General features: G+C 41.4%; 2 protein-coding genes and 5 pseudogenes across 6 annotated transcripts; 1 reads left to right on the plus strand and 6 right to left on the minus strand.

The window, feature by feature from the left end:
* Positions 1–9,069: 9,069 nt before the first annotated feature.
* LOC147827393 (PRAME family member 12-like) lies at positions 9,070–12,708 on the minus strand. Its single transcript, XM_087214492.1, has 3 exons — positions 12,325–12,708; positions 11,353–11,940; positions 9,070–10,100 (listed from the first exon to the last, which is right to left on the minus strand). The coding sequence occupies exons 1-3, from the start codon at positions 12,660–12,662 to the stop codon at positions 9,455–9,457; spliced, it is 1,572 nt and encodes a 523-aa protein (XP_087070618.1). The 5' UTR covers positions 12,663–12,708; the 3' UTR covers positions 9,070–9,454.
* Positions 12,709–25,244: 12,536 nt separating this feature from the next.
* LOC147827394 (TATA element modulatory factor pseudogene) lies at positions 25,245–27,846 on the minus strand (annotated as a pseudogene).
* An 85-nt stretch (positions 27,847–27,931) lies between these two features.
* On the minus strand, positions 27,932–30,211 carry LOC101706746 (chromobox protein homolog 2 pseudogene; annotated as a pseudogene).
* Positions 30,212–30,264: 53 nt separating this feature from the next.
* Positions 30,265–30,792, minus strand: LOC147827395 (TATA element modulatory factor pseudogene; annotated as a pseudogene).
* Positions 30,793–30,808: 16 nt separating this feature from the next.
* On the minus strand, positions 30,809–32,507 carry LOC110346689 (TATA element modulatory factor pseudogene; annotated as a pseudogene).
* A 2,625-nt stretch (positions 32,508–35,132) lies between these two features.
* Positions 35,133–83,114, minus strand: LOC101718326 (zinc finger protein 124-like). Of its 5 annotated transcripts, XR_002390865.2 has the most exons (7): positions 60,761–60,777; positions 60,503–60,563; positions 52,388–52,460; positions 41,394–41,741; positions 40,419–41,008; positions 37,307–39,721; positions 35,133–36,519 (listed from the first exon to the last, which is right to left on the minus strand). XR_002390865.2 is itself a non-coding variant. In XM_013067410.3 (6 exons), exons 2-6 carry the CDS (start codon positions 69,107–69,109, stop codon positions 41,700–41,702), a joined length of 345 nt encoding a protein of 114 aa, XP_012922864.2. In that variant the 5' UTR covers positions 69,110–69,111; positions 82,971–83,114; the 3' UTR covers positions 41,519–41,699. The 5 variants fall into 5 exon arrangements, 4 of the variants coding, with proteins under 4 accessions (XP_012922864.2, XP_004869656.2, XP_021103865.2 ...); XM_013067410.3 differs by lacking the exons at positions 35,133–36,519; positions 37,307–39,721; positions 40,419–41,008 and adding exons at positions 69,068–69,111; positions 82,971–83,114 and having other exon boundaries at positions 41,519–41,741; positions 60,761–60,887; XM_004869599.4 differs by lacking the exons at positions 35,133–36,519; positions 37,307–39,721; positions 40,419–41,008; positions 41,394–41,741; positions 52,388–52,460 and adding exons at positions 53,229–58,805; positions 69,068–69,111; positions 82,971–83,114 and having other exon boundaries at positions 60,761–60,887.
* Positions 83,115–111,205: 28,091 nt separating this feature from the next.
* LOC147827396 (28S ribosomal RNA) lies at positions 111,206–112,479 on the plus strand (annotated as a pseudogene).
* Positions 112,480–144,179: the final 31,700 nt, after the last annotated feature.

The raw sequence follows: 144,179 nt of genomic DNA on the forward strand, positions 1-144,179 counted from the left end.
CTTGTGGCAGTCAGAAGGGTAAGGTACAGACCCAGACTTTCTCAGGTGGTCTGAAGTCCCTCAGTGACTCCATCTGCTCACACAGTCCTGGGCCAAGCTGCTGCTGAGCAGACTAAATCACTCAGAGTGCTGCAGAGGGAGAGGGCACAGCTCCATGAGAAAGTGGTCCAGCCCCACAGCATGGAGCAGCAGGTCCTTCAGGATGACATGGATTTGTGGTTCCCATGGAGGCTGAAGGTAGAGAGCTGGGTACAGAAGCTCAGAGCAGGCAGGATGCACTGAAGTGGAGGTCCAGGATCCCACAGTGGCTGAAATCCATCATCTGAAGAGTGGCTGCATTGTCCTATAGCACAACCCAGAGGGGCTCAGGCTTTCAGTGGGCTATTTTGACACCAGTGAGGTCCAGGTGCTCCAGCTGGTGGATGCTCAGGCACTGGGAGAAGTGCTTTCAGTCTGACCCAGGGGGCAGGTAGGTAGTATTTATGTGGCCCCCCAAAGGAATCTCCAGACACCTAAAGGTAGATACTGTGCTTAGTAAAAGGAATAGAAGGTGGCAACATGTGCATTATAGAAAAAGACTTCAAAGGTAGAGAGGATCTTTTTATTTTTTATTTTTGGATTTGAGTCAGCATCTCACTATGTAATTCATGCTAGCTTAGAACTCACTATGTAGCACAGGCTGGCCTAGAACTGGTAATAATCCTCTGCCTCATCCTCCTGAGTGCTGGAATTATAAGTGTGGATCACCATGCCCAGTGCTGAGAGGACCGTTTTGAACAAAAGCCTCAGAACTCCTGGTGATGGCCACACCCTGATGCTACATGTTGGAGTCACTGCTCATTTAACCTGCCCCCTTTTAGGCTGCAGTCTTTCATCTTCATTTGCGTGACTAACACACCTATTTTAAAGCCCACTTTCTCCATTGTCAAATAAACTTATAAAGTTCGGTCTAGATGATGCTGAGGGGAGACAGGCAGGGAAGACAAAACCAGGCACAATCTATCAACATAGCCTGGGGTTGCCCGAAGCAGGGCTCACTCTTAACCCTGTGTCTTCTCTGAAGTCTGTGTCCCTCTTCCCAGTCCTTCACCCTTGCTCCTTGCTCTCAGCTCCAGATTCCTGTGACTTCCCATCTGCTCATTCCCTTGCCAGAGCAGGTTTTTCAGACATCAACATAGAAACTGGCTCACTCCCCATCATATGACTCTTGAGCATGGCGATCATCTGTTGATTGTACAGGGGTTAAGTCTGTCCCTTCTCCAATGCTCTCTCTTCCCTATTTCTCATAATCAAAGCTTAGACACTTTCTCTAAAACCCACTGCCATATACTCACTAGATCACAGCCCCCTGCGTCTGCCTTCCCAGCACTATGGCAAGTCCAGATACTCCAACCCAGTTTATCTCTGCATTTGCATGGGTGTGTGTGTTGGACTTTGATGTCAGATAGGGTAGAGAGAGAAGCATTGATTGTCTGCCTGCTGTCTCCATCATAGTGAAATCCCCAGTGGATGGCAGGCAGCAGGTGTCCACTTATGTTTCTGTAACCCAGAAAGGCCGTGCCCTGGTTTGCAGAGAAAGCTCTCCATCCAGCCTCTTGTGAGTACCTGGTCCATGTGTTCTGTTAGGTAAAAGACAGGCTCAGGAGCAGTGGGTTGGTGGCAGCCAGAACAGCAGAAGGAAGGCTGTGGGTCACTTGGGCTCCCTGCTTTTGCCCAAGCACAGTTTCTCCCTGGAATATATCCCTGCCTCTGGGTGGGAGAGCAAACTCACTGTAAAGTGCATTTCCCCACAGGCAGTGCCCATCCCATGATGCTGCCTGTCTGACAGTGACACCTGCAGCCTGTCCTTGATGTTGCATGAGTAGAGACTCTCCTGGGAGCTGAATTTCCCCACTGTAGTTGTGTGCTGGGAAACTGGCTCTCCCAAAAGTCTCTATTTTGGAGAAGTTACCCATTTCCATGATGTAAGTATTTCTCCTTGGCCAATTTCAAGCTATCAATGTGAGGTCAGTACTGGAGCCGGAGGAGATATCCATAGCCTGCCTGCCCATGCAGACCACATGCCCAATAGTTGCTGCCCTCCTGCCATACTCGCTAGGTTCTCAGCCATGACAGGACAAGTATCCAGGGTTAGAAAGCCCCACTTCTTTGCCAGGGAACAACACATGTCCCAGGAAGTCCACCTTGTGCCTAGTGTTGCTCCTTCCCCCTCAATCCCTTTTGGTGTCCTTCCCAGGGCTCTGGGTCAGTAAATTACACATGGCTAGATCCCAATTGCAGGCTCACTTTCAGGGGAACATGAGCAGAGAGAGGCTTCTCCACCACTTGGCACCCCTAGCAGTCCCTGTCCCAAGGTTTTGCATCCAGCAGCTTGCGGTTCTGATCATGAGTTGGGGAGGGCATGAGCATCCCCCTGACATTGCTGGGGAGGCCAGAATAACTCTCTACTAGAGCAAGAAATTTGAACTCTGGTCCTGACTCCATCCACAGCCCAGGACAAGGCCCTTCAGCATGGGGAGCAGTGTTGTCCCCATGCCACAGGGAGAAGGGTAGGTTTGGAAATTTCTGGTCAGGTCCCATTTCCAGGCACCTGGACTTACAGTGTTCAGAAGCAGTGAATCACCCCCATTTAACTATGCCATGGGAGGGTTGTGTGACCAGCAAATGGGGAAAACATGGCAAGGCTGCAGTGTTGACAATGGGACCAGGTCATCCATGTAGCTGGGCTATCCTGTGTGCTGTCAGGTGCTTACCAGCTTCTGCCCACTGCATCCCAGTAGTGTCCTTCTTTCAGCTCAGACACCCAAAAGTGTTTCAAGGTTTTGTCAAATGTCCCCCACCCCACTCTCCAGCTCAAGATTTCTGCCCATCTCCTTTGAGATGTCTTGGCCACACATCAGCTCTGTTAAGACCTGTGATGGTTTGGATGCCACACGAACTCCTTTATATTATTTTTTAAAGCCTATTTACATTATTTTTTCAACTCATATAATATGTATAAAAAGTATACCAAGTGCAGTGATGCACACCTGTAATCCCAGTTATGTGATCCCTGTACTCCCAGAAGGCTGAGGCAGGAGAATCCATGATCAAGGCCTGCCTGGACAATTTAACAAAACTTCCTTTCAAAATAAAAAATTAAGCTGAGTGGGCTGACGAAAAGCCTCTAATCCCAGCACTTGGGAGGGTGATGTAGGAGGATGGCTGTAAATTCCAGGCCAGCCTGGCCTACAAAGTGAAGCCCTACCTCAAGAGACCCAAATAAATGAATACAAGTAGAAAAGGACTGGGGATGCAGCTCAGTGGTAGTGTGCTTGCCTAGCATGTGTGAAGACCTGGGTTCATTTCCCAGTATCAAAAATTCTGCGTAGGGCCGGGGATTTAGGTCAGTGGTTTCGCCGCCTGCTGCACAAGCACAAGGGCCCGAGTTCGATCCCTGGTACCAAAAAAAAAAAAAAAAAAAATCCAAAAAATTCTGTGTAAAATGCTTTGTGAGGCTAAGGCAGAGGGATGGAAAATTCAAGCCTGTCCTGTACGATTTGGTGGCTTAGACCTTCCTCAAAATTAAAGATAGACATAAGGACCAGGGATTTAGCTCAATGGCGGAGCACTTGGTTAGCATGCAAGGGACTCTGGGTTCTATCTGCAGTACTAGAAAAATGAAAAAGTAGATCACTTAGCTAAATTGTAATTTTGTCCTGTGACTTAGTCAAGGCCTGTGCCTTGGTCCTGGATTGGACCAACGGGCTTACACAGGTGGATCAGCACACTGCATGGACACTGCCTAACTAGACTAATCTTTGAAATGTGTGGGGATCCTGATTATATAACATCTGCAGGCCTGTGATTGGTCTATGCATAGGGCCCTGATTGGTCCAAGTACAGTGAAGGGGCAGGGCTGAAACCTGGGAAACTTCTGGAAGGCTAGTCTAGGTGTTGGGGAGGTTAACAATGTCCTGGACTCCTCCCTTCCTGAGTTTAACCATGCCTGGGTACCTCTCTGCTTCTTCAAAAAGGCAGCAGCAGCAGCAGCTCCTGGAGTGGCAGAGTGAAAGGACAGCACACTGGCAGTGGAACTGCACTCCTGTAGGAGTGGATAGGAGGATGGTGCCCACAAGGGTGGATAGGAGGCAAATTTTCCCATTGCATTTGGGGGTGAAGGGAAGGCAGAAAAGCAAGGGAGAGGGGTGACAGTGGCTGGCCACACCCCATCCCCACCCCAGGGCAGGAGAGAGTGAGCCTTCTGTGTCACTTGCCTTAAGATGTTTGTTGGGCTGAGGACTTGGCTCTGTGGGGATGCACTTGCCTAGCATGCATGGGGCCCTGGGTTTGATCCTGTATGCCACACATGCACAAGCACGCATGCACTCACAAACACACAAATTATAGGCTCAGCAAGAGCACGATTCATGCTGAGTGTGCTTGAGGTTCCCGGTTAACATGCACATGACGTTTGTAGTAAATTTTAAAATAATAATAACAGTAAACCTGTAGGCTTGATGCAGAGTGTAAGGTAAATTTATTTTAGAATGTTCTGGGAGGCTGACCTCACTCACCAGCCACATGCATGGTTTAGTTACAATCAACCAGGGCAAGAGACAGTAGGCACTCTGCAGAATTAGAAATATACATTCATACTTATATTTTCAAAAGTTACTTTCAGTGACTCACTATGTAGCCAGGCTGGCCTCAAACTTGCAGCAAGCCTACTGCCTCAGGCTTCAGAGTGCTGGGATTATAGGTGTGTACTACCACACCTGGCCAAGATTTGCTTTTTAACATAATGCAGAATGTCAGGATTCCTCAAAGGCATTTTCTCAGAGGCTACCAAAAACAAAAACAAAAACAAAAAGGTTTAATAAATCCCTTCATTTTAAAGACTCCCTGCAGTCATGTGGCAAGTGAGGGGCAGGGCCAATTTTTTTTCTTTTTTTGGAATTGGTCTTCATATTGAGTTACAGCCCCAGTCTTGCTGTCTGTCCGTTTCCTTCCTTCCTATTTATTTATCTAGGACAGAGTCTTGCTGTATTGCTAAGTTGCCCAGGCTGAACTATATCCCTAGCCCTTAGGCATAGCTGCATCCCTTGGTGCTAAAATACAGAGGATCGCTAGCCTTTGTCAAATCGCTATCATATTGCCAGGTACTGTTACAAGGTTTGCATGTTTATAAGAGATAAACCCTAAAACAGCCCTATGCTCATGGTCTCCTAGGCCGAGCTCAGTGAGCCAGCATGACTATTGTATGTTTAGTCTATATATTTTATACAGTCTTTCGCTCTTCTGTATTTGCAAATGCCCATTTGCTGACTTCTCCACACAAACTTATTTCTAACCCCTAAATCAATACTGGTGGCATGACTGCCGTCAGTGTCTACACAACCGTTTGTTTTGGGGTTTTTTGGTACCGGGGATCAAACTTGGGACCTTGGGCTTGAGAGGCAGGTGGTGGAACCACTGAGCTAAATCCCAGGCCCACGACTGTTTTGATAATTAATATTCAGACAACTGCTCTAGTGCCCTCTCATGAATAAATTTAAAGAGTCATAGAATGAATGACAAATGATTACTTCCTGTACATTGCACATTTTTCTTAAAATGTGTATTTTCATTGCAAGGGGTTAAACCCAGAGCTTTGCGCATGCTAGGCAAGCCCTCTACCACGAACTACACTGCCAGCCCCTTCAAGTGTCTTCTTGAAACCCTGTCTCTGGCTTTGTTTTGTCTTTGGAGACAGGACCTTGCTATGCAGTTCACACCAGGCTGATCTTGAACTCTCCAGTCCCTGCTTCAGTCTCCTCAGTGTTGGGGATTTCAGATGAGCCTCTGAACCCAAATGGAGCTTTCAGGCATGGTGGGATACACCTGTGATAAAACTGCTTGGGAATCTGAGACAGGAGAATTGCTGAGTTTGAGCCCAACCTAGGCTAGTTAGTTCAAGGCCAGCATGAAATAGATAGTCAGATATTACTACCCAAAACAACAACAAAACCAAGGAGCTTGCGGTCAGAGGAGTGAATAAGTGAGTGAAAGTTAGGGTGGCTGGAAGCAGAGGGTGTCATGGAGTAGAGACACCCACTGGACCTGTACTTGAATACTCACATGGGGCATGTTCTGGAAACTGGGTCAGGGCCTGCAAAGGACAAGGAGCTGGAATGGACCCATGCCATACAGCTGGGCCACTGAGATCTCAACCTAAGTGAAAAGGTGGATATCTATCTATCTATCAATCTATCTACCTACCTATCAGCTATCAGTCTTTTCCTGTTTTTCTGCTGGTGGTGATTAACACAGGGTCTTTGCACTGAGGTATATCTCCAGTCCTTTTCGTGGTTTTTGCTTTGAGACAGGGTTTCAATAAGTTCCTACATTGCCTAGGCAGGTCAAAAATGTGAGATCTTGTTTCAGCCTCCCAGAAGTTGTGGAATCACTCCACCCCAGTTAGTTTTGTTTTTGTTTTTGGTAATTAAAAAAAATATGTATTCCTTATTTAATTCTAAAAAATGTATTTATTTGTTTGGTTTTTTGAGACAGGGTCTCACTATGCAGTTTAGGCTGGCCTTGAACTCACTAGGTGGTCAAGGCAGGCCTCAATCTCAATGCAATCCTACTGCCTTCAGTCTCCTAAGAACTGGGAGTATAGGCAGGCATGTGCCACTATGTTCTGGCAAGTACACGGACAAAACTTTTTTGTTTTGTTTTGGCTTTTTTTAGCTTTTTGAGACAGCATCTTATGTGATAGCCAACCCAACTCCATCTTGTGCCTCAATCCCATTTTGTACCTGTGCTTGAACAAAGCACCCAAAACCCCCACATCCTGCTTGGAAGTTAACTTGGTGCAGTTGCAGGATGTCTTGTAGCTCACCTAATGTGTGTGAAACTTCCTTGTAACCCCATTAACTTGGCATAATTCTGCTTGTGTAAGATTCCGCTTGCTCTCCCTTGAGCCCTACCCAACTGAAAGCATGATTTAAAAGGAGAAATCAAACTGCTTCCCATTGTGGAGGAACTGGGTGCCAGCCCACCTCAGCCTCCAGCTATAATAAACGGATTTGAATCTAGCAGAGTGTGGTGCATCTCTGTTTGAACTCACTCATCCATAACACTTGCTGTGTAGTTCAGGGTTGCCTTGGCCTTGCTATGTAGCCCAGGCTGGCCTCCAACTCAAGGCATTCCTATTGCCTCACTCTCCCAAGCGCTGAGACTACAGGTGTTCGCTACCATGCCCAGCCAGAACAAATATTTTAAGACCTACACTGAAGTGGAGAAGAAGTAACATGATTGGTAACCCAAGGTACCATTTGTAGAGCGGAAGAAGGAACCAGAGGCCTCAGTATGTATAAATGCATGGAAAGTCAGAGTGATCTGGAAGGAAGCCTAGGCTGGGCTGTCTGGAGAGGGCCCTGGGGAACAGAGGAGATGACTTCACCTGGATTACAGGACTGTTTACATTCGGAATATTGTGCTCCATGAGTTGGAGGAGAATGTATGGATAAAACCAAATCAAGTGTGTCCGCCTTTGTGAATTCTGGACTTCATGTCCACAGCATCACAAGCATTACATTTTCTACATCCTTCTTATTCACATCATTTTAGCCTGCTAATGTTCATTTACCCGGACTTGCCCTTTAGGGGCTCCAACTCGATGCTGGAGATTCCCAAACCACCTGTGGTCAGTCAGCAGTTACTGCCACTTGCCAGGTGCCATGCTTAGCTGTAGAGGAAAAGGTCATAGAGAGTATCCCTGCCCTTTATGGAACAATTGTAACAGGTGAGATTCTCACAGGACAAATACTGACATGTATCCCTAGTGCATGACCCAGCAATGGAACTCTGAGGTATTCATCCAAGAAAGTAGACCTCCACTCAGATGTTCCCAGCGGTTCTCTTCATCACTGCCAGTGTTTGGAATTGCCCAGCTGTCCTTTATTAGATGAATGGATAACTCTACTCTGCTGTCCTGACCATGGAATATCATCAAGCCATAAGAGCATATGGGCATCACAGGTGCAACCCCAAGTGAATGAACCTGGGGTCTGTGGACTTGACCATTCTGGAAACAGCCACACAAATCTTCAGGGATGTAACAGATGTTCCCAGAGAAGAAAACAAGAGGGAAGAGGGAGGGAGTGTAGCTCAATGGTTAACCACTGCCCTAGCATGTGTGAGGCCCCAGTTTCCATCCCAAGCCTGAAAAAAAAGGAAAGATCTGAAGAGTACCTTGTCATTTTGGTGCCACAAGATTCTGAAGCCTATCCCCATGGATAAGAGACAGTTCAATGCCTTTTTTCTCCAACAATTGAACATTACTGAGGTCCAAGTGGAACCAAGCTGGATGTGATGGTGCATGGCAATAAACCCAGCACTCTTGGAGGGTGAGAAAAGGGTTGCAGGTTCAAGCCTAGCCTGGACAATTTAGCTACTTAGTGAGACCCTGTCTCAAAAAATAAACTTGCAAATGGAAGAGGACTAAGAGATGGAAGGTGAGGGAAGTGGACATAAAAACAGTCAGGAAGTATTATGTACATATAGCAATGCCCCATGATGAATGTGATCACTAGATACTGCAATTATGTAAAAAAAAATTCAACAAATATAAAAAAATAGAAAGAGGCTGGAGTGATAGCTCAGTGTGAAGATCCTGAGTTCAATCCCCTATACTGGAAAAAAAAAAAAGCTTTACTACCAAAGATAAATGTAATTGTTACAGATGGCAAACATTTTAATAGAATAAAAATAATAAATGCATAAATATACTGGAAAATCAAGTCACTGGCTTATCATGAAAGAGTTTACATTGAGGGTCTGTGCGTTTATTTATTTTTGAAATAGTATCTCACTGTGTAGCCCAAGCAGTCCTCAAACTTGAGGTGATCCTCCTGCCTCAGCTCACTAGGTGCTAGGATTATGGGTGTGTTGTACCATACCTGGCAGTTCCCTTTATGGCCATTTCTTGACAGTCATTGATGTAGGACTCATTTCAGACATGCACGTGTCTTCATTACTACCTTTGTCACTGGTACACAATGGCCAACACTCACAATTTCAAAGAAAGATTTATTTTGTGTTAGAGCTCAGCTCATAGGTTGGCAAGGCAGAAGTGCACAGCAGCAGAGAAACAGCTCATGGCCTTGCTATGGAAAGCAGAGACAGATTAATGGAGGAGAGAGGGAGGTAGAGGCTTCTAGGCTACACCCTCAGTGTCCCACCTCCTCTGACCAGGCTTCACCTTCCAGCATCACAGTGAGCCTCATGCTCAGTGGACAAATCCACTGATGAGTATTATGCTCCCTTGATCCAGTCTCCTCCTCTTTTTTTTTGGTACCGGGGAATCGAACTGGGGTCCTTGCGCTTGCTCAGCAGGCAGCTAAACCACTGAGCTAAATCCTCAGCCTGATCCAGTCTCCTCCTGAAAGCCCCACCTGTGAGGGCAGGAAGCTTTGAGAGAACACCTAGATTAAAAAAATATGGTTACTGGGCTGGGGAAGCACAACCAATGGCGCCTAATGCTAGTTTGATCTTGATACTCCTCTGTGACTTCCCAGTTCCCATTGGGCTCCAGTCTATACAGTTGGCAAATCATGCACCAATCACAGGAGTAGGTGCAGATCCTGATGCTAAGAGATGGCCTTATGTCCTTCAGTACCTGTTCTAATTTAGCACAGACCTGGGGAAATTTCTCAGGATCCACAAACTTTGCTGGAATCTTGGACTCATAGCTTTCCAAGGGGGCAGGGTAGAGCCCCTTGGTTAACTGACTCAGTCCAGCACACAGGCGCAGCAGGACCTGGAGGATGCCCAGGGAAATGGGGTTCCCATAGCAACTAAAGGTCTTGAGCTGGGAGCAGCGGCTCAGTGCAGGCAAGATGGCAAGGAACTGGGCGTCTGTGATGTCACAGTGCTCTAGGACCAGGGTCTCCAGGGTGCAGGCCAATTTGTCTAGCAGAGCCTGGAGGGTCTCTGGGTTGAATGATTTCATTGAGAACTTCCTCAGACTCAGGGACTTCAGCTGGCTCGTGCTTGGACAGTGGGCCAGATGCTTTAGGTCAGACTCCTTCAGTGGACTTGAACTCAAGGAGAGGACCTCCAAGGGGGTCTGGCTCCTGTACAGAGAGAGAGAGAGGGAAAACTTAATTGCTATGAATTGGGGTGATGACTGGGTTTCATTGGGAAATGGCCTGAAGGGAGGAGAGTCAGTTTAGCGCTAAGGTTTCCTCACCATTGATGATCATCACCCGATGCTGTGTGTTGAAGGCACTGATAACTCAAGTCACCATCACTAGTGTGATTGGCTCAGTCCCCATCCTCTACAGGCCCCTGGGCTCATTGCCCAGCAGAAAACCACAGCTCTGTCCAGATGAGGCCATGGAGGGGACACGCAGGAAGAATGAATCCAAGCAAGATTGGCCACTTGGCCTGGAGTTGGCTCTGTGTCCTTAGCAAAGCCTGTGTCCCTGTTCTCAGCCCTAAACTCCTGCTCCTCACCCTGAGCTCCAGGCTCCTGCACTTTCCATGTGCTGATTGTCCTGCCTGGGGGACTGTTATGGCTTCTGTCTAGGTGTCCCTCAAAGCCTTATGCACGCAGCAGTGGGGATTAGGGAAGTGTCTAGATCATGGGTGTGGTAACTGGATCAGTCCAGTGATTGGTTTAGCATGGCTGTAGGTGATGTGATTACTGAAGAGAGAAGGGCCACCCTGGGTGTGAATGGCACTGAGCAATAGGCTTGTCGCCTGAATGGAATATAAAGGGAAAGAAGGAAGGCAGGCTTGCTGCTTCCTTCCTGCCCTCCAATGGAGTGTTTCTTCATTGCCATGCCTTGTAGCCAGCTGACTATGGACTGAAACCTTTATGAAGGGTGAGCTAAAATAAGCATTTCCTCCTTTAACTTGTGGGTGTTTGGTATTTTGTCCTAGTAATGACAAAGTAACTAAGACAACCACCCAGTAGACATTCCCATTGGAGGACACAGAGACTGGCTTGCTCCCCATCTCAGCTGCTAAGCACAATCACAGTTTCAATGTGCAGGTGTGAGGCCTGCCCCTACTTTAATGCTCTCTCTCCCCTCTTCTCAGAGCCTTAACATAGACGTGCTTCCTAAGGAAGAAATGACAGCTGCCCTCATTATGTTTGCTCCCCCACTGCTGGTTTCTGGGCATGGGGCCTGTGTCAGACCTCCTGTTCCAATTTAGTCCCAGCCTTCACGTGGGTGGTTATAGGAGAATTTGCCATGGTCTAGACAATGTTGTCTTTTCCACCTTCTCATATCTCCCACATTGCTGGCAGCTTGGCACCCTGATGCCCTCTTCATATTCACTGTCCCCTTGAATATGCAGGGGAGCTCACTACCCACTCACCTTAAGATCTTGTGCAGAGTTCCTTCCAGGAAGAAGACGTCATCTATATGAAGCTCCCGGAGACTTTGCATCTGTCCTAAGTGAAAAGCATAGAAGCGGGAATCCCGCTTGTTTTTCTGGGCTGAAGTATACACTTCTGGGCTCAGGCTACTGAAGTGAAATGTGCGAAGGTTCATCATCTTCTTGAGCAGAGGAACAAATGCTTTCATGCTTTCCCGACCCCAGTCACTGAACACGTCCAGCTCCTGGATAGAGTCCAGTTGCACAGCACGAAGAAGCTTCAGGATTGTAAAGACAGCTTTGGAATTGATCATCACCTTCTCACAGCACAGGTGTACTGAAGCTTTTCTCTTCCTGGCCCAGTTCAAGAGACAGAGTTGTAATTCATCGCGGGTGACACAAGACTTACTCCAGGCTTCAAAACAAAGGTGCATGAGGATTGTCAAGGTCGGCTTCTTCTTCCTCAACCCAGGCTTGCCTGTCTCCTTATTGCTGGCATCTTCTGAGTGGGCAGCCCTCATGGCTCTGGGCCCTACAGTCCAGAAGTCCCGGTGTACATCCCTCCAATCCAGCATCTGCAGTCTCCATCTGCTGTGAGAGAAACAGGAAGCGGTCTCAGACTTAAGATAAAGAAAGACCCAGTTTCCTACCTGTGCTTCTCTTCCACTTTCTTGGCAGCAGCTGAACTCCTACTTTTCCTGCCCTCCTTTTTCTACCCTTGTAATCCTATGCAGTTAATTTGACTTCTAATCCCTGTGAGAGGAGGCAGGTTCAGGTTCCTCCTGATTTCACTGCATCTCCCACTTGCAGGTTTCTCATCAGGAAACCCCTTCCCAGGTGGTATTCAGCAAAGGCCAAAAATTCTTCAACATCAAAATCTGCTCCCTCCTTCAGTCTCCCAGGTCCTTAACACCAACTCTCCCTTTCTGGGACTTCAGGACCCTCTTTCACATACACATGTATCACGCTCACCTGTGGTGAACCTTCTGGGACAGCTGCATGTCAAGTCCATCCAGTAGGGCTTGCAAGGTCTGTAGGTTTCTCTGTTGCAGTGCGACTTTCCCCAACGGGGTATATGGGGTCCTTGGTTCCCTCAAATCCATCAGGCTCCTCAAAGGGAGGCAGGGGAAAGGCCAGGCCTGCACCATCACCTTCAGGACCTCATTGTGTTCCCTCATGAAGGCCTCTATGAATATTTCATGGAAGATAAGGGTGGGCAGGTCATGCAGAGCACTGCTGGCTGTGGTCTCACTCTTCAGCAGGCTCTGCTTCGACAGCTTGTACAGAGTCAGTGGGCTCTGTGTAGTCATCCTGAGAAACCTGCAAGGAGAAGGATCCTGGGTCACATCCAGGAAGAGGCACACATTCAGGCCAAGCTCAAGAGCCCCCTTCTGACCCAATGAGACTAACTCAGGGGCCAAAGTCCTTGGTCTAGCTATGGAGGGAACCTTCACAGTTTACCCCAGTATTTGACTTAAGTGGCTCTGAACCACACCTCTGATCCTGCTGGCAGCATGACACCTCTACCCCATCCACTTCAAGCCACTAATGCTTTGAACTCCAGTCCCTGTGGGAAGTGGGTTCTGACTGTTGACAGCTCAGCCCCTTCTTGTTTGGGAGGTTTCTGATCTTTGCTCCAACATTGTAGAATAATAGCAGTGGAACTATCTTATGGCCCAAGCACCTTACCATCTTCATCCCACCCATGAGGTCACCCAGGAGATATTTGGGAGACTCCACAAAAGTGAGTTTGTTATTTTCATTTTAAGAAATTTAATAAGCCATTATAAAAGCCATGTATCATTGTTATAGAGCACGTGGAAGTTAGACAAGGAAAATGGTAACTCTGATATGGGGTGTTAAAACTCTTCCACGCATGACAACTTACCACTTTGTGATTGAGTGCAGGGGAGAAAATAGATCAAAACAAAGTCTCCCCCTTAAAAATTCTGCAGAGACTTGGACATGGTAGAACCTATCTATCATTCCCGCACTCTGGGAAGCAGAGGCAAGAGAATTCCAAGTTTAAGCCCAGCCTGTACAATTTAGTGAGTTAGAGAGAATGCCTTGAAGTGAAACCTAATGGAATAAAATATAGGTCTGGGGAGGTAGGTCAGTAGGAAGATTCTAGTTTAAAGCCCAGTACCACATAAAACAAATGCAAGAAAAACAGCCAGGTATGGTGGTGCACACCTGTAATCCCAGCACTCCACAAAGGCAGGAGGATCACTGTGAGTTTGAGGCCAACCTGAGCTACATAGTGAGTTCAAAGCCAGCCTGAACTACATTGAGAGACAGTGCCTTAAAAAAACCCCAACAAACCAACAACAACAAAAAACCCCATACACAACAACAACCGCAAGAAATTCCTGTGTAAAATATTATATATTGCTTTTTTAAGAATTGGTGTCCAGTACTATGTGTTGAATATGGCTTTTGCTCAAAGTGACAGCTTCACTACTTTTTTTTTTGGCATTTAAAAACTTTTGAGTCAGAATCTCACTAAGTTGTGAACACTGGTCTTGAATTTGAAATTCTCCTGCCTCAGCCTCCAAAGTAGATGATATTTCAGACATGGGTAAACATTCCTGGCTATATGGAATGTTTTTATTTATTTGTTTGTTTATTTGGTGCTGGGAGTCAAACACAGGACCTTGGGCTTGTGAGGCAGGTGGTGGCAACACTGAGCTAAATCCCCAGCTCTATATAGAATGTTTTAAAGCTCCCTTTTTAATTCATTTTTTTTTTTGAGGCTAGGTCTCAATATATAGTTCACACTGGCCTCAAACTTGCTTTGATACTACTACCTCAACCTCTGGAGTGGTGGGATTGCAACACGTGCCACCTCACCAGGCTTTGCTTTTAATTATTTTGTTGATGGGGACTGAAGTCAGGGGAAAGCCCAGGAGAGGCAAGGGCTCTAGCTAAAATCACAAGCCAACATCCATGAACTATCATTTAGCAAATACAAACTCAGAATTTCAATTGTGAAAAAATAAACTTTGATGCAAATGCCTGTAATCCTAGCACTCTGGGAGGCTGAGGCCAGAGAATCCAAAAATTCAAATTCAAGGCAAACTGGGCAATTCAGTGACTTAGCAAGATCATGTCTTAAAAGGTCTGGTGATGCAATTCAGTGCTGCAGTGGAGAGAAGGAGAGATAGTATGATGGAGGGAAAGATACATAGAGGGAGGAAGGGGGAGAGAGAAGAAACTTGTAACTGGATGAGGTGGTACAAGCCTCTGGTCTCAGCCCATGGAGACTGACAAATGATGAAGAGTTCAAAGTCAGCCTAGCTGAGTTAGGAGACCCTGTCTCAGCTAAGTTAGGAGACCCTGTCTCAAAACAAAAACAGTAACAATAGGGTGTCAGGACATGTTAGCTCTGTCGTATCTCATACCTGCCTTCAGTCATCGGTACTGAAAGAAAATAACTTATTCTCTCTTCCATTTGCTGTGAAAGGTTCAAACCTAGAGACCCTGGCATTCTCATTCAGAGCTCTGTCATGGAGCAACATCCTGAGGGCTGCTGTTAAAACACTACAAGAGAAGCCTTGAGTGGTGGGGAAGCCTCTGAAACCAGCACTGGGGAAGCTGAGACACCAGAAGTTCTAGGACAGGCCTACATAGTGAATTCAAGGCCAGCCTGAACTGCATAGTGACAATCTGTGTCAGTAAGTAAATAAGTAAATAAAATAAAATCAGGCCAGGTTTAGAAACCCACTCCTGTAATCTCAGCATTTTCACAAACTAAGGCAGGACTTCCACCTTGCAGCCCATCCTGGTTGACTTAGTGAGACCCTAGCTCAAAATACAAAATAAAATAAAAATAATAGAAGATGTAGCACAGCATGAAGACACTCAGCACAAAAATGAGATAAAAAATTTCTGCCATTCAGTCTGGTTTAATCCAGAGTGGCCTTGACCCTCCCATTCCTGTTTCTGCATCACAAGAAATTAACATGACCTGCTGAGGTTTGAAGAGATGGCTTTCATTTAAATATGAGTCTTTAAAAAAGTTATGAAAATGAGAAAGCCAGACATGGTAACATGCCTGTAATCCCAGCACTCATGGTAACACACGCCTGTAATCCCAGCACTCAGGGGGATGAGACAGGAGGATCACTGTAAGTTTGAGGCCAGCCTGGGCTATAAAGTGAGACCCTGTCTCAAAAAAAAAGTTATGAAATGACATGAAACAATGCACCAACCACGATAGAAGGGATGAAGGCAAATTTGCATAGTTAGAATCAAAACAAAAATTTAACTCTGGCTCAGTAGATCCAGCCTTAGTCCCAGTGATGGGCTGAGCCAGGAGAATCAGGACTATAAATACACTCTGGGCTACATACTGAGTTGAAATCTGGTTGGACCTGGGGTCAAAAAAAAAACTATAACAAGTACAAAATCCCAAACCTATCCATCTGAAGAGACAGAAGTCACAGAATCCTCCCTGCCACCTTGGACCTCTGTCCTCACAGGACACTGGCTGAGGGTGGGCAGGAGAAGCGTCCTCATGGAAGGCAGTGACTCACCAGGTAGAGACTGGGATGACAGGGCTCTGGGATCCTGGCGGGACCAGGCGCTGACTGGAAGCTCCAGGACTGAGCATCTCCTCAGCTCCTCTCCTGCTTTTATCCCCCCTGTTAGCTACACCTTACCTTTCCAGCTCCTCCCTTCCTGTCATGCTCTGATCCCTGAGGGTTTCTCCTGCTCCACCCAGTTAATACTCTTGGGATTTGGGTTTTTCTGCCTGTTGATTAGTATTAACAAATCTCTAGGCAGGAGCTGAGAAGAATTTAGGAGAGAGTAAAAGTCAGGGATTTAGTCATTGATTCACTCTACAAACACCAATTCATTGTTACTAACATGTGGCAGTCACAGGTGAGAGTGTGAAACAGGAAAGGAATTAATCTGTTCCTGATTTAGGCAGGAATCGTCCCATATTTTCACTCTGTTCCAGAGTTAAAACCACTCAACAGTATCAAGGTGCTGTGGCCCAAGGCTGAAATTCCAGATTCTTTGGAAGCTGAGACAGGATAATCACTTGGATGCAGGACTTTGGGTCTAGCTGTGCAACAAAGAAAGGCTACACCTCAAAAAAACAAATGGAGCAGGGCATGATGGCCTATACCTGTAATCCAAGTGCTCTGGGAGGCTGAGGCAGGATAATGACAAGTTCAAGTCCAGCCTGGGCAATTTAGTGACTCTCTCTCTCTCTCTCTCTGTCTTTTTTAATTGGAGAGTACTTTAATAGCCTACAGATCGAGGCAGTTTTATTGCTGTGGTACCTCCAATCATTTTATAGTAATTCTGAGTCATTTTGTAGTAAAAGAAGAGACAGAGGAAAATAATTTCACTATACAGCAAAACACATGAGCTTTCATTCCTACATGGGGATTTTCCCCATCTGTCCAGTTTGTGCCCAGAACAAAAGAGAGCTACTATATTTCACTCCTTTTTCCTGTTCAAGTTGCTTCAAATACTAACTGGGAAATTAGGACTGACTCGTGGCAAAGGAAAAGCAAAAACTTCGGTTTCCTGGCAGAGTTTTAAAACATGAGTGCACTCACTCCTTTCTCTACAAGGCCAGGCTTGGTCACTGCTGTCACCTTTGCCCACAGAGCACCCTTCCACGGACTGCAGAGGACAGCGGACCCCAAATGCCTTCTCTGTCCCAACAATATCGCTTTTCGTTTCCTAAGTGTGACCGAAGGTCTCGGAAGCAAGGTGACGTCGGGGCGGGAAGGTGACCAGAGCTCCTTGATTATCCTCACAGCCCCCAGGACTCAGCTGACAGAGGATTCCCGGAGCTCTAATCTGAGACAACCGGGTCCTGTCCCGAAGCCATGTGCGCTTAGTGGCGAGACTTGAACACATCCCTCTTTAGCAAGCAATAGATTGGATCTAACATTGCTGAGAGGAGAGTCAGAGACAGCGTGTGTTCGAGGGAGGATGCAGGCTGGCTCTGGGGTCTGGGCCCAGCCTTCACCCCTGTTTCTAAGAGCTGTCCAGAAAACACGGAGAGGCTATCTGCTCTAATTTTCAAAACAAATCTCTTATCCTGCTCCACCAGGACCCTGTTTTCTTCCCACGTATCTACAGATACAAGCCCGTTACAGACCTATCTGGCTAATAATTTACTGAACATTTAAAATCCCAGAGAGGTGGATGTCACTGCTTCTGAAAGGCTTGAGATGGAGAAGTGTAAGGACCGCAGCTCCCCACCGTGCCCTGGGCAGAGAAATGGCCATCATGGCCGGGTGCCTGGCTAGGCGTCCAGGACTGCTGGAAATCCCTTTATTGCTCTTTCAATGGTATACAATGCTGTATTTGCAAACACAGCTGAATCATCTCGATCAAGGCCACGTTAAAAATTTCATTACAAAATATTAATTATGGAGTTTTAAACTACTCACTCAATTAGCAAAAAAAACCAAAACCCTGGTGCTTCTGGGGTGGGGTGGGTGGGGTCCCAAGCAATTTTCCTGGCTCTGCCCCTGAGCAAGGCCTCCTCTCCAAGGCCTCACCCAGCAGCCAGACCTGACAGGAAGAGGTGCCTCAGCCTCAATCCCCCTGCGACCACGGGTTTCCAGAGGGCTCAGCCTGGGCACAGGAAGCTGGGAAGTAAAATCAGCCAAAGGAGCTCAACAGCATGGATCTCATGAATGGCAAAGGGGATCCACCGCTATTTTGTGCTTTTTACAGGAAGTGGCTACAAATGAGCGGAAATGGCCTACAGGAGGGGCTGGGCTGAGGGACGAGTTCGCAGCCACCTGTGCCTGGGTCTCCACAGACAGCCCCACGCCTGTCACCATGCCTAATCCTCCTGCCTCAGCACCACTAGGCCTGGCGAGCCCCAGGCCTGACCACTCTTTTCTTTTCCTTTTACAGCAGTTTCTCCCATTTGAAGTGCCAAGGAATTCGACCTCTGGCTCAGGGGCTTTCCTGCTGGCTTGTCTGTCCCCGGGGAGCACAGAGTCCTTGGTGCTGATCTCAGTTCCAGTCACACAGCCCAGGCCAGCTGAAGACCCTCTCTTAAAAATAAAGAAACGGCTGGGAATGTAGGTCAGTCCAAAAACTCTTTGTTCAATCACCAGTACTGAAAATTAAAAAAAAAAACAAAGAAACCCACCACACAGACATGCAGGCATCTCTATATATCGATGTACACTGAGGCAGCATGTAAGCTCCACTCTCTTGTGACTCTAGGAGATAATCAGTTATTTTTGACCCAGGGCCTTCCACGTGCTGGTCCAGCCCTCTACACTGAGCTGCACCCTCACTTGAATTATTGGGAAAATATCATTGCTTCTCGGAAACGAAGACATATAAACCCTTGTACCTTTGAATCCACAAAAAATGCTTTTCAGTACAGGAAAATGAGACTCCATATTTTAGTGTCTTCATGGGCACCTGAAGTTGTTGGATTACCAGCAATCCCCGGTTGTTCTCCCTGGCTCTAGCTTACCACCACAGTGGCTTGGAAGACACAAATATGCCTTCTTTATCAATTTTTTTTTATTTCACTTCATGTTTTAAAAATCATTTTCTCTTTAGCATTTCTTGGTGTGGAAGACTAAACTCCTAGATCTGTAGGAAAATTTCTTTGGTTTGGTTTTGAAAATTGGAAAAAAAATCAAATTGAGATCTTTAATTTGTTTGCAATTTTCTTTCTTTCTTTCTTTCTTTCTTTCATTTTTCTTTCTTTCTTTTTTGAGACTGGGTCTTGCTTTATAATTCAGGCTGGCTTTGAACTCACTATGTAACCCAGGCTGACCTCAAACTCTTGACAATCTTCCTGCCTCTGCCTCCCAAGTGCTGGGATTACAGGTGTGCCCCACCACACCCTGACCTTTATTTTGTTTTTAAGAATTTCTTTAGCTAGGCCTGGTGGCCTGCAACTCCAATCCCAGAACTCTAGGAGGCTGAGGCCCCTAGAGTGGAAACCTAGCTTGGATGACTTATTCACTTAGCAAGACTTTGTCTCAAAATAAAAAAAGAAGTGTTGGGGGCCTGGGGCTGTAGGTCCACACAAGGCTTCTGGAGTCAGGCTCTAGTCCGGGAACAAACAACAAATGAGACACAAAACTAATAGGGTGGAATGCAGCTAAGTGGTGGCCGTTCCTTGTGTTCAAACCTTAGTTGGACCCACATAATGAAAAAGAAGAGTTCATTTGAGAAAGAATCAGCAATTCATGAGCTGAGGACCCCAGACTGCTCCCAGGGCAGTGTTCTGAGGAGGAGCTGTGGGGGAAAAGAATTTGTTGATTGGTTGCAGTTAAGTAAGTGTCTGACTTAGGCACATTCGGGCTGCCAACTTTCACAGAAATGAACGGACCTTGCATTTGGTTTCTTATGCTTTGCATTGTATATTTGTGTCAAGGTGTATGAAATTCACTTCATCAAAGTTACAAATGAATCAGACTTACAATCTTTCTCCTGCAGTAGATCTCATTCATGAATTGGGGACTCACTGTGTATACTTCTTCTTCATCCCTTCTGTCCTTCATTTTCTTCTTTCCTTTCCCTACCTTTCCCTCTCCTCTCCTCTCCTGTCCTCTGCTCTCCTCTTCTTCACCTCCTCCCTCACTCCTGCCTTCTTTTCTTTCCTCCTTCCTTCTTTCATTCCTTCTTCCTTTTCACTACTAGCTATGGAACCGTCTAACACTCTTAATACTGAACTTCTGCCCAAATCTATTTTATTTTTAGACACATCTTTTAATTGCCCAAGTTTGTATTCAAGACGTGATCATCCTGCCTCAGCCTACAGGGTGCTGGGATAACAGTTGTGAGGCACTGGGCTGGGCCAAAACCTTCCTTCTCCTTGATTACCCGGTTGGAAACTTACTAGGACCACAATTGCCTATTAGCTCACTGCTTGTGAAAACCACAGTTTAAGTTTGTTTCTGCCTAATGTGAGTGTTTGTCAGCAATGAGGCAAGTTCAGCTGCCTATGGTCACAGTTTTAAAAAGGTTACAGGAATTTATAAGACTCGATTGTTTTTGGTTTCATGGATATTTCAAGTTTCACCTCCAGTTTATTTCTACCTGATGCTTCCCCTCCTCCCAGTGACATGGCCTTCCTTCCCACTACTGCAGTCCTGAGAGGAAACAGACGCAGTGATCAGCAGCAGGTGCTCTGGCCTTCAAAGGTCCCAGGCAACCTCCATAGTCACAAGGGGGATGGAGTCCCTTAGCTGTGGGGACCTGATGGAGCATTTTCTTCTACTGGGCTCCTGGGAAGCATCCTTATAGCATCGAGGGAGGACGAGTCTGGAGGACACAGTGGCTATGAGGAGAGTCACAGGAAAGGGCTCCAAAATGGCCAGGAGCAATGATTCCTGGGAGCCCAGAGTGAACTACTAAACATAAACCTGTAGAGGCTCACATTTGTTCACCACTGTTGTTTAAAGTGTGGGTGACAAAGCTTGATTTGTTAACAGAAAATCACCTCTGTGTTGTTTTTTTGAGACAAGGTCTCATTAAGTAATTCAGACTGGTCCTGAACTCAGTGATCCTCCTGCCTCAGCTTCCTGAGTGCTGGGATTATGGGTGTTTGCCATTACGCCTGACAAAAAAAAAAAATCATACTTCTTCCAAAGCCAGGCCAAATGTCCTCCATCAGGCAGCAAAAGTACAGTGAAGCTTTTTATTTTTAAGGAGCACTGAGCCCAACTTTCCCATCTCAGACTGTGCTGCTAGAACAGAATAGAAAATATCATGAGGGCTGGACATCAGAGACTTTGGACACACAGTCACCAATGAGGGCCTGAGGGAGCTGGGTGTGGTGCTGCCACCTGTAATCCCAGCATGGGGGAAGCTGATGACCCAGGAAGGCAAGTTGGACACTAGTCCTGGCACTTAGTAACTTAGGGAGACTCTGTCTCCAGATAAAAAACAAAATGCATATTTATAATATGTGATAAAGGCTGGGTGTGGTGGTTCATACCTGTAATCCCAGCACTCAAGAGGCTGAGGCAGGAGGATCGAAGGAAGTCTGAGGCCAACCAGGGATACACAGTGAGTTCAACACCAGCTTGACCTAAATAGTGAGACCCTGTCTCAAAACCACCCACCCCCCAAAAGAAAACAATTGTGAGAAAGTAAAATGTCTTTTCATATATGAAAAAAAATTAAGTCTTGAAAAATCAGCAGCACGAAAATAATAAAATCTCTATGAGCCGGGGATTTAGCTCAGTGATTTCACCGCCTGCTGCGCAAGGGCAAGGACCCAAGTTCGATCCCAGGTACCCAAAAAAAAAAAAAAATCTCTATGAATAAAATTAAGCAATCATTCTTCTTAAGACTGCATTCTGAATACTGTATTACAAAAAGAATGTGCTGGGGGGTAGTGCATGCCAGAAATTGAGCACTCAGGGAGGCTGAGGCAGGAGGACTGTGAATTTGAGGCAAACTTAGATAATTTAGTGACTTAGATAGACACTGGCTCAATATTTAATAGGGCTGGGGATGTTTCTCACGAAGGAAGATCCTGCTTTCAACCCCCAGTACCACAAAGGGAAAAAATGAAGGTATATTGCAGATGAGGATTGCGGACAACAGAGAAAGCTAAATTAAAGCATAGGAATCCCCTTAAGCGTTAAGTAAAAATTATCCAAAAATATCTACCATGGGTCAATTTACACCTTTTTCTGTTTCAGGGTTTTAATAATTTGTTTCTTTTTAAAATCGGGCCTTTAATGAGCTTGGAATATGAATGGAAAAAAGGTCAATGCAGTGGAACTTGAGTTATTCAGTGAAAGATCCCCAACCTGCAGCACAGTCTCAAAATCATAAATCAGCAAGATATGCCGATTGCTGAACTAGTATCCTGCTTTCTCTATCATATCCAATTTGAGTTTTATGGGGTTTTTTATTTTGTTTTTTTGTTTTTAGAGGCAGGGTCTCCCTTTGTAGTTCAGGCTGGCCCTGAACTCACTATATAGCCCAGGCTGGCCTTGAACTCATGGCAATCCTCCTACCTCAGCCTCCCTAGTGCTGGGATTACAGGCATGTGCCACCATGCTCAGCTCATCTAATTTGAGGTTTTAATATAAGCCTCATAAAAATACAATATATGCACAAATTGTTTTATATATATCTTTAAGGATCCACTTTTTAAAAAAATATTTGTGCAATTTGTGTGTGTGTGTGTGTGTGTGTGTGTGTGTGTGTTGGGATAGGTTATGCTCTGGAGTCCAGGCGGCCCCCAATTTTCCATTCTCCTCCCTCTGCCTCCTGAATGGTGGGATTCAGGCCTGGATGGCCTTGCCTGGCTGTGATCATTAAATTTATTTATCACTGAAGAAGAAAGCTGAGAATGGAGCCTCAGATCCTCCACTCATTCATTCTTCAGGAAGTGGTGATGTAGGGCCTCTAACTACACAGATACATCACCTGGTTCAGGTCTGCATTTCCAGCTGGGAGCCTCCTCAGACAAAGTTGAGGATGACATTGCAGGTTCTGAATGGTGGCAGAACCACTACATTTCTTTCCTGACTTTGTGTTGCAGAAATTGCCTGCTCCAGCACTGTGACCAAGTTGGAGGCAAGATTGGGTTAGGGGCTGAAAGTCTATGAGAAATGCAAGATTGGCTCAAGGATTGAAAATCCATCAAGAAGGCAAAATTTGTTTAACAGCTGAAAATTTAACTGGAATGCAAAATATGGTTTGATATCTCAAAAACCATGTAATTGACAAAAATCAAAGTAATTCACTGTACTCAAAGGAATAAATACTAAGGAAGCAAAAGACCTCTACACTGAGAACTACAGCATTCTGAAAAAAGAGATCAAAGAGGATATAAGAAAATGGAAAGAAATCCCCTGTTCCTGGTTAGGAAGAACCAGAATAGTGAAAATGGCCATACTTGCAAAACTGCTATACAGATTCAATGCAATCCCGATTGAAATCCCAACAGTATATTTCACAGAACTAGAGAAAACAATCCAAAAATTCATTTGGAACCAGAAGAGACCTGGAATAGCTAAAGCAATTCTAGGCAACAGAGACATGGCTGGGGGCATCACAATCCCCAACTTGAAACTATACTACAAAGCCACTGTGATAAAAACAGCATGGTACTGGCAAAGAAACAGACCCAAGGATTAATGGAATAGATTAGAAGATGCAGAAACAACTCCAGACATACTCAGCTACCTCATCTTTGACAAAGGAGCCAACCATTCTCACTGGAGGAAAGATAGCCTCTTTAATAAATGGTGTTGTAAAAACTAGATATCAACTTGCCAAAGATTAAAACTAGACCCATATCTTTCACCATGTACTAAACTAAAATTGAAGTGGATTAAAGATTTAAATATTAAAAGAGAAACACTAAACTTGCTGGAGGATAAGTTAGGTAGAACTCTTGAAGACACTGGCATAGGGAAAGACTTTATGAACAAATCCTTAGTAGCAGGGTAACTAGCACAAAAATTTAACAACTGGGATCTCATCTTAGTAAAAAGCTTCTGCACTGCAAAAGAAACCACCAACAGAGCTAAGAGACAACCTACATTCTGGGAAAAAATTTTTACCAGCTGTTCCTCAGACAAATGTCTACTATCTAGAATATATAAAGAAATCAAAAAATATCAGACCCCCAAATATAAAGACCCAATTCAAAAATGGGGATCTGAAATGAACAGCCATTTCTTAGACAAAGAACTAAAAGCAGCAAATAAACATGAAAAAATGTTCAGCATCATTGGTCATTCGAGAGACGCAGATGAAAACAACACTGAGATTCCACCTCACCCCAGGAAGAATGGCTGTTATAAAGAAATCATCCAATAACAAATGCCGGTTAGGTTGTGGGGAGAAAGGAACCCCACTGCTGGTGGGAGTGTAGACTGGTGCAACTACTGTGGAAATCAATGTGGAGATACCTCAAAAAACTAGGATTAGAAGTCCCATTTGACCCAGCTATTCCTCTGCTAGGGATCTTCCCAAAAGAATTAAAAGAATCTTACCACAGTGATATATGTGCACCCATGTTGATAGCAGCACAGTTTTTAATAGCTAAAACTTGGAAACAGCCCCATTGCCCATTAACTGGAGACTGGATAAAGAAGATGTGGGTTTTTTTTTTAATTAAATGGAGTACTACTCAGCCATAAAGAATAAGAAACTAGAGACATTTATAGCTAAGTGGATGCACATTGAGGCCATACTCTTAAATGAAATAAATAGGACACACATGTAAAAAAAAAAGGAATAAATGCTCCCAGAAAAGGAATAGATGCCAAAAAATAAAGTAACACATGATCATCTCTATTGATATATAAAAACTATTTGAGAAAATTAAATTACCCCTGCATGGTATGGTACTATTCATGAAAAATAATTCCTATCTTCTAGTAAGATATAAGGAATTTTAGCTGGGCTCAGTGGTGCAGGTGTATACTGCCAGGACATGGCAGGCTAAGGGAGGAGCTTTAGAAATTTGAGTTCAGCATGGGCCATATAGCAACTTCAATAGTCAATTTTTAATTTTCAGTACAGAGGACTGAACCCAACCTGTTCTCACTGAGCTACCTCCCTGGCCCTGCTAAAAGTTTTTGTTTGTTTTGAGACAGGTTCTCACTATGTGTTCCAGGCTGGCCTTGAATGCATTATGTAGCCAAACTTAGCTTAAAACTCACAACTGCTGCCTCAGCTTCCCAAGAGGTGGCATTAGAGCTGTGCCCTACCACATCTGGCTACATTTTTATTTTGAGACAAGGCCTGGTGAAGTATCTCAGGTTGGGCAAGAAATTGCCATCCTCCTTCCTTATTTGCTTCAAAGTGCTGGGATTACAAGTTGAGTGCCACCGTGCCAATTCTACTATAATTTTATTTTTTTATTAAAGGAAGTAAAAATTTTCACTATCCAATTATGCCTGCATAATTTTTCTTGGATAGGTACCAAAAGATACCAAAAATGTGTTCACAATTGTGGAATATATGTAAAGTAAATTTGTAAGTCAAAAGATTTTTTTAATGTTTGAATTATTCACTCTTTAAATTTCAGATAGTGTCACTGTGACTTCTACTTCTCCTTTTCTTTTTTTGGTACTGGGGATCGAACTCAGGACCTTGCGCTTTCGAGACAGGCATCCATCTGCATCACTGAGCTAAATCCCTGGCCCTTTTATTGCTTGTTGAATGATAATGGCTTTCTTCCTCTCTTGTTCAACTTTCACTTTTTCCAATCCTAATTGACTACTCAACAATGTCTTTTTTTTTCCTTGTCTCTTCAAGTGTTATTATATATCAATCTTTTAGGTTTTCTGATTCAAGTTGGTACCAGTTATTTTCATCCTCCAGTTTTCTTAGCTTATTTTTCTCTGATTCTAGATGGGCCAGAAGTCTACTGTTTTCCTGTCTGAAGAGAGAATTCTGCGATTCCACAAAAGACATTTGGATTTTGTTGGCAAGGAGTTCTTCTCTAGCTGCATGTTTTCTTTCAATTGCTGCTGCCAGCAAGGTCTGGGACTCACCAGGCCTATCAAAAAGATTCTTCTTGCAGGGGATTTAGCTCAGTGGTTCCACCGTACCAACAAAAACAACCACAAAAGATTCTTCTCCAGCTTCTCCCATGATGATGTCTGGGACCCTAGGGTTGCTTGAAAATTTTCTATTTGTCTAAGCAGTGGCCCTGTTGTTGATGAAATGCTTTGACTCAGTTCTTGATGTGGATTTTCTGCTTTCTGGAGTCTCTGCCAAAGTTCACTGATCTCATGTCATAAATAATCCTCTCTTCTAGCAGCTGCTTGTTCTGCATGTTGCAGTGCTAGTCTTAGGTCCCCTACTTGAATTGCTGATGTTTCTTGCTGCGGATGGGCTTCTTCTCAGGCTTCCTCTAGTGCTGGAGAAAGTTCTTTAGCTTTCATCTCATGACTCAGAGCTGTTTCCTGTGCCTCACTATCCTTTGCAGCAATGGGCTTGTAAAAAAAATACTAAGTTCTTTGTATGCCACATCCAAGGCAGCCTGAATACTTTGGTTCTTTTCTTCATGTTCATCCCTGTCTCCCTGAAGTCATCCAGGATCTTTCTCTTAATGTTCTACTACAGAATTTAGGTTTTTACTATTTTCTCTATGTCGTTTCTCAACCTCTTCTTTGCCATCAAGGACCTGTTTTAAATGCTGTAACTCCTCTTCTAGCTCTTTAGCTTATTTGTTCAGTCTTACAATAATATTTTCATTGTCTTTGTCTTTAGTTCTCAATTTCTTTTTTTTTAATACAAACAGGACTACTTTTATTTATTGGTAAACATAAGATGGCTAACCCAGTATCTTCCGAAAGCCTGCTGCACCAGCACACACATTCACAACATCAACTGCTGGGATCACAGCACCAGGAACACGCAAAACAGAAAGAAGACAAAGTGGCTGGGAGTAAGGTGTTCACTGATTTAAACTTTGGGATTGAAGTAGCTGGTAAAAAGAAAGGCACCAAATTGGGGTTTGGAGAGACCTGGCAGCTGGGAACAAAGCTCGTCAGCCAGACACTCCACTTCTCTAATAGCTCGTGGGGCCCTTGGGTCCCTGGCAAGGGTTTAGAAGAGCTTCTAAGGCAGAAGTGCCTGGCAGGAAAGAAGAGGCAGAACTTCGAGGTTGTTGGCCCCTTGGGGAGGGTGGCAGCCAGGGGTCCGAGTGCAGCAGAGCACTGTCCTTCCTGAGCCAACCACTGCAGGCAATGTGGCCCCTGTGTGCCAGACCTGGAGGCTGCGTTTGGGCCCACAGCATGGTCCCTGACATGGATTGTCCCCAGAGACACACTGTTGAGGTCATTTTGGCTACACAGAGGCCTTCTCTTCCTGTTTGGTGTGAGGGTGAGTTACTGGGGAGCCCCGCAGCCTTGTAGGCCCCCAGAAACCAGGGCCCCTCTCCACTGGGGCTGCTTTTAGAAAGGGCAGTGACTCCACAAAAGGCAGCCAGAGTTAAGAATCCCACAGCTGTGGAGTGACCAACGGAAGCAGTTCCAGATGCCCTCTACCCTCAACTTCTTTTTGGCATCACACTTATTGACTGGACTGGCTGGCACTGCCACCTCCTGGTCACGTCTGCCCCAAGCTCTCAGGACAGATGTGGCCACCTGCGTGCAGGGCAGGGAGAAGGTGGTTGAATCTTGAGTGTCCCCTAGGAGGGGAGTGAACAGGGTCCCAAGGCGAAAGCTGAAAGATCTCAGCCCTTGGCCAGGCAGCCTGCCTGAACTCAAATGGTATGGTGACATTTCTTCTCAGCTGGGAAGGAGCAGACATGGAGCCCCCAAAGGTGGGGGTGGGGGGGATTGTCAAGAAAAGCAGCCCCAAGCAACCGCCTATCCACCAGGGGGCGTCATCCTGGGCCTGGAGCAAATGCCTGCACTCTGGTCCTCTTGTGGCTGGAGGGGGAGAGTTTGGGCACAAGAGCGAGGCTGGTTCCTTGTCACCAGAAGATAAAATTCCAGCTTATGGAGAGAGGCTTACATGTCACAGGCTTACCTCATACCCAAGCTCCTCCATTGCTGGCCCAGAATTCACCCCAAGTCCAGGGCTTTAGCCCCAGAACTAGGATACACCGTAGGGAGCTCAGGGTCACTTCCCACTGGGGTGCAGATGGCAGGAGGGAGGCAGACACCAGATCCTCCTGCTCCTGAACCCAAGGCCCCTCAGGTGCACCAGAGCCACTGGACTTTCTCAGGCAAACACCTGGAGGCTGGAGCTGCTACTCTGAACCAGGGCTGGGTGGCGGCTCCGCTCCCTGGAACTGTCCTTTTGCGTTAAGGCCTAGAAGCCGGCCCTGGGGGTCCTGCGATCTTTAAGGCACCCTCAAAGGCCCAGCCCCACTGAAGGAGAGTCTGCCCACCCCACTCTACCTTCTAGAAAATGGTGCCAGGAAGATGGGGTGCTAGAGTTCCCCCAACTTTCTCTCCCCACTCCTTGGGGGAAACAGGTGTATGAGAAGCCCCTCCGACCCCACCACTGGTCACCCAGGCCAGGGTGGGAGGCTCAGGCTCATGCTGAGCAGGGGGCTTGAGCCACGAGGCCACCCAGGTGTCCTGAGGAGACAAGGGGTGAAGCGGGGCCTGGAGAGGTAGGGTAGTGGGGAAGCCAGGCCCCAGCAAGCCAAGGGGTCAGCTCTTTACCAAGGCCCAGGGCAAGGCCGAGTGGGGAGAAGACCTTGCTGAGCCTGCCTACCTAGGAGACCCTCCTGCCTCATCCCTGCCCCCTCGAGAAGGTTGGGCTGTCGGTCACCTAACAGAGGAAACACGACAGGATGGCAGGCAGACCTGGGTGGCAGTGGACTCAGTACGACCTCGGGCTGAAGAAGCCCACGCTGGTAGGGGACTGTCACGGTGACTGTGATGAGGGTGACCATGATGTCAGTGGTAGACGTGCTCGATGAGGCTGCGGGTGGGTTTCCAGTTCTGGCTGGTCTGGACAGAAACCGACAGGCTCTGCCCATCCCTGGCAGTGATGACGAGTCGGCGTCCGAGTCCGAAATGCTGTTCTCCTCACCCTGCTCATCTCTGAGAGGGCAGCTGCCTTGCAGGCTTCCCCTGGGGCCTTGGGGCCTTCCCGCCCTCTGGGTGCATCACCGCCCTTGGCATTCTCCCTCTTGCCAGGAGGGGTGGGCAGAGCTGCCACCCTGGAGGCCAGCTTCTTACCTGTGCCCATGTCCACGGGGATGCTGGCCCTGCTCGCCCTAGTGGGGCCACCTCCAGTGCCCTTCCTTGTGGGCAGGGTGGTGGCAGGGACAGCTTTGGTGGCTGAAGCATGGTGGGGAAGCAGGCCCACCCCAGGCATGCCATTCTTGACACTCTGTAAGTCCAAGACTTGCAGGCTCAGCTCCTGGGTAGGTGCTGGCTGGGAGCCCAGGCACCCGGTGGGGACCTTGCCACCGCTGTGGGCATGGGGGGCCCCTTCTGCTCCACAGCCCCAGTGCCAGGGGTCTGTGGGACTTTGCTGGGCGTGGGCTCATCCCCAGTTCCCTTTTTTGAGTCCTCACCTTCAGGTCCAGCCCAAGGCCACACTTGCCAGTGGTTTGTGCCTTGAGTGTCAGTCTGCTGGCGGCCTGGGCATGGCTCTGGCTCATGTGGCTCATGTAGTGCACGATGGAGCTCTCGCAGCTGATGCCACCATGGTTGGGGCTGCCCGCCATGCCCTTCATCAGGCTCCCGGGTTCTCCGAGGTGACCATGGCTCCGGGGCCGCTGCAGGTCTCCTTGGCATGGGCCTTCAGGGCTGCCAGGCCTGGCACGGGCACACTGAGCGGAGGGGGCAGCTTGCTGGCCAGGACCCCCAGGTCCTTGCTGGCAGTCTTCAGCACCTTGGCCAGGCTCACGGGTCTGCAGGCTGCCTCCTGCTCCTGGGGCAGGGGCTTGTGCCCCAGCTTCTTGCCGATGGGGTCCTTCAGCTCAGGCTTAGCCACCACCAGGATCTGGGCCTTCTTCTGAGGCACGGGGTGGGTCTCTTGGCCTCAGGGGCCCCTCTTGGCATCCAAGTCACTGTCACCGTCTTCATTTGACGAGGAGGAGGAAGATATGGAGGAAATGCTAGATTTAGATTTGGAGGGAGCATCGGATTCCTTGAGCTTGGAGTGCCGGCTGCAGAGACATCACAGTGTGCGTCCGCGCCTTGCCCCTGGGTCTCTTATCTCTCTTCCAGTTCTGTACCTCCTTCTCCTGTTCTGATTTTCCAGAAGTGTCTCTCCCACTGCTGTGCCCATTCTTCTGGAAGGCCAGGAGCCGCCTTGGGTCCACAATGTTCTCCTCTGGCTCCCAGCTGATATGTTTGGAGGACCAACCGCGTCACTTGACCAGGTACTCCAGCTTGCCCTTGCAGAGCCGCTTGCTCAGGACGCACTGGGTAGCTGTGACCACCCGCCTGAGGCCCCGCCCTAGCCGCCCTCGCCCGCCCGCCACACAGGAAGCACCGCCCCTCAGTTTTCAATTTCTTAACGTTAATCCTCGAATGTGCTTATCTTTCTCTTTAAAAAGATCTGCAGTTTCACTACTATTTAATCTAATGTTAAATTCTTTTATAGTTTCGATTTCCTTTTTAGCAGCGTCTCTCTCTTTGCAGGCTAGCTGAACTTTCTTGGCTACTTCTGCAATTCTTTGGGTAAACTCATCTTTCAAGGAAGAAATGCTCCTGCTTTCTTCTTTCACTTTGAACATTTCATCTTTTAGGTTATAAGCTTCTTCTAAAAGTGCTTTTTCTTTACTAAGAGATAATAACTGAGCCTCCCCTTTTTTCCAGTTTCTGAGTCAGAAATTCGACTGTCTTGCAAACATCTTCTTTCTCACAAAGTGCTTCTGGCAGACTTTCAACAGCTTCACATTGCTCTACCAGCTTGCCCAAGACAGTATGTCCTTCATTCATAGGTGTAGAAGAAACCAGCATATCTGTCCGTTCAGTTAGCAGGAATTGCACTTTGCCCACTTTCTTCCATTTTTGCTTCCCCAGAAAGTATACTTAATGTTTCATTTTCTTCTTCTTCTTCCTCCTCCTCCTCCTCCTCCTCCTCCTCCTCCTCCTCCTCCTCCTCCTCCCCCCCCCCCTCCAGGTTTTCCTCCAATAGATTCAATTATTTTAGTCTTTGGGGTTGAAGGATTAACTACAATAGGCGCTAAAGCATATCCCTTGCCTGGCAGTTCATCATCTGAATTGATTTTGCTTACACTCCGGTTATCTAATGACTGTACACTAAATGAGTCTTTTCCTTCAAAGGCATCAGATGAGCAGCAGCTCTCATTTAGTTTCTGGAAATCATCTAAACGATTATATTCAGGACAAGCAGATGCAGAGAGAAGCTGGAAAGATGTCTGCATCAGGTGAAGATTTGATTTTGCATCGTAGTCTCTTGCCTTGAACTTTCTGGGCTCTCACTTATAACACTCTCATGATCTAAAACTTCGATATCACTGGTGGTAGAAGCACCTGATGAGAAGGTACTAACAGGAGGAGGAGTATTGCTCTGTATGTCTTCATGTTTTTGTTCCTTATGTTCCAAAGCCACATCCTTGGTTTCTGCTGTCAGAGAGTGTGCAGAAATAGCAGATATAGTTTCTGTAGTTGCCTTTACTTTAGTTGTCTTTTCAGATACTTTCAAACATATAGTTGGCACCTTCCTATCAGGTTCTTTATTAACAGTTTCTTCATGCCGGCCTTCAGTTTTAGATGGAGTAGCTACTGCCAGGCTTTGCTCTGATGCACACAAACAAGAGTCCTTCACTTTTGTTTCAGTTATTTCAGTAGTTTTTGACTGTACAGTGCGTAAAGACTCGTGTAAGGTGCTTTTCACTTCTTCTGGTCATTGTGATTTAGCTGGAGGCTTTAATACCACTAGACTCTTCTGAATGGTCTGGATATCCCTGAAAGAGAGAAAGACACTGAAGAAATGTTCAGATTCATCTACTACAGTCCTCTGAACTGGCTTTCTAATTGCTTTAGGAGAAGCTTTTGATGGACTCTGAGGTTCAGTGTTTGATTTCAACCCCCAAGTTGAAGCATCCCATCTTCCACTGACAGGGGAGCTTATTCTTGCCTCTCCATAGGGAATTGTCTCCACCCAGGTGCTTGGTTCCTCCTCCAGATGTCCAGCACCTTGTCCATGGACTTCTGGACCTTGGACAGGGGCTGCTTGGCAAAGCTGGGACCTGGGAGGCATTGGATTAGTTCATGCTTCCTCCTCAGCCAATAGTGACATTGGCCACACCAAGAAGGCCGGGCCAACAGCCTCAGACCTGGGGAAGGGTGCAGCAGAGCAGCCTCGCCCCCGCGGTCACTCTGCAGGCCCTGTCAGCAGGGAGTCATGGCCCCACCCCAAGCTAGGAGCCAGGAGAGAACCATCTGCAACTCAGGCATAGCTGAGGAAGGACTCTGCCTGCGCATCTTCACTACAGTTTAAAAAGAAACTTATATGTTTGGTATTTATGTAAGTGACAACACTGATATGGATCCTGAAACAGCACTTCATAATAGCAATTTTGAAAACTACCACACAAAATACAGTCTTGCTCACAAAACTGCTCTCACCCAGCTGGATTCACAAGCAGGGGGCAGGCTTGTCCCACAGCTTGGAATCTTGGCTGCACTAGAGGTGGAGCCAGCTTTGTGCTCCCCTCTGCAGCCCTGCTGGCTGCCACAACTCTGCTTTTCTGTGGAATCTGATGAGATCATGACCACATGGAAAACTAGGATTTGTGCACTATGTCCTTGCTTTCTGTTCTCAGGAACAGAGGAAGGATGTTGATGATGATGGGGGTGAACCACTGTCCTTAGGTCTCTGCAGTGTTACAGGAACTGTGTACATGATGAACATAAAGCATGGATGTGTCCTAATTCACAACATCTGGTCTTTCAAGATGTTAAAGAAATTGCCAGTGTACAACCAAAGCAGACCTGTAAACAGACAGTTTCAATACACTTTGCCTTAAAATTCATTAGAGAAAAGCAGGATGTGGTGGCGCATGCCTGTAATACCAGAACTTGGAAGGGTGAGGTAGGAGGATCACCTTGAGTTCAAGGTCAGGCTGGGCTACATAGTGAATTCAAGACCAGCCTGAACTATATAGCAAGACTGTGTCTCAAAAACAAAACAAAAACAAGAAAAGACCCTAAAATTCATAGGAATGACTATTTGTTTTTTTGTTTGTTTATATAGTACTGAAGATCAAACCTAGGACACTTTATCACAGAGCTACATCCTTAGGTTTGTTTATCTTTCTATTTTGAGATAAGGCCTTGCTAAATTTCCCTGGTTAGTCTTCAACTTGCAATACTTCTGCCTCAGTTTCCCAGTTCACACAATTAAAAGCATGAACCATTGTGCCCAGCTAGGAAAACTCATTTCTTTTTGTTTGGTTACTTGTTTTGAGACATCTTGCTATGTAGTTTAGGATGGCCTTAACTCATGGAGATCCTCCTGGTTTTGTCTCCCAAGTCTTAGAAATGCACCGTCACACTCAGCCTTAGGGAAGACTATTCTTTTTATTTTAATAGTAGCAAAGTTTTTATTAAATCTAGTAAATGAAACAGGCTCTAGAGAGTGAGTTTGGCACAAGTAGTGCACTTTGTCTGCAAATACAATATCTAGCCCTGCTTTTGGGGGGGTTCCTGACACATGGAGTACCTTTCTCCATCCTTTGACTTTCAGTCTACAAATTTCTTTTTTTAATTAAATGTGTTTCTTGTATGCAGCATATTGTTGGATATTGCTTCTTGACCCATTCTGCCAATTTGTTTCTTTTGATTCATGAATTGAGACCATTAACATTAACAGTTATAACTGATATGTATTTACTTATCCCTGTCATGTTATTTTTGTGTTGTTGGCTCCCATCTTTCCTCAGCTGTTTAATTTCTTGCTTGCTTGGTGGATTCATTCTGTTGTGGTTTGTGAAATTGTAATCCTCGTCTCTCTATAGAATATCCTTCAGAACACTTTAGAGTGCTGGTTTGGGGTTCATAAATTTCCTGAGGTATTGTTTGTCATGGAAGTATCTTATTTCTCCATCAACACTGAATGATAGTTTTGCAGGATACATCAATCTGAGTTGGAAATATTTTTCCTTTAGGGCTTGAAATACTTCACTCCAAGCTCTCCTTGACTTGAGGGTTTGTGTTGAGAAGTTTGCTATGAATCTGATGGGCTTTCCTTTATGGGTGATTTGTTTCTTTTCTCTAATAGCTTTTAATATTCTGTTCTTGTGTTGACTTTCTGGAATCTTGACTATCAAATGCCTTGGGAAAGACCTTTTTTGATTATGGCTCATTGGAGTTCTATATGCCTCACTTATCTGTATGTCAAATTCTTTTTCCCTGTTTGGGAAGTTTTCTGCCATTACTTCTCTAAATAGGTTTTTTTATGTCATTTGTGCTATCTACTGCTTTTTCATTGATTCTAATCAATGTTCTTTGCATCATCTAGGAGCTGCCAGATTGATTTCTCATGATTCCTTGCTATATTTAAGAAATCATTCTTTTTATGATCTTTAACTGCAATCCTGTCTTCTATATCTGATATACTGTCCTCACATTGGTCCATTCTGCTGCATATCCTTTCAATGGAGTTTTTAATCTCCTGGATACTTGTTTGAGTGCTTCATAGTTTCTGTTTTTTCCTATGCTAGGTGTTCATGGTATCTATTATGTTCCTGAGCTCCTCTATTTTTTTTTTTAATCTGTATCTGCTCTAGCATCAACAAGCATGTCTTTCATTCTGGTCACTATCTCTGTAGTTATCTGAGAAATTATTTCTGCTTTGATTTTTTTCTAGAATCTTGTTCATCTGCTTTGTTACTTCTGCTGTTATCACTTCAGAGAGTCCAGGCAGGTTACTTTCAAATTGTTCCATCTCATTGCTCCCCATGTTTGCCTTTGGTGAGCTGAAAGTCTGGGGGGGTTGCATGTTGTTTAAGTGTCTTCTCATATTCTATTTTATTATTAAGTTTGATTCCTAGGTTGATATTTATAAGTTGCTTATGGGCAAGTAGCTTTATTGCTAGTATTCAGAACCCTTTGGAAATGACTACTTCTCAGAGGTGTCTTCCAGGTGTAGCTGGCTTTTGGGTTTTGAGCCTGTTGCACTATCCTACCTCTTCAATTTATTGGGGATGAGAAGTTACTACCTACTTGGCCTACCAACCAGTTCTTTGGCACTGGCCAATAGTTTGTCTGTTTTAAGATCCTTAGGCAATCTCAGTCTTGGTATACCCAGAGGAACAACTGATTAGCACAATTATGCCACCTTGGCTAAAGAAATAAAATCAACAACAACAATAGCATGAAATCCAGCCCAGAAAATGACAAACTGTGGTAACTCTTAATTTGCTACCTTTAACCATATGAACTAGATTTGTGGTTATATAACAAAACCTAGAACAAACCCCAAAACTGTTGCAGTACATAAGCTCTTATTATGGTGATTTTACCATTAGGGGAGAAGATTTAAAAGGGGTTAGAGAGGAAAAAGCAGAGAAATAGAAGAAGAGGAAGAGATCAGAAGCAAGGCTGGAGAAAAAACTTTAGGAGACTAGTGAAGAAGATAGAGGGAAGATAAAAGGAAGAAATAAAAACAAGAATAAAACAAAACAACAAAAAACTAAAAACTGTATTCTATCAAGTAAAGACAAAACAAGAAACAGAAAGGAGGGGAAAAAAAGAAAAAAGAAACAAATAAAAGAAAAAGTCCAATTCAAGGTGTGTCTCTGCTCTCACTGGTATTGAATGCAGGCAGATAAGAGTTCAGAGTTGAATTGATTAAACCCAGCAAGACAGCCACAGCTTCACAAGGGGTAGTGGATAATTCCAGGCAGCCTGCCCCTTTAGTTCCACTGAAGTTCACACCGTTTTCTGGCTATGAGGCTGGAACAGGATTCCTTGAGTCTACAACTGTCCCTGTGCCTTTGCCAGCTTGAACTCCACTCCCCTGGCCTCCTGCTGACTTGCACTTGGCACCCACATCGAGACACCGAGAGCCACTAGATGGAGTCTGCCCACAGCTGTTCTGAGTTCTGAGCTCAGTTGGCCCCTCTCCAGGATGGCTCTCAGCCAATCTTCCTCTCCCAGGTGATGTCTGAACCCGGGTAACTCATCAGCCACTGCAGTGTGCTGCATCCACTCCTCTGTTCCACTGTTGCATTTCTCTGTGGAGGCCTCTTGGATCAGCAGTAGTCACTATGCTTCTGCAGGTCCCACCCACCATTCCCACACTTCAAGTCCAGGCTCTGGAAGAGAACGCTGCTTGTTATCTCCCTCCTCTTCACTGAAGTCTTTCTCTTGGTCCCCGTGTTCTTTCATTCTTACTTGAGCTCTTTTGTGGGTCCTGGGGACCCACTTCCCTCCTTCTTCTCCTCCATGCACCACTATATTCCACTGTCAGGACATCAAATCTTGGAGAGGTTCTTTCTTTGTTGCTCACCACTCCCCCATCTTCCCAGAAGTCTTGTCTTGTCCTTGAGACAGGATCTTCCTCTGTAGTCCACACAAGGTTTTGAACTCTCCAGCCTCTGGCATCAGCCTCCTGATTGCTAGGATTACAGATGAGCACCTGAAGCAAAGTGGAGCTTGGGGGCATGCTAGCACATATCTCTGATTCCAGTGCTTGTGAAGCTGAGACAGGAGCATTGCTGAGTTTGAGCCCAAACTGGGCTAGTTAGTTCAAGGCCAGCATGAAATAGTCAGATATTACCTACAACAACAACAACGAGTAATAGTCAGAGGAGTGAATAAGTGAGTGAAGGTTAGGGCAGCTGGGAGTAGTGGGTGTCATGGGCTGGAGACACCTACTAGACCTGGACTTGAATACTCACATGGGGCATGGGCTGGAAACTGGGTCAGAGCCTACGGTGAACCTATGCCATACAACTGGGCCACTGAGGTCTCAAGTGAAAAGGTGGACATCTATCTATTTACCTGTCTTTCTATCATCTAAGAGTCTTTCTCTCTTTTTCTGGTGATTAACACAGGGCCTTTGCACTAAGCTACATCCCCAGCCCTTTTTGTGGTTTTTACTTTGAGACAGGGTTTCAATAAGTTCCTACATTGCTTGGGCTGGGCAAAAACATGAGATCTTCTTGTTTTAGCCTCCAAGAAGCTCTGGGATCACAATTAGGGTTTTTTTTTAACATGTTTTTATTCATTCATTTATTTAATTTAAAAAATGTATTTATTTATTTGGCTCTTTTGAGACAGGGTCTCACTATGCAGTTCAGGCTGGCCTTGAACTCACTATATAGTCTAGGCTGGTCTCAATCTCAGTCTCCTCTTGCCTCTGTATCTTGGCTGGATTACAGGACTGTTTACACCTGGAATATAGCCCTCCATGAATTGAGGGAGAATGTATGAAAACCACATTAAATTTTTCCACCCTTATGAATCCTGAACTTCATGACACTCATGCAGGGTTCACAGTATCATGTGTTACATTTCCTACATCCATCGTATTCATATTTTTTAGCCTGCTAGTGTTCACTTACCCAGACTTCCCTCTTCCTGACTAGAACTTGACACTGGAAATGTTCAAGCCACCTATAGTCAGTCAGCAGATACTGCCACTTGCCGGGCTCCATGCTCAGCTGTGAAGCACAGGGTTGTAGAGTGTTACTGCCATTTATGAGTCAATTGTAACAGGAAAATTTGTCATTGGAAAAATGACAACATATATCCCTAGTACATCACCCAGCAATGGGACTCTTAGGTGTTTATCCAAGTAAGCAGATCTCCACTCAGATGTTCTCAGCTGCTCTCATCATCACTGCCAGTGTTTGGAATTGACCACTTATCCTTCAGTGGATGAATGATAACTAAACTCTGCTCTATCCTGACAATAGAATATCATCAAGCAGTGAAAGCATGTGGGCATCACAGGTGCAACCCCAAGTGAACAAAACCAACCTGGGGCTTTCTTTCACACATTCTGCAAACAGCCACAATAATAAGCAGGGAGGCAACAGATGTCCCCAGAGAAGGAAACAAAAGGGAAGGGGGCTGGGAGTGTAGCTCAATGGTCGATCACTGGCCTAGCATGAGTGAGGCCCCAGGTTCACCTCAACACTTGAAAAAAGGAAAGGAAGGGTCTAAATGGCAACATGTTATTTTGATGCCTCAAGATCCTACAGCCTATCCTCATGGACACAAGACAATCCAATGGGTTTTTTTCCTCCAACTGTTGGACTTTGCTGAGGTCAAATTGAAAAACCAAGCTGGGTGTGGTGATGCATGCCAGTAATCCCAGCTGTCTTGGAGTTTGACACAGGATTGCAGGTTCAAGCCTAGCCTGAAGAACTTAACTACTTGGTGAGACTCAGTCTCCAAAAATGAACTTGCAAATAGAAGACGACAAAGAGATGGAAGGGGTGGGAAGGGGACATAAAAACAGGATGTTTTATGTACTTGTACCAATGCCCCATGATGAAAGTGTTCATTTAGTACTGCAAACATTTACACAGAAAAATGCAAAAAATTAAAAGGGCTGGAGTGATAGCTCAGTGTGAAAATCTTGAGTTCAGTCCCCCAGACTACCAAACAAAAACAAAAACAAAAACAAAAACAGAGGAAGAAAAGAAAGCTTCCCTACCCAAGATAACTATCATTAGTATGCAAGGCAAACATACTAAAAGAAACAAAAAAGTAATAAATGCATAAATATACTGGAAAATCAAGTCACTGGGTCACCACAAAAGAGTTTACATTGAAGTTCCCTTTCTTTGTTTATCTATTTATTTATCTTTTAAATAAGGTCTCACACTATGTAGCCCAGGCTGGTTCTAACTCGAAGAGATCCTCCTGCCTCAGCTTCCAATGTGCTGAGCCTATTTTACCATAACTGGCAAAGGTCCCTTTATGACCATTTCTTGACAGTCACCTATGCAGAACTAACTTCAGACATGCACATGTCTTCATTACTTCCCTTGTCACTGGTACACAATAGCCAACACTCACAAAATCAAAGAGAAAAGCTTATTTTGTCTTACAGTTCAGGTCATAGGCTGGCATGGTAGAGGTACACAACAGAGGAGAAACAGCTCATGGCCTGGCTGTGGGAAGCAGAGAGAGATTAACAGAAGAGGTAGGTAGAGCCTTCTAGGTCATGCCCCCAATGACCCACCTCCTCTGACCAGGCTTCACCTCCCAGCATCACAGATAGCTATGGACTCAGTGGGCTAATCCACTGGTGAGTGTCATGTTACCACGATCCAATCACCTCCCACAAATCCTACCTGTGGGGCTTTGGGGGGACACCTAGATTTAAAAAATATAGACTCTGGGTTGTGGATGTATGAACTATTGCATCTCACTGTACTTTGATAGGTATACTCCTCTGTGACTTTCCAGTTTCCACTGGGTCCAGTCTATACAGCTGGCAAATCATGCACCAATCACAGGAGAAGATACAGATCTGGACCCTAAGAGATGGCCACATGTCCTTCAGTATCTGTGCAAATTCAGCACAGACTCGGGGAAATTGTTCAGGGTGCACAAACTTTGCTGGAATCTTGGACTCATAGCTCTCCAGGGGGACAGGATACAGACCGTGGGTTAACTGGCTCAGCCCCACACACACGTGCAGCAGGACCTTAAGAATGCCCAGGGAAATGTGGTTCCTATAGCAACTTAAGGTCTTGAGTTGGGAGCAGTGCCTCAGGGCAGGCAAGATGGCAAGGATATGGGAGTCTGTGATGTCACAGTTCTCTAGGACCAGGGACTACAGGGTGCTGGCCAGTTTGTCTAGCAGAAAGTGGAGAGTCTGTGGGTTGAATGACTTCACTGAGAACTTCCTCAGACTCAGGGACTTCAGCTGGCTTGTGCTTCAACACCAGGACAGATGCTTTAGGACAGATTCTTTCAGTGGACTTGAACTCAAGGAGAGGGCCTCTAAGGGGGTCTGGCTCCTGGAGAAAGAGAGGTAGAGAAAACTTAATTGGTATGAATTGGGGTGATGAGGGGGGAACATTAGGAAATGACCTGAAGGTAGGAGAGTCAGTGTAGACCCAAGGTTGCTCTCACCTGGATGTTCAGTGTTGAAGGCACTGATCTTTTAAGTCACCATCTTGCTGCTTTCTGCCTACCCTGCAATGGACTGTTTCTTCTTTGCCATGCATTTGGAGCTGGCTATGAAACAAAATCCCTATAAATTGTAAGCTAAAATAAACTTTTCCTCTTTTAACTTGTACATGTGTGGTATTTTGTCCTAGCAATGGGCAGTGCTCCCCATCACAGTTGCTAAGCACAATCACTTGTTCAATGTGCATGTGTGAGGCCGTCCCTCCTTTGATACTCTCTCTTGCCTCTTCCCAACACCTTAAACTAGACATGCTTCCTATAGAAGAAGTCACAGCTGCCCTCACCGTGTCTGCTCTCCTACTTCTGGCTTTCTGGGCATGGGGCCTGTGCCAGACCTCCTGTCCAAGTTTAGTCCCTGTCTTCATAAAAGTCAATATGTGAGACCTTAGCATGGTCCAGAATGGACCCACTTCCTAGTATTCTCACTTCCTAGCATTCCCCACACTGCTGGCAGCTTGACACACAGATGCTTTCTTCATATTCACTATTCCCTTGTATGTGCAGGTGAGCTCACCACACACTCACCTTAAGATTTTATGCAGAGTTCCTTCCAGGAAGAAGACAACATCTATACAAAGCTCCAGGAGATTTTGCATCTGTCCTAAGTGAAAAGCATAGATGGGGAAATCCCATTTGTTTTTCCAGGCTGAAGTATACACTTCTGGGCTCAGGCTACTGAAGTGAAATGTGTGAAGGTTCATCATCTTCTTGAGCTGAGGAACAAATGCTTCATGCTTTCCCGACCCCAGTCACTGAACACGTCCAGCTCCTGGATAGAGTCCAGTTGCATAGCGCGAAGAAGCTTCAGGAATGTAAAGACACCATTGGAATTGATCATCACCTTCTCACAGCACAGGAGTACTAAGCTTTTCTCTTCCTGGCCCACTTCAAGAGACAGAGTTGTAATTCATCACAGGTGGCACAAGGCCTAATCCAGGCTTCAAAGCAAAGGTATGCGAGGATTGTCAAGGTCGGCTTCTTCTTCCTCAACCCAGGCTTGCCTGCTTCCTTACTGCTGGCCATCTTCTGAGCGGGCAGCACTCACGGCTCTGGGTCCTACAGTCCAGAAGTCCTGGTGTACATCCCTCCAATCCAGCACCTGCAGACTCCACCTCCTATGAAACAGGAAGCCTTCTCAGAATTGAGGTAAAGACTCAACTTACTACCCATGCTTTTCTTCCACATTCTGGGCATCTGCTGCTCCCACTACTTTCCTTGCCTTCCATTTTCTACCCCTTTAACCCATCTCTGAAGCTTGATTCAACTTCTAGTTCCTGTGCGAGGCAGGTGCAGGTTCCTACTGAATTCATCACATCCCCCACGTGGTGCTTTCTCATCAGGAAACCTCTTACCAGGTGGCTCTCAACAAAACCAAGACCTCTGTGATCTTCCTCAATAAGAAAAGCTCCTCCACACTTCAGTCTTCCATGTCCTTAACACCAACTCTCCCTTCCCTGGCCTCCCAGAACCCTCCTTCCAGTATTCATGTATCACTCTTACCTGTGATGAACCTTCTGGGACAGCTGCATGTCAAGTCCATCCAGTAGGGCTTCCAAGGTCCATAGGTTTCTCTGTTTCAGTGTAATTTCTCCCAGCTGAGGGTGTGGGGTTTTTGGTTCCCTCAAATCCATCAGGCTCCTCAAAGGGAGGCAGGGGAAAGGCCAGGCCTGCACCATCACCTTCAGGACCTCATTGTGTTCCCCCATGAAGGCCTCTATGAATATTTCATGGAAGATAAGGGTGGGCAAGTCATGCAGAGCACTGCTGGTTGTGGTCTCACAGTTCAGCAGGTTCTGCTTGGTCAGCTCATACAGAGTCAGTGGGCTCTGTGTAGTCATCCTGAGAAATCTGCAAGGAGAAGAATCCCAGGTCACACACAGGAAGGGACATCCATTCAGGCCAAGCTCAAGAGCCTTCTTCTGACCGATTAAGAGAGACTCAGGGGCCAAAGTGTCTGGTCTACTATGGAGGGTGCCTTCTCAGTTTACCCCAGTATTTGACTTAAGTGGCCCCAAATCCATACCTCTGCCCCTGTTGGCACCAGGACATCACTACCCTATCCACTTCAAGTCACCAATCCTTTGAACTCTCATCCCTCTGGAAAGTGGGCTCAGGGCATTATGACATCTCAGCCCCTTTTTGTTTGGGAGGTTTCTAATCATTGCTCCAAGGCCCTAGAATAATAGCAGTGGAAGTGTCTTATGGCCCAACCACTTTACCAGCTCCATTCCACCCATGAGGGCACCTGGGAGATAATAGGGAGACTCTGCAAAATGGATTTTGTCATTTTCATTTTAAGAAGTGTAATAAACAGTTATAACAGACATGCAACATTGCTATAGAGTATGTGGAAGTTAGACATGGAAAATACTAACTCTGGTGTAGGTTGTTAAAACTCTTCCACGCATGACACCTTATCACTTGGTGATTGAGTGCAGGGGAGAAAATAGATCAAAACAAAGTCTCTCCCTTAAAAATACTGCAGAGACTTGGACATGTTAGAACCTATCTATCATCCCAGCATTCTGGGAGGCAGAGGCAAGAGAATTCCAAGTTCAAGCCCAGCCTGTACAATTTAGGGACTTAGCGAGAATGCCTTGAAATGAATTCTAATGAAAGGAAAAATATGTGTGGGGAGGTAGGTCAGTTGAAAGGCTGTGGTTTAAAGCCCAGTACCACAAAAAAATTGCCAAGTGTGTTGATGGTTGATGATTGCCTGTAATTCCAGTACTCCACAGGCTGAGGGAGAAGAATCAGTCCAAGTTCAAAGACAGCCTGGCCTTCATAGTTCAAAGCTAGCCTGAACTACTCAGTGAGAACTTGTCTTATGCAAAACAACAACTACCAAAAACCACCACCACCACCAACAACAACAAAACACAACAAAAACAAAATCCTGGTGTAAATATTATATATAGTTCCTCTTTATAAATTGGTGTGCGTGACCATGGGTTGTATATGGATTTTGCACAGTGACAGCTTGAGTACTTTTTTTTGAAACAGAATCTCACGAAGTTGTCCAAGATGGTCTTGAATTTGCAATTCTCCTGCTTCCACCACCAGAGTAGGTAACATTTCAGACATAGGTAAACATACCTGGCTATACAGAATGTTTTCAAGCTCCCTTTTTAATGCTTTTGTTTAAAAACGGGATTTTCATATATAATTCAGGCTGGCTTCAAACTCAGTGATACTACTGCCTCAGCCCCTTTAGTGCTGGAATTACAAGTGTGCACCACCTCACCAGGAATTGTTTTTCATTGTGTCGGTGGGGACTGAACTCAGGGGAAAGTTCATGTGAGGCAAAATCGCAAACCAACATCCATGAACTACCATTTAGGAAATACAAACTCAGTATTTCAATAGTGAAAAAATAAACTTTCATGCAAATTCCTGTAATCCTAGCACTCTGGGAGGCTGACACCCAAGAATCCCAAAAAGTCAACTTCAAGCCAAAACTGGGCCATTTAGTGATTTAGCAAGATCATGTCTTAAAAGTTCTGGTGATGCAATTCAGTGCTGCAATGGAGAGAAGGCATGAGAAAATGTGGGATGGAAAGGTAAATGGAGGGAGGGAAGGAGAGAGAAACTTAGCTGGATGAAGGAGTACAAGCCTCTAATGCCAGCCCTTGAGAGATTGACAAAGGATGAAGAGTTCAAAGTCAGCCTAGCTGAGTTAGGAGACCCTGTCTCAGCTAAGTTAGGAGACCCTGTCTCAAAACAAAAACAGCAAAAACAAGGTATCAGGACATGTTACCTCTGTCATATCACATCCCTGCCTTCAGTCCTCACTACCGAGAGAAAATAAAACCTTATTCTTTTTTCCATTCACTCTGATAGGTTCAAACTTTGAGCCCTTGGCATTCTGGTGAAGAGCTCTACCATGGAGCAACATCCTGTGGGCTGCTGTTAAAATGCTATTAGAGAAACCTTGGGTGGTGGGGTAGCCTGCAATCCTAGCATTGGTGAAGCTGAGGCAGGAGAACTTCTAGGGCAGCCAGGGCTATATAGTATATACGAGGCTGAACTGCATAGTAAGAATCTGTCAATAAATTTAAAAATAAATGAATAGTATAATAAAATCAGGCTAGGCTTGGAGATCCACTCCTGTAACCCCAGCATTTTGGCAAGCTGAGTCAGGAGACTTCCAAGTTGCAGAGCAGCTGGGATGACTTAGTGAGACCCTGTTTCAAAACAAATAAAACAAAAATGGTGGAAGAGGTAGCACAGTGGGAAGTCACTGTGGAACATTTGGTACAAAAAGTTCTGCTATTTGGTCCAGTTTCATCCTGGGTGGCCTGGATCCTCCCATTCCCCTGCTTTAGCATCACAAGGAATTCAGAAGGACCACATGGGTGACCCCGCAGAGCTTTGAAGAGATGGCTTTTGATTAAAGAAAAATATAAGCTATGGAAAAGGAAAGAAGGGAATGGAATTAATATGAGAAAATGAAAAGATGGAAACAAAGTCTTTGTAAATGGGGAGGGGTGGAGGAGTTGAAAGGAGGGCAGGGGAATGGGGAAATAGAAGAGCCAAGATATATCATGCAAAGGTACAAATTCCAATGATGAATGTCATTATATTGTATACCTAAAATGCACCAATAAAATTAATTTTAAAAAGAAAACTATAAGCTTTTTAAAAAGTAATGCAAAGGACAAAGCCAAGTGTGGTTGCACATGCCTGCAATCCCAGCACTCTGGAGGCTGCCCCAAGAGGATCAGTGTGAGTTTGAGGCCAGTCTGGGCTACAAACTGATTTCAAGGCCATTCTGAAGCACAAGGTGAGACCTTGTCTCACAAAAGTTTTGAAATGGCATAAACCAATACACAAGCCAAGATATAAGGCTGAAGGCAAATTTACACATTTAGAATGAAAACAATACTCTAACTCTGACTTAGTACATCCAGCCATAGTCATAACGATATGGGGGCTGAGGCAGGACAATTGAGTTCAAGGATACACCAGGCTACATAGAGTTGAAATCTAGTTGGGCAATATAGCAAAATCTTGGTTCAAAAATCAATTAAGAAAAAAAAATTTAAAAAAATCAATTAAGAACCACAAAATTCCAAACCTATCCATCTGAAGAGACGGAAGTCACAGAATCCTCCCTGCCACCTTAGACCTCTGTCCTCACAGGACACTGGCTGAGGGTGGGCAGGAGGGGCATCCTCATGAAGGGCACTGACTCACCCAGGTAGAGATGGGGATGACGGGGCTCCGGGATCCTGGCAGGACTGGGCGCTGACTGGAAGCTCCAGGACTGAGCATCTCCTCAGCTCCTCTCCTGCTTTAATCCCCCCTGTTAGCAATACCTTACCATCTCAGCTCCTCCCTTCCCGTCACACTCCGATCCCTGAGGGTTTCTCCTGCTCCACCCAGTTAATTCCCATGGGGTTTAGAGTTTTCTGCTTGTTGATTGGTTTTAACAAATTCTAGAGAGGAACTGAGAAGAATTTAGGAGAGAGTGAAAGTCAGGGATTTAGTCATTGATTCACTCCACAAACACCAATTCATTGTTGCTAACATGTGGCAGTCACAGGTGAGAGTGTGAAACAGGAAAGGAATTAATCTGTTCCTGATTTGGGCAGGAATTGTCCCATATTTTCACTCTGTTCCAGAGTTAAAACCACTCTACAGTATCAGGGTGCTGTGCCCGAGGCTGAAATTCCAGATTCTTTGGAAGCTGAGGCAGGATGATCACTTGGATGCAGGACTTTGGGTCAAGCTGTGCAACAAAGAAAGGATGCCCTTCAAAAAAGCAAATGGAGCAGGGCATGATGGCCTATACCTGTAATCCAAGTGCTCTGGGAGGCTGAGGCAGGATAATGACAAGTTCAAGTCCAGCCTGGGAAATTTAGTGGGTAAATAAGACCCTCTCTTAAAAATAAAAGAAGGGCTGGGGATGTAGTGCAAAACTCATTCAGTGTAAAAACTCTGTGTTCAATCACATTATTTCAGTTCAGAAATTTAAAAACCATGGTATGGACATCCAGGCATCTCTATATATCTATGTACACTGAGACAGCACGTAAGCTCCACTCTCTGGTGCTACTCTAGGAGATAATCAGTTTTTTGTGGTGCTGGGAGTGGAACCCAGGCCCTCCCACATGCTACCCCAGCCCTCTATTCTCACCTGAATTATCAGAAAAATATCATTGTTTTAGAAAATAGATCTATGAAAGTCCTTGTAGCTTTGAATCTTCTAAAAAATGGTTTTAAGCACAGGGAAATGAACACAAATTTGATGTCATGCCAAAGGCCTGGTGCATGAGACTCCACACTTTAATGTCTAAGAGAGGCACCAGAAGCTGTTGGATGCCAGGCCATCCCTGGTTGTTCTGTTGTTCATCTCCCTGTCCCTACTTTACCAGCAGAGTAGCTTGGAAGTTGCAAATATGCCTTCTTCACCTATTTATTTATTTAGGTTTCTTGACACAGGGTTTCACTATGCAATTTAGGCTGGCCTGGAACTCAGGCTGAGGCTGGCCTCAAATTTGCAGTAAACCTCCTGTCTCAGCCTCCAAAATGCTAGGTTTATAGGTGTGGGCCACCAGCCAAGGTGACTTGTTTGTTTCATTTCTGGATTTTTAAAAATTATTTTTTCTTTAGCATTTCCTGATATGGAAGACTCAACTTCTGGGCCAAAAGCGACATTTATTCTATTTGTATAGGGTTACCCTGGATTTGAAAATCAGAAAAGAAATGAATGAGATCTTTCACTTGTCATTTTTCTTTTTCTTTTTTTTCCCTTTGGTTTCTTGAGACAGGGTCTTACTATGTAGCTTGAGCTGGCCCCAAGCTCACAGCAATCTTCCTGCCTCAGATTTCCAAATGCTCAGATTACAAGCATGTGCTACCACATCTGATCTATCATTTTGCTTTTAAGAATAATTTATTTAGCTATGTTGTGGACAAGTGAGATTGGACAACAGAGATGCGCCACACTCCATGACAGATTCAAGCCCATTTATTATAGCTGGCAGTCGAGGGGGGCTAGCGCCCAGAAAGTTCCCTAGGCAATGGGAAGCAGTTTAATTTCTCCTTTTAAATCATGCTTTCAGTTGGGGAGGGCTCAGGGGAGAGCAAGCAGAATCTTACAGAAGCAGAATCATGCCAGGTTAGTGAGGGGCACAAGGAAGTTTCACACACTAGGTGAGCTACAAAATATCCTGCAACTGTAACAAGTTTACTGCCAAGCAGGATGTGGGGGTTTTGGATGCTTTGTTCATGTGCAAGCACTTTGTTCAAGCACAGGTACAAAATGGGATTGAGGCACAAGATGGATTTGGGTTGGCTATCACATTCCAACTCCTCTAAGCAGATGACAAAGCATTGACTTAATGAGATCCTCTTGATTGGGCAGGTGGTTATACAAAGATTGTAGTAGGATCTCATATACATCAGTTTAACAGAGGCTAAGCACTGTTTTACAAAGTTGATTATCTAATTAAGAACACTAAAACCAGGGCCGGGGATTTAGCTCAGTGTTTCCGCAGCCTGCCTCATAAGCACTAGGTCCTGAGTTTGATCCTGGTGCCAAAATAAAAAAAAGAATACAAGGGCCAAGCAAGAGCCTGAGAAAAAGCAGGATGAGGGGACCAGCCACCAGTGATAAGGTTAGTTACCCTTGGGCTCCAACTGAACAGGTTATGATACCATGAAATTTTACTGTCCTCCTTCTGAGGTCTATCTAGACCTTTTGAAGGGTATCATGGATTACACCATACTTGTTAGCATAGAAACAACATGCTTCCCCTAGAGCAGCACATAATCCTCGTTGTGACAAGAGCACTAGATCAAGCCCCCTTCGATTCTGGAGGACCATCTCAGCTGGTGACTCTACGTGGGAGTGAAGAGTCTCAATAGTACACTGCAGGCTTCCTAGGTCAGTGTCTACCTGTTCTGCTAAAGCTGAGAGTCCAAGTTCTCCTCTAACCAATGTGGCAATTCCAAGTGCCACTGAGCCAGCTACCCCCAATTCCAACAAAACTGGAATGACTGTTGGGGGTACTCACTTCTGTCTGTGTGGTAGTCCTGGGGATGCTACATTGTTCAAGCTGCCTTAAATTTACAATTATTCTCCTGCCCCAGCTTCCAGTGTGCTGGGATTAGAGGTGTGAGCCACCACACCCAGCAAAATCGTTATTTGAGACAGAATCTTGTGAAGTTATTCATGATGGGCCAGAAATAGCCATCAACCTTCCTTATCTTGCCAGAGTGCTGGGATTCAGGGAGTGCCACCATGCCCAGATTTCTCTATAATTTGAAAATCAATTTATATCTTTAGTATTTCTGTAAATGACAACACCGATATTCCTACTGAAACACCACTTCATAATAGCAATTTTGAAAACTACCACACAAAATACAGTCCTGCTCACAAAAACTGCTCTCACCCGGCCTGACTCACCAGCAGGGGGCAGGCTTGTCCCGCAGCTTGGAATCTTGGCTGCACTACAGGTGGAGCCAGCCTTGTGCTCCCATCTGCAGCCCTGCTGGCTGCCACAGCTCTGATTTTCTGAGGAATCTGATGAGATGGTGGCCACGTGGAAAGCTGTCGCATTTGTGCACTCTGTCCCCACCCTCCTCCTGTTTTAAGGAATGGAGGAAGGGTGTTGATGTTGAGAGAGGTGAACCACTGTCCCTAGGTCTCTGCAGTGTTAGGGGTGCTGTGCACATGAGGAACATAAAGCACGGATGTGTCCTAATTCATAACATCTGGGCTTCCAAGATGTTAAAGAAGTTGCCAGTGTTTGACCAAAGCACTTAGTAAACAGAAAATCTCAATGCACTCTGCATTAAAATTTATTTCAGAAAAGCTGGACTTGGTGGTACATGCCTGGAACCCCTGTATTTGGGAGGGTGAGGCAGGAGATCACCATGAGTTCTAGCCCAGGCCGGGCTACAGTGAGTTCCAGACCAGCCTGAACTACATAGGAAGACCTTGGCTCAAAAGATTTTTGTAGGAAAGATTATGTTTATTTGTTTGCACAGTACTGCAGGTAGAACCTAGTAGACTCTACCACTGAGCTACATCTGCAGGTTTGTCCATGGTTCTATTTGGAGAGAGGGCCTTGCTAAGTTTGCCAGATGAGTATTGAATTTACTTCAGCCTCAGCTTCCTAATTCATTCATGTAAGAGACATACACCTTCATGCCTGGCTGTGAAAGACTATGCCTTTTTGTTTGCTTATTTGTTTTGAGATAAGGTCTTGGTATGTAGTTCAGGCTAGACTTAACTCATGGAGATCCTCCTGGAAATTTAGGCATGCACCATCACACTAAGTTTTAGGGGAGACTACTCTTTTTTCTTTAATGTTAGCAAAATTTTATTAAATATAGGAAAAGAAACAGGCTCTGGAGAGTGAGTTTCAGCCAAGTAAAAGTAGGAAAAGAAGTACACCCAACAGCCTTGGGGAAGGAAACCTTGTAAGAGCAAAGAGAGTGACCAGCAAAGACTATTGTTTTAAACATTTATGAAAGTGGAACAGTGAAAATCTTTAAAACCCCTACACTTGTATGTACCTGTCCACTAGGTTTCCATTTGGAAGAGCCTCGATGTTATAGCCTTTGCTATGTGTGTGGTTCCCTCAGAAGCATTGTGTGAATGGTGGGAATATTCAGTCATTGGAAACAGAGTCTGAAACATGTTTAAAACTGTGTGAACCATGATAAAAGCAGGAGGTGATACTGAGTGTGTAGCTAGCTCAGTGGTAGACTGTTTGCCTAGCATGTGCAAGTTCCTCGCACCAGCTTAAAAATAAAAAATAGTCTATTATGGTGGTGAATGTCTGCAATGACAATACTCTGGAAGACTGAAGCAGGAGGGCCAAAAGTTCATATCCAACCAGGATAATGTAACAATTTAGAAGTTTTTCTCTTCTTCTTCTTTTGGGATAGTCTGTGTACTTCAGGTTGACTTTATTTTATTTAATTTTAATTTTATTTTATTTCATACTGGAGATCAAACTCAGGACCTTGCACTTGCGAGGCAGGCAGCAGAACCACTGAGCTAAATCCCCGGCCCCAACTTTAAAATCACTATGCAACCAAGCTGACCTCGAACTCATGGTGATCCTCCTCCCTCAGTCTCTTGTGTGCGGGATTACAGGTGTACACACCATGCCCAATGACCCCAGCCTTAAAAAAACAAAAATTTCTGGGCATACCATTAAGAGCAAAAAACCAAAAATCGCTGGGCATGCCATTAAGAGCACTCTGAGATCAATAGACAGAAAGGAATCAAATCAATCAATATTAAAACTGAAAAATAAAATGTAAATGTGCTGAGGATGTAGATCAATACAGTCCCTAAGTTCAGTGCCAGGACCACCATTTAAAAAATTCAAGGCTATAATAGCTTTATAAAAAGTGCTATCATCCCCACAGAGAACAGAATGGAAAACTATATGATGTGGTGACTTGAGATTTAGTCACCTAACAGCAGATCATGTGCTCAGAGTGGCAGAGAGGAGGCACTGAGGGAGTGAGAGATGCTCAAGACTAAGGTCAAAGGAATCAGGCTGCAGGTACAAGGGGCGGTGAGGAGGGGGCTGGGCAAGGACTCTGGATGTTTCTAGTGGGACTCTGGGTGTTTCTAGTGGGACCCTGTGAAAAGCAGAACATAACAGATTCCCCTGTTACTGAGGGATCAGGTGTAAGGACAGGAAGACTTTTGTCCTGATGGAGCTAAGAAATTAAATGAAAGTTGCTACAAAGAGACAGTGGTGACTTTTTTTCCCACTGCACTAGTGATTGGACACAGGAAGTGCTGAGCTACATCCCTAGCACTCTTTTTAATTTTTGCAACATGGTCTTAACAAGTTGACCAGACTGGTTTCAAACTCATGATCCAAGGCTGAGTGTGGCAGTACACATCTGTAATCGCAGCACTGGGGAGGCTGAGGCAGGAGCATTGCCATGAGTTTGATACAGAATTCATTATTTGATCATGGTGGAGAATGTATACACAATAAATCAAGACACTGTTAGTTTTCCCAGCCTTCCCTGTCTGTAGGAAAACAATGACATTAAGCTGAAGGAAGACCTTTCTTTGACTCAAGGATAGAACACCTGGGCTTTTACCAGAAATTTAAGAGTCTAATTCCTTGGACACTTAGGATTCCAAAGAGGATTCTAGTATCAACTGACATCTCAGAGAACTCATCTGGCCAACCTTACTCTAAGGTAGAAACAACTGAGGCTCAGAAAGAGAAAGTAATGAGGCACAGGAACCTTAGTGGCAAAGCAGTCATTACATCACCTGGATACCACCTCTGACTGGGCAGACTTGTGGTCTTTCTCCTGTGTAGGAATCACAGTCTCCTTAAGTGTGGGCATCAGTATGACTCTGCAGACAGCTTTATTTAGAGAGTGATATTTTTACTATCCCTCAATTTTCACTTCATTAAACCTTCAATGCATGAAGATGTCAAGCCATTTGTAGAGAAGCCAGATAGCATGTTGCATATTTTTGGTATGTCAGTGAAGCCACTTCTCACTACTGTATTCTCCTTAACATAACCGTTCTTTTATCTTGTAATATTTCAATTCAACCAGTAGATCAGCATAGACCAAAGCATCTCATAATAACCTGAGTACATTGTGGACATGATACAATCAAGTCACAAAAAGATTCTCCTTTGCAGAATAAATGGAGACCGAGGGAAAGAGGAGATAAAAGAATTCATTAGTCATGGAACATGGGCCAGAGAAAGATGAAATAGGGGGAGAAGAGAACAGAATTATACCCAAATGAATGCTTCAGTGAGAAAGTACTGAGGAATACATTAGGGTGCATAGAATAGACTCCACCCAGTTTCTCATTTATGCTCTCCACTGGACTGCCTTCCCTATTTTTCTACAATCAGTACTTACCTCAATGGCTTTATAAAGATGCCTTAGTAATCAAAGCATATATTGCATTCACTTCCCACACAGATGCACATCAACTCATGTTATTAAAGGCTCTGCAATCACTCATTATACAAACCCTGAGTATTCCCAGGGTATACTGTTCTTTTCACTCAACTATGTTATTGTTGTTTTGAATGTTGGATATGTTTCTGTGACATAATGAAGAACATTTATTTTAAATAAAGGAAAGGCATAAGATTGGATCTCCTTGGATCACACTGTTACGCAATCTACTGAAAATAAAGCAATAAATCGACACTGACCACCACTGAGGTTTCAGTCTCTACTAATGTGGTAATTCAATGTTAACTTTAGACATCCTTGTCCTGTAGATTTCCCACTGGCTCAAGTTTGAAATTTCAAATCAGTAACTCACTGTGAAATTTACTGTTCCCTAAAATTCCTATGTTGCAAACTAAATATGTAATGAAGACACCTGAGCTAAGGGTCCACTGAAATGTGATGGGCACATGAGTGTTTTTCCCTGATGAGTAGAATGTTACCAACATGAGAATGGCTTATAATCAGCATCAGCACATCTTTCCCTTGCTTTTTATCTCACACATGCTTACCTGCCCTTCAACAATGCATTGTGCAGAACAGAGGACCTCACTATATTTTTGCCATGCTCTTTGAATTTCCAACCTGAAAATGTGTAGAGAATATATTTAGATTCTTTTAGTTACTTATGTGTGACACTCTGATATAGGAACAGACAATATATAAAAACACTGATATTCTTAACTGGAATAAGAAAGCCATTATTCCCATTTCAGAAGGTTAAGAAAGCAGCACCTTGGGAGTAGGAACTTGAGAGCATGTTGAGGTTGAGTGCAAAGAAATCCTTTGGGGACATAATATATTAAAGAATTAAATCTTCCATGTGGCATAGACAGAGCACTACAGTGATCAAGCACAGTATTGCACCATATACATACATTTTAGCATCTCCACAGTAAGCTGAGCTATGAGAACTTGAGGCATTTTAAAATTTCTCTAGTTTTAAGTGCTTCAACTATAAAACAAGCCAATCAAAATTACACCTCAAAAGAGGTTCTTAAAATATTCAAAATACAATGCCAGGACAAAGACCTGCATATTGGATACAGTCATTTTCTAAGTGTATGTGTACAGGGCATTGAACACAGAATTGAAATTTTGACATGCTTGCTGAAGAAGTAATTCTGGCCTCCAGTATACATATTACAAACTAGGTCTGAAAGATGCAAAGTGGACACATACATGGAATATCCCCCTTAAAAACCTAATGGGATGTTTTCATTTTGAAAGGAGAAGCCACTGAACATATTACTATACTAAACCATGAGGTGGTAGGGAAAGGTGGAAAATGACCAGTAGGGTTATAGTACTCAGAGAATGTAGAAATCATTAGTGGGAAAGTTAATGGAGTGGATTTGATAGAAGTCCGGTATTCAAGCTAAGGGATGAGATGTGACCATGCTGAAACTCCTATCTTTTTTGGAAAAGAAGTAGCAAGTGGAGAAATGAATTGCATTTGGAAATATACTGCACTGGCCTGACTGTGAAATTAAAACTTGCCATCATATTGCTTATCCTCTGATGACCTCAGAAACTGCATCTTCAACATTCTTTTTCTGTCTGCTGTAACAATTTTTGGCTATGCTTGTATGAGCTTAGGCTTCTCAGGAAGCAGCAGGCATTGATAACATGGGAAATTATTTTATGAGCCTGGCAAAAAACCTTTGTCATTTACTTTTTTCGTACTTACTTTGAGGATCTCAAAATAAATGGTGATCAAATTTATCTTTCCTTCAGGAATACTTTGTGTCTAATTCAACTCATGACATCTACAATTCCATTATTTCTCCTGAAGTCTAATTGAAAGATTGCTTAAATTTCCATCTTCAAAATACTTCTAAGTGTATCGTTTACCAGCACATAAACTGTTGGAGGACACATGCAGCCTCATGCAATCCACTACACTGGTCAACACACAATATAACCTCATATAATGATTTATGTGTTCTGAATGTCTAGTTACCCCAAAATACATGTTTTACAACCTAATTCCCAAGGAGATGGTATGATGAGGTGGGGTCTCTGAGTTTATTTCTATCATGAGTCAAGAAGCCTCAATAATGACATATATACATGTAAAAGAGAGGCCAAAGACACCTTGAACACCCCCAACTTGTGAGAACTCAGCTAGAAGTCACCATACGTAAACAATGTCTCATTAGAATAAGTTGCCAGTGCTTTGATGGTGGATTTCCTAGGCTTCACAATGTGAGAAATAATTGTTTTATAAAGTGAATGACCCTATGGTATTTTGGTTAGGTCCTCTACAATGCACTAAGAAAAGGTCTATAGATACATTTTGGTGAATGGTATGGTATACCAACAGCCATGGTAGGATCCAGATAGCAAAAAATAAAATAAAATAAAATAAAATAAAATAAAATAAAATAAAATAAAATACATGTTTCCATTTGCTAATGCAACCTGATAGATGCACTGTCCCAATACATGTGCATACCTATGTCCTCTCATTCACGAAATCACATAATCACTGCCATGGGTAACCAATGGAAGTGTATGCTATGGGTTGCTGCTTAAATTAGTGTCAACACATTTAGTAGAAGCCTATGACAAAGATAAATCTTTACATGGAATTCAAAGCTAAAGAAACCTGCAACATTGGTTCCTAGAAACCCAAAGGCTTCTTTACATATTTTCAATACATCCACTCATAAATCTTTAGGAAGCAGAAAAAAGTATGAAATATCTCTAAATATTTAAGTATTTAAATATTAAGCTTTGTAAATTGATACATGTTGGAAGTACACACTCACATCCATCTTAAAGATCAGGCATATGTGTTTAACATTTTGATTCTTTTTCTTAATTTTATTTTTTAGTACCGGGAATGGAACTCAGGTCTTTGAGCTTGTAGGGCAGGTGGCAGCACCACTGAGGTAAATCCTGGCCCCCAACATTTTGATTCTTATGATTTTCCTTCCCCTCAACCACCACCCTCCCTCTGGCTCTAGGTCCCCTTTTCCATCTCATCACCATTATCGTTAGTGTAATTTTCATTATGTACTCGCTTGTGACATATAAAGATTGCATTCCTTTTGGGCAGTTTGTACATGACATCAATCAAATCTTTTTGTCGTCTTCCCATCCTTGGCCTCCTGATCCTCTCCCATTTACTGAAAAGCTATTTCTGTTTCCTCATACATCCACTAACAGATGAATGAATGAAGAAAATACAGTATCCATATGTAATGGAATACCACTTGGGTATAAAGGAGGATAAATTCAAGACATTTGTAGGAAAATAGATACACGTTGAAAACATGTTAAGTGAATTAAACCAGACAAATGAGCTGATGTGCCTTTAAAATGTAGAAAGTTTTCTGAACACATATATTACCACTTTCTATCAAAATGTATGAAATGAACTGGTCATGTCAATTGTTTCCAAATTTTAGCCTCAAAAAAACTTTTACATTTCCAATGAACCAAGTACAAATTTCACTGAAGTACTGAATACTTTCAGTTTAACAATATCCCACAACCTTCATACCAACTAATACCGAATACTTTCAGATATAAATACAATACAAACTAACTCACATTTGTAAAATATAAATAAATGAGTTATTCTGTGGACATATCATGAAATCATAGTCATGTCATTTTTGCTAAATTTAATCGTGTTCATTTCATTAAACCAAAAACCCCACAAAATCACATACCGAAAGTGTACAGTGCAATTTGTTACTATTTATATTGTGAAAATACCACATTCTTCCTAGATAGCATCTGTATCACCTAACACAATTACCTTTTGGGTATATGAAGAAAACCCTAAAAAGAACTTTTAGTAAAATGCAATGTTTTGTGGCACTGCATCTGTGACCATAGTCACGGGATCTATGCCATTTTGAAGCAACAAGAGAAGCATTGTGCTTTCTCATGCACATCTCTCAACTTCCCCATCCACACCCGTGGCAACCATAACTAAACTCTCTGCTTCTTTAAACTTGTCAATTTTGGATGCTAAAAACAAATATGATCAAGTTTTAATTTGTCTATGCAGGACATATTTCACACAATGATCTCTTGGTTAATCTACATTGTCACAAATGAAGGCTTTCCTTTAAGACTTAATAAAATTTCATTGCATGAATAAACTTCACTTTATGCATATAACTAAGCAATAGTTTCCATGTAAAATGTCCCTTAAAGGCCATGTACTGAAGACTCAGATGAAGGTGCTTTGTTATTCTAAATGGTATTATGGACTTTATTATTATGCACTTCCTAACCTTATCAGTGCATTAAACCATAGATATACTGGAGGAAGACTGTTTCTGCACTGTGCTTTGAAACATTGTATCACATTCCTAACATACCTGTCTCTGTCACTCTCAGCTTTCTCACATTCGGTAATTATACTAAATCTCATTTTGAGTTTGGCATGTTTTCTGATGTTATCAGAATCACACATTACAGGGCTGGGGATTTAGCTCAGTGGTTCTGCCACCTGCCTCACAAGTGCAAGGTCCTGAGTTTGATTTCCGGTACCAAGAAAAACCCTCACGCATTATATAGGCTTTCTCTTCAGTAGGAGTTCTTTCATGATTTTTGAGGGAAGTGGAAAAATGGGTTTCCCGTATTTATTGCATACATGTGGCTTCCCTCTCATGTTTTCATGAACTTGAACGCACTCAGAAAAATAAAACATTTCTCATATTGTTCACATATGTTCAGATTCTTTTGAGTTCTTTCATGTAATACTTGTGTACTGAAAGATTTTAATTTTGTGTACAAAACTTCTCTGTGCTGTCCTTTAATGTCAGTGCAAGTCACTTTATATATCCAAAGTTAATTTCCTCTCTTAATTTAATGTCTACAATGATTACTAGAGTAACTGAAAGGCTTTTCCATATTGCTTACATACATCAGGTTTCTACATTGTGATTCTTTTCACGCCTTTGACAATTCTTGTGTGTGCTGAAAGCTTTCCCATATTGCTTACATATAGGGTTTCTCCCCAGCGTGAGTCCTTCCATGTATTTTACATTCACTGTGCCTACTGAAACCTTTCCCATTGGTTACATACATTCTCCCCAGTGTATCCTACCATGTTTTTTACACTGTGTCCCAAAAGCTTTCCCACATTGCTTACATACATAGGGTTTCTCACCAGTGTGAGTCCTTTCATGTATTTTATATTCACTGTGCCGGCTGAAAGCTTTCCCACATTGGTTACATGCATAGGGTTTCTCACCAGTGTGAGTTCGTTCATGTATGTGACAAGAACTATGTGTGCTAAATGCCTTCCCACATTGCTTACATACATAGGGTTTCTCCCCAGTGTGAGTCCTTTCATGTATTTTCCATACACCATGTCTCCTAAAGGCTTTTCCACATTGTTTACATACATAGGGCTTCTCCCCAGTGTGAGTCCTTTCATGTTTTTTATAATCACCCTGTGTCCTGAATGCTTTCCCACACTGTTTACATATATAGGGTTTCTCCCCAGTGTGAATCCTTTCATGTATCTTACATTCACTGTGTGTGCTGAAAGCTTTCCCACATTGGTTACATATATAGGGTTTCTCTCCAGTGTGGGTCCTTTCATGTATTTGACAAGAACTGTTTGTGGAGAAAGCTTTCCCACATTGGTTACATACATAAGGTTTCTCCCCAGTGTGGGTTCTTTGATGTATTTGACAAGAACTGTAAGTGGTAAAAGCTTTCCCACATTGCTTGCATACATAGGGTTTCTCCCCAGTGTGAGTCCTTTCATGTATTTTACATTCACTGTGTGTGCTGAAAGCTTTCCCACATTGCTTACATACATAGGGTTTCTCCCCAGTATGGGCTCTTTCATGTATTTTACAACCACTCTGTGTCCTAAAAGCCTTCCCACATTGCTTACATACATAGGGTTTCTCCCCAGTGTGGGTCCTTTCATGTCTTTGACAATGATTCTGAGTGCTGAAAGCTTTCCCACACTGGTTACATACATAGGGTTTCTCCCCAGTGTGGGTTCTTTCATGTATTTTACAATCACTCTGTGTGTTGAAAGCTTTGCCACATTGCTTACATACATAGGGTTTCTCCCCAGTGTGGGTCCTTTCATGTCTTTGACAATGACTCTGTGTGCTGAAAGTTTTCCCACATTGCCTACATGCATAGGGTTTCTCCCCAGTATGAGTTCGTTCATGTATTTTACAATAACTCTGCTTGCTGAAAGCTTTGCCACATTGCTTGCATACATAGGATTTCTCCCCAGTGTGAGTTTGTTCATGTCTTTGACAATTACTCTGGGTGCTGAAAGCTTTCCCACATTGGTTACATACATAGGGTTTTCTCCCAATATGAGTTCTTTCATGGTTACCAAATGAAATGTTATTATTTAAGGATTTCCAACTCTGTTTATATACATAGGATTTTGTCCCAGTGTGAGCTCTTTCATGTTTCTGAATATCATGGTTAGAATTCAAACTTTTTCCACATTGTACACATACGTAAGTTTTCAGCCTACTGTCATTTCTTTCCTGGATCTGAGCATAGTTGGGTGTACTGAAGGGTCTCATATCTTGCTTACATACAAAAGATTTCTCTTCAGCATTATTTCCTTCAGTGGAATCAGGATAGGATCTTCCACATTGCTTATATTCATAGAATTTTTCTTCACGATTTGTCTTTTCATGCTTCTGAAAGGACTGAAAGTCAGTGGTTTTCTCCTGTCTGTTACAGTTAGACAGCTTCTGTTCAAATCCATGGAGCTCATATGATTTGAATCCAGTGTTATGTATGACAGGCACAGTTGGTGATGAATGAGCAATCAGAGGCTTTCTACATGAAAGGTTTTCACCTGGTTTTATACCAAGCAGTTTCATGTGCACATTTGTATCGGGAGTCATAAAAACCTTTTCTCCATGTTGATACCATAATTTATATGGACAGCATTTATCTACCTCTGCACTTCTGTCAAAGAAAAAAATGACAAAACAAAACAACCAGTCATATTTAAAAGTGTCTTTATATTAATAGTTTGCAAGGAGGAGATCTGATTTGATGCCCCCTAAGCATATTTGATCACGAATTTACTGTACACTCTGGATGATGGCTTGGGAACAGCTTTTTACCAAAACAGTATTCACTTGGGAGTTTGAGAATATGTTTGCGATACACAATGGTTACTTTCATTTTAAGCAGGTGGTACATATGTACACCATATGTTGATCATTTTTCATACCCTTCTCCACGAATCTACCCTTCATCTTTCCAGAGCCCCTTCACCCTCTCTAAAATGTCTGCCTTTCTTTTCTACCATGTCTCCTTTAATTCTTAATTCATATTTTGCGTTTCTCATATAAAATACAACACATGATAGTCAACTTTCTGTGTTTATTTTATTTAATGTAATATGGGTTCCAGATCCATGCATTTCTAGACAAACGACATCATTTCATCCTCCCTTATGGCTGAATACCATTCCATTATATATACGTACCATATTATTTTCAGAGCTGGAGACTGAACCCAGGGTTTCAGCACTGAGCTACATCCTCAGAGTTATTTATCTTTTATTATGAGACCGAGTCTTTTCAATCATTAAGTTGCCCAGTCTGAGCATGAATGTACCTCAGTTTCCCAGTATGCTCCATTCTGCCCAGGTTGTCCCATTTTTCCTTTCCCTTCATCTATGAATAAGCATCTAGGCTGTTTCCAGAGCAGCAGTTGCTAAGTTTTACTGCTACAAACACGGATATACACGTATTAGTGGAAGATAATTACTTTAATTTTGAGGGAATATACCCAGTAGAAATATAGCTGGATAAAATGGAACTTCTATTTTTACTTTTTGGAGGAACCTCTATACACATTTCCATAGATGTTACAATACATTGACATTCCCACCAACATTATGGGAAGGTGCCTTCTAATACTGTATTTTGGAACATAAATAGACTGACTGCTTTTAAGGATTGCGTGAAAATAGCCATTATGAAAACAGGGATATTCATTTGGATTTTGAATAGTTCCTCAAGGTTACCAATGTTGCAAATACTGATTATGTATAAATATTCATAGCATTACTTACACAATCTGTTTGATAAGAAAGCAGTCTTTTGAAAATATATGAATATGTAATTAGATAGCCTGCACATGGCTCTCAAAATTTTAAAACAGAATTTTTTATATACATCTTTAATCAATGCCTACATACAGTCTCATGCCACAGTTTTATAATCTTCAGCATGGAAAATAATTTATTATCATAAATTAGATAATGTCACTTGTGGCATGTCAAACTCCCTACATTTCAGATATTTCAAATATTCAATTGTGAGATTCTAGATACTAAACATGTATGCATCTTTGGAGAAATTTTGTGCAATTAAAGAAATTTGAACATGGCTTCATTTTGCTTGTTTTTTTGATTTTTGAGACTAGGTCTCCCTGTGTAGTTCAGGCTGGCCTCAAATTCACTATGTAGCTCAGGCTGCCCTTGAACTCCTGGCAATCCTCCAGCCTCAGTCATCCAAGTGCTAAGATTACAGGCAGATGCCACCATGCCTGGCTCTCTGTATTTTTTTTTTTTTTGAACATGGCCTCCTTTGTATAGTTTGCTTGCTTTTAATATTTCTGACCTTTTACGAACATTCTTGTAAAATTACCTTAGATTTTTTCTGTAATTTTTGTACTCATCTTCAATTTGCTCGTCATTCCAGTTTCTTCCTAAAATTCAGAAAATGAGATGCAATGATGAGTTACTACATTATTCAAATGTTATTAGCTTCCAGTTAATTTATGGTATAATATGACCATGCCTGGAAGATTCATAAAAATATTCCCATATGCCAATAAAATAAACTGCATTGATAAGTAATAACCAATGCTCTGATTGTATACATGAGAAATGATATCTTCCTTACCTACAGCAGCCACATTCCTAAAGTTTTCCCACATCACATCTCGGTGGAGCTTCTTCTGGGATGGATCCAACAAAGCCCACTCCTGCATGGTAAAGTTCACAGCCACATCCTCAAAGGTCACTGGCTTCTGAATCATCAGAAATATATTTCCAGGAAGAAGAGTGAGACTCACAACACGAAATATCCCAAATCTACTCATAAAAAGCTGAAATGAGACTGTGTCCCATACATGGTTACTTCATGCCTTGGTCAGCAAACGGTTATTCTTTATTCACATGCACTTGTTGCAAAGGAATTTTGATGCTAGATGGGAATTCACTACTAAAGAAACAGCAGAACGGGAATACTGATTCTCGGGCTGGTTAACCCATTTTATTTCTACACTGTTTGTAAAGCATGGATCATGGAGAGAGCCTAGTAGATCAGATGTGGGGTAAAGAGAACTAGGGTAGATGAATATTTAATGACTTGGTCTGACAGAACACAGAAAATATATCTATTTTCAAGTTATCATACAGGAAATAAATCCCTTCCTCCTCTGATTGTATTTAGACAGAATTGTGAAACCTGAAAGTGGTTTCATAGATAAAACTGTAAACACAAAGAAAATACATGAATGGTAATTTATAATGCTAATGAAAAGTAGTTCAGTATTCATTGGAGAATATCTAACAAAGAAATCAGATTAAGGTAGACATACTATCTTTTAGCTCACTGATATTAAATGCTTACCTGTCATAGAGATAAAAATTTTTAAGGTGTAATAGAAAGGGAAGCATGGGGACAGACCAACCAACTGAATGCCATGCCCATAGCTACAGGATAGGGCTATGCACCCAGGCCATGGAGGGTGATAGGACTGAAGTGTCTCCTTCCAGCCACACATGGTGGTCCATATGCCCAGCCCAGGGAGAGCCCCAGGACAGACTGCATATGAGGACAAATGGTAAACTTTGCAGAAGTACTCAAAGACACACACAAGTGTGCGCGCACACACAAAACAGAAGAAAAGAGCATCTAGCAGCTACTAGACAACACTAAAAAGACCAACCCTAAGGCTAATTGGAGTTACAGAAAAAACAGAATCTAGCACAGGCAGAATTATGTTTATAGAAATCACAGTAGAAAAATTCCTCAAAATGAGAAGAGTTAAAAATAGAAGTAAGCAAGGCTTACCAAACTCCCAAAAACTATGATGAGGGCTGGGGATTTAGCTCAGTGGCACCATGCCTGCCTCACAAACTCAAGGTCCTGAGTTCGAGCCTCAGTACAAAAAAAAAAACTATGATGAAAAATGCTCACCAAGGCATATCCTTATTTAACTGCCAGATATCCAAAAACCACAGCAACCAAATTTTAAAGTAGAGAAAAATAAAATATCGTCAATAAAGGTAAGCCAACTAGAATTACAACAGACTTCTTGACACCAAGCTTAAATGCCAGAAGAGTTGGGAGTGATGTATTCCAAGCTCTAAGAGTGAATAATTTCCAATCTAGTTTAACTTACCCAGGAAAGCTCTCTTTCAAAATAGAGAAATAAGGTCATTTCATTAAAAAAAAAGACCACCTCAAGAGACATATGAATGCTAAACAAGCACTTCAGACAATACTCAAAAAATATCCTAGGCAGAAACACTAAAGCCAATAGGGATGTTCCTCATTTAACAACCTACTTGTTTTAATGACTGGACTTAAACTGAGCCACACTGTTTCTGACCCATGACCCACCACTCAGACTTATGATCCATCTTCTTTTTTGTACAGGCCCGCACATATTACTAGAGCCACAATGTCTTTTTTCTGTACAGTACACCTTATTTAAATAGGATTCTAATTTCTACAAATTGTACTGTAGAGTACAGTACTGTAGTTATGCTGTTATGCATTATAGTACTGTGCGTAAGAATTTTGCAAATGAAAGCAAAGTCACCAAGCTGGAGTTTCTTTTGACCTTTTATTTGTCCTAGATATTGTAAAGTACATACTGTACACAATTCCTCATTTAGCACCCCATTTATTTAGTGACCTAATTGCAGAAACAGGACTCAGTCATTAAATGAAGAATGGATGTAGCCTATTCTATTTTGGGCACATTCACTAAGCATGTTGTACAAATAAGCACAGCATCTGTGAAAAGACGAATATCTTGAAAATATGTATTATTTTTATAATGTCTAATACTGGACACAAGTAAGTTACCATATATGTATTCTGGATATTAAGACAAAAAAGCATCCTCAAAAAATACACGATTTCCCTGTTTTGATGGAGAAGGGAATGATTTGGAGCTCAGTTTTATGAAATTCATTGATCACAGACAATACAGGCAGAACAACTATGACAAAGGGCCAGAAAAACTTATCAGTACCCTCTCTCTACTGGCCCACTTCTAAGGACTATTTTCTTCCAACAGTTCCTCAGGGGATAATAAAGCTGATTTACTTGGACTTAAACATATTCTCAGACATAAGCAAACTCTTTAGAAGAGATGTTACCTTTGAAACTATTTGGTAGGTAGGAATGTCTCATGGGTGCACATATTTTCTCAAGGGTTGTATATACTTCTGAAACACAGCAAACAATTGAAAACTTAATTATCACTGCTATTCTTGGCCCTGTGATGGTGTTATGAGTTTAATTTTTGCCTTACATTCCTGACTAGTAAGCTCCTTTACTACATGCTTTCTGTCTTTTTATCCTCCAAGGTGTTTACTGCAGAGGTGGACAGAGCAATGGCTCCATTAATGCCAGTTTCACATATTTGCCAGTTACAATGAGATTTACAGAGTCAAGGAGGTTCATGGTTCTGTGATATCTTGTGAGTAATATTTTTGTTTAATCAGTTCCTTGCAATGATCTGCAGAAGCTCTTTTATCAATGAGCCAAAACTGAATTTTAAGACACAGCTTCAGGCAATATCAACCGTGTGATCAGTGTAACCTTGAAGAATTCATGGAAACGGCTAAGATGCCAGGAAAGGGCATGTGAGGAAACATTTATAGATTTATATTTATATTTTATATATATTTATATATATATAAGTAGATTTGCTAGAGATCATATCAGGATTGGATTACTTTGCAATCTTGATTACTGATGAGCACTTTCAATATCATTGCTATATCAGAAGATATCCTGGGTTTTCTGAATAATTTGTATCTGGCTTTTCCTGACATGTGGCATTAGTATTGCCTGAACCCAGCTAATGTGAGGATTTGTTGGTGGTTGACATATTGTATTTTAAAGGTTATTGGAGAGTGTGTGCTCTTAAGAAAAACAAATCACTTTCACCTAATTTGATAATATGATGGCTAAAACATATATTACTCATTTAACAAGCTACCTGTTTAATGACTGTTCAGATATATGACTGAAACACACAGTTAAGACTTACAAACCAGTTCTCAGACTTATGTCTGACCTGGCTTTTGTTTTTGTATAATTCTGTACAACTTGTTGGTGGAGCCTCAATGTCTTTATTTTATACAGTACACCTTTTATAAAGCACTGTAGTTTCTGCTGATTGTACTATACAGTAGAGTACTGTAGTTTTATGTTCTGTTATACATTACAGTACTGCCTGTAAGAGTTAGGGAAATAAAACCAAAGTCAAATTCTAGTTTCCTTTGACCTTTCCTCTGTTCTGAATATTCTAAAGTACATACTTTATACAATTCCTCATTTAGTGACCAATGACCAGAACATGGTCATTAAATTTCTACTGTCTGTATAGGTAAAAGCCCAGACGAAATGAAAAGAACAAACAAAGTCTATTGGTAAACAACAACAAAAATCATAGGAAATCAAAAAACAAAGAAGTTACCAACAGAGAAAGAATGCAATGATAGTAATTAGTCAACACATCTCTAATATTTCTCAATATTAATGGCTTCTGCTCTCCAATTAACAGACACAGATTGCATCAAAAAAACAGAATCTAGCAGTTCAAAAAACTCACTTAATGCAAAACAATATTCATAGACTAAAAATTAAAGAATGTAAAACAGTATTTCATGCATTAGATCCCCAAAAAGAAGCAGGTATAGCGATTTTAATCTGAGACAATGTGAGCTTCAAGTTAAAGCTGATTAGTAGAGACAAAAGTCACTACATACTAGGTAAGAGAACAATCCAACAAGAATACTTATGTTTATAAATGTTTATGTATTGAGTACTGGAGCACTTATCTTCACAAAACACATAATGCTGAACATAAAAGATCAAATAAATACACAATCATAAAGAAATATCAGAGATGAACCACATCCATGGACATATGGAATTAATAGATATTTATAGTGCATTCCACTCCTAGACATTCTTTTCTGTAGCACAGGGTACTTTTTCCAAAATAGATCACATACCAGTTCACAAAGCCTGCTCAAATAAATGAAAGAATCAGAGCCGGGGATTTAGCTCAGTGGTTTTGCTGCCTGCTGCACAAGTGCAAGGACCCGAGTTCGATCCCCAGTACCAAAATAAATAAATAAATAGATAGATAGATAGATAAACAAATAAATAAATAAATATCACTCCATGTGTAGTATCAGATGAGTATGGAATGAAAATAGAAAGCAGGGCCAGGGATTTAGCTCTTTGGCACCATGCTTGCTTCACAAGCGCCAGGTCCTGAGTTCGATTCCCAGTACCAAAAAACAAAAACAAAAACAAAAACAAACAACAAAAAAGAAAATAGAAATCAATGACAATAGAAATCACAGAAAAAGAAAGAAGAACCTGGAAAATCAATCACACACTCCTACTCAACCAATGGTAACATAAGAAATCCAGGTAGGTATATAAACATTCCTGGAAGTTAATGGCAATGCCTGTACAAGTCACTATAAACTTTGGGTCACTATGACAGTCTTGAGAGGAAGTTCATTGCGATCAATTCTCAAATTAGGAAAATCAAGCAGGTCCAGATACATAACCTTATGAAAAATCTTAAGATACTTGAAAAGCAACAATCCAGGCCAAAACCAACATTAGGGAGGGAAGTTATAAAGATTAAAGCAAAAATCAATAAAATTAGGACTAAAAGTATACAAAATATCCCAAATTGAAGAGCTGGTTCTGAGAATAAACAAAATAGAGAAGTCCTTAGCCAGACTTACCAGGAGAAAAAAAGAAAAGCCTCACCAGTGCAAGTAGCAGTGAAAAAAGAGAAATCACAACAGATGATGCTGAAATCAAGATACTATTTACTGTGAAAAATATTTCAACAAGCTGGCAATTTTTGAAGAGATGGACAGATTCTTCAACTCATAGCAATTAACAAAGCTAACCCAAGACACAAAAAATGCTAAACGGTCTGAGGATTTAGCTCAATGGCGCCCTGCCTGTTTCATAAGCGCAACATCCTGAGTTTGATCCCAGGTCCTGAAAAAGAATAAAAGAAAAAAAGTGCTGAATAACCAAATTGCAAGCAATGAAATAGAAAATAAGAAAGAATATACTAACTAAATGAAGCTCAGCCCCCAATGGATTCACTGTTTAATTCTACAAAACCTTCAAGAATGTTGACACTTACACTCCTCAAGCTCTGCAAAGAAATGGAAAGGGATGGAGTGCTCCCCATTCACTTATGGAAGCCAGTATCACTCTGATTCAAAAATCTGAGAAAGTCCCAACTAAAAAGGAAAACTATAGGCCAATCTCCCTAATAAACATAAAGTCAAAACTCCTCAACAAGGTATTAGTGAACAGAGTACAGCATGTCATCAAAAAGATAACACATCATAACCAAGTAGGTTTCACCCCAGAGATGCAAGGATGGTTCAACACACATGTATCAATAAATATATCACATGAACAGAAACAAGCTCACAAATCATGTGATCATATCAATAGATGAAAAAAAGGCATTCAACAAATGGTTTTTGTCCCGGAGATGCCATCACCACTGTGCCTTGCTCTATAGGTGGGAGCATGGTCTCACAATCTAACCTGATTGGCTAATTTAAAGAGATCCTGGTTGCTAGGCAAAGTGAGTTCTGTGATCTGGGAAAGCCCTTTGTTACAAAGTTCTGGGGCAGGTGGGCAGGCACGCAAACCTTTGTCTCAAGTTTTCAAGGGATGGTGAAAAAAGCACGTGTACATTTTACAAAAAGAAGAATTCTTTTAAAAAGGAGTTATTTTATCTCCTTTGGCATAAGGGCACACATTTTCCCATGAATCCATAAGAGGCCAAACCCTTTCTTGCCAAGTGAGGACAGAGATAGAAAGTATCAATTATAACCCATGTTTTACTAGACATGTAAGCTACTGAGTGCCTTTATCTTGGATTTATCAGCTTTTCCAATTGTGAGAAATAATTGATTCTTTTTAGCAAAAAACTTTTGATTATTTTTTAGGGCAGCTGCAATTTAAAAAACAGTAGTTACAACCATTTCATTTGTGAATGATACACCAGCAGCAATGCTTCAGCCAGATAGGGGAAAACAGTATCTTTTGTTATTCCAGTCTTAATGACGTACCTACCGAAGTGTGTTTACCAATTTCATGTCCCTCAATAAAGCATATAATTACTGGCATGGGTAACCAATGGAAGTTCATGTAATTAATTGGTGCTCTCCTGAGTCAGTGTCAATAAATTCAGATGAAGCCTATGACAAATATCTTTTTACATGTAATTCAAACTGTAAGTACATAGGGACTCACAGACAGGTCCAAAGGAAAAACAGTCATCTGCATAGAATATATTCACAACTTCTGTAAGAAAACCTTTACTAAATTGCGAGAAGCATGCAATATTTACAAACATAAAAATAAGCTAACACCCACACATATAGAAAATTTTCTGAACACATGTATAGCTTACAGTCATGTGTGGGACACCCTGATAATAGATGCTGTCAATTATTTTCCCAAATTATATCCCCAAAGCAATTGTTTTACATTTCCAATGAATGTAGAATAAATTTGATTAAAATATTCTAATTCTCTTTCAGAAATTAAAGGCAAAATTATACTAGTTTTCTAAAAATACAGTAAACAATTGAATTTTTAGAAACATTTGTAGTGAATCATTATAACTTTGCTTAAATTGACAATATTTAATTAATTTCTTTGAGCCAAAATGGCCAAGAAAAATTTCATGTATTGAAATCTTATAATTAAATATGTAAGCATTATGTCTATTGAGAAATGATTCCCTTCATCTGTCTAGTACCACCTAATAAATTATTTTTTTGAGGGTATGGTGGAAACATTCAAAACTACTCTGTTAGCAATTTTAACCCTATGTAGGGAAGTACAACATTCACCATGGTCACAAGCAGAGCTCCAGAAAATGATTGTACCATAGTAGAAATATATTGTATCGTTCCTTAATTGCTCACAGTTTTTAAACCCTTACATGAAAAGCAGTCCTAAACTCCCTGCTTCTGTTTAGTTAACTGTTGTCAATGATAAGTACAAATGTAATCATGCTGTAATTTTTATGGTTAGAGTATTTTACTTTATAATCTCCATGTTAATACATACTGTCATGGATGGTAAGATGTCCTTTTTAGAGACTAAAGAATATTGCATTGTATACAAAACCCCACACTATTCATATGCAGTCAATTTATGGATTAAAAAAAGCCTCTAAATGCCTTGTTCTGCAGGCTTTGTTGCAAGGTGACTGTTTTGACATTAATCATAACATGCAGATTCTGACCTCTTCAGTAGATTATTTTATCAATACTTTTCAAGGAAGAAGATCACTAGAAATATGCCCTAAAGTGGTTCATTGCATTCTTCCATGCATCTTTGTGCATCTGCTAAAAACTCTGATGCCTAGTCCATTTCAAAGGACACGAGTACTCAGCAAAGTATACAGAAAAATATTTAGTTTGGCTCATCAGAAGCGTGAAAGTCACTTAATATAACTCACTAGGGCTGTGCTAAATTGTCTCACACTTCTATTTCCTCCTCATATTTTAAGAACAGAGTGTTTGCAATGCTGAGTCATTGCACTGGTGCTAACCCAAATTTGACTCTTAATCTCTTCTATGTCTTTCCACACTCCTACAATACACTAGTTTCTTCATTCTCCTGGAGAAAACTACACTTTTGACCCCCACTCATTTCAAATTTAGTAAGTTTTTTTCCTTCTTACTAATAAAAAAAAAGGACAGTAAATCAAGATCACATCTTGGTCTGTTTCTTCATCTTAAAAAATAAACTAAAATTTCTATCTTCTTAGGGTGAAATTATTTATTTGAAGCTCTTAGAACTATGCTTGTTACTAGTTCTTAGGCAAATGCTTTGTGATACCACAATAATGACATTCATAAGAAAATAGCCATAAATACTCACAGTAACAATTGTTTGTGATGCTGTAGAGAAAACTCCAGCCATTACTGTAATAACAGGAAAAAGCAAGATCACTCTTTTGCAAAAGAAAAAAAGACAAAGAGATGGAGGTATGGGGTAGGGAAGGGAAGATAAGGACATGAAAAATTAATCTACGGCATTAACCAACTCCCCACAAGGAACATAATTACAGTGTACTGCAAAAATGAACTAATGCATGTAAAGATTAAAAAGATAAGATGGGAGAGCAGTCAGGTTGGAACATACCTTTCCAGTTTCTGTAACAATGAAACATTATTTTCTCAGTCCACTTTTTTATACAAAACACTACACACTTGATGAAGACCACCCTGAGTGAGTCTGCCTATGAGCCCACAATGGCTTGCTGAAAAGTCAGCAGTTGGTGTGCGGGAATGGAACAACTTCCCAGATCACTGGTCACAGTGGAGGTCTCAATGATCCATGATGCTGTGACATCTTGGATGGCAACACAATACTGCAGCTAAGGGCAACAAGTTCAAATGGTGAATGGGGGAAAGACAATCATGGTAGACTGCTAGCAGCTGGAGAGCAGCCTGGTGGAGTCCCACTGAGAGGCAGGGGCTGGTGAATACAGACCCAGCTCTTGTGGTCAGAGGCCAGGTTGAGCCTGAGTTACACAGGACTGGAAGTTCACATTGGCACCATGTTCCCACTGTAAGCAGATCTCTACAACCAGCACTGCCCTGAGGTTGGACTTCCACTTTAGACTTCCAGGGTGAACAAAGACACATCTGGGCCTGAGCTCTGCTCCGTGAACCTAGGCTGAGGAAAAGAGCCACATGCTCAAAACAACAGAAAATTTTCTTTAACTTCTTTATTTGATTGTAATGTTTTTTATTTTTTATATTTTACTTTTTAATGTTTTACTCTGCTCGATTTTCCTCCTACTGTAATTTCCCCCTATACTTTTATTCATTATTTTACCCTTTTTTCTTTTACGAGCTTGTAGGCGTATGTGTGTTTCTGTCCCTCTTGCCTTTTTTCTCCCAATATAGTTTATAGAGGGTAAGGGAATCTCCCTTGTTCCTTTATATCCCTCCTAATTTTATCTATATCTCCTCAGCTGACTTGTTTCTGTGTTTTACTCATTAATTACTCTTTCCTTTCCCTTTAATTTTTTCTCTAAAATTTATATCAATTTACATCAATTGTAGAGCCTTTTCCCATCCCTATTTCTCACTACGTTTTGTACCCCATTTTCCCATTTACTCTCTTCTAATTATATAACAGCCTCACGATATCAGCACCCTTTGCCCCCCGCTCCTATTTCCTCCTTCCCATACCACAGAGCAAAGAACTTTTAAACAAAACTTTTTTTTCCCTCATTTTTCTCTTCTCTTCCCATTCTGGCATTATCTGGTCCTCAAATCCCTGGGCTTTAGATAACTGATGATATGAAATTACTGTTGAATGCCAGTTTTTCACCAGTAGAAGAGACACTGGCATATTTAGTGCACATTAATTATGCATCCAGATTTAGGATGTTGTGATGCTTACACTAGGACTGTGGATTTTTTTCTCGAGGTTAAAGGAAGACCCAAGAGAGGGTCTCACGGTATGTTACTTCTCAACTAGCTCAGACAGACACCACTGTAATGGATTAGCCTGTTACTACCGCAGCTGATTTCATTGCACAGGAAGAATCCTGACTCTGGACAATTCAGTGCCAGTGAACCTGTCTGCTGAACCTACCATCACACACAGGGAGAGGGACAGCAAGAGTTCTTAATCCAAAAACCTGTATTGGGTCAGACTCTGCAAGAATGGCTGCAACCTGACAGAAGCAAGTCCCAAGTCTCAGTTAACTTCAGTATAGCAATGCAGGGATCAGAGGAGTTCCTGGGCTGTGGGCCCTAAGCCCCTCGGGCAAAGACGCTACTTGGCAATCACACATGCAATGTCTCCTTGGAATAGTTAATCTCTGATTGCATTGGACATTATATTATATTGGTTTAAGTTTTTGTATGTTTCTTGATGTATTTGGTAATATGGGGTTGCTATGCTCTTTCATGGCTTCCTGTGTTTATTATGTTGTTACTGTTGTGTATTTGTTCTTTCACTGGCTCTAATTTAATAGGTGTCTAGGTTTTCTCCCATGTCTCAGTGCTCTATCAATATTAACATATTTCTTTATTCTTTTTCCAAACATGTAAACTCCTCCTGCCAAGTTTTTAAATCACCTTACTTGGCTCCCTTACAGTCAGTCACTCCTATCTTTACTAGTATTATTCCTTGATCTTCCCCATCCTAAACCTTTGGCTCTTCCACATCTTAGCCAGCCTATTATCCTATTAGCAGATTCTCACAACCACACAGCTTTCCTCAATCACGGAGTAAACCATTTTTCTCCATATTTCGCACTTATCCCCCGCAGAGCATCTCCTGAAAGCTTTCAATACTAAACCTTCGCTCTGACAGTCATGGCGGGGGAACCACAAAGAGGTGTTGTCCGGGGGAAGGCCAACTCCGTTACTGGGTCACACACTGGACCAGTCCTTGTAGCTGCCAGGACACTTCACCCTGGGGACTTCAGATCGTCTTCTGACAGAGTTGTGCGTGTTCGAAGCAGAACTATTTAGTGCTGAGAAACTAAAGCTTCAGGGCACTTTCCATTTTAATGTGTCAGCCTCTCCTACATTTTAGATGACACTGTGTAGGAGGCCGAAAAACCTCAGGAGAATTCTTCCAAATTTTTGGAGCACCATCTATCAGGTATACCGACAGTATATGGATATCAGTGCTGAAGGTCCAGAAAAATCAAAAAATGGTAAACACGACTTTTACCAGCCAAAGCGCTGCTGATACTTAAAGGAAACTACAAAAGGTGATGGTGCTTTGGGAATATCAACTTCACATCTAATAGAAATGGCTTGTAAAGTTTATAATAACAGATCAAGCACAGGATTTGAAGAAACAATGGAAAATAAACAATAGGCTTCCTTGCTGGTAGCAGCACTCCCAGAAACCGAGAAGAAAAAGCAGAAAGGATTATAAGGATAACTCAAAGAAAGTAAATAAACAGACACCTCCAGGAAAGAATCAGTGCAGTTATTGCAAGGATGAAGGACACTGGATTAATGATTTCCCAAAACTGAAGAAAGAATTATAAAAACAAAGTAAGAACTCTGTCACCCAAATGTCAGAATTAGAGGAATTTTGGATGAAGAATGAAAAATTCATTGAGTGAATGAAAAATCCATGAGCTTTCTTAGATTTAACATGACCTCTCATTATATCTCCATAGGAGCCTGGGTACAAATAACAATGTAGACCAAATTTATTGACTTTCTTGTGTATACGTATAGGGACACTTACTCTGTCCTTAACACCTACCTATCTCCTGATTCAAAAAATTTTATGACTGTAATGAGGGTATCTGGAAGAGCCTTACCTTGCCTTTTCTAAAGCCTTTCGAATGCTACCTTGGTGACATGAACTTAAAATAGCCCACATATGCCTGAGTATCCCCTTTCTCTATTAGCCCATGACTTGCTTGTAAAACCAAATGCTCAGGTAACTTTTTCAACAGGCTGGCTAGAAATAGAAGTTTCACCTGAACATGCCTGAACCCTCCAGGAACTACTGCTACAAAATAACTCAGGGGAGCTCTTGGAGTTACCAGAAGACATATTAAACCTAGTAAAAGGATGTATCTAACTTATGCTCATGAGTTTGCATCCAACAGGTTGTTGATTCCTAAAGATATTCTCTGACACTTTTAAGGCTGGAGACTGAGTCCTTCTCAAGTCTTGGGAAAATAAAAGCCCCTAAGGATCCGCTCCCCCGCCAAAATACTAAACCTCCAACTCAACTAAAAGTCTCCAATAAAATCAAATCCCTCATCAACCTTTTCTTATCTACTATAATCCCATCAAAATTCTCACTTAGTATCTAACACTACTCATCCAACCATCTCCCATTATCACAAATATATAAATATATATTTATCAAGTAAATAACAGAAGGAGTAAATACTAGCACTGAACATATAAAGCTGAAAAGTATTCACAGGGATGCAACATCCTACTAAAAATCTTCATACATACCACAAACTCTCATTTCTCTAGTCATCAACTTGCAGTAACCCCCCCAAAAAACAAGGGAAAAAAAGAGAGGGCATATATCATTTGTTAAAAAGACTCTATCTCTGTCTGTCTCTCTTTACACATATATATGTATATGAAGGAGAATGGGGAAGCAAGGAAATAGAAGATCTCCAACAAAACACCTCCAATTCTCAGAAGACAGAGCAAGGGGTCACAATAGGAGAAGAAAACAAACACGAGCGAGCAGAAATCTATGAAAAGTTCTTAAAAGCATGAGGAAAACAGATAAATTCAAAGACAAAATGAAACAACAGTTCGCAGAAATTTCACTCAATATGCCCATGGTGAATGAGAAAAAACTGAACAAGCTAACCAAAACAGCTCAAAATTTGAATGACACAGTCAACAAGGATAGAGAACCCTGAAAAAGATGTCGGACAGAAATATCTGAAATTAAAAACTTATAGATTTCATACACTGCAGAAATGACCAGTGTGAAGACAGTGTCTGATATTGAAGACAAAATACTGAATTATGACAAAGGGCTCAAAGAATCCAAAAAGAAAATAAGAGAACGAGAGAGGATTGGCCAGCAACTACTAGATGACTATTAGAAGATCGACCTAAGGTTAACTGGAGCTAGAGAAAAACTAGACGATAACACAGATGGATGCAGTAACATTCTTACAGAAATCATGGAAGAGATTAAAATACAAGTAAGTGATGCATATAGAGCACCAAAACCTATGATGAAAGAAGCTCACAAAGGCATATCCTCAATGAAGTCCAAGACAGCCAGAGAAAAACCAAAAATCCAATGTAAAGATAAACTAATTACAATCACAGTTGACTTCTCAGCTGAAACCCTGTAGTGCAAGAGCTTGCAGTGAATTTTTTTTTTTTTTTTTTGTACCAGGGATGGAATTCGGGTCCTTGTGCTTGCAAGGCAGGCGACAGAACCACTGAGCTAAATCCCCGGCCCAAGCTTGCAGTGAAGTATTGCAAGCCCTAAGAGCAAATAATTTCCAACACACTTTAACATACCCAGCAAAGCTATCCTTCAAAATAGATGGAGAAATACGGTATTTCCATGAAAAAAGCCCCTCCAAAAACCAGCTCAGAAGATATGAGTGCTAATCTAGCTCTAAAGAAAAATACTTCAGACTATTCTCAACAGAAACAACTAATTGGACACAGCTAAAAACACACAGGAAACCAGTGAAGTCAATGGATAAACAGCAACAAACAACATCAGGAAAAGAAAAACAGAATATATCATCAGATAAAGAAGGCAATAATAAACTGGGCATGGTGGCACACACCTGTAATCCCATCACTTGGGAGGCTGAGGCAGGAAAATTGCCAGGAGTTCAAGGCCAGCCTGAACTATATACAGCAAGACCCTGTCTGAACAAACGAACAAAAAAGAAGGCAATGATAGTAAATAACCAACATATCTCACTAATATCTCTCAATGTTAACAGCCTCAGCTCTTCAATTAAAAGACACAAACTGGCTGGCAGACTGGATCAAAAACAGAGTCCAGTAATCTGGTGTGTCCAAGAAACTCAATCCAAGAAGATATTCATAGGTTAAACATTAAAAGAAGGAGAACAACATTTCATGCTTCAGGACTCCAAAAACAAGCAAGGGTAGCAATTCTAATATCAGACACAGTAAACTTCAAGTTAAAACTGATTAAGACAAAGAAAGTCACTGCATACTACTTAAAAAGACAATTCAACAAGAAGAGATAACATTGATAAACATATATGCATCAAATACTGGAGCACCTATCTTCATAAAACAAACTGCTGAAATTAACAGATCAAATAAACATTAATGTACCCATAGTAGGAAATTTTAACATCCCACTTTCACAAAAAGATAGATCAACTAAACAAAAAAAACCAACAAAGAAATTTCTGAGCTGAACCACTCCCTTGAATATATAGACTTAATGGATATATACAGACATACTATGATTTCATGGAACTGTCCTTAAGAACTTTCTTCAGAATAATTTTGATAAAGATAGTATCCATACCTGCTTTGCCCTTTTCTGGATTAGATACAATCAACAGCCTTCTGTACTCACTGATCATGCAGCTAGTTGGCTAATTTTGGTGATTTTATTGCGGTTTAAACTTCCCCTCACTCTGACCAATGGTCCTTGGTTCATTCTACACCACCCGTTTCAGGATATTAATCAAAATTTCTTTGCTGAGAATTTCTTTCTTTTATATCCTACCACCTCTACTCCTTAACAAGAAAAAATTAAGATATTTTAGTACAAGTGACTTGCCTTTGTGTTTTTCTTGGTGGGGAGTTTTGTTTCTAAAATGCTGTTTTTTTCAGACCTTGAGCAGCAGAGCCAGGACAAATGTATAACTTCTGACCAGCTATATCTAAATTTTAGAACAAGAAGAAATATCTTAAAACTTGGGGCAAAAGCTTTTAAATTGACATAAACTTATACTAATGCGGAAAAAAAAAAGCTTTAAAAAATTCAAACTCATTTAAACTAGGCAATCTCTTTTGAGATGTGTATTTCTCACCTTGTTACAAACCAGAATCCTACCTTTAGATATGCAAATATGAGATTAAGTATTGCTTAGGACTGTAAAAATGGAAATCATGTCAATAGAATAACATTTTTAAAGCTGGTAAATGATGACTTTAAGTCTGTATTTTATGGGTGGTAGCACAAATGTGTACTAGTGTTTAGTTATTTGGATATATTAGTGTTAGATATGCAAGTTAGATATATTTATACTGTACACATAGATATGCTAGTGTTTAGATATTTAGATATTGTTTAGATGGTACCAGATTAATTTAGATATAAGAGCACCTTGTAACTAAAAATTATAAAACCAAATGCCTTTTTGATAACATGATTTAATACATGTGTTAAAATATGTAACAAAAGTGTACTCAACTCTTGCCATACTCATTGCCAGTGTTAGCCAATCAGAATTATATTTTGGGGGCCGGGGATTTAGCTCAGTGGTTTTGCCGCCTGCTGCACAAGCGGCAAGGACCCAAGTTCGATCCCCGGTACCAAAAAAAGAAAAAAAAAAGAATTATATTTTCAGTGTTTGACTTTAAAAATAAAGAAAATACTCTGTTCTGTAAAGATTATTTTAAAAGATTAAAGAATATAATTAAACTTTTTAAAGTGTGTTAGGATCTTAAAGACTCTTGGGAATGAGAGTTAAATATTGAGATAATATGCAATACATTCATACAGCACTGCCTGGGCATTCTTTTATCTAAAAGTCTAAATTATTTAATTTCTCAGAAAATGTTATATCACAATAGTCATTATAAAGGCTCCTTCCAGTATCAGTGGGAGTTGTTGTAAGAGTCAGTATTTAGCAATCATTAGTAAAAGAAAAAAAAAAGTTTTTCTAAGCTCGCCATAGTGGTGCATCCCTGTAATCCCAGCACTCTGGAAACTGAGGCAGGAGGATTGCCATGAAGCCAGCCTGGGCTACCTAGTGAGTTCAAGGCCAGCCTGAATTACATAGTGAGACCCTGGCCCCCAACCCCCAAAAAGACTTTTAAATCCCTGATGGAAAAAACCGCAATTCCTGCTTTTAGTAAGTAGCAGGCCTCCTTCCTCCTATTTCTATTTCCCATCCCTTTGTTGTGTCTGTCACAAGTGCATTAGTTTCAGTATTGTTTTGTTCCAAAATGTCCTCAGGACTGCTTTCTTAAACAAGAATGATTCACCAAGACTGGAAGCTTCTACTTGGTTTTTCTACTCAACATCCCCTATGGCTTATTATACCAGAGAAGTGGGACCAATTAAAAGTTTCTGTTCAATACACATGATCTAAAATAAGTCCATTCGAGAGCTTTCTTAATAAGTCTATTAGAAGGAATAGACAGTTTTGTTTTATGCATTAACTTGAGTCTGAATAAAATTCAATGTAAGAGGCAATCTTGCCCCAAAATGTATGTTCTTAGTTGACAAAATAGATTAGTTTTTGCACACTGTATTCCACACTGCATACAATTCTGTATGTGCACCTATAAAATTATAAAGGTGTTCCTAAAATGTAATTCTTGGTCTTGGCATTAGATTGTGTGCTTTTTCTGAAATGGTGATTCACATCATTTTAGAAGAGGTGACTCTCAAGTATTTGCTTAATATACCTTTCTGACAGAACTAAACTTGCTTAACTGACATGCTGGCTTTCTTCCTATGTTTCTTAGTTCAAGTCTGCCGTAAGGACTGGATTGTCTTGTTTTATGTCTACTTATAAACTTTATAACTATTTTCCAAGTTTCTAAATTTTTAGGGTGCTGAGTATAAAATAAGACAAGATTAAACTTGACAGTGAACTCTAGATAAACTCAGCATAAAAGCCACTCTAAAACCCTGACATTGCTCAAATTTGGCAAAAAGGTCTTGTAACACTGACTCCACTCGTTTGTCACATCCCTTCCAATGTGGGACATCTGACTGACCATCACCAGGGAAATCTACTTTGCACTGAGGGTCAAGGCTGCAGATGGCTAATTGGCAATGCCTTCAGAAAAGAAGAGAATCATTCAGAGATGAGGGGCAGATGTGAACATCACAGAGTCACTTGTGTGTCAACACTATCAAAATAAGTAGAGCTGCAGAGGTTATACACGATTGTCTAAAAACAAAAAGCCCTTCTAACAGGTGTAATGGGTACAGATCTCCTGAGTTTGGCTTTCTTTTATATTTGACTTCACAAATTTTTAGTGTGATGCGTTTTTTAGGCTTGAGTATCAGCTTGCCTTTGTGTATGCTCCAGCTACCTTGGAGGAAACCAAGATGTCAATTCAACATGAGATAGCAAGCCAGATAATGTGGTACCTCACTTAAGGCCCTCAAGATTGAGGGCTGAAATAAAGGGAGAACTGTAAGCAGCACAACAAAATACAACTTTAAACTGAAAAAAGTTGAGTATTTCTTTATAAGAATGGCTGTTGTACCTGTGTGATCCAAAACAAAATGAAAACACAATGTACTTAGGGTGTAGCACAGATGAAATGGTACCGTAACAAACACTTAAAAATAGGACTTTAAAAATGAGGTTTTTCCCTTTAGAAACAAGAGGGTTCCTGAAACCTAGGGCATACACAGCTTCCGGTTCCTCCCTTACACCAGATGAGGAAAGAAAATACGCAGATGACACCACAAACCATGGAGTCCAGTTTTCTTTCCAGAAGAAAGTAGACAATGAGCTAAAGATGCTTGGAAGTGGTAAACCAATTATGGAAATTTGCATTATTTATCTTTGCTCTCTCACACTGTTCCTTACTGTAAAATACCTTTGGCTACATTTAAATGGAGAGATGGTATTTGAGGAAAATCGGCCACTGCATCAGTCAGAAGGGATTAATAACTAGATAAAGCACATATAGCATAAAACTAACACATGGGACGCTAAACGGAGACACTCAACATGAATTGAGAGCAGAAACAAGTCAAGGATATTCACTATCTCCACTCTTCTGTCACATGAAATCAAAATTCGTGTGTCCTGTTATAAGGAGAAATAGCTGACATAAGGATTAAAATGGAAAGGGCAAAATCATTATCCATAGATGATAAATATGTCAAGATTTGACATTTTAGAACAATGACAAGAACACCTACCCTGTCAGAGATCAAATGGAAAAAATTATAGTTTTTCTCAGTTTTAATACTCACTAAAACTATGTAAATATAATAAAGCTAATGGATTCCTGATCCTTTTCTTAAGGTCAGTATGCACCTAATTACAGCAGAGAAACAAAAAGGTCTTTTGTTTAGGTTTAAGAAGGAGTTTTTGACTCAGTAGATGTTAAAATTTAAAAAAATTGTGATTAATAGAATCAAAAGTACAAGAATGTACCTATATTATGTGAATATGATCAACATTTTAGGAAATTACATTTTTAAAATATATTTTATTAGAAGCTTGAACTTATATCATTTTTTGCAAAAACCTCTAACGTCAGCCCTAAAAGGAGCTAACAAATTGCCCACTCTGCAATTTCTATTGTCTCAATCTGTGCCAATGTTTTCTTTTGTGGAAGAAAATCCTCCTGACAGATCGCTTGACTGTAAAGGAAAGATTCTTATCAACACCTCTTAGTCGTACACATCCGAGCATTTATATATCCACCTTTACAAAGCCTTATCAACAAATTCTTTAAAAATCTGCAATATATTCATAGAGAAATTACCACAGCTGATCAAAATTGGATACTCAAGCATGAAACACATGCCTATGACTCCAGCACTTGGGTGGGTGGAGGCAGATGATCAATACAAGTTCTGGGCCAGTCTGGGCAACATGATGAGTTCAAGGTCACCTGGACTACAGAGGGAAACCCTGCCTCAAAAAACAAAGAAAAACAAAAGGGCCAGGGATCTAGCTCAGTGGTGCTGCCTCTTGGCTCCTGCCTCGAAAGCGCAAGGTTCCAAGTTTGATCCCTGGTACCAAAAAAAAACCACCAAAAATCAAAAAAACTGAAATAAGGAGATGATCTGAATATGTAAAAATAATGTACAGACTTAGATTTCATGATGTGATGTGCTATAAATTCTTCAAATTATACTTTTAATAAAACTATATTTATAATACCAGTGAACCAACTATAAGTATGAGAAAGAACTTCTAAAATCCCTTCTGAAAAAACAGCAGACATCACTGCAGTTTTTTAATCTCAAATAAAAATGTAAAGAGAAGTTTCCCTTTTTTTTCCTGGACACACTATAGCATTACAGTCATTTAAGTATGAACGGGAGACAACATTTAGACACACTAAATTTACAAGAAACATCAAAAATGCTTCTGCTTTATCCTAAATTGAGATTTGACATGCTTGACAGTACAAATCAAGAGGAACATGTTATTGATTGTCCATTTCTGGTGGTAAATTGTACATTTTATCGTTCAACTAAACCTGATTTTTTCATCACAAACATTCAAAGGTATGACCAGAGAAGTGCAGCTCTCTATAATACAAAAATAAATGAAGAAACAACCAAATCAAACCAAACCAAAACCAGAAAACAAAACCCAGAGAAATACTTTCATCTAAGCACCGTTCACAATGTATCCTTGGAAGAACTGAATGTATACAGCACTCCAGAGCACTTTACAATGAGTTGAAGGAATGAATAAGTCTATACATGCTGCTTGACTTACTAAGGGAAAATATCTGGATCAACCCAAGAGCAGTTGAAAGTATAATGTATTCAAAATGAACTGAATATACATAGTCGACCAAACATTATTGCTAAGTCACGGATCCTATAAAACTGATAAACACACATACACTGACTTGGGGATGAGAAAATGTAACACATAGCTTATTTCATAATAATATACTAAATATCTCGTGTCCTTTAGTGAATACTGTGCACTGTAAATCACTGGCTGTTTTTACTTTGTATCCTATCACTGACAACAGTCACTTACTGCTGCTGCCCTGCATCTTGAGCAAGTATTGTATCACAGATCCTTCATGGGCAAATGGTATAAAATTCAAAATCAAAGTAAATTTTCCACCGGATACTTATCACTTTTTCTTTTATGCTTCCGGAGTGGAAACTGAATTCAAGTAGGTTATACAAGATACTTGAGATTGGAGATAGAGCCCCAGTAATTTTACTTTAATGATCTGGGTTGTGCTCCATTGTCCAAGCTGGCCTTGGTGTTGCAATAATCTTGCCTCAGGGTCCCCAGTGGCTGAGATAAAAGGTGAGCAGGACTGTGCCTCACTTACATTTCATTTAACTTCACAGTAACCCTGGTGAGTGCTGGAGATTAAGGAACCTCCATCTTAGCCATGCAGGGTGGCACATCCCTGCCATCTCAGCCCTCCAGAAGGTTCAAACAAGACTGAAAGTTCATTGCAGCCTAAACAGTGAGACCTAGTCTCAAAATTTTAAAAATATTAAGATGTGTGGAGAATGTAGTTCAGAGAAAAAGTCCTGAATTCAATGTTCTGTACAACAAAAACATCAACCACACCTTGAAATCTTTTGTATCCTGGAAAAATCCTTTCCCTTCACACTTTGATGATGATTTTTTTTTTTTTTTTTGGTACCGGGGATCGAACTCAGGTCTTTGCGCTTGCGCAGCAGGCGGCGAAACCACTGAGCTAAATCCCTGGCCCTAGATGATGATATTTTTAATCCAGGCAAGGTCAGACAGCTTCCTAATTTCCATTTTTTCCTCAAAAACAATTAGGACTAGGTGTGCTGGCACAGACCTCTAGTCTCAGTATTCAGGTGGCTGATTCAGGAGGATCACCTAAGTTGGACACAAGCCTGGGATACATAGTAAGTTTAAAGCCAGCCTGAATGACACAGCAGAATCCTGTCCCCAAAAACAAAAACTAATTAAGTGAACTGATCAATTTTAACAGAAGACATATTTACCGAACTCTTATGTCTCCTCATTCCTAAAGGCCTGTGATGTTTGACCCATTCTCAGACTGAGCTCGCACACAGTTCCTTTACTGTCACACAAACAACAATCTGACCTCAGGGAAAGACCTCCGTTGTTCCAGTGGATTTTACCACCATCACCATCCCTCCTCTCTCACTTTCTTTCTCCTCCCATTTGCTTCTCCCTGCAGAGAAAAGCCCTTTATCTCTAACCACTCATACATCTGCAGACCTCACATTTTAAGCTTCATCTCTACCTTGATATGAAGTCCACCTAAGTCACCATTTTAATTCTTAGCACACTATCTATATAAACAGTCCAAAGACCATAGCAATTATAGGAGATGAGTCCCTCTCACTTTCTACTCCTACCAATTCACGGGTCCCTGTAGATGCCCGAGTTCAATCACTTTCACACCGTATATGTAACAGGCAGCCCCTTCTGGACTAGTCCTTAGCAGGAACACTTTCTCCTGCCCCTGCTAATACATTAACATCCCCTGCGCTTCTCTCAGCAGTCTAAACTGCATGGGAAGGCCTCATTTAAATGGGCTGTTAGTACAGGTGCCACCTAAGTTATTAAGATGGTAACTTTTTGCATTGCTGTGTAAGTAACACAGGAGCTCACCGCATGCTTACCAAAGGCTCCACGACTGTCTCACATCACCAGCAATGTTAAATCTTTCTTTTTTTCTTCCTTTGTTTTTGACACAGGGTCTCACTACGTAGTTCAGGCTAGCCTTGAACTCAGTAGGTAGGCCAAGCTGGCCCCAAACTCACAGCGATCCTCTTGCCTCAGCCTCCAGGGTGCTTAGATTCAGGCAGGCACCACATCTGGCAAACCTTTCTTCCAATCCTCATGGCATTAGTTATCACTTATCCTCAGTTTTGCAAGGTGGGGACATGCTGGAATCTGAGAAATTTAACCTCATCTCAGAGGAGCATTGGCCTGAGCCGAGAAATTGCGGCTTCGACACCCTGCATCACAGAAATTTACAAAACTGAAATCCACCAGGTCTGCTGCAGGGACGAGGGAGACCAGGGGTCCCGCACACCACGGCTCCCCAGGTCGGTCCCCCCGAATCAGGGTCTCTTCACAAGCCCCACTCTCCACGCACAGGTGGAGACGCAGCTGTGGGCGGCAGCTGCCTGAGCCTGCACTCTAGGCTGGTGGGGTGGCTGTGGGGAGACGGGGTGCTGGGTACACAAAATAGACCCGCCTGAGGCAGGGCGGGAGGGACAGGGTGCACACGGCGCCCGGATCGCGAGGAAGACGGACTCGGAGTGGCGGGGAGGCGCCGGCCGCCATTGCTGTCCACACTGCTTCCACCCAGACCTAACCTCGTCCCCTCCCACCCAGCTCAGAATACTCGTCTCACAACGTCACCATGGTGTGGCTGGAGGGTCTCCCAGGGTCCTTCCAGCGCAGCCTGCAGCCAGGAGAAATCCTAAAGCAAGGTGCTCTAGCCAGCTGCGGCGACTCTCTCTTATCAGTGTGCTCAGGATCTGGGCTTTGGCGCCAGGAAACTGTTCCTCCTCTGGACACCTGATTGGACGGTTCATACGGCCAGCCCCCTCGACGCTGATTTACCCGCCCTTTGACCTGAGAGTGACAACCGAAGCCAATCTGAATGGACCTCAAATGGGAAACAGTAATCCAGGCACATCTTGACCAGTTTCTCTCCTAAGATGCTGACGTGTCCCAGCCTGCATTAAGAAGAGATTACTCCCGGCTTTGTAGAGCTGCTTCTGTCCTTTTTTTGTTTTTAAGGCACGGTCTTGCTGTGTAATTTAGTCTGTTCTTGAACTCACTATGCAATTCAGGCTGGTATTGAGCTGCTGTGATCCTCCTGCATCAGCCTTCCCAGTACTGGATTTAGAGGGATACACCACCCTGCCTGGGTCTTCCTACTGGACTCTGTGGGCTCTTCCTGTGTGTCGCCATTCCAAATGGGATAACAAGTGTGCTGAGATAGTTCAGAGTTAGTTCACCATGGAGAAATCACTGCGAGAAAGCCATGAGTTCAGGCAAGGTCAGGACACAACGGAAAAGAGGGAGGGCCTGCCATGTACGAGGTGAGAAACTAGGAATAAGGTCTTTGGCATCATGGACAAGATTTTCTCATACTGTATCTTTTGATTTACTCATTTTAAGCCAAGAAAATATATACTGATATATATATATATATATATATATATATATATATATATATATATATATCATCTTTCTGCCTCAGGACATTCTATTCTCTCTATTCAGAATGCTTCTTCCTACCTCTCATCAAGAGTGGCTCCACTTTTTGATGTAACACAAGGCTTAGAGACCATTTTTTCCCCCATTAACTTTATTGGTCCATTTTAGGTACACAATACAGTTATATTCATCATTGCGATCTTGTACCTTTACATGACATATCTTGTTTCTTATTTTTTCCCCATTCCCCTGCCCTCCCTTCAACCCCTCGCCCTTTCCTATTTACAAAGATTGTTTCCATTTTTTTCCTTTTCTCATATTTTTTTCTTTTCCCTTCTTTCCTTTCCCCTTCCCCTACCCCTACCACTTCCCCTACTCCTTTAGACCTTTTCTTCCTTTTATACCAAAAGTAATTAAGAGAGACAAAGAAGGTCACTACATCCTTGTAAAGGGGACAATCCAAGAGGAAGAGATGACAATCATAAATATATATGCACCAAATACTAATGCCCCCAACTATACAAAACAAATATTAAGGCACATGAAAAACCAAATAAGCACTAATACAGTTGTAGTGGGGGACCTCAATACCCCATTGTCACAAACAGACAGAGCATCTAGACAAAAAGTCAACAATGAAATACTAGAACTGAATCAAGCTTTTGAACAAATGGTCTTAATAGACGTTTACAGAGTGTTCCACCCCACAAAATCAAAATATACTTTTTTTTCAGCTGCACATGGGTCATTCTCCAAAATAGACCATATACTAATTCATAGAACATGTTTAAACAAATGCAAAGGAATTGAAGTTATCCCATGTATATTATCAGACCATAATGCAATTAAACTGGAAATGAATACCATAAGAAACCTCAAGAAGTTCACAAAACACATGAAAATTGAATAACACTGTCCTGAACAAGCAATGGGTCACAGAAGAAATTAGACAGTTTTTACAATTTAATAATAATGCCAGTACAACCTACAGGAATCTATGGGACACAATCAAAGCAGTTCTATGAGGGAAATGCATAGCAGTGAATGCCCACACTAGGAAAACAGAGAGAGCACAAATAAACAATTTAATGGTGAATCTTAAGCTCCTAGAAAAAGAAAAGCAAGACAAACCCAAAGCTCATATAAGGGAGGAAATTATAAAGATCAGAGCAGAAATCAATGGAATGGAGACTAATAGAACGATACCAAAAAATCAATGAATCGAAGAGTTGGTTTTTCAAAAGAATAAATAAAATCAACAAACCCTTGGCCAACCTTATCAAAAAAAGGAAAGAAAAGGCTCAAATCCATGCAATTAGGAATGAAAAAGGTGAAGTCACAACAGATCCAGCAGAAATCCAGAGGATTATCAATACCTACTTCAAGAACCTGTACTCTAATAAAATGGAAAACTCAGAAATGGACAGATTTCTAGATACATACGAATTACCAAAGTTGAACGAAGAAGATATAAAAATTCTAAACACCCCAATTAGAGACCATTTTTAAACAGTTTACTTTGTGTAAACTTCAAACAAAATTGTTTTAGGTAAAAATAATTTGAAACAACATAAAAGACACATGAAAATAAAGCAAGTAAATGATTTTGAAAAAAAATTAGAACTGGAATAGAAATTGTAATTCAAAATAGAAAGAAATAATACCTGGCATATATAAAGAGCTCCTGGAAAGAACCAATAAGAAAATAATTCCAACAGTCCATGGAAATGTTTTCACAAGAAAAAGAACACTGAGCTCAAGGGGAAATGTGAGTTATTCTTAGACACAGAGGATGATTTTTTATTTCATTAGAAAAATGAACATTATAACTATTCTGTGATATTTTTAACCCATAAGATTAACAAAGATAAAGTTTTGATAGACTCACCCTTGATGAGGCTGTGGGGAAAATGGCACTATTTCACCTTGGCAAGGAGGAAGAAATTTGGTAAAGCCTTCATGAAGGACATACCACAACTGTTATTTAAATGACAAATGCACACATCTTTTGCCTCAGCTAAGATGCTTCTAAAAATTTCTCCTGATTGAGTCAAATCATACAATAAATGATGAAATTATCTGTTCTACAGGGCAGAACTATACAGTGACAAAATGTGGAAATACAGTATGCAACCATTCACAAAAATGGATTAAATAAATTGGGTTGAAACCCAAGACAGTGGCTGAGGTTTGCTCAGTGTTAGAATGTATGCTTAGCATGTATGAGGCCCCATGTTCATCCCCAACACTACATAAAATTTAACCAACGATCAAGAATGTTTAGAAAACAGCACAAGACAAATTCTCTATATCTGTGAAAAAGGATCCAGAAAGCTTTCCTCAGGGACATGGTGTGATCTCCAAGATATATTTTAAGTAGGGATGGGAGTGTAGGTCAGTGCTAGAACACTTTCCTGGCATGAACAAGGGTGTAGGTTGCTTCCCTATCACCCCTTTATAATAAAAGGATATGTTTTAAATGAAAAGACAAAAATCTTGTCAAGAACAGTAATGTACTATTAATGTAAAAGAGAAGTAAATGTATTTACAGGTATCTGCTTTTATATCCATAGAATAGCTCAAAGTTCCCACAAGAAATATGAACAACAGCTGCTTGAAGATTGCTGTTTCCAATTCTTTCTCTCATTATTGTTCCCCAATAAGCCTGTTTTAAAAAAATTCTTTCTTTTCTTTCTGTGCTATTGGGAACTGAACCCAGGGATTTTTCACTAAGCTACTACCTCTGCCCACCTCCCCTTTAACTTTTACATAGAGTTTTGCCAAGTTCTTAAGGTGCTAAACTGAGCTTGAACATGTGATTCTGCTACCTCAGGCTCCCAGAGTGCTGGGAATACAGGCATACATGACCACCCCTGGCCCCAAGGATCTTTTAAGACATTTTTTCCATAATAAAACCCTCATCATAGAAGTTTACTACAGTGGATATGTTTATCTCTTTAAGTAATCTCTCTCTGTCTCTCTCACTCTGTCTAGATAGATAGATAGATAGATAGATGATAGATAATTTTTGCCCATCAACTCCTCCCAGCCCTGAACCCTTTGACACCCTTTTGCAGATACGTCCCACCACTGAGGAGCTATGCCTTTGCAAGTGTACAGAGGGCCCTGGAAGTAATCTGGGAAGGAGATATTGTGGGGCACCACCCTATTGACTATGCCCAAAGCAGGCTGTGAGCATTGCAGGTTGTAAAGCGTTAACCCCACAGTTGGCTTGTTTTGAGAAACGAGTCTGGCCAAAGCCTATGTGCCAAGGTCAGAGTGACTCTTAACCAAATTCTATTCCCAAAGTTAAAAACTTCTTTACTAAAAAGACACAGTTAATTATTAACCGCAACCTATATTTTGTCTGTTCTATTCCTAATTCAAGAATGTTTTGTCTCTTCCTTTACAAGCCTTTCCTGGATCAGCAATGTATCCATAGTAACTCCACATAGTCCCTCTACACAGCCTCTTTACCTCAATCTAACTATGATGTCACCAATAAATATTGACAGCTCTCGGTGTTCAGGGCCCTTTGCTTGCTTGTTCAGCCTTGCTTGCACAAGCATTGGTTATCCTGGCTCCCTGTATCCCTGTCTCTTTAGCTCTGTCTCTAAATCTTTCTTATCACTACGCATTGTAGCTCTGAGCAGGAGATTGGAACCTGCTGTGGGGATCTCATGTAAGACATCTAATCCTCTGCCCATTTGAAGGATTTGAATTTTATTAATTTATTTTTATTTTAAAATCTTTTTATTTTATGAAAAAATAAAACAAAATTTCTTAATCAAATAATTAGAGAAAAATAATACTTTAAAAATATTTTTATTTTATTGGTACATTTAGGTATACAGTATAATGACATTCACCACTGGAAATTTGCACCTTTACATAATCTGTCTTGGTTCTTATTTTTTCCCCCTTCCCCTGCCCTCCCTTCAACCCCTCCATCCCTCCCTATTTACAAAGACTTTGTTTCTTTTTTTTTCATTTTCTCATTAATTCCATTCCCTTCTTTCCTTTCCCCTCCCCCTCTCACTTCCCCTTACCCTTTGCCCCTTTTCTTCCTATTTCACATTATCTATTATACCTTTTAGTCCTTATTTACACTTTCAGTTTCTCACACTAGAGAAACTACTCGGTATTTACACATGTGTGTCCTGTTTATTTCACCTAAGAGTATCGCCTCAATGTGCATCCGTTTAGCTATAAACGTCTCTAATTTCTCATTTTTGATGGCTAAGTAGTACTCCATTTTATATAAAAACCACATTTTCTTTATCCAGTCTCCAGTTGATGGGCATTTGGGCTGTTTCCAATTTTAGCTATTACAAACTGCGCTGCTATGAACATGGGTGCACATATATCACTGTGGTATGATTCTTTTAATTCTTTGGGGAAGATCCCCAGCAGGGGAATAGCGGGGTCAAATGGGACTTCCAGTCCTAGTTCTTTGAGGTATCTCCATACTGATTTCCACAGTGGTTGCACCAGTCTACACTCCCACCAGCAGTGGAGCAGGGTTCCTCTTTCCCCACAGCCCCACCAGCATTTGTTATTGGTTGATTTCTTGATAGCAGCCATTGTTTCTGGGGCGAGGTGTAATCTCAGCGTTGTTTTCATTTGCATCTCTCGAATGACCAGTGATGTTGAACATTTTTTCATGTATTTATTTGCTATTTCTACTTCTTTGTGTGAGAAATATGTGTTCATTTCAGATGCCCATTTTTGGATGGGGTCTTTAAATTTGGGAGGTTTGATTTTTTAAAGTTCTTTATAGATTCTAGATAGTAGATCTTTGTCTGAGGGACAACTGGTGAAAATTTTTTCCCACATTATGAGTTGTCTCCTCACACTGCTGTTGGTTTCTCTTGCTGTGCAGAAGCTTTTTAGTAAGAAGAGATTCCACTTGTTGATTGTTTGTGCAAGTTCATGGGCAACTGAGGTTTTGTTCATAAAATCTTTTCCTACACTGATGTCTTCAAGAATTCTACCTAACCTCTATTCCAACTGGTTCAGCGTTTCTATTTTAACATTTAGATCTTTAATCCATTTTGATTTTAGTTTAGTGCATGGTGAGAAATATAGATCTAGTTTTAATCTTTAGCAAGATGAAACCCAATTTTTCCAGCACCATTTATTAAAGAGGCTATCTTTCCTCCAGTGAGGGTGTTTGGGTCCTTTGTGAAGATGAGGTGGCTGAGTGTGTCTGGAATTGTTTCTGCATCTTCTAATCTGTTCCACTAGTCCTCAGATCTGTTTCTTTTCCAGCACCATGCTGTTTTTGTCACAGTAGCTTTGTAGTAGAGTTTCAAGTTGGGGGTTGTGATATCCCCTGCCATGTCTCTGTTACCTAGAATTGCTTTTGCTATTCTGGGACTCTTCTTGTTCCAAATGAATTTTTGGATTGTTTTCTCAAGGTCCATGAAGTATGCTGCTGGGATTTCAATTGGGATTGCATTGAATGAGAATAAAAATACTTTTAACACTGTATTATTATCTTCAAAGTAATTACTCAGAGTACAAGACATTAACCAAAAAGATTCTTACAAAAAAGAAGCAGATAAAACAAATCCTTATTTTCAGTGAGTTAAGGTAAACTAGTAGTATAAATGAAGCCCATTTTGGGTCATGACAATATTGAACTTTCTTTAACATAAAACCAGACACTACAGAATCTCTTGAGCACTTGTCTGAAATGAAATATTTGATACTCAAGCTACTGGAGCTCTGAGATCTGGGAAAATGCTGGGGTTGAATGCCCCTCCCTCTCTCTATTCTGAACATCACAGATACCCACTTTGATGAGGAATTTCAGGTATCAACTCGGCTCACAGAGTGCCCCAGCATTTATTGAAACATTATTCTGGATACTTCTGTGAAAATGTCTCTTGTGCTTAATACAGAAATAGGTAGAATGGGAAACACAGGTGGCCACCCAAGGCGGTGGCAGCAGGCCATGTTCATTTAGTTGACAGGGTGAACAGAACAAATAGACTGTCTTTGGGGAAGAGGGAAGTGCTTGTGCCTGGTTGTGTTTGAGCTAGGACATGAAATTCTTCCTGCTTTCAAATTCAAACTGAAGCAGTAGCTCTTGCTGGGTCTTGCTGAAAGCCTTTGTGCTTGAAGTACATCACTGGCTTTCCTGGTTCTCAGGCCTCTCCACTCAGTCCAGAATCATCAGAAATACTGGGTTTCCAGGTGGCAAATGAAGATCTTAGAACTATCAGCCCCCAGTCATGTGAGCCAGCATCTTATCTTTTGTTTCTCTGTCTCTCTGTCACTTTGTTTCTCTCTTTGTCTCTCACTTTTCCTCCCCATCTTTTGTGATTGCAGATTTCTCTTTTCCAGCATTCTTTGAATTGAGTATCTCATTCTGTGCTGGCAGGTTTTGATCTTAGTCTCCAAGACTGCATAAGCTAATTCAGATCATATTTCAAGGAGAATAAAGACATACACAGATAATAATAAACAATAGTACAGGGAGGTTTAACCATGATCCTAACCACTTTGTGATGCTGAGGCAGGAGGATCATGAGTTCAAGTCCAACCTGGGCAACTTAAAGACTGCAGGAATCTGGTTAAAAATAAAGGAAAATTAAAAGGCTGATCTTCTTCCCCTTTGAAAATAATCTATCTCCCAGCTTCATATTACGTATCTTTAAATTTGGTCTTTATTTTAATTTTGGTTTCTCATATAAGAGAAGCAATGTGATATTTAAGTTTGCTTTTTGATTTATTTCATGTAGAATTATGATGGAAGGAGGGGGAATGGAGCAGGAAAGACAGGAAGAGATAAGGAATAGAAAAAAGAAATTGGTGTGTGCACATACTGATTCTATACAAGGAATATAAACATTATGTAGTACAAACATGAACCAAAAAAAAAGGAAGGGGATCAAGGAATGGGTGGAGGGGAGAGGGAGGGAAGGGATAAGCAATGAAAAAAAAGCAATTGGGATGTTTTATGTACATAGACCAACTCCACAAAAGGGATGTAAAATTAAGTACTAGGTACATGTACTAACAAACTAAATTTTTTAGAAAGCTGAAGCCATAGCTTAGCATGAAAGCTTGGTTTCAATACACAGTTGGAACACACACACACACACACACGCACGCACACACACACACAAAGAATTGTCCCTAATGCTCATCATGCTTATAGCACTTATCTTCAAATATTCTTCCTGTTGCATGGTCCCTCCTCTTTTTTCTTGGAATAATCTTTGTAATGTATCAGAGACCTCCTTGGTGATTCCAATCTCCTGCTCAGTGCTATGAGTCAAGGTTAAAAGAAAAACTCAAAGTCAGAATTAAAAGATAGAGAAATGGAGAACCAGGATGAACAATGCTTGTGCAAGCAAGGCTGAACAAGCAAAAGGCCCTGAACACCCAGAGCTGTTGATATTTATTGGTGACATCATAGTTAGATTGAGGTAAAGGGGCCCTGTGGAGGGACTATGTGGAGTTGTTACTATGGATACATTGCTGATGTAGCCAAGGCTTGTAAAGGAAGAGACAAAGCATTCTTGAATTAGGAACAGAACAGACAAAATATAGGTTGTGGTTAATAATTAGCCCTTTTTTGTGTGTGTAAAGTGGGTTTCAATTTTGGGATCAGAATTTGGGTGTGAGTCACTTTGACCTTGGCAGGTACGCTTCAGCCAGACTCACTTCTCAAAACAAGTCAATTGTGGGGTTCATTACAGACTGCACTGCTCACAGCCTGCGTTGGGCATCATCTATAGAGCAGTCCCCACAGTGATACTGGGCACGTTGGTGCATGCTTATAATTCCAGCACTTGGGAGTCAGAGGCAGGAGGATTGCCATGAGTTTGAAGTTAGCCTGTACTACTTAGAGAGCTCAAGACCAGCCTGAAATAGACAATGAAACCCTGTTTCAAAAAAAAAAACTTTGTTTTTTTTGTTTTGTTTTGTTTTTCTAGTACTGGGGGTCGGACTTGGGACTTTGCACTTGTGAGGCAGGCAGTGGCACCACTGAGCTAAATCCCTGGCCCCAAAATCATTGTGACTAAAATTTTTCTTTCCTAAATTCAGAAATGGTTTATATTTGATGGTCACAGGGAGGACATCATTTTTTTTCTTGAAGCAATAGAAAGCCAAGGAAGACTTAAGAGGAGGGAAGTAGCAGAGCCCCAGGCAATTGAATGGGTTCCAAGAAACCCCAAGTAATTGAGAGAGTGAAGCAGAGGTGTAGAGTGCACAGATCCAAGCTGCATTTTGGAGGAGGGTCCAAAGAAACATGAGAGTTAGAGAAAGATCTTCAGGTGTCTCAAAACCTCCTGCACAATGGTTTCCATGACTCTTTGTTATTGTATGAAAGACTAGCTATGGGTCCAGGTAAGGATGGTGGCTCAGCCTCAAGAAGAGAAGTAAGATTCTGGTGGAAGTTACAGAATAAAGAGCTCTCCAAAACTAGATCAGCAGAGAAATTTAAATCACCAAGCAGCAGAGCCACATGGGCTAACTGAGGCACAAAGTGCAACTGTGTTCTACCAGTGTTGTCCCACATGTCCACATAGGAGCTGAGATTTGAGCTCACATTCTTGCCTCACAGATCTGGCTTCTTTCACTCCCATCCCCTATTTTCTAAAGACTTGGAGTTTCTGCCATGATTTGAACCCTTCCTGTGTTTCTTTTAAAAATGTATTTCCACTTATTCATCTCAGATTGGATACATAATTTTAATGCATTCCCACTTACTAATGGATAAGAAAGATATTAAATAACAGAGAGCTGTACCATATACTATGGCAGTGTTACAATTCAAAGCATTGCCATATTCTAACAAAATGAATTTTAAGATGTTGATATACTCTTGCTAAAATTATTCCATATATCAAGGGAAGATGGGTGACACTTAGTTACATTTTTGAATAGTGGGGACTGAACCCAAGGCCACTGAGCTACATCCCCAGAATTATTTTCACTTTTTATTTGAGATAGTCTTGGTTAACCAATAACTTGTCTGAATTGTGCTTGAACTTGTGATCTTCCTGCCTCAGCCCCCTAGAATGCTTATGATGGCTTTATAATAGACAAAGCTGAGAAACTGGCTTGTTATATGGTTTTAAAATTTATCCAGGCATTATTGTGCATGCCTGTAAACTCAGTATTCAGGGGACTGAGCCGGGAAGATCTGGAGTTGGAGGTAAGCAAGTCAGTTCAAAGGCAGCCTGCACTGTGTAGGGATATTGTCTCAAAAAATATCTCACATAAAAGATGGGTATGAAATAATTTAAAAGTGATGTTCCAAATCTATATGTGGTACTGTATACCTACAATCCCAGCTGTTAGACAAGTATAAGACTAGCCTTAGAAACTTTGAAAGACCTTGATTGAAAATACATTTTTAAAAAGGGCTAGAGGTATATGTAGCTCAATGATGGAGTTAATCCTGATAAGGGAGATTTCTTTCTTTCTTTTTTTTTTTTGGTACTGGGGATCAAACTTGGGACCTTGCACTTGTGAGGCAGGTGGGACCACCACTGAGCTAAATCCATGACCCTCTGATAAGGGAGATTTCTAACAGGTGAAACCACCTGCTAGGCTTTCTGTTCACTGTCTCTGTGAATTCTCCCACCTTGATTTCTCCCATATCCCTCAAGGTGGGAACCATTCTTAACCCCATTCTACAGAAAGGGAAACTAAGACCTAGAGGAGCAAAGCAAAGGCATCAGAAGCAAGCTGGATACTCTCACATATAAGGACCTGGGCTGGGACCAGGGTTTCTGATCTTTCTGCTCCAACTCCAGCCCTAAGACAAAAAAACAATGGCTCAAGTATCACCACAGGGCCAAGGAAGATGAGAGAGCAGGGGCTGTAGAACCAAGAACAGGGTTTCTCAGGATTTACAGTATGGTGGGAAGAGGGGAGAGCGGAACTGCCCCTAATCCCTGCAACGGGGAGAAATGGGGTGATGGGGAATGTAGCCATGTCCTTAGGTGAGGGGCCTGGGCTCTTCTCCTCCTCCTCCTGCAGAATTCAGCCCCAAGACAGAGGGGCACATAGGGAGAGAATTAGGGAGGTCCCTACACAATGATGTGCATGGACATACATATCAGTGTACATTTCATATGCCGTTCGGGTCTGGAGAGCACACAAACACACACACACACACACACACACACATCAGGGCATCCCTCCACACGCCTATCTGAGCACTACATGCACATGCATGTAGGATGTGAGCATGCACGCCCAAGGCTAGGCAATTCATACCTGCTCACACATGCACACCTGTAAATTGGGCCAGCAGTGGTTTCTCCTCCTCTTCCCTACAGGGACTTTGTCCAGGCTGGGACCCAAAGAGAGGTCATCTGCTTCCATATGTCCTTGGTACTTACCAGCTCCCTGGTCTTTATGTCACTTTTCGTCTCTCAGATCCCCTTCCATCCTCTGGACATGGTAGGATCATACTTATTCCTTTTTTTTCTTTCCCTCTCTCCTGGCTTCCTTTCCCCCTTCCCTCCCTACTTTTCTCTGTTTTGTGTGGTGCTAGAGATTGAACCCAAGGCTTCATACCTCTAGGCAAGTACTATATTTCCTACCCTTTTTTATTTTGAGACATAGTCTCCCTATGGCTGGATTCAAACTTGTGATCTTCCTGGTTCAGACTCCAAAGTACCCAGCATTATAGGTGTGTACTAATAATTTGAATTCTGATAACTTTTTTTTTAGACAGGGTCTTGTTTTGTAGTTCAGGCAGGTCCTGAACTCATTATGAAGCCAAGGGTGGCCTTTAACTTGCTGTGATCCTCCTGCCTAAGCCTCCGGATTACAGGTGTGCAGCACCATACCCCGCCTGATAACCTCTTGATATTCTTAGTCATAATGGCTAGTGACAAGAGTAGTGTCAGTCTGAGGTTAAACAGGTGGTTGTAGTGTACATGAGCTTGTGGAAATACTTTCTACCTGATTTGGGATGTCCTTGCACAAGACTATGATTCTGGCACATTCATTACTGATATTTATCACTAGGCAGCTATGCATAAAACCATCTCCTTCATCATCTTCTGGGTTTATTTACTTTTTTTGGCAGCATTGACCAAATGATTCTATTTTGTTTCTGACAACTTCCTCATTTGTTCTAGGTGTACACAATTCAGTCCATATCATGGATGTTCATTATGAATATTTCTTCCCAAATTATTCTATGCTTGAAATGTCTCATAATAAAATGGGGTCTGGGATGGATAAGTCAGTAAAAATGAATTGTTAAAAATTCATGTGGACTGGTACTGGGGAAAAAAAATCATGTTGGAACTACTAGTAAGTTGATGTCATATGGGGTATCATAGAATTAAATGCAAAAATAGAAACTAGAAAGATATGTTTTATAAAAAAATTTCAGAAGGAAGAATTTTGTTTTTTTACAACTGGATGAGGCAAAGGATTCTGTGCTGCTGTAAAACCAAATCAATTATAGGGCCCTCTTTATTCTCATACCATACAAACTTAGAACATTGCTCGCAGACTCACATGAAAACCTTATGGGCTATTGGCAAAGAACACCTGCATCCTGTGGGAGGCTTTAAATTGGAGTCTGCACCTATTTTAGTCCATGTATGGCCTGCCCATTTATTTTATTTACTATTTAGGGTGTCACTGTCTGCCATCACTCTTGGATTGGATAATCTAGTTGAAAAAAAAAATCAAGTCCAGGGCTCCAATTGATTCTGAATTATGGTGAGTGGTAAAAATATTTCATTATGTATTACTATGTAATAAAATAGAAATAAAATATATGATAAGTTTAATGCCTCGAATCATTCTGAACATATTGCCCTGTCCTGGTTTATGGAAAAATTGACTTCCATGAAACCAGCCCCTGGTGCCAAAAATTGTGTGGATTTCTAGTGAAAAAGATTATAAGTGTCATACATGTTACCTAATATAAAATATGAAGAGGTCCTATATCTGCCCCAGCAGATGATGGCAGAGGCTTGCTGCACAACCTTAAGGTCTTTGATGTGATTCCCCTATAGAAGTCTGCCCGAAGATTCAGGCAGCAACCCTGCCTGCTATTAAAATCTCAAGTACTATAGGATCCACTGAATCATATGGCCCAAGTTACAGAGCAGCCTGTACAGCAGCCTGGACCTGTTGAAAAGCCTTCTTTGTTTTGGGCCCAACTCTAAACTAGCAGCTTTCCATGTCACTTGGTAAGTAGACCTGAGCAGCACATCCAAGTGAGGAATGTATTGCCCCTAAATCCATATAGGCCCCTTAAGTGTTGTGCCTCCTTCTTGGTTGTAAGGGCAGACAATGCAACAAATTATCCTTTACCATAGGAGGGATATCTCTGCAGCTCCACACCACTGGATCCTAGAAATTTTACTGAGGAGGAGGACTTATGAATTCTAGTTAGAGTAACCCATCCTCTGATATGCAAAGTCTCTGCCAAGAAGTCCAGTTTGTTGCTAAACCTTTCTCACTTGGCCCAATTATCAGAATACTATCATAAATGTAATATACCAATGTGATACCTTATGAAAGAAAAACACATCCAAGATCCCCATGAACTAAGTTATAACACAAAATTGAAGGGTTGATATGCCCTGAAGTAGGACAAGAAAGTTGTATTTCTTGCCAAAAAAAGGCAAATTTCTTCTGGTGTAGCCTTATGGATTGGTAGGGAAAAAAATATCTGTTAAATCAATGGTAGCATACCAGGTACTGGGGTTAACCTATGCAAGCATGGAAACCACATCTGGTATAGTAGCTACAACTAGAATCACCACTAGATTAAGCTGATAGCTATACATTGTCATTCTCCAAGATTCAGTCATCTTCTGCACAGCCCAAATAGGAGAGTTAAATGAGGATATTGTGGGAGCTAATACTGCTGCTTTCAAGTCCTTGATAGGGGCAGTATTCTTTACAAACCCTCCAGGGATGCAGTATTGTTTTTGTTTGTTTATTTTCTCAGGTAGTAGTAATTCAATTGATTTCCCTTTGGTTTTTGTCACCATAACAGCACTCACACCACAGGCTAAGGAATGAATGCAGTTATTCTGCCAATTACTAAGTATATTTATCCAAATTAAGCATGCTGGTGCTGAAAAAATTATCACAAGGTTAATTTTGGCAACTATTGGACCCACTGTGAGTTGGTCTTTGGCTAAAACTCCATTGATCCCCTGACCTCCATAAGCCATTTACTATAGGGTCCTGAAAATGCTTTGGAATTTCCTGTCATCAGTGTTAGTTCAGAGCCAGTGTCCAGTAGTTCCCAAGATATCTCATCATTTCCTTTTCCCCAGTATATGTTTACCTGGGTAAAAGACCACAGATACTTTTGGGAAAGGATAGGAGAAAGATTAACAGTATAACTTTTTGGTAGTGTGCAAGGCTTCTTTTCTATCCTCCTCCTAATTATTCAAGGAATTCTAGGTCTAAAAATTAGTTCAAGTTTGAGAACTTGTTGAGAGGCTGTAGTTTTCCATTGCTAAGTTTTGTTTTTTCATTTGCTCTAAAACCTTTTATTTGTATAAATGCAGTAAAATTTTCGTAAGCTTCTTCTCCATTTCAGTCCTGGGAACACCATGCTTAACAAGCCAACACATTCATTCTACATGTGTTAGAATATTCTGATCATTTCTTTGCTTTTGCTGTTCATTATGGTAAGCATACCGACCATACATTTGGCAGCTTAGTACTCCCAGTTGGCTCCTGTTCTTTCTGGATCCAGTTACACCCATCACATTTAAATTTCTCAACAGAGTAATTATGGTCCTACTGTAAGGTCTGAAATACAGAGACAGGCAATGACAGAGTTCTCCAAGGATGCTGGTGCTTCCCTCACAAATATCTTTTACTAGGTAATAGTGAAGGTTGCATTTTCTGGACACTCCCAGTGTGAAAGAGTAGATTTTCCTTAGGATATGCACTCAAGAATTTCCATTTTCCCGAGCTTCAACAGTTAGCCAAGAATAGCAAGCATTTCCTACTAATGCACAGGAGCCATCTTTTGATCCATATATTAGTCAACCAACCAAATACACTATTAGCATATTTTAAACTCCACTATCTGTGATACCAAATCTGGAATCTGTAGTTAATAGGCCCATAGAAAATCACAGACTGATCCAGGTTTATGCTTCTTCCACTGTTATCCCACATTCTGACTATCCATTATTCAACCTGTTCCCCAGATGTCTGCTTGTAAGACTTAAAAAATTGAAGAAGTTCTTTGGGAGTGCAGTATACTTACTCCTGTGTACATTACATTTAGTAGCATTGTAGATTTGAACCTGGTTACAGGACTGGAAGCAAACTTGGGTAGTGAGGGAGCATCCTGCAGAATCTCAGCATTGTCTTGCTTGGTACTGCATCAGGGAAGGTCATGATTGTTTCCATAGGCAACAGAAGAGTAATTTCTTCTGATATAGGAGACAAGACAAAAATCACACAAAGTGGGGGTAGGGATGCATCTGTCACTGAGAGCTGAGAATCTCTTCCTCTGTCAAAATAATCCTATCTGAATTTAGGAGTTCAGTATCCTAACCTTGTCAGATCCTCCCAAACATTACCACCCCAATGTATGAGATCCCAGTTTTTTTTTTTAAATCAATGCATTCATTTATCTTTGGAGCTCAGAATTAAACTTGCTTTGTAATTCAGCCATTTGTATTATGAGGTTTTGTATTTGATTTTTGACAACAGAGGCTAAAGAGAGAAGATAGTCCTTTAAGATATATTTAGAAGTATTTAGATTTTTTATATATGACTGGGGCTAGGAATTTGATCTTTGATCTTCTCATTTTCCTTTATTACTTTGCCCACACACACTTAGAAGCCTTCAGATTGTTTATGAATGTCTGGAGCTTATAATTTTTCTTTAATATTTTGTCTAGAAATACTAATATCAACTGGCCAACATCATTATATTTTTTATTTTTATTAGTATATGTTTGCAGTACATGCAGTTTACAATCATCTTGGAGAGATAGTACATGCACATAATATTGTTTGATTTCTTTTAAAATCTCCTCTCTCTCACCTCCATTTCTTCTCCTTGAAATCCCCTTTCCACATTTTTGTTCTTGTTTATATCCTCAATTTTATCTTATGCTAGTAATATGTAATGTTTATATTCATTGAGATTATTCAGTTCCTGTACATGGCATATATTTATTCCACTTATTTGGCCCCTACTCATGTTACCTTGGATCCAATATTATGTTTTGCACTAATCTAAAACTAGCCAAAAGTGCTGCATATAGCATCAATAGGTTTCTAGCATCTCACAAGTGGTAAATGAAGATAATCATATTAATCTAGGTTGTGTTTTATTTTAAACAGTTCTCACTAGGCACTATGCTGTCTACATTATCAGAAAGAGACCATGGCAAATTTAGAGCTCATCAAATCAGAGGTTCAATGCCAGAAGTTACCGAGCTAGGTGCCATCACACACCCCTAGGGCAGAGAAGCTGAGCCGGTCCCAGCATCCGGAAGGAAGCTCCCCTGCCACCATCCCATGCTCCTAGGGCAGAGGAGGTGAGCCGCGTGGGTGCCAGAAGCATCCTCCTCCCCTGCCCCCCCCCCCGTGGAAATGAGAAAACATGTAAACAAGCCTCAAAAACAGACTTCCAGATCACCTACAGCAACCCCAAAGGGAAACAAGGTGGAACAATCTGATACTCAACCACCTGGACTCTCTGAACTGGCAACAAAAGAGGATCTGGGAAAAATGAAATCAGAAATAATTACTCAGATAACAGCAAAGATGGTGCCCATAGTGCAAGACATGATTAATAAATCTAGAGAAGACACAGATAAAAAATAGAGGATCTGAGGAACATGATGGAATCCCAACATAGGAAACAAATGGAATCCGTAAAACAGATGTAAACAGATTTCCAGGAGATTAAAAACTCCGTTGAAAGTCTACACAGCAGAATGAACCAATGTGAGGATAGAATTTCAGATATAGAAGATAAGATTGCAATTAGTGACCAGGAAAAGAAAAATTGCTTTAAAATTGTAAGGGAACACAAGAAATCAATCCAGCAGCTGCTAGATGATGCAAAGAAGAATAACATAAGACTGATTGGAGTCAATGAAGAAAGAGGAGAGAGTGCAGATGACATAAAAAAAAACTGCTCATAGAAGTAATGGCAGGAAACTTCCCAAGCAGGGGAAAAGAACTTGACATACAGATAAGTGAGGCATATAGGACTCCAGCTAGTCTTGATCAAAAATAAATCTACACATAGGCATATAATAGTTAGGATTCCAGAAATCCAACAGAAAAACAAAATTCTACCAGCAGTGAGAGAAAAGAAACAAATCACATACAAAAGAAAGCCCATCAGAATCACAGCAGACTTCTCAACACAAACTATCAAGGCAAGAAGAGCTTGTGATGTATTTCAAACTCTAAAGGAAAACAGCCTCCAACCCAGATTGATGTACCCTGAAAAACTATCTTTCAAAATTGATGGAGAAATAAGATACTTTCATGATAAAGAGCAGCACCTCAGTAATTTCATGAATACCAAATTGGCACTCCAAAAAATTTTAGACAATACCCTAGGAAAAGACAATGAGGATCACAGCCCCAGGAAACCCATCAGAATGAATCCATTGGGTGTGACAAATTAAACACAAAGGTTGAGAATCCAACAAAAAGAAAAAGTCATGACAAGGCTTTAAAAACTTTTAACTTCATCTCACTAATGAGTGTATAATTCAATTTTGTTATTATACTGATTAGTATTTTTCTGATTCTAGAGTTGCACACCTTTCCTTGTGCTATACTGGTTATTTATCATTTTCTTATGTCTACTTTTTAATTGGGTTGTCTATTAATGAGCTGTAAGAGTTCTTTATATATTCTGGTCATAGGTTCTATGCATTGTAAATATGGTCTGTTTAAGGACTACTTTTCATTTTAAGGATGTCATTTAAAGTTCTAAATTTTGATGGAATCTCATTTATCAATTTTTTTCTTTTATACATCATGTTTTTTGTATCCTAGGTAGTTCTTGCCTACCCTGAATTCATAAATATTTTCCCTTATAATTTCTTCTTAAAGTTTCATACTTTTAGGCTTTCTTATTTAGGTTCATAGATCCCTTCAAGTTATTTTCATGTATGGAAATAAAGGGTTGAGGTTAATTTTTTGTATACGGATACCAGGTGTTCTAGTGCCATTTGCTGAAAACACTATCTGTTCCTCAGCTCTTGAATTGAGTTTATATTCTATAAAATGCTAATGTTAAATAATCTTTCAAAACTCAGTGGACCATATATATGTGGTTCTATTTCTAGATTCTCTGTTTTATTCCAATGATCTATATGTCTTTCCTTACACCAATACTGCCTTGATTATGTAGCTTTAGAAGAAGTCTTAAAATTAGGTACTAAACATCTTCCAACACTGTTTTTGTTTTTAAACTTTTCTAGGTCCTTTGTACTCCTACATAACTTTTAAATTTCAATATCCAATTCTTCATTTATAGCAAGTATACACAGACCAGAATTTTTATATATACCTTGTGTTTTCTAATCCTGCTAAATTCAAATACAAGTTCTAGGGGCTCCTAGAGATTTCTTAGTATTTTCTCTGTAGATGATCATTTCATCTACATATAAAGATTTTGCTTCTACCTTGCCAATCCTATCCTAGTTGGATCATTTTATTGCCAGACTATTTTGGTGGGGACTAGGTTTCAAAGTTTAATGGACAGATAAAGAGTAAGCATATCTGTCCTTGTTCCCCATCTTAAGGAGAAAGCATTGTATCTTCTCCATTCATATAAGGCATTCTCACTGGAAGTATGGAGTACATGTCTTTAATCTGTTGAGAAGGTTCTGTTCTACTTCTAGTCTCCTGATAGCTTTTACTATGAACAGCTGTAGAATTTAGTCCAATACTTTTTCTCCAACTAGTCACAGGATCATACGGCTTTTTCCTTTCCTCTGTTAAAATGATGACTTTTGGAGGTGGATCTTCCAATGCTGAACCAACACTGCCATCCCTATAACAAAACCACATTCTACATCCTGCCAGATCTGACTTCTAATAGTTTGTTTTGTTACGCAAATTTTTATCTATGTTCATACTTTTTTCTTCTATTATCTTTATCCAATTTTAGGATTAGCACAATGTTGAGTTCCTAAAATGAGGGGAGAAGTGTTCCTTCTTCTTTTTGCTTTAATTGTTTGATATAATTTATCAGTTAAAATGTATATGAGCCTGCTGTTGTCATATAGGTAGGTTTTCAAGCTAGAAATATACTTTCTTTAATAGGTGCTTATCAAATTTTATATTTCCTCCAGAGTCAGTTTCATTAATTTATCTTCCAAGGTACTTCTTAGAAGTTGTCAAATTTATTTCAAAAATATTTTTGTAATATGCTTTCTATATCCTTTTACATTCTGTAAAAGCTGTGGTAATGTCATCTAGATCTTGATATTATAATTTTAAAAATGTATAATTGATATTGTGTAATAGAAAGAGAGGTCTAAAGGATCAGGAGAAGTGGGAGGGGTAGGGGAAAGGAAAAAAGGAAAAAGGAAAAATATGAGAAAAAGATAAAAATGGAAACAAAGTCTTTGCCAATAGGGAAGGATGGGGGGAGTGAAGGGAGGGCAAGGGAAGGGGAAAAAATAACAACCAATATACTCATGTAATGGTACAAGATCCCAATGATGAATGTAACTGTATTTTATACCTAAAATGTACCAATAAACTTAATGGGAAAGAAAAGAAGTTACTGAGCTGATTAGAGAAATTTATACTTCCAATTATGCTTCTCTGGCAGCACTTTTGGTACAAAAATTTGCATTAGTTTTGATTGTCAAGAGGAACAGAATTAAGAATAGGGGGATTCTTGACAGAGGGGATTTATGGGATAGGATTACAGGAACATATGCGAGAGAATCTGTAGTGGCCATATGAAGACTCAAAGGCAGAAGAGCCCACGAGTGTCTACAGGGTTAGCAGCCTAACAATCCACAATGGCCACCTGCATGGTGAAGACCCAGGTGATGCAGTGGCTGTGCATCCCAAAAAGATAGAAGTTGCAGAACAGGAAGTTCCAAGGAAGGATTCAAAGATGCAGCACTAATCCCAAGTCAAAGGACTTTGGTCACACCACAGTCACTGGGGTGAGTCTTCGCTGGAATCCTTAAGAAACTGGAGACCAATGTGCAATTGTGATGGTGAAGACTAGAGAGCTTCAGAAATTGTCACCCTTCCTTATTCTTTCCCGTTGTATCCCATCCAGGCTAAACACCTATCGGATGGCCTCACCCATTCAAGGCAGGGGTCCCTCCCTGTGTCTGCTGGGATACATGTCAGTCGTGCACAGACACGCCTAGGACTGTCCTTTACCAATCTTCTAGTAGTTCTTAATTTATTCAAATTGATATGTCATTCTAAATGGTCACAGAAGTTAAAATTTATGAACTTGGATTTTTTTTTAGTACTTTAAACTACGACACCAAAAAAGAAATGATTAAAAAAAAAGACTAATTGAATTTTACCAACATTAAAAACCATTGTGCATCAAAAGATATTATCAACAATGTAAAAGAACAGGCTACAAAATGATTGCAAAATATATCCTTTATAAAGATACAGTATATATGGTATATGCAAAACACTTAAAACTGGAAAAAGCAAAACCTTTCCAACCCAATTTAAAAATAAGTCTCAAGAGCCAGGGATTTAGCTCAGTGGTTGCTGTGCCTGCCTTGCAAACGCAAGGTCCTGAGTTCAATCCCCTGTACCTGGGGGGAAAAAAGTAGTAAAAATAAGTCTCAGACTTGAATAATCTTGTCTTCTACAGACACACAGATGATCAATATGCATATTAAATGATGCTCTACATTATTAAACATCAGGCAAATACAAGTCATAATGAGATAATACTTGACTGCTGATATGATGGTTATAATTAAGAAAAAGCAAAATAAATTACAAAATTTGCATAGGCCAGGGTTATGTGTTCATTGGATTCTTCAGACATTACTAGTTTGCATTCAAAATGGTGCAGACACTGTAGATATTAAATCAACCTAGGTGTCATCAATTGATACATGGATAAAAACCATGTGGGGCATATACACAAGAGCATAATGTCCAGGCACAAAAAATTATAAAATCCTGTCATTTTCAGCAACAAGAATGGAAATGAAGTTCATTGTGTTACATGAAATTGAAGAACAAATATGTATGAACTCACTTTTATATGAATGCTGAATAGGTGACTTGAATGAACTAAAGATTAGAATAATGCTTGCCAGGAACAGGTAAATGTGTGTATAAAGGAGAGATGGAAAAAGAATTGCTAACAGGGATGCAGTTGTATGAAACAATTGATTTTTAATTTCTATAGAAATGCAGGATAAGAATAGCTGGTAAAAGTTAATTGAATATTTCAACACAACTAGTAGAGTTTTTATTTTATGTTTCCAACACAAGGAAATGATAAATCCATAAGGCAATGTAAGTGCCGATTTTATTGATCTCAATTTTGTGCCTTGTATGCAAATATCACAGTTTTCTTCACAAAAAGGCACTAGTACTATGTGTCATTAAACTCAAAAAATGTATTAGAAAAGGTCCAGGGATTTAGTTTAGTGGCACTGTGCCTGCCTCAGAAACACAAGGTCCTGAGTGAGTTCAATCCCTGGTACCGAAAAAAGAAAGAAAAAGAAAAAATGTTAGAAAATATTAAAGAAATATGAATTTCAGAACAGTTAAACAATGATAAATTAACAAATCATTTTTGATATTGTATTACACTTATGTAAAGATTTAACTTGACCAATTAAGACTTCAATTTAGAAAGGCTTCCAAATACATTATAAAATATAGTAGCTGGGTGTGGTGGCACACCTGTAATCCCAGCACTCCGGAAGGCTGAGGCAGGAGGATCACTGGAAGTTCCAGGCCAGCCTAGGCTACATAATGAGTTCAAGGCCAGGCTGAACTATACACTGAGACCCTGCCTCAAAAAATAATATATATAGTTGAAGTTAAAATATTGTAAAACTAATGAAGTTTTGAAGAATTCCAAAGTAAATAAAGTTATGCATAGTTTAGTCATTGTATCAAAATATGAGTATTGACAATGCCTACTAGTTGATAAGTAAAGTACTGCAATTATTTCAAACAATAATTTTAGGTATACAGTTATTCTGAGATGGCATTTGTGTTCCTGGGACTTAACTGATGGTTGAGGTAAATTTCACAGAATTATTGTCTTTAAAAGGAAGTTGAATTTGTTGATATATAAATAAAGCAGCTTATTAGTTTATAATACTCCAACTCAAGACTGTGGAGAATTTTAGCCCAAAAGCTTAAAAATGTGATGAAGATTTATGGGACAAAAAACTGTCTTTAAAATTCCTATTTCTTCTAATATCTATTTTGTCTTTTAATCCTTTGAAAGACTTCTTTTCATACCTTCTCAGCAAAATGTAGTGTTTAGGGGAAAAGATACAGCCTACAAGCCCTGTACTGGAGGCCAAGATGGAGAAGAACTCCATGCCCACCATGTCCTTCCCCTTGGTGTTGTGGTAGACAGAGAGGAACGTGACCCAAACACTGCAGAACACCAGAATGCTGAATGTCAAGAATTTGGCTTCATTCAGGTTCCTGGCCAGGAAAGTCACAGTGAACCTGGCCAGAGGCAGGGAGCCCAGGGATCCCAGGACATAGTAGAAGGCAGTGAGTGAGCCCTTGTTGCACATGATGATGATGTGACTATGTGTAGAATGTGGATCTATGTCAACAAAAGGAGAAGTTCCTAACCAGATTCCACAGAAAGTCAGCTGGATAAAGAGCACGTGGGAATGATCTATACTAGTAGCCACCTTATTGCTCTTCTAGGTTTCATAACCTTGAAAGTCAGAATCACAGTGATGGATTTGGCCAAGACTGTGGAAACAACCACAGTGAACACGAGTTCAAATGTCACTTCTTGAAAGATGCAGGTGGCTGTGTTGGGATGGGCAATAAAAAGTAAGGAGCAGAAGAAGCAAAAGTGGAGAAATTAGCAAGATTAGCTGAGAGTTCTGTTATTAGCCTTGACTATATGTGTATCATGAGGCTCATAAAAACTCCCAAAACTGCAGCTTGGATGGCAGAGAAGCACAGAGCTGTGTAGAGCCATCTCCAGAGCATCCTCGAAGTCCAGGAAGGTTAGATCCTTGGGGAAGCAATGGCTTCTCTTGGTATTTGGATATTCTTGAACTGGGCATTGAACATGCTACTCTGCATCTGGGTTACAAAGAATCTAAACTTCAGGTTCACAAATTATTTACTGGTTTCATGTTGAAGAAAATACTCATCTTTTTTCTTTTATTTCTAAAATCTCCCTGTGATACAAGATCTAGATATTCTATATTTTGGCTCTACAATCCTGACAAAAGGAGAATAAGCACAAGATGATCCAAATGACTTTTTCAGCATTTGGTAGTCTCATGTAGCATATCCTTTGGCTTAGCTATGTCACTAAGTATATGGATTCTTCTCAAGCCACTTCTCCATTTTCTCCAGGGCCTTCCTTATGATAAGCTTTGTATTGTTAGGACCTGTAATATTTGACTGGGGCAATTTCATTCAAGGTTAAAGCTTTCTCTGCTCATCCTCAGAGGGAGTCAAAAGTTTAGATAATTCTACCAGAACTCATAACATTTATTAATGCCTTAATTCATATTGGTTTCTTTTTTTGTATGTAATTTGCATATAGTAGAACACGAATTATTTAATCCACACTTTCGTTATTCTGTAACCATTATTTTTCATTTTTTTTTGATGATACATACTCTTTTTTTTTTTTTTTTTTTTTTGGTACCAGGTATCAAACTGGGGACCTTGTGCTTGTGAGGCAGACAGTGGAACCACTGAGCTATATCCCTGGCCCATATATATATATTTTTGAGACATGTTCTCACTTTGTAATCCAGGTTGGCCTTTATTTGGGGTTTTTTTTTTTTTGGTACCAGGGACAGGTTGGCCTTTAACTCATGGCAATCCTCATGCCTCAGCCTCCCAAGTGTGGGGATTGCAGGTGTGCACCACCATGCATGGCTATACATTTTTTTTAACACACAGGAATTAATCTTGGGTAATATATATATGTATATGTATATTTTTAGGATGCAAGTTACTCCTGAGTGTATATATATATATATATAGTATATATGCATATATATACATATATACAATCATGCATATGAATATACACACATATGTACACATATACATATATACACGTACACATATACACATAAACATATACACATACACAACATGTACACACATATATACATATATGTACATATGTATACATATACATGCTTTTTGTGCACATGAGTTACTCCTGGATATATGTGTGTGTGTGTATACATATATATGTTCTTTTTAAAAATGTACATGAGTTATTCTGGGGTGTATTGTGCATATATATATTCATATATATTGCATATCAGTTACATATATACATACATATATATTTAAAATTCAAACGAATTATTCCTAGGTGTGTGTATACACACATGCACATTCACGTGTACATATACACATATATATGTGTGTATATTTTATATTGCTCATGTGTTACTCATATATATATTGTTTGCTTTCTTTCTCTCCACTCAAGAATTACTCCCAGGGCATTTCTTTGTTTTGGAACGGAAGAGCTGCTCCTGGGGTCTGGGGAACTGGGTTGATTTGGTCGCTTATCCGTGGCTTACTTAGAAGTGAGTTTGGAATTACAAAAATGTCCTCCTGCCCTTTCTAGCCCGTCTTTCTTCCCTTGGGGGTCTCAGTCCAGTGAGACACTGAGAAGGAGATTTAGGACAGAGAAATTGTTCCTGGAAGCCAGATCTCAGCCCAAAGTGGGAGGGCCTTTGGAAGAATGTCTCCTTTCCAGATAAGGCTTTTGAGCTGACCAGGAGGTCCGTATGCCTGGTTCTCCAAATAGAAGGCCCGTGTCTTTGGGCCTGAGACCTAATATATGGTCGTATGTGTACGGCGCTTTCAAGTTTTTGTTTCTTTACTTAGGTCTGACTGGCCAAGTACGGTATTCCAGACCCCCCAGCCCCACCCCGCTCCCTTGGTCCGGTCCTACGGGCCACTAATGTCAGTACCGGCCTGAAGCCACTGTTTGAGCCTCCTAGAGAGAGAGCTGATTCTCCTCCTGCCTCCTCGTCCCCTTCTCCCCAAGAGAGGGTGGAATCCCAGGGATCTTTGCACAGCTCCTCCGTTCCGTTCTTACTTTCGGTTTTGTAGCTCGAGCCCGCCTGTGACTTCGCCAGCGGAAAGGATTTTGTAGTTTCTACCCGGCAACCTCCCTGAATGCTCTGAGAGAGACCCCCAGCCTTTGTCCCGCAACCCCGACCCCAACCCCGACTCCGCCCCAGGCAGGGTGACCCCGCCGGTTGGGCATCTCGGGCTGATTTTCCACGCCCTGCTCCTTGAGCTCAGAGTCCGCTAGTGACGCGTCGGGCTCCGCTGCTCTTGAAGGCGGCTGTGGGGCTCCACCTGGTGGTCGCTTTTGCACCTTTCTCTCTCGAGCTCGGCAGTCAGGGTGGGAAGGGACAAACGTGGCCCTAGGGTCAGTGTCCCAGGAGGTCCGCCTGTTGGGTGGGACTGCAGCGGCCCTGCCTCAGCAGAGCTGAGGCACCTGCAAGTCCGAAGATTGGGCCCTCAGGGCCGTGTCGGGAGTGGCTGTTGCCGCGCTCCCTGGCCTGGGCTCGTTGAGCCAGGGGGTGGTGACCCGCCCGGGTCACCCAGCACTCGCTCCCACTTATTGGTCAGCCCTCCGGCCCGGCCCCTGGGACAGGAAGTTTCTACAGCTGGACGCCCTGCGACAGAGTGGGGGGCAGGTCTGGCTGCACGGGAAGGCGCGGGGAGGGCGCCAGGGGCTCGGTCCCCTTCCCTCTCGCCCCCACCAGGTAGACCAGCTGGCCCTGGGGGCTCCGTGACTGTCAGTGTTGGGGCTGAGGGGCCAGGTTCTGGAGCTTTGCTTCAGAAGGCCAGCGCAGTCCGAGGGGAGGGAACTGTGCTCGCTGACTTGCAGAGCAAATCTTTCGGGAGAGGTGGGCGCATGCAGGGAGGAATGTGCTGACAAGCTGTACCCAGGTGGCTGTCGCCGCTGAAGGGGCTGGGCCTCTGGATGGGGAGCCAGCTCGGGCTGGGGGCCATGCCTTAGTGCCTGGGCCCTCTAGCTCTTGAGCTCTTTGCCTGGGCCCATTTTGACAGAGGCGGTGGGGCCTCCGAATGCCTTGACTGGTGCCCACTCTGGTCTGTAGCACCTAGGACTCGGGGTGGGGGGGAATAGCTGGTGCTGTCGCAAACATTATCCCGTGTTGTAGCAGTTTTATTATCCAGTAAGGCGAATTATTAGAGGTCTTGGGGTCAAAACGATCTCAATCTATTCTCAAACTTTATTTTTTTATTTTTTAAAATTAATTTTATTGGTACATTTTAGGTAGACAATATAATGTCATTCATCATTGGAGATTTGTACCTTTACATAGTCTCTCTTGGTTCTTATTTTTTTTCACCCATTTCCCTGCCCTCCTTTCAATCCCTCCACCCCTCCCTATTTACTAAGACTTTGTTTCCATTTTTTCCTTCTTTTTTTTCATTTTTTTCTTTCCCTTCTTTCCTTTCCCCCACCCCACCCCGGTTCTCTTTCCTCTTTGAATATTATCTTCCTATTTCACATTATCTATTTTACATTTTAGTCCTCATTTATACTTTCAGTTTTTCACACCAGAGAAATAATTTGATATTTACACATGTGTGACTTATTTATTTCACTTAAGAGTATGGCCTCAAGATGCATCCATTTAGCTATACATGTCTCTAGTTTATCTTTCTTTATGGCTGAGTATTACTCCATTCTATAAAAAAACACTACATCTTTATTCAATCACCAGTTGATGGACATCTGAACTGTTTCCAAGATTTAGCTATTACAAACTGTAACACTATAAACATGAGTGTGCATATATCGCTGTGATATGATGCTTTTATTTCTTTTGGGAACGTTCCCGGAAGGGGAATAGCTGGGTCCAATGGGACTTCTAATCCTAATTTTTGAGGAATTTCTACACTGATTTCCACAGTAGTTTCACCAGTCTACACTCCCACTAACAGTGGAGAAGGGTTCCTTTTCCCCACAGCCCTGTCAGCATTTGTTATTGGTTGATTCATCTCAGGGATGCAGAGAGGGTTCAACATTCACAAATTAATAAATGTAATACATTATATTAATAGAACCAAGGACAAAAGACATATGAGCATCTGAATAGATGCAGAAAAAGCATTTGACAAAATCCAACATGCATTTATGATAAAAACCCTATAAAATTGGAATAGATGGTCTCTACCTCAATCTGATAAAAGCCATCTATGAAAAATCAACAGCCAATATCATACTAAATGGTTAAAAACTGCAATCCTTCACACTAAAATCAGAAACAAGACAAGGATGTCCACTATCACCACTCCTATTCAATACAGTTCTGGAAACATTAGCCACAGCAATTAGACAAGAGAAAGAAATAAAAGGAATAAAGACAGGAAATGAAGAAGTCAAATTGTCATTATTTGCAGGTGACATGATACACTATATAGAAGACCCCAAGAACACCACCAAAAGTCTTCTAGACTTATTAACCAAATTCAGTAGAGTAGTTGGATACAAGGTCAACACAAAAAAATCAATAGCTTTCCTGTACACAAAAAACAAACTCACTGAGAAAGGAATTGGAGAAACAACTCCCTTCACAATAGCACCCCCAAAAATGAAATACCTAGGTATTTGCAAACTTTAAATGAGTAAGAAGCCTGGTTTGCTGGCGTGGGACCAGACATGGAATGCGAATGCCTAATGCCCCACTTTTGGTAAGCAAAACTGGGGCTATAGGAAGAACCGAATGCAAGATTAAGGGGCCTAATGCCAACCCCCATCAGACACCAGAAGAGGTGCTGGTTGATATAGACAGTAGGATGGTGGACACGGAGGTCGGAATCCGCTAAGGAGTATGATACAACTCACTTGCCGGGCCAACTAGCCCTGAAAATGGATGGCGCTGGAGCGTCAGCCCATTCCTGGCTGTCACCAGCAGTGGGGTCTGGACCAGAGCAGGCTCAGCAGTGGCGGGGTCTGTCCAGGTCCTCCACAGGCTGACGTGCAGATCTCGGTGGTAGTACTAAATATTCAAACAAGAACTTTGAAGGCCGAAGTGGAAAAGGGTTCCTTGTGAATAGCAGTTGAACATGGCTCAGTTGGTTCTGGGAGACAGGTGAGTGCCCTTCCGAAGAGACAGTCAATGGCCTCTGTTGCCCCTGACCCACTGAAAGGGAGTTGGGTTCAGATCCCTGAATGAATCCGAAGTGGTGGAGAGGGTCACTGAGGCTTCCAGTGGGGTAACGCGACCAATCCGGAAGACAGTGCTCTTTTCTTTGTGAAGGGCAGGGTGCCCTGGAATGGGTTCACCAGAGAGAGGGGCCTGCGGTGCCCACCTACAGGTACCTCGCTGGCCCACTGCGTTCCAGCTGACAAATCCCCTCCCCCACCAGGTGGGAGCCCTCTGCCTCTGCTGGGCCTAGCAGGCGACTAAAGACTGATGTTGCTCAGGGGAATCGGACTGTTCAATTAAAACAGCATTGCAAAGGCCTGAAGAGGGTGTTGACGCAATGTGATTTCTGCCCAGAGTGTCAAAGTGAAGAAATTCAGTGAAGCGCAGGTGAAGGGCTCGAGTAACTATGACTCTCTTAAAGCAACCAAAAGCCTCCTCATCTAATCAGTGACTGTATGAACAGGATGAAAGAGATTCCCACTGTCCCTACCTACTGTCCATGGAAACCACAGCCAGGGGAACAGGCTTGATGGAATCAACGGGGAAAGAAGACCCTGTTGAGCTTGACTGTAGTCTAGCATGGCAAGAGAATGAGAGGTGTAGGATAAGTGGGAGGCCCCGGCGGTCCCCAGTTGCCCGCAAGTCTTACACATCACTGGTGAAATACCACTACTCTGATAGTTTTTTTACTGACCCATTGTGTGTGTGAGGTGAGCTCTGGGAGACTCTTGCTTCTGGCACCAAGCACTTGGTGTCTGCTGGGCATGACCCACTCCGGGGACAGTACCAGGTGGGGAGTATGATTGGGGTGTACACCTTTCAAATGGTAACACAGGTGCCCTCCGGTGAGCTCAGGGAGGACAGAAACCTCTCATGCAGCAGCAGGGCAAAAGCTTGCTTGATCTTGATTTTCACTATGCATACAGACCTCGAAATCAGGGCTCATGATCTTTCTGACTTTGGGGTTTTAAGCAGGAGGTGTCAGAAAAGTTACCACAGGATAACTGGCCTGTGGCAGCCAAGCGTTCATAACAACACTTTTTGATCCTTTGGTGGCAGCTCTTCCTATCATTGTGAAGCAGAATGCAACAAGCACTGGATTGTTTACCCACTAATGGAGAATGTGACCTGGGTTTAGATGGTCATGACACAAGTTAGTTTTACCCTACTGATGATGTGTTGTTGCCATGGAAATCCTGCTTAGTAGGAGTGGAACAACAGGTTCAGACATTTGGTGTATGTGCTTGGCTGGGGAGCCAATGGGGTGAAGCTACCATCTATGGGATTATGACTGAATGCCTCTAAGTCAGAATCCACCCAGGAAGAATGGTAAGGCAACACTGAAGGAGCCTCAGTTGCAGTTGGATAGCCTGTCCCCCTCTAGTCCCTCCCAGTGGGCTGCCTCATGCTTTCATGGGCCTGGTGGTTGATCTGCCCTTTCCTTCCTGTTGGTGCCCTTGTCAGCTAGTGGATTTTGTGTAAAGTTGTTCATTTGTTTTGTTTTGGTTCCTTTTTTTTGTACTGGGGATCGAACTGAGGACCTTGGTGTGGCACCACTGAGCTAAATCCCTGGGCCTCCTTTGCTTTTCTTGCCTTATGTATTTAGAGATTCAGCTCAGGGAAGCTGCTACACAAGTGCAACATCACTCAGCCATTTTCTGTTTGAAAAAAAAATTTTTAAGAACCTGCCTTGAGCAGTTTTCTGTAAATTTTGCTGTGAAGCGACACAGTTGACCAGTAGTCCTAATGCATGAACAGAGGATGAAGCTGAATTTGTTGTCGGTAGGGGGTGCTGTAGCACATCTCCAGGGTTTCTTATTTTTCTTCTTAATATATAGTAATTCACTTAATTTTTTTATTAACTTTTGTTTTTCTTTTTCAGATGGTCTTGTTACAAAGTTCAGGCTGGCTTCGAACTCCCTAAGATCTTCCTACTTTGAGATTCCATGCGTATACTACCACTCTGGGCATTTATTTTGTGTCTGTGAGAGACAGTGTGTGTGTGTGTGTGTGTGTGTGTGTGTGCCTGTGTGTGTGATGATGCTGGCAGGGGGCCCATTTTGGGCATTTCTGCACCTGCCTACGTGCATTTAGTAGGGGACCGTTGAGAACTCTACCAGTCCAGGTGCTGTTCGTGATGTTTGATTATTATTTTTATTTTATTTTATTTTATTTTGTACCAGAGATCAAACTCGGGACCTTGCGCTTTCGAGGGAGAGGGGCCGGAACCACTGAGCTAAATTCCCCAGCCCATATTTTTATTTGTTTTGAAACAGGCTCTTGCTCAGGGCATGACACTGCCTGCCAGCTGTGTATACTGGAACTAGACTTCCTCTTTCTTGCTTTCTTTTGATCAATTTTTCTTTCGATCACTCTTTCTTTCCTTTCCTCCCCTTTTCATTTTTGTTTCTCTTTCTCTTTTTCTCTCTTCTCCTCTTCCTCCTCCTCTTCCTCCTCCTCCTCCTCTTACCCCCGCTTTGTTCTTTTGGGCTGATGGGTGTGGGCCACTATGCCCCTGCTTCCCAAGCCATTCTGATGTTTCTTTCTTTGAATTAGAGACTCTCCCTAATCCAAAATAAGAAAAAGCAAAATGGCTTGAGGAGTTTCACTGAGTCTCCCCAGCCTGGCTGCTCTGCTTTCAGAATAGCTCTGAATTACAGACTTTCATGACCAAGCCTGGCCTTGGCCTGGCTTGTATTCCCTCCCTCTTTCCTTTGTCTTCATTTTCTGTTGACTCTGCATGCCACACCCGCTCCCCACTAGCTTGATATTTAACCCAGTGAACTCTGAACTACATTCCCAGCCTTTTTTTCCATCCATTTGTAAGTTTATGCACCCACTCATTTCCTTATTCACTCATGCACCCATATACTTATTTCCTTACTGGAGATTGAACTGGGGTCACACTTCCCTATGGCTGCATTCCTCACCCCTCTCTTTTCTTTTGTTTTTTTCTTTTCCTTTCCTTTCCTTTCTTTCATTTCATTTTGTTTTGTTTTGTTTTGAGACAATGTCTCACTACACAGTACAGGCTGGCCTTGGACTCACTATGCAGCCCAGGTTGACCTCAAACTTATGGTGATCCTCTTTCCCTCAGTCTCCCCAGTGCTGGAATTGCATGGGTACACTACCACTCCAGCCCTCCCCTTCTTCTTTCTCTCTCTCTCTCTCTCTCTCTCTCTCTCTCTCTCTCTCTCTCTCTCTCTCTCTCTCTCATCTGTCTCTCTCATCAGGTTTTATACCACCATACCTGGCTCATTCTTGGTTTTTGAGGACAAGGTCTCACTAAATTCTGCAAGCTGGCCTTTAACTGGTGATGTTCCTGCCTGAGCCTCCAAAGTAGCTGGGATCACAGGCATAGGCCAGTGTGCTTGGTGGGCACATGTTTTAATGGGGGGGGTAGGGGTTTTCTTTTTCTTTTCTATTTAGTACTATTATTTTTATTATGGTGCACATTTCTCACTATTGTGTATTTCTAAGAATTTCTACAAAACTTTTTTTTTTTTTAAAGACAGGTTCTTTCTATGTGATCCAGGCCCAGGCTACCAGCAACCAAGCCTGGAGCTCTGGATGATCCTCCTGCCTGATTACAGTTGTGTGCTACCCTATCCATCCAAAATTACCTTTTTAAAAAATGAACTTTGTTCTAATGTTGTTAATGCTATGAAACACCAAACAATTTCCTTCTCCTTTGAGAAATTTCCTGAGGAATAATTAACTGATGCATTAACTTAGACACATCACAGAAAAAGTATTAATGGCTAGTAAATACATGAAAGAAATTCTCACCATCACTGGCCATTACAGAAATACAAATCAAGTAAACACTGAGATTCCATCTTATCCCAGAAAGAGCAACCATAATTAACTTAAATAATAACAAATACTGGCAAGGCTGCAAAAAAAAAAGGAGCCATCTACATTATTGTTGGCAATATAAACTAATACAACCACTATGGAAATTAGTATGGAAATTCTCACTAAAAGTAGAAATTCCATTTGACCCAGTAATTTCTCTTCCAGGTATTTTCCCAAAAGAGTTAAAGACATGATATTACAGTGATATATGCATAATCATATTTATAGCAGTACAATTCATAATAACTAAATCTTGGAAGCAGCCTACATGTCCATCAACAGATGAATGAACAAAGAAAATGAGGTATTTACACACAATAGAATAAAGAAGGATAAACTTGAACCATTTTTAGGAACGTGGATGCACCTCGAGACTGTAATGTTAAGTGAAATAAAATCAGACACATATGCTCAAATATCACATGGTTTCTCTTATGTAAGAATCCCAAGTTACAAATAAAGAGTAAAATAAAAGCTAGACATAAGGAAGTAGAAAAACAAGTCTTAAATGGAAAGGGATCAAAAGATGAATGGAGGGGAAAGGGAGGAATAAAAGATAAAAAAGGGAGTTATGATATATTATATACATGTACCAACTCTATACAAGGAATATAAACATTATGTACTGAAAAATGCTTAACTAAAAATGAATTTTGGGGTTCAGTCCATATGCTATTCCCTCTCGTGCTATAACATAAATCCTAACAAAGCCTCTTTTAGATGACAAAAATAGATGAATTTAAAAATTTCTTGTTTTAAAATTCTGACTTACAGATCTTTGTTGCCATCTGCTGGTTATCTAGTTTAGTTACATTTTTCAGAATGGGGTAGGAGCATGTGAGAGACACAAGGGGAGCATAGGTATGGGGAGGAGACACATTAGGAGTGGTCTTATCTGAAAAGGCATTCCCAGCAACTATGGAGTCTGAAAGTCCCTGGTATTCCCTGCAGTGAATATAGCTGCCCATGTCAACAAGAAGGTAGCCTGGAGAAGGGCTTTAATGAATGTGGTATTAATGGTTTAAGATCCTCAGGAAGTGAGAAATCCCCTTTCTGCCCAGATGGCAGGGTGATTGTGTAGTATATCGAATGTATACTTGGAGTCTGTATCCATGTTAATTTGTAAGCATTTAGCTAATGTAAGAGGATGAGTCAGAGCAATTAGTTCAGCTTGCAGAGAGGTGGTAGGCTAGGAGAGAGCTGCAACTTCTATGATAGAATCATGGGAGATGATAGCATATCCAACTCTGGGAGAGGATTTGGGGGTGAACTTATGTGGGCTCCTGTCCATGAACCAGGTGTGGTAAGATTTGGGAAGGGGAAAGGTGGAAATTTGAGGAAAAGAGGAGGTTGCTAGATGTATTAGAGACATCCAGTCATGCAGTTCAGGCTTTTTAGAAAGAGGCAGTGTGTTAATAAGCTGAGAAGCTGTGTTGAAATTAGAGTCTAAGGCAATAGTTACCATGAGTTTCCATGAAAAGCATGTAGAGCTGCAGGTGAGGGGTGGAGAGAAAGTATGAGAGGTAGGATGAAGACATGAGTCCCTGAGGGTTGTGGGAAGAGTAAAGGGTAAGTGGAGAATGTCTAGTGATTTTGAGTGTTTCTAGCAATAGCAGGGCTGCTGTGGCAGCTACCCATAGGCACAGAGGCCAGCCTGAGATGGTGGGGTCAAGCTGTTTGGACAGTAATGTGATTGGGCATTGGCTGGGCTCTTGTGTTAGAACTCCTGCTGCGCATCCCCTGTGGTCTACTGTAGAGCCTGATGGGCTGGGTGAGGTCTGGAAGGGCCAAGTAGGCAACTTTCTTTACAGCCTCTTTTAAAGACTGAAAGGATGAATGAGGGAAGATTTTGTGATATAAGGAAGATTTTGTGAACTAAGGGTTCAGAAGGGGGTCTCCCTTTGTAAGTTTGTAGAGGGGTCTGGCGAGGAGAACAAAGCCAGCAACCCAAGTTGGGAGTATCCTTTTATGGCAAGAAAGGAGAGGAGCTTTTGTTTGGTGGTGGGAGTTGGGATCTGAGAAATCAAGTGAATGTGGTATGGAGGTAGGGCTCTGGTACTTCTGCAGAGATAATGTCACCCAGATAGTGACAGACAGGGAAGAGATTTGGTCCTTAATGGGAAAGACAAGATATTCCTTTGAATCTAGATGTTGTATATTGAAGGCTGGTTGGACCTCCAATCACCTGACCAAAAGTATGGCAACAGGATAACAAAATACAAGACAAGATCGTTCCTGCATAAATGGGGGGCCAAGGGTGGTCAGAAGTCTTATAAGGCTAAGGCACTGTCTCCTGGAGCTTGCCACTATTTATTAAACACACAGCTTCTTGAAGGAGCAAGGGGCAATGTGGAGAACAATGTAGTGGAGAGCACTGATTTGAGCAGGGTCCTAGCAACAAGGGAACAAGATATTCTAGTATGAAGAGATCATTGATTAATGGGAAATTTGTTTTTTTCCCATAGATTAATTTCTGCCTTTCTAGAAGTTTTATTTACTAGTCATGTTGTCCTTAGCTGCACGATTGTCTTCTCATCCAAGATGTCACAGCATCACGGATCATTGAGACCTCTGTTGTAACCAGTGACATGTGGAGTTGTTTCTTTCCCACACACCAATTGCTGGCTCCTCAGAAAGGCATTGTATGTTCATAGGCAAACTTGGACTTTTTAATACAAGGAGCCAATTTATAAATCTGTAATGTACTCAGGGTGGTCTCCATCAGTTGTAATAATATAAGAGTGTCTTTACAGGATGCCTCATAGGTGATTCTGCAGAGGAGAAGGTCATCTCCATAAGGTATGAGATGAGAGGCAGAGGAGTTAAAAGAAAGCAACGAATGGGCAAGGGCCTAACCAAAGTAGTAGGGTCCATCCCAGAAACCCTATGGCAAGATGGGCCAGGTTAATTGTTGGGGCTGACAAGTGTCAAGGTCTGTCCAGCTTAAGGCTATAAAGAGGGGTGCAGAGGGATATTCAAAAGAGCATCTTTAGATCTAAGACAGAGTAATGAGTGGTGTACAGGAATGGAGAACAAAAGCCTGTAGGAGTTAGGCACTACAGGGTGTATGGACAGTCTGATTGATAGTGTGGAGGTCATGCACCGACCTATAAGAGCCATCTACCCTTTGTACTGGGAAAGTGAGAATTTTTGTAAGGGGAGTTGATAGGGATTAAGAAACCATGTCACAATAGGCAAGTGATAAGAGGTTGTAAGCCCTGCAAAGCCAGATCAGGAATGGGATATGTTCATTGGGCAGAGTAGGGATGGTTTGGCTTGAGAGGAATAGTAAACGGTTATGAGGATGAAGCCAGGGACAGGGTGGGAGTATTCTAGACTCTGGAATTAAGATGAGGGGAGATGATGGGAGCTGCTGGGTGAAAGGGCAGGGGAAGGAGACAGCTATAAGAGTTTAGGCAGCTAGAAATGTTGACTATATCCTGGGAATAGTCAGAGTATCTGAAAACTTGGTTAAGACATCACTTCCTAAGAGGGAAATAAGACAGGTGGGGATGACTAAGAATGAGCATGGGACCCAACTGACAGCAGGTTGGGGGAGTTTTTAAAGGTGTGCAGACTTTGCCATCAATGCTCACAATAGTAGTCAGGGCCAGAAAGACCAAACCTTGGAGAGAACAGTGGAATGGCTGGCACCTATATTGATCAGGGAAGGGATGGCCTTAATCTGTAAGAATTACCCAGAGTTCAGCATCCAAGATGGTCTAGGGGGCTTCTCAGGCCTCTGGGAAGCATAAGTCATTGGTGGCCAAGCCAAGAAAGTCTGGAAAGATGATTGGAGGTCACCAGGGTTGTGGCTTCCAATGCTGGGCAGTCTGACTTCCAGTTGGGACCTCCACAGGAAAATACAACTTGGGAGGAATCCTGGGCTGTGGGCATTCCTTAGCCCAATGACCATTCTGGTAGCATTTGAAACATGGCCCTGGAGGGGCACCTCAAGTCAGGGGTGCCTTTAATCCCTCTGTGGTCAACTCAGTGGTTGACTTTGGGGGGTTCTTAGAGTGGAGGCTAGTGTCTGCAGCTCAGAAATGCACTGCTTTGGGGCACTTTTGTCTCTGTTATTAAAAACTGTAAAGACCAAGTTGATCAGCAACTGCTGTAAGGTTTGAGTACCAGTCTCCAATTTTTGCTGTTTTGTATGAATGTCTGGGGCAGACTGAGTAATGACATACATCTTAAGGATGAGTTGCCCTTCTGGTTTTTCTGTGTCTAATGCTGTGTAACTTCTAAGAGCAGCAGCCAGACAGGTCATAAACTGGACCAGATTTTCATGTCTGGTCTGACTGGATCCTTTGAGCTTATCAAAATTAACTGCCTTATATAGCCACTCTGTGAAGCCCCTGTACTATGTAGACAATCATGCAAACTTAGTCAGCTACATTTCCAGATCCTGCCTGATAGGTCCAGTTTGATTTCTTCTGGGGACAGCTGTGGTACTCACCAGACCTGAACAAATTGGCATTCATCCCTATAAGATTGGGCCAGGGAGATTACTCATTCTCACTCATCTGAGGAGAGTGTGGAGTTAAGGATAATATTTGAATCAGCCTAAGTGAGGCTATATAACTGATTTTGGTATTGGAACTCTTGAATAAATTGAGTAGGGCCTGAAGAGGAGCCCAGATGCTGATTAATTTGGGAGAGAAAGGAACTTGAATCCTGACTATTCTTTCTGTCCCTGCCACCTCATGAAGTGGGAACTGATGGGGAGGGGGCAAGAGTTTGAAGTTAAAACAAGAGGCAAATGGTGAGAAGCCAAAGAAGCCAAATTGTAGTCTGACTCAAGTATGGGTTGGAATAGAGCTGGGTACAGCACATGGAAGCAGGGTTAGAGTCAAGGGATAGTGTTAGATAGACAGGAAACCTGGCAGAGGGCTGGCTGAGAAAGTGACAGAAGCCTTGGCAGGGGGCTGACTATGAGCAGTTGGAGGCTCTGGGTGAGGAGGGGGTACAACAGCTGTGGCAGGAGGCCCAAAGTGCTGCCAAGGAAGAGCAAGGTCAATTGGGTCATAGTCAGAGAGGAATCAGTATCAGATGGGACTGGAGGGGGTGCAGATGGGAGGGAAAGAATTATTTGAGAGGAGTCACAGGAAGAACACATCATGGGGAGGCCATGGAGTGCAAAGAATGCCTGGACATAGGGTATCTCAGACCATTTTTCCAGGTTTTGGTAATAATTATCTAAGTTCTGCAAGATGGAAAAATCAAAGGTGTCATATTCTGGACATTGAGAGCCATTTGCAAGTTTATATTGTGGCCAGGCAGTATTTTTAAAAATTAGGCATTTGGGATTCAGATCAGTGTAGAGATGGTGAGGTTTTAGATTTTTAAAGAGGCTAAAGGAAAGGAAGGAGGGATAGAGAGAAGGAAATTCCCCATGGAGGTCAGAGAGAGGTAATGAGAGCAGGAGCTAAGTCAACAGCATATGTCTTCAGTTGGATCTCAGGGCTGTAACATTATAAGGTGGATGACCAAAGCAGTAATCACTGCGTTGGTCAAACACTGAGGGAAGACAGTGTTTCTGGACAATTTCCATGACCAGTGCTGGATTTAAGGAACATGGAAGGCAAAATGAGCCTCTCGTCTTGGTAGGTGAAGGGCTAGAGAGAAAAGCTTTGGTGGGCGAAGGGACAGAGAGAAAAGTTTTGGCAGGTGAAGGGCTAAAGAGGAATAAGTCTTGGCAGGTAAAGAGTTAAAAGGGAGTAGTCTTGGTGGGTGAATGGATGTATAAGGGAGAGAGGCTGTGGAGCAGCCACAATGTGGCAGAGAGGGCATAGAGGGAAGTAGCTCTCCTGATCTGAGGTGACTGGCATAGGCTCTCTGAAATGCAGTCTGAGGTACCATCTGAGGAATGGATGTCACTCAGTGATCTTATCAAGGCAAAGACTCAGGATAGGGCTGGAAAGCCCTTCAGGAAATGTCACACTGTCCCAGATTTTGGCACCAAATATATCACAGATGCAGAGAGAAATCAATTAAGCTGGCTTTTTGTGCATAAATAAAGTGGTTTATTCACTTAGGCACAAACAGGTGGGCTCACCCCAAGACAGAAATCAGTGTAGGGCCAGGGGAGAGCAGAGACTTAAGCAGGAAATGGTTGCTAGGTGGTTGCAAGGCATTGGTCAGAGAATTACTGCCTTACAAAGTCTGGGAAGGCAGAGTTGTAGTGGCTTGTGCTCCTCAGACCACACGCAGTGGTGCAGATGTTTCTTGGAACCCAGGGCAGTATAGCTGCATTTGGACTTCCTAGAAATGAGGGTGGTATAGCTCTTCTGGGACTTCCTGGGACTGAGGGCTGGTTTCACTGTGTTTAGACTTCCAGGAACTGAGGATGATGTGACATGCTATCAGCAGAGGCCAGGCCAGACCCTGCAATGTTCTCAACTAGGAGGCTTGACTGATGACTGAGCATGGCAGTATTCCCAAAGCTCAGAAGGGAGAATTCATATTCAGGGTGGAAGTGGGAAAGGAGATCAGGAAAGACTCCCAGGAAAAGGTGGGATTTGAATTGTGACAAAAGGCTAACCTTTGAGGGTGTGCAGGTGGTGCCAACAAGTATTAGGGACGGGCAGAACTGCAGGATGAAAGTCAGTGTGTTGTACATCAGGAAAGTGATCATTGGAGGAAAGTTCCTGAAAAAGGAAGAAGTAGAAAATGGGTTGAGAGTATGTTTTGGACTAGTCCTGGAAAGCCCAATTCAAGGATAGGTGCCACACATTTGAACCTGGTTCTGTAGGAAAGCACTGATTGGCTCTTTTTAAAAAGTGTTCCTAATAAGATGAAACACATGAGCTATTCTAAATTCAGTAGCATTTATCACACTGCTTTTTAGATTGGGGAGTAACTTGATCAGACATGTGGTTCCCAATGAACTAGGCAGCAGTGCATAGGTGGATTGGAGATGGATTAAGAAAGGAGGCAGTAAGCAGGGTCGGAAAATCACTACTGGAATCCAGGGTGCAGTGGTGTAAAAGAGGGTAGTTACAGTAAGGGTGGAGAGGAGAAGACAGAGGTGAGAGTTGATGGAGAGGGAATGCAAAGACTAGATAAACAGTGAGGTAGAAAAACAAAGGAAAGGAGGAAGGAGAAAGTTTACCCAAGAATGAAGATTATGGGTTTGGAAATTATCTCTGTAAAAGTGGTAAGTGAAACTTGAAGATTGTGAGATTGTCAAGGAATATCAATGAGAAGAGAGGGAGAGGGCATAAGGAAAATATACTTGGGGGAAACTTAAACATTAAAACATAAAAGAAAGAAAAAAAACAGATTCAATGTGTAAAATCTGAGTACAGTATTTAGAAAAATCGAACTAGGAGAGTCTGTATAATAGATTTGAGAGCAAACAACTACAAGGCTCTGATCAAATGCTGTGGGAAGATTGAAAAGCTTATTGATTTTTGTTACAAAAATATTGTTGGTCAATTAAAAGAGTAATGGAAACTTCTAAGAAAAAAATAGGCCAAGAGTCTTGTCAGTGAATGGGAGACAGTAGGAAGGCTGTTGGCTCAGGGGAAGTGTTTTAGGTTGTAGGAGAATGAAAGACTGAAGGAAAACGTCCAGGGGAGGGAGTGAGGATGCATTAAAAGGAAGATCTGAAGGAAGAATGTCTTGGAATATTTGTGGGGGAGATAATGAAGACACAAAGCAAGGATTACTCTATAGAGAAATGTTTGGAGAAATGAAAAATTTGGATCTAAAAGAGGTCAAGAGTGTTTGTTGCATTGACTTTCTTTTAGTAAAGTAAGAGGTTGGCTTACTTTGTAAGGTGAGCCACTGGAGATGGGAACAGGGCCCACAGTGAGCTACTGGAGATAGGAGTAGGGTCCAGGGAGAGCTAGGAGCAGAATCTAGAGCAATTGCTTTCACTATAACTGAAAAAGCTTCTGATGAACACTTTCTGCATTTGGGATATTGGCATAATTTCTTTCTCTTTCTCTCTTTCCTTTTCTTATGTTTGAAATGTGTCTTCATGAGGAGTGAGAAAAATTTTGAGGATCTTTGGAAAGATAAATGGATTTGATGCATATATGATCTTTTCTATTTATTTAAGTAACCTATGTAAAAGTTTTTGCCAGTTTGTATAATTTTCAGAAAGAGAATAGTGTAATGGTTGAATGAGACAGTTTCTGGTATTTCTTAAAATTAATGAAGTCTTATCAGAGAGGCATGTGTTTATAGTTTAATTTTAATTTCAGAGTGGTTCTGAGTGCATTGGATACAAAGTGCACCTTAGGGCTGAGGGCACTTGCTTATCATGCTCAGAGGTTCCAGCATCACCAAACATAAAAGAAGCGTTAAGAGGGTAGTAAAGATTTTTTTCTCTTTGAAGATCCACTGAGTAAACCATTTTAGGTTGTGTCATAACTGGCAGGTAAGACAGCCATGTGGTCCAGATCACGTGACATCTTCATGGCAACTGTGCAGGCAGGAGCACAGCATCAAGCACTGCCTGGGTGCCATCAAGCCTCAGCAGGGTAAGTTCAGGAAACCTCAAAGAACAAAGAGAAGACACTGGCTGAGTGACCTCACTCTATCCACACCCCCCAAACTCCTCAAGGCAATAACCCTGCCCTTTCTCTTTAAATTCTTTGTTTTCTGCCCACTCTAGGCTGGGTCCTATTTTGGATTCAGCCCACCCACCAGCACCTAAGCATTAAATAAACCATTAAATAAATCATTACTCCCACAATGCCTGCCTGGGTGGTCTGTCTCCTTTCCACATCTCTAATACATTTGGTTCTGGAAACCCAGGATAGAGTGATGCACCCTAGGGGGCTTTCAAGCCCTATTCCAAGCCCTTTTAAGGAGGCCACCTTGTTACATTAGATCCTCATACTATGCCTCAGGCCATGTCCCAAAGAGTCTCTGCTGATTGCTTCAGATTGGGTAAGATATTCTGTTTCATTCCCCTTACCTGGCTCCCTCCCTTTTCACCTTAAAATGCATCCCCATGGGCCTGGCCGTAAGTCACTGTGTGCCAACTGCCCTGCCTGTGCACTGGGCCTGGACAGGGACCCCAGGCTGCACAGCCCCACTGGGAGCCCACGCTTGGCATGTCCCACCTGGCCTGGAGCCCACTTGGCACCCTCACAGCCCAGCAACACAGGATAACAAGTGGGCTAATGGGGCATAACAGGGCCACCTCACATGGTGCTGCCATAGAGTCCAAGTCCTTGCTGATCCAGCATTCACATGCACAGTGGGACTGCAGCCTTCACCAGAAGGCTGCTCACAGCACCTGTACACATGGTCTACCCTAGGGGAAGGAGCCCAAGTCCAGCCCAGGCAAGGAGAATGCAACGAGCTGCCCTCACCCCACAGGTGAGGCCACCACCCCAGGCACTCAGTGCCCTGGGAGCCCAGATGTGCCCCCTTATATCTCCATGCCACCTGCCCCAACCCACTGTACTCTGTGGCCTTTGAGGGGCCAAATGGATGCAGGGGAGATGCCCAATTGGACTGAATGCTCTGGGTGGCTCGATTGTGTGGCCACACCTTGCCCCCCCAGCCTCCTGCCAATCCTTCTCTCTGCAGGCACCCCCTGCCATGCTTCCTGCCCACCTTACTACACACCTAGTCTGGACCAGAGTTTGGCCCTAATCCCTTGTCTCTGTCCCTCAGTTCTCACTCCATGAAGTGGTGAGAGCAGAGGAAATAGTCTAAATCCATGTTCTCTCTCTCTCCAACATTGCCTCTCCAAATCTGGGTGCAGAGCTAGTCCCAACTCCCAGTGGCCTTGCCTGCCCTGGCTCAGCATGGTTCAGTGTGGCCCCGGCCCCCTGACCTCCATGCCGGGTCCTTTCTTCTCCCCATTCTAGTGACTCCAGGCCCCAGCCCAGCCTGGCTTCATGCCACTGTCCTGCCCTACTCTCTTTCCCTCACTCCCAGCTGTGAAGTACCATGGCAGAGTTAGGGCAGCAGTCATATGAGCCACCCCTCTGAGGCAGGCTTGGGGTCAACTGGCCACCTCAGACCCATGCACCATGCTGCTGTGACCTCCACAGAACTTGTTCCACCGCATACCTCTTGAAACACCACACACCCCCGGGAACCTTGTGCACCCTGGGTGCCTGGCATAACCCAAGATCCTGCACACCCCAGGATTTCAGTGCTGCCTTAGCAATCTCGTGTCCATATACCCCAGAGTAGCTCTAAAATCCCTGTGTTTCTCAGGACTACCTCACATTCTCAGAGCCCTGGCACTTGGCTAACCAGGATGGTGAGGAGCCCCACCCCAGAGGATCCCCCTCTTCCAACACACAGAGTCCTCCCCCAGAGGGTCCCCCTCTTCCAACAGTGTCTGGACCTAGAGGGACCCCTTCTTCCAACACACAGAGCCCCACCTCAGAGGGACATCCAGGTCCAACAGGGACATCAAGCCACACCCCAGATACCTGACTCAGTCATACAACCTCACCTGGGCTGATTTAACTGTTATCTTTAGTTCCATTCTCTCCCTACATGAACAGAAATGAGTATATTCCCTGATCCAGTCCTATGAGGACAAACACAGACACCTTCAGCCTGACCTTCCAAAGGGCCTTGTGGCTGTTCCCCAAGAAGATCCAAGAGTTGCAAGGAATGAGGAGAATCAGCCCGCGGCAGACAGGCAGGTCTGTGGATGCCATAGCAATGTCATGGGTCACATGGAATGCGCCAAATCAGCCTGCGCCGCGGAAGCAATCCACTGCCCCCCCCCTCCTCTGTACAGCCACCTGGTTCCACACTACAAAGACGCAGAGGACACCAGACCACCAGACCACTCTACTGGGTAAGTTGGAGTCATCTTCACCTCCCATCAGGACTGGGATTATCTTCAGGGGAAGGGCAGCTGGAACCTGCAATACAACTCTGCAGAGTTCAACCCTATGGGAGGACGGGGAGCTCAGCTTGGGACTTGCAGCCAGAAATCTACCTGAATCTCATGGGTCTGCGACTAGTTTGCTCAGACCCATTGACTTATATCTGTACACTGCAACCCACATTGTCTATTGTGACAGCAGAGACATACCCTGAAAGAGGACCTTCATCTTCATGGTTATTTTTTATTCCCCAAATTAGTTTTATTATTTTGTTTTTTTCTCTTTTCATTTCTTTTGCTCCTCTTATCTTTAATATTTTTCCCTACTCTTTGCAAATATTTTTTTCTCCTTTTTTTCTTTTCTTTTTTTCTTCCTTTTCTTTTTCCTTTCTCTCTCTCTTACACTCACTCTCTTGCTCTCCCACATTGTTCATCTTCCATTTTTGTCCCTGTTTTGGTCCTCATTCGGAGTTCTTCTTTATTTTCCTAGTACTCTCTTTTTCCACCTCACCTGTGTCCTCTGACCACACTGCTAACCTTCACCTATCCTTCTTCCCATCTATCCCTCCCTCTTCAACCCCTTCTAACTCCCTATCCCAAAGGGTAAAGTTGTTATATTGAAGAGTTTATTCACTATATGTTGGGTTGGTCCTCGATCTTGATTTATTTCACACAGCTAAATATAGATAGATTAATAACTACCACAAAATGTCATATTCAAAGATGTACTTGATGCAATGGTATTGCTGATTGTATCACCTGGGCAAAGGTGTTGTTATTGATCTAGTCAATGAACCTTCCTAGTATAAGGAAAATGAGATAGCCTTAGAGTCATTAGAGACTCAAAACTTAAAGACCAGCTATATCTGAAAGACACCTCTGAGAAGCAATCATTCCATAAGGGTTCTAATTACAAGCAACAAAGATACCTACAGTAAGCAATTTCAAACTATCAACCCAGGAGTTAAACCAAGGACAGTACCAAAAACAAAAATGAGAAGACATTTAAGCAAGGCACAAACTCAGACTTCCACCCCACCAAGGGTAAATCCTGGGGGAAATGAGATAGAAAAGTCCCATAACCAAGCACCTGGATTCCCTGAACTGATAGCACAGGAAGTAACAAAACAGAAGAATGAGGTGCTAGAAAAATTCAAAGCAGAAATAATCTCCCAGATATCTTCAGAGATGGTGAGTAGAGTGAAAGACATGATTAGAGGATCTAGAACAGAAACAGATAAAAAAAATAGATGAGCTCAGAAACATGCTGGAAGCCATGAATACCTAGTATAAGAAAGAAATAGAAACCATGATCACCTAACATAAGAAAGAAATGGAATCCATGAAACAGATTCAAACAGATATTCAGGAGATCAAAAACTCCACTGAAAGTATTCACAGCAGATTAAGGGAATCTGAAGATAGAATATCAGATATAGAAGACAGAATTATGTTTAGAGACCATGAAAATAGAGATTTCTTAAAAATAGTAAGGGACCATGAGAAATCAATCCAACAACTGCTAGATGATGCAAAGAAGAATAACATAAAACTGATAGGAGTCCATGAAAAAACAGGAGAAAGCATAATTGACATAAAAAAACTGTTCACAGAAGTAATAGTGGAAAACTTCCCAGACAGAGGTAGAGAACTGGACATACAGATAAGTGAGGCATATAGAACTCCAACTAGACAAGATAAAAAATATCTACATCTAGACATATAATAGTCAAGATCCCAGGAACCCAGCAGAAAAACAAAATCCTACAAGCAGTTAGAGAAAAGAAACAAATCACCTACAAAGGAAAGCCCATCAGAATCACAGCAGACTTCTCAACACAAACCCTCAAATCAAGGAGAGCCTGGAGTCAAGTATTTCAAGTCCTAAAAGAAAATAATTTCCAACCTAGACTGTTGTATCCTGCAAAATTATCTTTCAAAATTGATGGGGAAATTAGATACTTCCACTACGAAGAAGACCTGAGAAATTTCATGAACACCAAACCAGCACTACAAGCAATTCTAAACAATATCCCACAAAAAAGCAATGAAGGTCACAACCCCATGAGGCCCAACAGAGGGAAGCCACCGGGAAAGGTAAGACACTAAAGCAAAAGGGGGAAAAATAAGAAATAAAAGAGCCAACAGAAGTAAAACATCATGACAAGGATAAATCAATATCTGTCAATTATAACCACAAAGGTTAATGGCCTCAATTCACCAATCAAAAGAAATAGACTGGCAGAATGGATTAAAAAGGAAAATGCAACAATATGCTGTATACAAGAAACACACCTAACTCCAAAAGAAACTCGTAGACCGAAAGTAAAAGGATGGAAAACAGTTCTCCACACCACAGGAACCCAGAAGAAAGCAGGGGTAGCAATCTTATTTTCAGACAAAGTAGATTTCAAACCAAAACTAATTAAGAGAGACAAAGATGGTCACTACATCCTTGTGAAGGGAACAATCCAAGAGGAAGAGATGATAATCCTAAATATATATGCACCAAATACAAATGTCCCCAACTATACAAAACAAATATTAATAGACATGAAAAATCAAATAAACACTAACACAATTGTAGTGGGGGACCTCAATACCCCACTATCACAAATAGAGAGATCATCTAGACAAAAAGTTAACAAGGAAATTCTAGAAATGAACCAAACTATTGAACAAATGGACTTAATACATGTTTACAGAATGTCCCACCCCATAAAATCGGAATACACATTCTTTTCAGCTGCACACAGGTCATTCTCCAAAATAGACCACATGCTAGCTCATAGAACATATCTAAGTAAATGTAAAAGAATTGAAGTTATCCCCTGGATATTATCAGACCATAGTGCAATAAAATTGGAGATCAATAATATAAGAAACCACAAAACCCCGACAAACACATGGAAACTGAATAACACCCTCTTGAACAACCAATGGATCACAGAAATAATTAAAGAAGAAATTAAACAGTTTCTACAAGTAAATGAAAATGCCAGTACAACATACAGGAATCTATGGGACACAATGAAAGCAGTTCTATGAGGGAAATTCATAGCAGTGAATGCCCCTATTAGGAAAACAGAGAGAACTCAAATAAACAACGAAATGCAGAAGCTCAATCTCCTAGAAAAAGAAGAGCATAACAAACACAAAGCTCATACAAGAGAGGAAATTATAAAGATTAGGGCAGAAATCAATGCAATGGAGACTAAGAGAACAATACAAAAAATCAATGAATCAAAGAGTTGGTTTTTTGAAAGAATAAATAAAATCAAGAAACCTTTAGCCAACCTTATCAAAAAAAGGAAAGAAAAGGCACAAATACATGCAATTAAGAATGAAAAAGGTGAAGTCATGACAGAGCCAACAGAAATCCAGAGGATCATCAATACCTACTTCGAGAACCTCTACTCCAATAAAATGGAAAACACAGAAGAAATGAGCAGATTTCTAGATACATATGAATTGCCAAAGTTAAATGAAGAAGATATAGAAATTCTAAACACCCCAATTACAATGAGTGAAATTGAAAATGTAATAAAATATTTACCAACAAAGAAATGCCCAGGTCTGGATGGCTTCACTGCTGAATTCTACAAGACATTTAAGAAGAACTAACACCATTACTCTTTAAACTCATCAAGGAAATGGAGAGGGAAGCAATACTTACAAATTCATCCCTGGAAGCAAGTGTTACTTTGATTCCAAAACCAGGGAAAGACCCAACCCAAAAAGAGAACTACAGACCAATCTCCCTAAATGAACATAGATGCAAAACTCCTCAACAAGATACACACAAACAGAATACAGAGGGTCATCAGGAAGATCATACACCCTGACCAAGTCGGATTTATCCCAGGGATGCAAGGATGGTTCAACATTCATAAATCAATAAATGTAATACACCATATTAACAGAGCCAAGGACAAAAACCATATATTATCTCAATAGATGCAGAAACAGCATTCGACAAAATCCAGCACCCATTCATGATAAAAACCCTACAGAAAATTGGAATAGAAGGTCTTTATCTCAACCTGATTAAGGTTATCTATGAAAACCCAACAGCCAACATCATACTAAGTGGTCAAAAACTGATAACCTTCCACACTAAAATCAGGAACAAGACAAGGATGCCCATTATCACCACTCCTGTTCAATATAGCTCTGGAAACATTAGCCACAGCAATTAGAAAAGAGAAAGAAATAAAAGGAATACAGATAGGAAAGGAAGAAGTTAAACTGTAATTATTTGCTGATGATATGATACTTTATATAGAAGACCCAAGAAACTCCACCAGAAGACTTCTAGACTTAATTCACAGATTCAGTAGAGTAGCTGGATACAAGGTCAACACTCAAAAAAAAATAGCCTTCTTGTACACAAATAACAGACTCGTAGAGAGGGAAATTAGGGAAACAATCCCTTTTACAATAGCATCCCCCAAAATGAAATATCTAGGAATCAATCTAACAAAGGAAGTAAATGATCTCTACACTGAAAACTACAGTACTCTGAAAAATGAGATCAAAGAGGATACAAGAAAATGGAAAGACATCCCTTGTTCCTGGGTAGGAAGAACCAATATAGTGAAAATGGACATACTTCCAAAACTACTATATAGATTCAATGCAATGCAATTGAAATTCCAACAATATACTTCACAGAATTAGAGAAAACAATCCAAAAATTCATTTGGAACCATAAGAGACCAGGAATACCTAAAGCAATTCTAAGCAACAGAGACATGGCTGGGGGTATCACAATCCCCAACTTGAAACTACTACAATGCTACTGTGATAAAATCAGCATGGTACTGGCAAAGGAACAGACCTGAAGAGCAGTGGAATAGATTAGAAGATGCAGAAACAACTCCAGACATGCTTAGCCACCTCATCTTTGACAAAGGAGCCAACCACCATGATTGGAGGAAAGATAGCCTATTTAATAAATGTTGTTGGAAAAACTGGATTTCAACCTGCTGAAGATTGAAACTAGACCCATACCTATCACCATGTACCAAACTAAGCTTGAAGTGGATTAAAGATCTAAATATTAAGACAGAAACACTAAACTTGCTGGAAGATAAGTTAGGTAGAACTCTTGAAGACATTGGCATAGGAAAAGACTTCATGAACAAAACCTCAGCATCATGGGAACTAGCAGAAAGAATCAACAACTGGGATCTCATCTTATTAAAAAGCTTCTGCACTGCAAGAGAAACCACCAACAGAGCTAACAGACAACCTACAATATAGGAAAATTTTTTTAGCAGCTTTACCTCAGACAAAGGACTACTATCTAGAATATATAAAGAATTGAAAAAAATCAGACCCCCTAAATGTAAAGACCCAATTCAAAAATGGGCATCTGAAATGAACAGACATTTCTCAGACAAGGAAGTAAAAGCAGCAAACAAATATATGAAAAGATGTTCAACATCACTTGTCATTCGAGAGATGCAGATGAAAACAACACTGAGATTCCACCTCACCCCAGAAAAATGGCTGCTATCAAGAAATCAACAAATAACAAATGCTAAAGGGGTTGTGGGGAGAAAGGAACCCTTCTCCATTGATGGTGGGAGTGCAGACTGGTGCAACCACTGTGGAAGTCCGTATGGAGATACCTCAAAGAACTAGGACCAGAGGTCCCATTTGAACCAGATATTCCCCTGTTGGGTATCTTCCCAAATGAATTAAAAGAATCACACTGCACTGATATATGTGCACCCATGTTCATAGCAGCACAGTTTGTAATAGCTAAAGCTTGGAAGCAGCCCAAGTGCGCATCAACTGGAAACTGTATTAAAAAAATGTGTTTTTTAAATAAAATGGAGTACTAATCAGCCATAAAGAATGAAAAACTAGAGTCCTTTATAGCTAAATGGATGCATATCGAGGCCATACTCTTAAGTGAAATAAATAGGACACACATGTGTAAATACCAAATAGTTCCACTAGTGTGAGAATCTGATAGTGCAAACAAGAGTTAAAAAGATTAAAATGAATAATTGTTAATTTGAAATAGGAAAAAAGTCCAAAGAAGGGAGGGGAAGGGGAAAGGAAAAGAGGGAAAGGAAATACTATGAAAAAAGAAAAAAATGGAAATGAAATCTATGTAAATAGGGAAGGGTGGAGGGGTTGAAGTGTGCAAAGGTAATGGGGGAAAAAATAAGAACCAAGATATATCATGTACAGGTACAAACACCCAATGATAAATATAAAAGAATTGTATACCTACAGTGCACCAATAAAATGTACCAATAAAATTAATTTTAAAAAAAAGAAAAAAAAAGAAGATCCAAACTAAAACTATCAGACAGAATCCCCCACACATTAAAAAAATAAAACTACAGGAACTGGAGATTGGCCCTCAAACCTCACAGCAGGAGCTAATCAACCTGACCTTTAAGGTCAAAAGCAACACGTTTCTGAGCTGCAGATGGTGGTCTCTGCCATATGAAGCCCCTGCCACTTCTAGACTATGACTCCAGTGACTCCCAACCAGCTCCTTCCCAGACCTTCTTGGCCTGGCCACCAAAGACTGATTTTGCCCAGAGGCTGCAGAGGCCCTAGACTATCTTGGATGCCAAAGTCTGGGTAACTCTTATGGTAGAAGGTAAGTCCATCCCTTTCTTAATACAGGAGCCACTCATTCCACCTTCCTTCTTTCCAAGGACTATTCTTTCCAGGCTCAACTACTGTTGTGGAAATTGATGGCAAGCTCAAGACCTTTAACCCTCTCCCTACCCCAGTCTAGTTACAATTGGGTCAATGTCATTTCCCACACTCATTGTTAGTCATTTCCACTTACCTCATCCTCCTTTTAGGGCGAGACATCTTTTTTTTTAATCTTTTATTGGTACATTGTAGGTATACAACACAATTCCATTTCTCATTGGGAATTGTACCTTTACATAATGCATCTTGGTTCTTATCTTTTCCCGATTCCTAGACCTCCCTTCACACCCTCCACCCTTCCCTATTTACAGAGACTTTATTTCCATTTCTCATCATTTTTCCTTTCCCTTCTTTCTGTTGGGAGCAATGCTACATAATTCTAGGGATAAATCATTTGGTTAGCCTAGTTCTCTTGCCTACAGCCCAGCTACAGAATAACTCCAGTTTGGCCTCCGGTCACAACTGAGACTTCAGTGATCCAGTGATGCTGTGATTCTCCAGGACAAGAAACATCCTGGGAGAACAAACATCTGCTCAGTTCCTCATTGTTCTTGGACTGATTAACATCTTGTTTGCCGGAGATGTACTGAACTCTCTGCAAGCCTTCCGTTACACCTTGTTTATCCCAATGTGAACTATTGAACTCTCTGCAAGTCATTTGTTACATTTGTTTCTCCCGATGTACTGAATAAAAGGTGTGGTAAGCTGGGGGCTTTGTCTTTGCCGCCCAGAGCAGCACTGATCAGACCCAAAGCTCAGCTTCTTCTCGGTCTCATTTTTCTACCTTTCCTGTAATTCGCCATGTGCTGCCGTGGCTCACAGGAGACCAGGACTAACTGCAGAGGTTCTGGTAACGTCCCCTTCCCCTGTCCCCTACATCTTTCCTTTCCCCTGCCCCTCCCACTACCCCTACCCCTTTGGACCTTTTCTTCCTATTTTACATTATCGATTATTCATTCTAATCATTGGTACATTTTAGGTATACAATATAATGACATTCATCATTGGAAATTTGCACCTTTACATAGGGTGAGACATCTTAACCAAGATGTCAGCCACTCTAATTATCCCTGGGACACAACTGTGCTTATAGCTGATCTTGTATCCCCTTTGCTGCTGCACTCTGTATTGTTGTGCCCAGATTTCGAGGTCCCCAAAGACCACCAAGGAGCCAATTCCGATGTAAACACACGAGGGTCATTTATTCAAGCTCGAGCAGGGACTCCCAACCGTCACCGCCACAGCGGGTCAAGATTGAGAGCCCCGACTCCAAATCAGCAGGGGTTTTTATAGTGGTTACAGCAAGGTTCTAGATTGGCAATTAAACCTGATTGATTGTGCCTTGCGCACCCAAGCTGCAAACGGTTGCTAACTACTGATTAGCTGTTGCTAGGGGACGGCTGAACACTATCACATGCAGGTGGTCAAAATACATCTTGTGGTTTTTCTTAGAACTGAAATTTATGCCACCAAATTTTAGAATGGAGTCACTTAGGTCTCACAGTAGCTCCCATAATCTCTCTTTATCTCAAGCCCAGAGTCTGGGATACCTCCTCTCTGCCCCTGACTTCATCTCAACAACCACTTACTATCTATCTCAAGCCAAACTACTCCTACCCTGCTGCCCTGGCCAGACCACACAGCTACCAAGGGCCTGTCCCATTTGGACTGTGGCACCTCAGGCCTGAAAGACTGCCTTAGGGATCTGGATCAGCACAGAAGAAAGGGGCCAGAAAGGTCATTTTTATGAGCTCAAGAAGATAGAGCAGTGTTGAGCAGCAGAGAGAGGGCCTCTCTGAGCCTTGTGGTTGAAAATTGAAGCCCACAGTGAGAGTGAAGAGAGTCTCTGCAATAAACATGCAGCAGATTACAGTGGCTCTTGAGTTGGTGGGTTCAACACCTCCTACCAGAACCTGGACTCACTTCAGGAAGGGCAGTTTGAACCAGCAGTAGAACAGCGCAGAGTTCAAACCCACAGTAGGTCAGGGAGCTCAATTCTGGCCTCATAGCCAGAAGCCAGCCTGAATCCCAGTGGAATATGGCTGGTTCACTGAGATTAATTGACTTGGATCTGAATGCTGCTGCCCACATTGTCTACCCATCACAGCAGAGACATACCCTCAAGCATCCCACTTTTTTCCTTTTTTTCTTCCTTCTCCAGTTCCTTTCATCTTCTTATTATTCATTTGTTCCTGTCCTATTTTGAGTTGGTTTTACTTTCTCTTTTCTTTTCTTTTTTTCTTGATTGTCCTTATTTTTATAGGAGAGTGAATAGTTTCTAGTTTTCCTATTGGTGTTAGTTTGTTCTGTTCTTGCTTTTGTTCTTTCTTTCTCTCTTTTCCTCCTGTCTTCACCAGTTTCCAAAACTTGCATGATCTTCCTATGTCCTCCAGCCCCATTTCTAACCTATCTCTCTCCTTCTATCTCTCTATCGCCCCCTACTCCTGCTAAGTCTTCTTCCTGGATAGTAAATTTACTATATTGAAGGGCTTATTTACTAAAAACATATTTCTGGTTGGTCTTTGATTTTGATATATAGCCACGAGTCTAGTACATGTGGTTAAATATGACAGATTAATAGTTACAATAATTTGTCATTTTCTAAGCTGTGTTTGATGCTATTGTTGATGCTGATTGTATTACTTTGGCCAAGGTGAAATTATTGCTCTAGTCAGTTGTCCTTCCTGGTATACCAAAACTGAGATTGCCTCAGGGTCATTACAGACTCAAAACCCAAAGACCAGCTATACCTAGAAGACACCTCTGAGAAGTAATCATACCCTATGGGTTCTAAATACTAGCAATAAAGATACTTTCAATAAGTAATATAGAAGTATCAACCCAAGAATTAAAGTAAAATCACCACCAACAACAAAAAATTAAAATGAGAAGACATCTAATCAAGACGACCCCCCCCCCCCCAGGATGAAAACCCAGACTTCCAACTCATCAAAGGCAAATCCAGGAGGCAACAAGGTGGAACAACCTAAAAGCCAACCATCTGGACACTGAACTGATAACACAGGAAGTAGCAAAACAAATAAATGAGGCCCTAGAAAAAATCAAAACATAATTTCCAAGATAACTACAGAGATGGTGACTAGAATGAAAGAAATGCTTAGTGACTCTAGAAAAGAAACAGATAAAAAAAATAGAGGAGCTCAGGAATATGATGGAAGCAATGAATGCTCAGCACAGGAAAGAAATGGAATCCATGCAACAGATTCAAACAGATATCCAGGAGATTTAAAACTCCATTGAAAGTACACAAGGAGAATGAGCCAGTATGAGGACAGAATATCAGAGATAGAAGACAGGATTGTGGTTAGTGACCATTGAAAGAGAGATTTCTTAAAAATAGCAAGAAGAATAACATAAGACTGATCAGAGTCAATGAAAAAGTAGGAGATAGTTCCAATGACATAAAAAAAACTGTTCACAGAAACAATGACAGAAAACTTCCCAAGTAGAGGAAAAGAATTCAACATATAGATAAATGAGGAATATAGGACAACAATTAGCCATGATCAAAGTAATCTACATATAGACATATAATAGTCAAGATCCCAGAAATTCAACAGAAAAACAAAATACTAAAAGAAGTTAGAGAAAAGAAACAAATCACATACAAAGGAAGGCCTATCAGAATCACAGCAGACGTCTCAATGCAAATCCCCAAGGCAAGAAAAGCCTGTAGTGAAGTATTTCAAGCTCTACAAGAAATCAACCTCCAACCCAGACTGAGGTATCCTGCAAAACTATCTTTTAAAATTGATGGGAAAAAAGATACTTTCATGACAAAAAACATCTGAGGAACTTCATGAATACAAAACCAGCATGACAAAAAATTCCAAACTCTATCCTAGAAAAAGACAATGAGGGTCACAATTCCATGAAGCCCAACAGACTGAAGCAGTTAGGCAAGGCAAGAAATTAGATGCAAAGGGGGAAAATTTAAAAATAAAAGAGCCAACAACAGGGAAGTATGGTAAGGATAAGTCAGTACATATCAGTTATAACCATCAATGTTAATGGCCTCAATTTATGAATCAAAAGAAATAGACTGGAAGACTTGATCAAGATACAAAATCCAACAATATTCTGTATAAAAGAAACATACTTAATTCAAAGAGAAATTCATAGAATGAAAGTAAAAGGAGGGAAAACAATGCTTCATGTGAGAGGAACCTGGAAAAAAGCAGAGATAGCTATCCTATTTGCAGATGAAATGGATTTCAAACCAAAACTAATTAAGAGAGACAAAGATGGTCACTACATCCTTGCAAAGAGAACAATCCAAGAGGAAGAGATTTCAATCATAAATATATATGCACCAAATACTAGTGCATCCAACTATATAAAACAAATATTAACAGACATGAATAACCAAATAAGCTCTAATGCAATAGTAGTGGGGAACCTCAATACCCTGCTGTCACAAATAGATGGATCAATTAGATAAAAAAAAATCAACAACAAAATACTAGAAATGAACCAAACTTTTGAACAAATAGACTCAATAGATGCCTACAGAGAGTTCCACCCCACAAAATCAGAATACACATTCTTCTCAGTTGCACACAGGTCATTCTCCAAAGTAGACCACATGCTAGCTCATAGAACATGCTTAAGTAAATGCAAAGGAATTGAAGGCATTCCCTGTACATTGTTAGACTATAGAACAACAAAATTGGAGATCAATAGCAGAAGAAACCATAAAAAATTCACAAACACATGGAAATTGAACAACACCCTCCTGAACAATGAATGAGTAACAGAGGAAATTAAAGAAAAAATTAGACAATTTCTATAATTAAGTGATAATGCCAATACAACATACCAGTATTTATGGGACACAATGAAAGCAGTCCTATGAGAGAAATTAATAGCAGTGAATGACCATATTAGGAAAACACAGCAAGCACAAATAAACAACCTAATGCTGAACTTCAAGCTCCTAGAAAACGAAGAGTGAGACAAACCCAAAGTTGTACAAGCAGGGAAATTATAAAATAATAGCAGAAATCAATGCAATGGAAACTAAGAAAATGATGCAAAAAAATCAGTGAATTGAAGAGTTGTTCTTCAAAAGAATAAATACCCTTAGCCAACTTCATCAAAAAAAGGAACCCTTAGCCAACTTTATCGAAAAAAAGAAAGAAAAGGCTCAAATCCATGCAATTAGGAATGAAAAGGGTGAAATTACAATAGATCCAGCAGAAATCCAGAGGATCATCAATACTTATTTTGAGAACCTTTACTCCAATAAGATGGGAAACATAGAAGAAATCGACTGATTCTTGGATACATATGAATTACCAAAGTTGAACCAAGAAGATATGGGGCCGGGGATTTAGCTCAGTGGTTCCACCGCCTGCCTTGCAAGTGCAAGGATCCGAGTTCGATCCCTGGTACCAAAGAACAGAAAAACAAAACTATGACCAACCAAGAAGATATGAAAATTCTAAACAACCAATATTAATAAATGAAATTGAAAATGTAATTAAAAACTTACTAACAAAGAAAGTCCAGGTCCAGATGCTTCCACTGCTGAATTCTACAAGATATTTAGAGAAGAGCTAATGCCACTGCTTCTCAAACTCTTCAATAAAATTAAAAAGGAATCAATACTTCCAAATTCATTCCTGAAAGCAAACATTACCTTGATAACAAAATCAGAGAAAGATCTAAAAAAAGAGAACTACAGGTTTATCTCCCTAAAGAACATAGATGCAAAAATCCTGAATATGATACTGACAGAGTGCAGGAGATCATTAAGAAGACCATACACCCTGGCTAAGTGACATTCATCCCAGGGATGCAAGGACTGTTCAACATATGTAAACCAATAAATTATAATACATTATAGTAACAGATTCAAGGACAAAAACCACACGATCATCTTAATAGATGTGGAAAAAACATTTGACAAAATCCAACAATATTCTCTTTTTTTGTGAGGCAGGGTTTCCCTTTGTAGTTCAGGCTGGCCCTGAACTCACTACATAGCCCAGGTTGGCCTTGAACTTGAGGTGATCCTCCTGCCTCAGCCTCATGACTGCTGGGATTACAGGCATGCATCACCACACCCAGCCCCACAACTATTCTTTTTTTGTTTTTTTTTTTTGGTACTAGGGATCAAAGGGACCTTGCACTTGTGAGGCAGGGGGCAGAACCCCTGAGTAAATCCCTGGCCCTTTTTTTTTTCTGGTACCAGGGATTGACTCCAGGACCTTGCTCTTGTGAGGCAGGCAGTGGCACCACTGAGCTAAATCCCCAGCCTTCCAACAACTATTCTTGATTTAAAAAAATCCTATAAGACATTGAAATATACAGTCTTTATCTCAATCTGATGAAAGCCATCTATGATGAACAAACAGCCAAAATTGTACTAAATAATCAAAAGCTGAAATCTTTTACTCTAAAATCAGCAACAAGACAAGGATGTCAACTATCATCATTCCTATTCAATATAGTTCTGGAAACATTAGTCAGAGCAATTAGAGAAAGAAAAGGAATAAGGATAAGAATGGAAGAAGTTAAACTGTCACTATTTGCTGATGATATGATACTCTATATAGAAGAACACAAAAACTACACCAAAAGACTCCAAAATTTAACAACCAAATTCAGTAGTGTATTAGGATATGAAGTGAACACTCAAAAATCAACAGCCTTCCTGTACACGAATAACAGTCTCACTGAGAGGGAAATCAAGGAAACAACTCCTTTCACAATAACACCACCCAAAAATGAAATACCTAGGAATCAATCTAATGAAGGAAGTAAAGACCTCTACTCTAAAAACTACAGCAATCTGAAAAAAGAGATCGAAAAGGATATCAGAAAATGGAAAGACATACTCTGTTACTGGGTAAGAAGAATCAATATGATGAAAATGGTGGTACTTCCAAAATTGCTATATAGATTCAGTGCAATCCTGATCAAAATTCCAATAGCATATTTCACAGAAGTAGAGAAACAATACAAAAATTCATTTGGAACCAGAAGAGAACTAGAATAGCAAAAGAAGTTCTAGGCAACAAAGACAAGGTAGAGGGTATCATAATCCCCAACTTGAAACTATACTACAAACTACTTTGATAAAAACAGCATGGTATTGGCAAAGAAATAGTCTCAAGGATCAATGGAATACATTAGAATATGGAGAAACAACTCCAGACATATTCAGCAACCTCTTCTTTGACAAAGGAGCCAAATACCCTCACTGGAAGAAAGACAGCCTTTTTTTTCCCCATAAGGCCATTTTTATGTTTTGATTAGTTAAAATTTTATTTTTAAATTAAAAATACTATCAAAGAAACTAAAAAAAATAAAATTCAAGATATGTCTAAAATTCTTTAAATTTTTGACTATTGTAATTCTAAGTAGATTTTCAGAAACAAGTAGAAAAGTCAAGAAATAAATAAGTACATACCTACATCTAGACATAAACACACTATCACTAATGTAGGAATTGCACACAGTAACAAGACTTTTAGAAAAATGTTGTCCATGGTGAGCTAGAGGACTAATTACTTCTTATAATTGTTGAATGTCTTTATTAATATCATTATGATATAGGGGGAATATTATAATTCCCAACCTGCTAGATGTCAGATACACCAAGTTTGTGTTCCTCATAATTGAAGAATAAATTCTAAGGAACAATGGATGTTAAGAGTATGAAAAATGTATGTAGAGAGATAGCTCTCGAGAGACAGAAGGGGACCTGAAAGTGGGCTGCCAAAGAGCCCACTTCTCACAGGAAGTTTTGTAGAGCAAAATCACAAGGTGGTTACAAAATTATGAAGTGAGTACAATGTGGGTCAAAACTATGATCAACTAATAAGATTATAAGTATAGCCATTTAGGTAATATTGATCTAATGTGGAAGCAGGTCACATAGTAAATGTACAAGGAAAAAACAAGAACTTTTTTAGGAACAGCTGGATCAAGAGGTCATGGTCAGCCACCTGGGTGACTGATGTCTGTCTAGACTTTATTGGATCAGGTGATACCAATTATAGTACAATCTTCAATTTATTGTTTATCCCTTGCAAAGGCATGTAGGTCTGATCAATCTGTCTTTATCTTGAGGTCTGGCCTTTAACAGATGGACCTCCAACCACAGTTGTAATGTATTTTCTACCTCTGTACTGACTCCCTTGAAGGCCTAGCCCTGTCTGACTTCCTATAATATTTTTACTTAACTGAAGTGTCTATAATAATTATATCCAAGAATTTACTTACATACACTCTGGTCCCATTATTTTTTCTCTTAAATTCTTTTATTGGTACATTTTAGAGATACAGTACGTTTACATTTATCATTGGGTACTTCTACCTGTACATGATGCATCTTGGTTCTTATTTTTCCCCCATTCCCTGTGCTCCATTCACCCCCTCCATGCTTACCTATTTACAGGCTTTGTTTCCATTTTTTCCTTTTCTTATAATTTTTCCTTTCCCTTCTTTCCTATCCCCTTCCCCTGCCATTTCCCCTAGCCCTTTGGACCTTTTCTTCCTATTTAAAATTATCAGTTACTCATTTCAATCATTTTAATCCTTATTTACACTTTCAGTTTCTCACACCAGAGAAACTATTCGGTATTTACACACTTGTGTCCTATTTATTTCACTTAAAAGTATGGGCTCAATATGCATCCATTTAGCTATAAATGTCTCTAGTTTCTCATTCTTTATGGCTGAGTAGTATTCCATTTTATAAAAAACCCCACATCATCTTTATCCAGTTTCCAGTTGATGGGCAATGGGGCTGTTTCTAAGCTTTCACCATTATAGACTATGCCACTATAAACATGGGTGCACATATACTGCTGTGGTATAATTCTTTTAATTCATTTGGGAAGATACCCAACAGGGGAATAGCTGGGTCAAATGGGACTTCTAGTCCTAGTTCTTTGAGGTATCTCCATACTGATTTCCACAGCAGTTGCACCAGTCTACACTCCCACCAGCAGTGGAGCAGGGTTCCTCTTTCCCCACAGCCCTGCCAGCATTTGTTGTTGGTTGATTTCTTGATAGCAGCCATTTTTTCTGGGGTGACATAGAATCTCATTGTTATTTTCATTTGCATCTGTCAAATGACCAGTGATGTTGAACATTTTTTCATATGTTTATTTGGTGCTTTTATTTCTTTGTCTGAGAAATGTCTGTTCATTTCAGATGCCCATTTTTGAATTGGGTCTTTACATTTGGGGGTTCTGATTTTTTTCAGTTCTTTATATATTCTTGATAGTAGTCCTTTGTCTGAGGTACAACTGCTATAAAATTTTTCCCACATTGTAGGTTGTCTGTTAGCTCTGTTGGTGGTTTCTTTTGCAGTGCAGAAGCTTTTTAATAAGATGAGATCCCAATTGTTGATTCTTTTTGCTAATTCCCAAGCTACTGAGGTTTTGTTCATAAAGTGTCTTCCTATGCCAATGTCTTCAAGAGTTCTACCTAACTTATCTTCCAGCAAGTTTAGTGTTGCTGTCTTAATATTTAGATCTTTAATCCACTTCGATCTTAGTTTGGTGCATGGTGACATATATGGGTCTAGTTTTAATCTTTGGCAGGTTGAAATCCAGTTTTCCCAACAACATTTATTAAATAGGCTATTTTTCCTCCAATGACAGTGGTTAGCTCCTTTGTCAAAGATGAGGAGGCTGATTATGTCTGGAGTTGTTTCTGCATCTTCTAATCTATTCCACTGATCCTCAGGTCTGTTTCTTTGCCTGTACCATTCTGTTTTTATCACAGTAGCTTTGTAGTATAGTTTCAAGTTGGGGATTGTGATACCTCCTGCCATGTCTCTGTTGCCTAAAATTGCTTTTGCTATTCTAGCTTTCTTCTGGTTCCAAGTGAATTTTTGCATTGTTTTCTCTAGTCCTGTGAAATGTATTGTTGGAATTTCAATCAGCATTGCATTAAATCTATATAGCAGTTTTGGAATTATGGCCATTTTCACTATATTGGTTCTTCCTACCCAGGAACAAGGGATGGCTTTCCATTTTCTCATATCCTCTTTGACCTCTTTTTTCAGAGTGCTGTAGTTTTCAGTGTAGAGATCTTTTGCTTCCTTTGTTAGACTGATTCCTAGATATTTCATTTTTTTGGATGCTATTGTAAAAGGGGTTATTTCACTAATTTCCCTCTCAGCAAGTCTGTTATTTGTGTACAAGAAGGCTATTGTTTTTTGAGTATTGAACTTGTATCCAGCTACTCTACTGAATCTGTGAATTAAGTCTAGAAGTCTTTTGGCGGAGTTTCTTGGGTCTTCTATATAAAGTATCATATCATCAGCAAATAATTACAATTTAACTTCTTTTCCTATCTGTATTCCTTTTATTTCTTTCTCTTTTCTAATTGCTGTGGATAATGTTTCCAGAGCTATATTGAACAGGAGTGGTGATAATGGGCATCCTTGTCTTGTTCCTGATTTTAGCGTGAAAATTTTCAGTTTTTGACCATTTAGTATGATGTTGGGTGTTGGTTTTTCATGGACAGCCTTAATCAGGCTGAGATAAAGACCTCTTATTCCAATTTTGTGTAGGATTTTTATCATAAGTGCATGTTGGGTTTTGTTGTATGTTTTTTCTACATCTGTTGAGATGATTATATGATTTTTGTCCTTGGCTTTGTTAATATAGTGCATTACATTTATTGATTTAGGTATGTTGAACCATCCTTGAATCCCTGGGATAAATCCACCTTGGTCAGGGTATATGATCTTCTGGATGACCCTCTGTATTCTGTTTGCGTGTATCTTGTTGAGGATTTTTGGATCTATGTTCATTAAGGAGATTAGCCTGTAGTTCTCTTTTTGGGTTGGGTCTTTCCCTGGTTTTGGAATCAAAGTAACACTTGCTTCCTGGAATGAATTCGGAAGCCTTGCTTCCCTTTCAATTTCCTTGATGAGTTTAAAGAGTAATAGTGATAGTTCTTCTTTAAATGTCTTGTAGAATTCAGCAGTGAAGCCATCAGAACCTGGGATTTCCTTTGTTGGTAATTTTTTTTTTACATTTTCAATTTCACTCATTGTAATTGGGGTGTTTAGAATTTCTATATCCTCTTCATTTAACTTTGGCAATTCGTATATATCTAGGAATCTGTCCATTTATTCTGTGTTTTCCATTTTATTAGAGTACAGGTTCTCCAAATAGGTATTGATGAGCCTCTGGATTTCTGGTGGATCTGTTGTGACTTCACTTTTTTCATTCTTAATTACATGGATTTCAGCCTTTTCTTTCTTTTTTTTGATAAGGTTGGCTGAATGTTTATCAATTTTATTTATTCTTTTGAAAAACCAGCTCTTTGATTCATTGATTTTTTGGTATCATTCTCTTAGTCTCCATTGCATTGATTTCTTCTCTGATCTTTATAATTTCCTCTCTTGTATGAGCTTTGTGTTTGTTATGCTCTTCTTTTTCTAGGAGCTTGAGCTTCTGCATTTCATTGTTTATTTGGGTTCTCTCTGTTTTCCTAATATGGGCATTCACTGCTATGAATTTCCCTCATAGAACTGCTTTCATTGTGTCCTGTAGATTCCTGTGTGGTGTACTGGCATTTTCATATACTTGTAGAAACTGTCTAATTTCTTCTGTGACCCATTGGTTGTTCAGGAGATTGTTATTCAATTTCCATGTGTTTGTTGGGGTTTTGTGG

Source organism: Heterocephalus glaber, unplaced genomic scaffold (genome assembly GCF_053883595.1).
Source record: "Heterocephalus glaber isolate CG9 unplaced genomic scaffold, H.glaber_assembly_v1.0 deba00001447, whole genome shotgun sequence".
Taxonomy (NCBI): Eukaryota; Metazoa; Chordata; class Mammalia; order Rodentia; family Bathyergidae; genus Heterocephalus; species Heterocephalus glaber.

What these genes read in the sequence shown, in the direction of transcription:
- LOC147827393 (XM_087214492.1), bottom strand. Translation starts at nt 12,662, where the DNA reads ATGACTACACAGAGCCCACTGACTCTGTACAAGCTGTCGAAGCAGAGC. An exon ending in TCCCAGAAGGTTCACCACAG is followed by an intron (nt 11,941 to 12,324) that starts GTGAGCGTGATA and finishes CTCTCACAGCAG; the next exon opens with ATGGAGACTGCAGATGCTGG. An exon ending in ACTCTGCACAAGATCTTAAG is followed by an intron (nt 10,101 to 11,352) that starts GTGAGTGGGTAG and finishes CTCTCTGTACAG; the next exon opens with GAGCCAGACCCCCTTGGAGG.
- LOC101718326 (XM_087214656.1), bottom strand. Translation starts at nt 60,959, where the DNA reads ATGAGTAGATTTGGGATATTTCGTGTTGTGAGTCTCACTCTTCTTCCT. An exon ending in TAGGAATGTGGCTGCTGTAG is followed by an intron (nt 60,564 to 60,760) that starts GTAAGGAAGATA and finishes TCTGAATTTTAG; the next exon opens with GAAGAAACTGGAATGACGAG. An exon ending in GGGAAAGCTTTTGGGACACA is followed by an intron (nt 56,899 to 56,963) that starts GTGTAAAAAACA and finishes AGGTTTCAGTAG; the next exon opens with GCACAGTGAATGTAAAATAC.